Source organism: Anarhichas minor, unplaced genomic scaffold (assembly GCF_050575085.1).
Source record: "Anarhichas minor isolate MPS153535 unplaced genomic scaffold, ASM5057508v1 ptg000017l, whole genome shotgun sequence".
Classification (NCBI taxonomy): Eukaryota; Metazoa; Chordata; class Actinopteri; order Perciformes; family Anarhichadidae; genus Anarhichas; species Anarhichas minor.
The window spans coordinates 18,085,820-18,212,422 of record NW_027466463.1 but is presented as its reverse complement, the minus strand read 5'-3'; the positions used below and the strand labels follow the sequence as shown (position 1 = coordinate 18,212,422).

The window sequence follows — 126,603 nt, the reverse complement described above, 5'->3', positions numbered from 1 at the left end:
GGACTGAAACTACAGCTCTCACAAAATGGCTGCACGAGAACTCCTCCCAAGTTTTCTACATTTATACTGTCATTCAAATCCTTGTTTAAACAATGGCCAGATCAGACAGACGACAGACGAGGCCGTACAGCCACTGTCTCCCTTTCCCTCCACCTCTCCCTGCCGTCTCTCTTGCCTCTTTGTCTGTCTATCTCTTTCTTACCTCCCCCCTTCCACCCTTTCCTTCTCCCTCTCTTGACTCATCCAGGCAGAAGACAAGGAATAATAGGAGACAGGAAAGAAAGCTCCACAGCAGCTGAGTGCGTGGGGCCAAGAACCAAACCCAGTGTCCTTTTTTTCCTCCATTCTATAACCCTCTAATTTTGGATGTATTTTAGGACGATGGTTTACTGAGCTCAAGTCTGCAGACCAATGCCAATAGCCTGGGCCTCAGTCACTGAGATATTCACTCACTGCCCTCTCCACTCATCAGAACATAATGAGTTTTACTGCACTTTATTTCAAGTCATTGTGGTGTGGATGATCAATCTGAGAGTAGGGTAAAAACTTTTCTGATGCAGCATATTAAGACTCAAAGGCTTTTTAGCCTTCAATCACCACACCAAGTGTTTTAGGGACAATTGATTGACTAAAGAGGTCAAAACTCCAGCAACAATTGTAATTTATAGAACAACGCATTACGGTTTATTGCCAGTTTTGACCAGTGACCTTCTTCATGCACCTTGGAAGTGAAGTTGTGCCACAAAAACCCCACTCTGCTTCAACAGTTGAATGACTAGAAATTAATTCTACCCATGACGGTGAGACAGAAAATATAACATAACATCCCACTCCCTGAGAAGCCGACAATGTTAGGAAACTGAGGTGCCAAAGGACTTTATATGGCACTGTTTTGACTTTATATGGCATTCTAACATCTGTAGTTAAATGCAGAATTTCAAGGGGCAACGCAGCCTCTGTTAAAATTCCAGTTGCCGCATAACACGGTAAAGAAATGAGAGAATATGTACGCAGATCCCCAAGCTCAACTGGTTTCAAAACTATCCAGGTGTCCGTGCAACATAACTGCTCGTGCAGGTGCAAAGAACGGAGGGGGAAAAAAAATTACAGTTCTTGGTTTTAATGACAGCGCAGGTCTCCAGTGGGGATGGCCCCATAACTTACTGTCACTGAGGATGAATCATGGGAGGAAGCATTATGTGAGCTTTCAGCACCAGATTAGAACTTTACATTGATTGGCACCAAGCTGATTTTTGAGGGCTTTTGATATAGAATCATCAAACGAACATGATGAGTACCTGAATTTGTTTCTGCCATGAAACGTGCTGCCTGATTACATGCTGGTTAAATGAGGTAAGTCCATCAGGGAGCAAAACTATGTTTTATATTTCACAACTACTCGCTTTTTAGCAACGCTAGCTGCATGGCTCTAGGGATGGCAATGTTGGTCGGTCGGGCCGCCATTTTGGTCCAGCTTGAAATACTTCAACAACTATCTGATAGATTTCCATGACATTTGGTACTGACATTCAAGGTCCCCAGAGGAACACTTCCTATGACTTTGGTGATCCCCTGACTTTACATCTAGCGCCACCAACAGACAAAGGTTGAAATACTGTATTTCACTTATCGAGTAAAATCAGATGAATGAAAAACAGATAGATCTGCATTGACATTCATGTCAATCCCACAGACGTTGGTAATTCCCCATTTCTGCCTCCATTGCCACCATGAGGTTAACATTTTTGGCTTTTCGTGAAATGTCTTGACGACTATTAGATGGATTTCAATGTGTCCAATACTTTGGACTCAACTACTTTATGACCAAATACCTACAAAATTAACCATCAGCTTCGGCTGCACTGATTTGCACTTGTTTAGTACTAATTATCAAATGTTAACATGCTAACATGCTAAATTAAGATAGTGAGAATGGTAAACATCATACCTGCTTAACATTAGCATTTGATTGTGAGGATGTTAGCATACTGACATTAGCATCTAGCAAAAGCATGCTTGCAGAGCCTTTTTTTTGCCATGACTCTCTTGCCCTTCCCCTACTTCCAATGCTCCACATACTGTAAATGACAAAACTTTCTAAGATCTTTTGTGTAATTTGCACAGCACAAACAAAACACACACACCCCAAACCCCATTCACCCCCATCCACCATACTTCCTCTCACATCTGAAAGCTGTTAGTCCTGCATTTTCAGGGTGACACAGGAGGCAAGCATAAATCTTAACTCCTCCTCCAGCAGCAGCAGCAGCAGTTTCTGAACATGTGGCTGGCACCAGGATACCTCGTCATGCATGAAATGTCTCCTCCTAAGGCCTCCATGATAGAATCTCAACATGGTAAACAATGCATGCCGTGGCAGAAAGACACTAATGCAACAATAACAGTCAGGAAAAGCTGGAGACCGAAAATCTGATTTGAACTAGGTGAGAGGGAAACAACTTAAACTTCACCTGTAGATTTGAATATTCAAATCCAACACTGAGATGATGTGAGATGACCTAAATATCACCTTTGTTGCATCTCATTTATTCTGCAAATTGTCTATGTGATACTATCATTTTTTAAAGATTACTAAACTTTCCAGAGGAAAAAAGAAGTACAGCTTTCTCTTCGTCTACATTTCCTTTGCTGTAAAACACAGAGGGACTCTGCAACAAGATAGGCCATGATGACTCGTACTACTGCAAGCAATTACACACACTATCAAGAAAAGGAAGGCATGGCATGGCAAAAGGAAGGACAAACTGCTATCACCCTGTTTGATCAGAATATGTTTACTTGACTGAAAGAAATGGCATTCCCACAGCCTCGGCTGAGACTAAAAACATCAACAAAGCTTCACCATATCTGAGCAAAATGTAAAAAACTGTGGCACAGCATTTGATATAGATTGCCGACAGAACGACAGAAGCAAAGCAACTGTTTGTTTTCTCAAAGATAGAAGAGGAGAAGAGAAGAAACTCAAAAGGAATGGCTGAAAGCATTTAACGTGGCAACTTCACTCACATCCTCCCCATGAAAAGAGGAGGTGAAAATAAGAGAGGAAGAAGAGTAAGATGAAGACGGTGGCTGCGGCCATTTAAATGGCTCAAATCGTATACACTCCCTCTGCTAAACAGTGGGTTAAGAGAAGTCATTTTGCCCATGCTGGATGTAAGGGGAGGGAGAACAGACCACACTGCATTCTTTTGTATTGAGGTCACTTTTTTCTCCTCAACTGTTCAAAAGTACTCAGCAAACTGCGGGCCAGACTGCAAGCTCGATCTAATGGAGCACTGAGGGATCTACTGCACATGCTCAGAAGTCACATTACCTACTGGTGTTTCCTCTTTCCAAAAACGAAAAGTGTTTTTCCGAAAGAATTATAGTGGAATGATGAATTAAAAAGGATGAAACAGGTACTACATCAGCCGTTAGGAAACTTAATCGCAGACTTTAACCATCCATCTTCTTCTTAGTCTGTGAGGGGGATAAAAGGGGGAAATGTTGTTTATTGTTGAGTAATTCTAAAGTTGTTTCTACTTGGAGCCTGAAAACCTGTGGATGCCTTTCTTATGTGTCAGCATTCAGTTGGTACAACACTGAATAGTGACTTAGCTTTGCTCAAATCATAGATGTCTCAGGGTTCAACTGAATATAACACCGAACTTGGTTGCTGCAACAACACTTCACGCTATAGTTTACGTATTTACGTATTATATGACACATAGCAATGATTCAAAAAATACTTCCACGACTAGGATTTTTTGTGCAAGTATTAAGTTACCTGGTAAATATAAAAATGAAACTAGATAATGCTATCCATCTATGTACTGTATCTATCTCTCTATCTATGTAGTATCTAATCTTGTCTGGGTGCATTGATCCTGTTGCTGTCAGAATGCCTGCCGGAGGATGCTGGATGATTTGATAAGCAGAGATACTCTCATCTATTTCAAAATGACATGATAGAAAATGATTATATAAAAGGAAAAATGCAAACAGAGACCTGGTCAGAATCCAACAAGACAAGTCCTCAAAGCTTAATGACAAAATAAAATCTATATTCTTCAAGTGCCTTTAAAGAGCATTAAAATAAGGTTCATATGAGTATTTTCTGATCTGCCACTGCTTTATGTAATTTAATTGACCTGGTTAAGGTTAGTGAAAGACTGTGTATTGTGTAAGGGTCAAAAGAAAACAATGTTGACAGTCAGTAGATAATCAGAATCAGAATCAGAATCAGAATCAGCTTTAATGGGGTACAATGTTCTCCCTTATTAGAGTCACATAGTTTGTTGACTCATCCTCCACCCAACGATATTTGTGGTGTATGCAACAATAATGAAATAATATTTTATTTTACTCATTTGTCTTTATTGCACTCTTATAAATCTGTCTTTTTGCATTGTCTTGTGATTTTTTGTATCTTGTCTTAATGCATTTAAAGTCTTGTGTAAAGCACTTAGAATTGCTGTTGAAAGGTGCTATACAAATAAAATTGTGTCTCAGATTAGACCGTCTAATCTAATGTTTTGGCAGAAATCGATGACTATAAGACTATAAGAAGCTAATATGAAAATAATTAGTAATGTGAGTACCTTCCTCATGGAGTAATGTGATTGTAAAACTTGTCTGATCACCTCAACCCTAAAAACACCGTTTTTCTCACACAAATAAAACAAACAAACACACAGAGTGTCGTTTACCTCAGGACATCATTCCTGTGGTTTCCTGCTTGGTCCTCATACAAGTCCCAAGCAGGGAGGCATCTTTTCACCTTCACTGCCGTGCTGATGTAATGTCAAGCTCTGGGACCCGGGGGCCTTGAGAAAACAACATTGGTAGAATGTGAAGAGAGGCATCTTGCCCTTCAGTGAAAAAAAGTAGCTGCCATAAAAACCACAAATATAAATAACCACAAGTCACACTTTGGGGTAATACACTTCAAATACAAATGTAAAAATCTATAATACATTGGAATTTGGAATAATTGCAGGTAATAAGACATGTGCTTAGAAATGTGCCCAGAATATCATTGTCTTAGCAGTGTAAAAACTAGGACGTTGTTCATTTCCGTTTGTGTGGCTGAGGGGAGAGTGTGAGTCATCCGACAGATGGGAAGTTTTTCCCTACATAGTTACAGGCTTCCCTATTTCCATCTCAAGTCTCCCTCAGTTTGAGGTTACCTGCTGTCTAGTCTGCCTTTATATTGGTTGGTTCTGGAAATAATGGAGCCTCAATATGGATACTAAAAATCCCACTTTCCCTTTTAATCCTTTTGAGAACCGAATTTCTTCTTCTACTTGGTAATATTCGTCTTTTTCCCTTCTTTCTCTTTCTGTTTCCTCTCTTGCGCTCAGCTGTACCTCCTACTTTCCCCCCGTTCTCCTCACATGTGAGCATCTCAGTAGGCCGCAGTATTTATGAGTGCTTGCAGAGGGGCGGCAGGCAGCCGGAGTAACGACATTTCTAGACGGGATCTCTGAGCTCATTTCCCCCCAATCATTCCTTCGCAAACACACTTTGTGACAGAGGCAGACTTTCGCCTCGCATCGTGGTTCTTAGACACTATTTCTAAGTTAAAAGTTTACATCTGGTGGTGCTGAGGAGAAATCCAAGGGCTCAGCGTATCTATGAGATGTGGAAAAACAAAGTTAGTATTATAAAGATGTAAAGATCTTTAAAAAGTGGCTGATCCTAACGCAACTAAATCCATTATTGTGCGTACTGATGTGCTATTCAGGTAATGCAAAGATGCAAAAGAGTAATAGGGATAAAAGGACAAGGCAGCATAGTTAAAGCACTGACTAACTTTCCCAGATGTTGGGAAAGACCGGCGTCCAACCACCCTGAAGAGACTGCAGGTCAACTGGAAACTTTACGTTCAAGGAGAAACAGGAAGAAGACACCAGATCACCACTTTTGTTGCTTCTCTCTTCAAAAGGCATCAGTAAACACATCAGTTGGATGACATTTGTGTCACTTCTTCCTTTTTTTTGTGTGCCTCCCATCCAGAATACAATATTCCATCCCAACCTCATTGTGCTACCTCCCCTCTGTACACACACAGTTTGAGCTCAAGTGAAATATGACACCCACATGCACAGTGGGGCTCTTTGGTTTTTGTCTTGCGGCCTCTGACGGTGTGCTGACACGTAGACAATCAACATGAACGTCGTCAGACGAGGGGACACTTTCCTATGATTCTCTATGATAATAGAATCAGTGTAAGTCATTTGTTCTGGAGCTTGTGCACATCATCTCTGCACATGTTTTGCAGCAATCTCAAAGGGGTAAAGCTTTTGCTTTCAAACATAAACTGCAGAAATGAAAACTGTGCTCCAAAGAGTTTGCTTCATGAGGTACTAAGAGCAGTCCTTCAGATAAACTTCTCACTGTCCGGTATGCTCTTTCTCTCACTCTCTCTCTCTCTCTGCCTTTCCCTGTTTTTAGTGCCACGCTTGCCAGCAGTCTTGCACATTATCTGAAGTCAGGGAAGGATCCAGTCATATTTTCCATCCACTCTCTGTGTCTGACTGGATGTCTGCGCTGGTGGGAGAAAAGGAGAGCAGGCAGGAAGAAAAAGAGGGAGGGATGGAGAGCAGGAGTTTGGATGGGGGCTGGGACTGTGGAGAAATCCAGATGCAGAGACGAGACGAAAACCAGACCAAGAAATAGAGAAATAGGCCTCAGCTAAAGTTTGTGAGAGAAAGAAAGCCAACAGATAGCTGTGAAGCACATCCAATCCTGAAAAACTTTATACCATGTGGGTGCAAAGATCAAAAGTGAGATTTCTGGTTTAACATTAAACTCTCATTGGATCCTCCAGTGAAGGACGTGGTACCATGATGGTGGCTTTGGGTTTTTTAGATCTGAGCTCCCCACCATTTGTGTCTCTCGCCTCACAGGGGAGGTGACGTGTCATGATGGGTGGAGCTCACGAGAGGCTGGATTTGTTTAAATAGTTTGGCATTGGTAACTTCACTGTGGGACATTTTACATTATCTATATATGATAATACAGATGACCGTCAGATTTCCAAAGGATTTTGTGTAAATTGACAGGACTGGGTCATGTGTAAATGTTATCAAATGCACAAATGCACATCATACAATAATTCTAATAATATTCCTAATACTACTTCTACCATTACAAGTAATAATAACATTGATAACATAAAGCAATAATAAAAGCAGCTTATATTTCATAAAACTATTTTAACCTTGAGTTGAAAGAATAGTTTTTAGTCATTTTGGTAAATAGGCTTATTCTTTTTCTTTCAGATAGTTAGAAGTGAAGACTGTGGATGAAATATGAAGCTACATGTAAGGAGACAGTTAGCTTAGCTTAGTATAAAGACTGGAAACAGGGGGAAACAGCTAGCCTGGCTCTAGCTTCATATACAAAAGACTGACGTCTATCTCCTCATCCATCTCGACAAGAAACATTTCCTAAAATGACAAACTATACTACATGATGGTTGAAAGTTACAGGAAGGCTTTTGGTTTAAGATTATTTTTTTAAATCTTTTTTATACTGGTTCCCTGAATGAACATCCAATATTGGGACCAGGCTTAACTTCTGGTGATTCACTGAATACATACGTCTATACAGGTGCATGAATTCCAACCGCCCATTGCCTGCTTCTGCAGAAAATGACTGTCCTGAATGGAAATGACTACTGTTGTAGTGGTGAGAGTAGTACTCAGCCAGCAAGCATCAACCCCAGCCTGCAGACTAAAATGACAAAAGTTGGGCCTTCATGAGATGATTGCAGTTCGCATAGGTCTCTACTTGAAGTAACAGACAGAAGTCACCCTGTAATTGAGCATTTATCCATAACGCCGCGTGGAAGTCTGTTCTTTTTTTCTTCTCTTTTCAACTGATGCTACTGCTTCCAATGAACTTGCAGAGTCTGTGGCAGGGCTGCAAGGTTTATTTTCACAGAGGCGACTGGTGGAGTCACACTAGTTATTTGCTCGTCTGTACACGTACACGGCAGACTTGAGCTGTCCTGACTGTGAATGAGTATCTCTGCTGGAGACCTGATGTTAACTCATATCAGGCTTTATTAAATGATTAATAGTGCCATGTCATTACATTTTTTTTAAAGATTATTTTATTTCAACCATTTGCCCTCCGTTGATATATCAGCATTTCAGTCCAAGACAAATTTCCTTGTGGGGACAATAAAGTATATCGTATCACAACAGAGGTGCAGACAGGAAATGGTTAGGGAGGGAGAGGGTTATGACTTCAAATAAAGTTCCCTAGTCAGAATCAAACTGGAAGCATCACATGCATCTTAACCACTAGGCTACCAGGACACCTCCACGTACAGCGGCTTGTGTAAGGATCTATGTTTTAACAACAACAAACAGTTGAAAACCATGTAGCAGGTCATCTATGATCCCACACGCCATCTACATATTGATTGAGCCAACAACCATCGTGCATTGCACAGACAAGGGATTACTGGTTTAAGGAAGGACGAATTCCTTATATAATAATGCCAGTAAATTAGGTTTCGTCCAATACCAATAAGATAATAATTTCTTATGGCTGTTTTTAAAGTGGCTAATAGGACAACCCCATGGCTTAAAGGGCTAAAACGCCAACCATGCAGGTTTGAATCCAGTTGGATTGTACATTTCAGGGGGTTATTCTGCTTAGAAATAAAATAAATTCATTTTTTTTAACCATGATTACTTACTAAGAGTGCACATATAATTTTAGAAAATGGACAAACATTATTACAGTTTGGTAGTAGTCTTGATAACAGCGATTTAGAATTTAAGGATATACTGTACAGTGACTGATTTTATTTGCGATACTGTACAATTTTCCTCATCATACCCTGCAATCTGTCTGAAGCAGGTGGGCTCACAAAGCATGAAAAAACAGTAATTGAAAATCATTTAAAAAAAACATCATAATGGCCTGGAACAAAGTAATAACAGCAAGTAATAGTGGCCTCCAGCGGAGTGCTGGTGAGACAATGACTTAAAGAAGACATTATAGTCTAAAAAAAGCAAAAAACAAATAAATGCCCCTGGGCATCTCAAATAAGGAAAATTAGGAAAATGAGCCGCCAGGCAGTAAGCGATAGAAAGAAGTGAGAGAGGGAGACAGAGAGGGTTTGGCTTTGTCAGAGTTTGGAGCAGCAGAGATTTACAAGTAGAAACACGTGGACAAGGCCAGGCAGATGCTACGTGTTGCTGGCTACAGCTCAGAGGCTTGCTGGGGAATGCACAGTTTAGACGTTTTTAGTTACTCTGCTAGCTCTGCCTCGTATTAATGCTGCATGTAAACCTACTTGTGCAAAGATGCCCGCTCCAAAATGATTGGCACAAGTAAAGTCATCCAATTTGAGTCCTTAAACTGCTTCAGTGCAGGACTTGTTTAAAATAAGAGTTGCTTTATTCTCATTAACAGGATTAAAGTCATTACATCTATGTAGACACTTTCCCCACAACCTCTTACATCTCAGGCTCATGTCCTTCCACAAGCTGCCAATGACACACTAAGAATTTCCTCCCCCGAGTCTGCAAAGCTTGGTGGCTCCATTTCAATTTGTACTCCTTCTTCTCAAAGACTGCCTGACAATAGTGGATCTCTAGCGATTACCTACAATCCCGATGCTGAAAGTTGTGGATTGTTTCTGTTGGCTGAAAAACCTGACAGCAATTTCTTTGCTAAAACATGCTAAATATCTTGTCTTCCAGTTCAAAAACATGTAGCTCAGTGAGGATACAGTGGTACCGTAGGACATTTGAATGCAGCTGAAATGCCATAAACGCATTCTGAGCGCTTCCACCCAAACCACCAGTCTGAACTCTGAGAGACTCGCCACAAAGAAATATATTATAGATTGCAGCAACTCCAAACACCAGAAAATGACCAGTTCTATTTAAACACTGTCCTGTCAGCTTCGGCTTCTGTTCACTCATGGAAATTCACTGTAAAAATACTGCCTGAAAGAATGGTTCATCTCGTGATCAAACAGATTTATTTCAACTGCATTTTGCACTTTCAGAACTCAGAAAAGAGGATAAAACCAAATTCCTTATTGTGCAGATGTTGTTTTAAAGCTAAAATAACAGATACAGCACACAGGCGCAAGTCTTATCAAATGGGTTTCCTCTGACAAACATGACTCGAAACAGGACTTCCCCATTTTCATTTCATTCAAAACACCCAGAAACCTCTGATAACTGTGTAACTTTAACAATTCCCCCCACGTAACCTTTTTTTTTTTCTTGTCCAAAAAAAGTAATTTAAATGGGTGTGTCTTATTTCGAAGGTGCACTTGTGGCAGTTTAAATCACTTTATTGTTGCATTATGCATGTGCTGCAGTGGGTTAAAACTCTCAACTAACAATTGTGCTTTTTTAATATAAAATGGTCAACACAAAAATGATTTGAAAGGAAGGATAGAGGATACTGAAGAAGAGCTACACCTGGATAGAATTCTATATTACATTTTATTCATACATAAAGGGTGTTTTTGTTGCTCCTGCAGTGTTGTATTTAAATTCATCAGAAAATGCATAGCGTCATCACCATCCTCAAGAAAGGTGATGTAAACCTCCTGCAGGCTGCAATGGATACATAGCCCGTAAAACCGTGCAGAAAATAAGGACGAAAAAATGTAGAGAATCACTGAAATGGAGATTGACAGCTGTTTGTTTGTGTAGCAGGTGGTTGAGCAGACTCCCTGCTTTCACAAGTAAAGGAAACAGATGCTAAAAAACAAAAAAGAAACTGCTTAATGCAAACAAAATCACTAACCACACAAACAATCCTCGGAAACTATTAATTTCCCCTGCAGCTGAAGCCATATCAAGCCAACATTTGCGCCGACTGCGTGTATGTGGATGTGCAAATGTCTGAAAAATACTTCATGGAGTACAAGAAATGCAACAATAAACATCAAAATGAGCTTTATCTGTATGTTTTTGAATATTTTGTGCAGTTTTTCAATCATTTAGTCATGATAATTCGGGAAAACTTAATTCTACTCATTGCTAGTAGGCCCTACTCATGCTAGCTAATGACGCTAGTGTTTAGCTACTACCCTCTATCTACTATTATCGTTCTTATTTTATGTGTAATGTATTTATTTTATTGTACCTTAATCTTTTCTTCCAAATACTTTCTGTTTTATCTTATTGGTTAGGTAACAGCATTAACAATCCATACATTATGGTCTTTTTGATTCTTTGTTGATCCAGCTAGCATGAAGTAGCCTAGCTAGCATGATAGCTACAAAATGCTTCCATAAACACAAGAGTGTGTTTTCTTTTCTCAAAATGGATAGTACAAGGTCTATTTCAGAATTAAAACATCCCACTAAACATTTGTGCTCACATACAAAATAAAAGCCTATTCAATGATTTGGTTATTACACTAATGAGTCGTCAGTCTAACATGCATTTGTGCTTGAATTGAATGTCCGCAGCTGAAAAGGGGACAGGTTCTTTGAGTTGAATGTCAGAAAAAGAAGACAACATCAGAAAGTAAATGAAAGGTCAACTCGGGCCACACTGCTGTTGTAGAAGCTGCAACGTGTCCACAGTGTAACCAGACTGCTTTGTGGATCTGCCAAATGTTCTCCTCTCTGCCTCCCTCCCTCCCTGTCTCTAACGTCATAGAATGGCCATGCCTCTTTTGGAATGAGTTGATTTTTTAACACAGTTTGTTCATTTTGGATTTCGGATTGCTTACTTAGAGAAAACAAAAATAAAATCACCTTTGTTGGCAGTCTACATTTTATTTATTTGCAGGTAACTGGTAGGGTTCAAATACCTATTAATGTTAACATTTCATATAGGTTAGCAATTATTTAACCTTAAAGGCATAACACATATAACTGGATAGGGCTACAATGTTTGTGTGTGAAGTTATATTTAATCATGTATACGTTGCAGGTGCTTGATACTCAGAGTTGTAATACCCATAATAACACGAGCATGATTCCCTCTCGAAAATGTCCTTAAAGGACAGAAGCTCCTAATTACTTGTACATAGGAACTCGTTATTATCTTGGCTAATATTTCATAGTCCATCTGGTTTGCTCTCCGTGCGTAAATTGCGCACGAAAGACATCATTCTGAACCCATTCCTTCCTCTTTAAAGAAACCAGTGAGCCCAAGTTATCATTAAGGCATTTAAATTAAATAACTCCCTGTCCAACTGAAATCAATCCAGTCCTCAGCTGCTCAGCATATCCTTGATAAATTGGGGCCTAATGATTAAGGCTAAATTGCAGATGGTCTGTTACACAAATAAAACCATCTAGCGTCCAGACGATTGAAAATCAGCTCAGCGACACAATATCTCAGGTTAGAGGCCGAAAAGACAAAACACCCTTAAAAAAAAGCCTCAATTAGGAAAGTCCACGGAGAAGCAGAAGATGATAAAACACGTCTGAACGGTGGCGAGCCGGCGCGTAAATGCTGCCCGTCCTCATCATCCACGTTGGAGCTGAAACGTGAACTTGTTTGACATGTTTAAAGACGGCCCCTCTCTCTGATGAAGGAGGGACTCTGTGACTTGAACATGTACAAGTTATCTGTGCGCAGGAGACCTCCCCCAAAACGTTTTGGCATATAAAAGCCAAGCTAACTCATTTGTTTAGGCAGTAGGGAGTTTCTGCTAGGGTCTGGATTTGGAATTACACACACCGGACCCTACGTTCTATGAGTGGTGTCTGAGGAGAAAAAAAGGATTCCCCCTTTGTCTCAAAGAATCTACATGTCTAATATTTAGACATGTTCAGCTTTGTGGATATTCGGTTAGCGCTGTTGCTCAGCGCAACAGTGCTTTTGGCGAGAGGTCAAGGCGAGGATGACAGTAAGTATCTCTTTCAAACATTGCTTTGAGTTGTTTTGGGACTGTGGCACCCTCGGGATGTTGGAGAGCCCGCAAAGGATGCTGAGCCGTTTGCTGGAACTTAACGTTCTCTGCGGGATACATGACTCCTGTGTGCTTTAGGTTGTGAAAGTTGTTGCACAGTGAGGCGTTTTGATGATTTATTTGTGGGGGGTGAACTGGACTCGAATAGGAGTTTATATAAACTTTTCTCTATTGTTTGCTGCTCTCACTGACGTGCAGATACATGCTCACTGTGCGTTCTGCGCGCTGGAGCGCAAACCTTGAGGGGAGCAGCTGCACTTTCTCTGATGCGCAGTGACAGGACATTGAGTTCAAAGAGAGTTGAGGCAAAGCACAAGCATAAATCAAATTAGAAAATGGCAAAATCAATTTAAGGAAGTCTTAATTGCATTTAGTTCGTAGAGTAGTTTTCGCCAGTTTTAGCAAAATCGAATCCCAGGTGACAAAGATGTGCCAATGTCTGTAGACTCTAGAGCACTTGGATTTTATCTCAGTAGTTTTAACATCAACGCATAAAAAAGTGAGCAAAGTTTGTGGGGTACCAAACCTGATTAAGTGGAGACCTTATAGCTGTTTTAAGGTTACACTTGTGCAAAAAAGCTTCATACGAATGTCACACTGAATTAAACAACATAATTGCCCAGTTTGTGTAGAACTTGGTTTGGTTAGGTGAAAAATGAGACAATGGAAAAATCGCCTAAGTCTGACGTCGACACGAAAAAAAAGTCTAGACATCAATTTATCACCAGGCAGAGAAGGGTGCGGAAGATCTCGTTTTGGAGGTTAACAGCGCCGCTCAGTGGCAAACACTGGAACTGTGCATCCATCCTCCAGAGGCCCAACCACACATCCACCAGCTTGAAATGTGATTAGGCCCAGTGCAACTTTCCACTCAGAGTTTTTGAGGAGAAAGTCTTGAATTACGTCTGATCAGAAATGTTGTACAGTGACTTTTGCTACATTTGTTCTGTTGCATGATACGGCCTGTATTCTAACATTTACCAGGCCCAAATAATGTATACTCCGGTTAATGGACACTGGTGTTATACTTAATTAAAAACAATATATTCCTGTAGATAATCAGTGACTAAACACCAGATCTTTTAAAGATTTTAAAAAACTAATTAAAAGGGTGTTTCTATGACTTATTCCGCATCTTGAAGCCATGATATAGCTAAAATGACACGTTGAAGAACGGATATAAAAAAAAACTTTTGCAAAGTCCCTGTAAGGAAAAACACACCCAAAAAGGCGATGTGCCAGAAGCCAGAGGCCAGAGCTGATTACTTTAGTCTCACAATTGAAAGAACAAACAGGTCTACATGGGGAAATTTATAAATAACTATGTTTGCTGAATATCATGTTGCTTTGTAGACAGAGTCTGGTGTCTGATCTAAGCCTATTGGCCACTTCTGGTTCCCATATGATGCCCACACGTGCAAGTGCAGCCAAGGCTCAATTAAATCTTACCACACATTGTACATAATTCAGTTTACCGATGCCAAACCTAATTTGCAAGAGATAATGTCAGGATGTTTGCTCTGTTTTTTTAATATTTCTTCTTAGTTGATACCAAAACTCACTGTGTTTTTTTATCCTCTCAGGCACATTCGGCAGCTGCACATTGGAAGGACAGTTGTACAACGACAAGGATGTATGGAAACCAGAGCCCTGCCAGATCTGCATCTGCGACAGTGGAACCGTCATGTGCGACGAGGTGATCTGTGAGGACACATCCGACTGCGCCGATCCCATCATCCCAGACGGAGAGTGCTGCCCAATCTGCCCCGACTCCGATGGTACTTCACCTTGATCCTCCCTCACCAATTCTGTGGTTTAATTAGCTTTATGGCGCCACCTAGTGCCCCCCACCTCACCTCTGACCACCCGTGTCTCTCTGGCCACCAATGGACTCAAGGCCCTAAGCCTGCCTGCTCTCCTGAGGATTTTCAGAAAAGAATCACTTTGGATTTACCTTTTGTTTGTCATTTTCAATATGCATTCTTTTAACGGTGGATTTAACCTGCTCTTTGGGGAAGTCTGGCAGTGCATATTACATTTCCCAACATGCCGACCTCACCTGCGGCGACCCTGAAGGGTGCAACAAACGTCACTTCTCCCAAAACAACATTTACATCATTTTATTTTACTCCTTTTCCACTACAGAAACATTAAGAATCCAATAAATATGCATGTTGGTCAGTAATTCTATAACATGATGTAATCACGCTGTAATCAGCCCCGACTCCCTGCCTGGACCTGCCACTCAAACATTTACATTATTTTGTAAATGTCCAAAGTTATGAATGTGTCTCTCATAAATGTTCAAGAGGTGTTGACATTTTCTTTTTCTCCATTGCTTCTGTAGGACCCCAGGTTCCAGGCGAGTTTGAGGTACTTAGCTCTTTAATATATATATATATTTTTTTGTAAATATGTGTGATTATAGTACGTGTCTCTCTTTGGAGATGCTGGCATGGCCTGGTTAGTCATTACACCTGCTTATATTCTAGATGGTGCACGTTTTAAAGTCTGGATGAAACATTGCAGTGTAGCTTATCACCATTTTTCTGTCTGTCCATAGCCAACAAATGGAGAAACTGGAGAAACTGGCCCCAAGGGAGACAAGGTAGGTTCACTCTTTGCCTTTATTGATTTTCTTGAGTATGACAATTCTCTGTCAGAGAAAAGTTAGACTGACATATTCAATTCTTATTGACTTATTCTTCGCTGTACTTTTCAACAATCATGATTTAAAATGTGAAAATGAACACAGTGGTGTTACATCTTTGCTGAGCTGATTGAGTCTATACAAACTAATCTAAATGCTGTTCAGGCTGCTGTGACGTAATTGTTCTTAATGACCTTTAATAATTAGGTCACGAGGTCAACAGGTCATCAAAAGTTGAAAGTTCAAATAACGGGAATTGATTTATAAATTGATGGATTAGTATTAAACAACATTAACATGATAATTGTGGAAAACACAACTTGTAATCGAACACATTTTCAACCTTTTTGCAAACGTGAGGGATTCAAAAGCAGCATACACAAGTACAGCAAGTGGAACTTACAGATATGTGCAGTGTAACAGTGTAATTTGTTAATATAAATAATCATTTCATAGAAAAGACTAGTCTACTTTGGTTGGGTTATGAGCTATAATCAGGTTTGCATAAAGAAGATTGCTAACCGACTGTGTCTGCCTTACCTTTTGACAGGGTCCAGCTGGTCCTCCTGGCAACGATGGCATGGATGGACAGCCTGGGTTCCCCGGCCCTCCCGGCCCCCCTGGCCCACCTGGCCTTGGCGGAGTAAGTATCTCCATGTCCCGACATCCAGGAAGTCTCGAATTGCGTTTTACAGATGACTCGACTCCGTGAGATAGCCCTTTAAAAAATACAAAACATCTCTCTCATTCAGATTCTTAATTTTGCACAAGAGAGATCAGCAGGAGAGGCTTTGTGATAGACAGAAGCAGCTAGGAATCTTTATTTCAGCACTGGGAGTGCAGACAGCTCCCGGATCCTCAGGTTTCAGGTCTGGGGAAACCGCAGAATATCTCGTTTCGATCTCACCAGTTTATTCAGTCAGTGACACACAAAGCCGTTACAACATTTTACCTCAATATCTGTGCAACAGAATCAAATATATTGCTCCTCTGCCGAGATGAAACCTCCCAAAGCTCAGTGACTAATCTCACTCTTTATCTTCTCCCGTTACAGAACTTCTCTCCTCAGATGAGCTACGTTGACCACTCCAAATCCGGCGGCGGACAACCTCAACCTGGCCCAATGGTACGAAGCCTTTTGCTCTTTCTCAGTCTATCTCTATTGCTAAAGTTCCTGTTTAGACTAAATAATAAAGAGAGTCTAATGGATCTTTGTCTCATCTTCATCAATAGGGTCCCATGGGTTCTCGTGGTGCTCCTGGACAAGCTGGCTCCTCTGTAAGTATTCCCTCATTCTCATTTTCACTATAAACTTTCCTCAACATTTCAACAAAAGATTTGGCCATTAGCCGAGCTCCCCACCAACACCCAGTTTTTCTTTGCTCAGATATGTGACACTGCATCTGCGATGAATGCATAAACATTAAACATGAATATCTGTTGTTGTTGTTGTCCATCAGGGTCCTCAGGGTTTCAACGGCCCCCCTGGAGAGCCCGGTGAGCCCGGAGCCTCTGTGAGTATACGCATTTTTTATTTCTGCTAAATAAAAGTTTCTCTTTATTTGAGAGGAAACCCTGAAATCTGTGTGATTCCATTTTAAATACGATACTTTTTATGTATTTGTTATTGATAACATGTTACTTCCTGTGCTCTACTTCCTGTTGTAATCACACCACTTTTGCCAGTTTTAAATACCCTCTCTTCTTTACCCTTAATGACAGCGAATATTCACACATTTACTTCAAATCCGTTTTTTGTTGTTGTTTTTTAGGGTCCTATGGGTCCTCGTGGTTCCGCTGGTCCCCTTGGAAAGAACGGAGATGATGTAAGTGATTTATTGATTGTTTTCATCCCTGCTTGTTGTCATTTCTATTCATTTATAACCAAAGGAAAGACATTCAATTGGTCCTTCCAGCACGATACCGTTGTCCATGTTGTTCTGAATATGTCACAAATCTTACTTTGTTATTCATGACTTGCCTGAAGGATACATACGTAGTCTTCTAACCTCCTCTCTGTGTGTCTTCAACAGGGTGAGCCCGGCAAAGCTGGTCGCCCCGGTGAGCGTGGAGCCGCTGGCCCTCAGGTGAGTGATGCCCATTGAGGACAAAGGTCAGGAGATAGTCGGCTGGAAATGAATCCTAAATTGGCATTTATGTGAAACCTGTTGGTCAGCAAAACAATCTGATGGTTTCTCTTAGTTTTTCAAACAATCAGCACATTTTTAGAGTCATTTCAAATGATTTTCAAACTCTCTAGTTGCAGAAAGACCCTTATGTTTATTACAGGACGTTATCATGCGTGAGACATTTGCCTGTTGCTTCTGAAGCGTAGTTATTAACTCGTCTCTTGATTTCCTCCTGCAGGGAGCTCGTGGATTCCCAGGAACACCCGGTCTGCCCGGCATCAAGGGACACAGAGTGAGTTTGGATGAGCATTGATTAAAAAAAAAATATCACCATTTTTAACTGTGACGTTGTAATGAGAGGTGACCGACCCTGATTGATTTTGTGCACAGGGATTCAGCGGTCTGGATGGAGCTAAGGGAGACGCTGGACCCGCTGGACCCAAGGTAGGACAGCAGGATGCGCTGTTGTCGAAACAAAGCAGGAATTTCAACATAAATTGAACCAAAATTTCACTCTGAACCAAATCCCTCCTGTATTTGTCCACAGGGAGAGTCTGGTGGATCTGGTGAGAACGGTATCCCCGGCGCCATGGTACGTTTTTGTCTCATCTCAATCAGTTTATTGACACGTACATCCCTCGAAGGTCACACTGAGTAATAATAATGTCAAGCTAATATTGTCCTGTTTTTTGGGGTCTTTTTTTAGGGTGCTCGTGGTCTTCCTGGTGAGAGAGGCCGCCCTGGACCTTCCGGCTCTTCTGTAAGCGCTGCTATTCCTCTCATGCTATAAAACATTATGTGATTTTAGTCCATACTTTGATACAAATATGATTCTTGCAAATCACTTTAACTAATCTCCTCCTCCTCCGCAGGGTGCCCGTGGTAATGATGGCAACACTGGCGCTGCTGGACCCCCTGTAAGTATTATTTTTGGAAATGTAAAATTGTGTGGTGACATCTTTGCCTAAAGCTCCACTAAAAGGCTTTGATGCTCTGTAATTAGCATTCCATCACATTTACAGATGTCTTTGTGGATGTCTGCTAACATCATGATTATTTTTCAGGGACCTACTGGACCTTCCGGTCCCCCTGGATTCCCCGGTGGTGCTGGTGCTAAAGTAAGTCTCCCAATACATTTTTAATATCCAACACATTAGTTTGTTCTTATTGTATCGATTGGTTTTATTGTCTCATCTATTGTTTTTATCAGTGTTTACATTTTTACCTTAGTTTGTCTTGCTTTTGTTGGGCATCCTGTTGTTTTATTGTTTTATTTAAAGGTGCTATATGAATAAAGCACCTTTAAAGTTACCTATTATTAAAGTTATTATTATTTGACCACAAACATTGTTAAACCCTTTAAAATTGCAGCTACTACTTGGTCCTTCACACAGGGACACTGTTTTAACGTCTCAGCGCCTCACCTCCTTTGTTATACACCTGACTCGCTGTCTCAGTATCTCCCTGGTGTTGTTCATTAGTAGAAAAACTGGGGACATTAACAGTCTATAAAGATTAAGCCCTCGTCCCTTGTTGTTGGTTGTCGATGTTGCTAAATCCACATGTAACAGATCAATTCTCTCCACTTTACACCGTCAGCCATGAAGTCAGCATGGTGTAAAACCGAAAAAGTAAATATTTGGCCTAATGTTGCGTCTCCCAGGTGAACGCTGTAGCCACCAGATGGCATCATCAGACCTCTAATAGCTCCTTCCTGCTGCTGCATCCCTCCTCTCTGTCACAGCCTGTAACTCTCTCCCCACGCATGGTTATTTTCAGAAACTGGGCTATGCATATATGCAATGAGCCAATTTAAGATTAGTGTGGTGGCTATTTACTCTCTTTATTAGTACTTCGAAATCAAAGTGCAAGCTGTATTATTTTGAAGAGATAAGACTCTAAAATTATTTCCCACTAGTATCAATAGACGAGGACAACATACCACAGTATTACAGACCATTAACGTGTCTTTACAATGTCATTTAATTGTATATTTAATCTAGTTTGGTGTTGACGTGCCAAGACGGATTATTTGCTTATGATTTATAATTGATTGATTTAGATACTTACAATATTCAAGTTGAGACGTTGCTTTCCCTTCACAGGGAGAGACCGGTGTCGCAGGAGGCCGTGGAAGCGAGGGAGCCCAGGGAGCTCGTGGTGAGGCTGGTAACCCAGGACCCTCTGGAGCCGCTGGAGCTGCTGTGAGTAGAAACTGGACTCAACAATGTCAAATCTTTTTCACATGGCAAGGATAAATAAAAAAATGCTAAATGCAATTCACTTCGTCTCTCAACAGGGTGCCCCCGGATCTGATGGCTCCTCTGGTGCTAAGGGTTCCCCTGTAAGTATCATACTCACTGATCACGTTGACGCCGCTGGAATCCTGCACATGAAGTGTTCCTGACACCCCGACTCTCTAACCCCGTAGGGTAACTCTGGTATTGCTGGTGCTCCTGGTTTCCCCGGCTCTCGTGGTCCTGCTGGAGCTCAGGGAGCTGTTGGTGCTCCTGGTCCCAAGGGTAACAACGTGAGTAGGGCTGAGCATTGGCGAGAATCAGGCGACCCGATACGTATCATGATACAATGCTCACGATTCAATATATTGCGATATATTGTCATTGTGATTTATCTATTCTTCTTAAATGTTACAGAGACCTAACAGCCAACATTAAATGTGTGTGTGTGTGTGTGTGTTCTGCCAACAGGGTGATCATGGACTCTCTGGTTCTAAGGGAGAGCCTGGTGGCAAGGGAGAAAATGTAAGTTTCACAATTCATTAATTTTTAAAACATTCTGTGTGTTTTAGTTGTTGTTGGAATAAGTGTTTATTAATGACCTTGCTTTCCTTTTTTTCCAGGGCCCCGCTGGAGTTCAGGGACTTCCTGGCCCCTCTGGTGAGGAGGGCAAGAGAGGAGGACGTGGAGAGCCCGGTGGTGTTGGAGCCCGTGGACCCTCTGGAGAGCGCGTATGTTACTTCTTCTTTCACATGAACCTCTGTTGGATACTATAGGTGCATCGAGAAGAACAGCGCACTTTTATCGCGTTACCACTGGGAACAGCCGTGATGTTACATATCCATCTCCCACCGTCTTAAAATCATGCTAATCATGTTAATCAGTGTTCTTTGAAAAGCCTTTACAGTATTTACAGTACGCTAAATTCCCAGGGGGATTCACAGCATGAAGTTTGAGCATTTACACCACAGTTACTAACCTGGTTGACGTCTCTGCTCCTTCAGGGTGGCCCTGGTGCTCGTGGTTTCCCTGGATCTGATGGAGCAGCTGGTGGCAAGGTGAGCATCTTACCAATGAGTCCACAACCAGGTCAGGAGTACGTTTGTCAAACCTGGTTCTGGCTTAACGTGTTCACACCTCACATCAGAAAACCATAACAGACATGAGCAGAGATTGAAGTAAATGAATCCTTCCTGTTAACTGAATGTAAATTGGGTCATGAACTTGAACCACTTGTGCGGACTTCCCCTGACTCTCGTCCCCACTTGTCTGACAGGGAGCCCCTGGTGAGCGTGGTGCTAATGGTCCAGCGGGAGCTCAGGGATCCACCGGTGAGTCTGGAAGCTCCGGTGCTCCTGGCGCACCTGGATCCAAGGTGAGATCTGCCACATATTTCTTTCTGTTAAGCTCTCTTTAATCTTATAGCAATGTGGAATACACTCAATATATGAACGTTGTTCGTCGTCATACTCACTGAATGGCCTTTCTCTCGACAGGGAATGACTGGTAGCCCCGGAAGCTCCGGCGCTGATGGAAAGAGCGGACCTGCTGTAAGTACCGACTCACAAATAGTTTCAAAGAGCTGAACATGTACTCCATGCAACGCAAAAGAAATGCAGCTTGTAAACAATCCATTTAATCATGATATGAGAGTCTCTTTTTTCAGTATTCTCCTGTCTTCTGGTGATCTTTAGGGTGCCACTGGACAAGATGGACGCTCTGGACCTGCTGGCTCAAGTGGAGCCAGAGGACAGCCTGGAGTTATGGGATTCCCCGGACCCAAGGGAGTTAACGTGAGTTCAGGGCCACACTCATTTTGTCTGGAAACAATCTTTCTCAGAAGGTGCATTTGAGAGGATCCGTCCTTGCTAGTTTGTTAATTGATTATACAACAATCATATAGATACTATGCAGTTTGAGAATATGAGATGAGCAAGAGTTAAGTAATATCTATTTTTGTGTTCAAGTCTAAGAGGAAACACTGATGTAAAATCCCTTATACGGCAGATGTAAGTGTGAACTTTGTTCTTTTTAACAGGGTGATTCTGGTAAGCCCGGTGAGAGAGGTCCCTCTGGTGCTGGTGGTGCTGTTGTAAGTACTAACTATACAAATGAAACTCCTACAGTGTAAACAATATTTTCTATCAAAATGAAAGTGCCAAAAATAGCACAAAAACAGTTGATAATTGGTTTTGGTAATGTTTTTGTCCACAGGGCGCTCCTGGCAAAGATGGTGATGTTGGTGCTCCTGGACCTTCCGGTATTGCTGTATGTATCTCGTTTAACTGAACTTAAGCTAAAACATGAACGTGTCATACGGTTTCTCATCGTTGGGTTCGCTTCTTTCTTGTTCAGGGACCTGCTGGAGAGAAGGGAGAGCAGGGATCCGCTGGATCTGGCGGATTCCAGGTAGGTTTTGAGAGTGCTGTCTTCTGTTTAGTTGACGTAGCTCTGAGCCGTGCCACTTGCTAACCCTAAAAATCTACCTCTCCTCTTTGTGCAGGGTCTTCCTGGACCCCAAGGTGCTACTGGTGAGACTGGCAAGCCTGGTGATCAGGTGAGAGTCACACTGCCGTGCACTGTGTATTTCATTTAGTGGAAGATTCTCGTGGGAGATTCCTTAATTCAATTTCTCCTTCTCTCCCTCTTCTGTTCAGGGCAATGCTGGTGAGCCTGGACCCTCTGGCCCATCTGGAACAAGAGTGAGTTCATCCTACATTTCGGAAACACATCATTGTCCTCATCCACGGTAAACACTGTTCCTCTGGTCTTTAGCTATGTTGGTCATGACCCATGTGTCCCTTCTCTGCATTAGGGAGACAGAGGTTTCCCCGGTGAGCGCGGTGCCAACGGCATTGCTGGCCCAACTGGAGGCCGTGGTAGTCCCGGACCTGCTGGTAACGATGGAGCCAAGGTAGGTTAAAAAAAAAGTAAAACAAAACTCTTAAAGTTTAAGAAGTTCTCAAACAGTTCTTGAAATGAAAAATAATCAAATGTAATGTCAGTAACAATGTTAATTATCAACAAGTGTAAAAATACCAATATATAACAGGCAAGTCATTTAAAAAAAGACCCACTTTTCTTGAAAAACACCTAATATGTCAGAAATAATACACAATAGATGAAGTTATCCAGCATTATAACACCTACATAACACATCCAGGGAGCAAAGGTCAGCAAAATCTAAACCTTTTGTCAAATATTAATATCTACTGTACCACCTCCTTATTTTAATATTTAATGAGGAAATATATTTGAAGCCCTTACAGCGGACCGCCAGTACTTTAGTTATTGTATAATATTTTCTCGAATGAGTCATTCGCATGTACTGGAAAGCGTCACCTGATCAATGATGTCATAACATGTGGTCCGGTGTATGACGGCTTCAGGATATCAAACACTTCTCATATCTATATTCATACACATATATAATTGAGATGAGTGTGATCATCCCAGACCTCATTAATATGTTGCTTTCCAAATCATCCTTTAGTTTTTATGGCTTCACTGAAAACAACAACATGAAACTATGTGCACAATCACCTAACATTGTTGTCCACTGTGTATTTCACAGTTCAGTGGAGGGTTCACCTGCAGCTGATTGAATATGATCAATAGATGATAATGTGTATATTTCTGTGTGTGTGTGTGTGTGCAGGGAGAGCCTGGTGCTGGTGGTGCCCCCGGTGGTCAGGGAGCCCCCGGTATGCAGGGAATGCCCGGTGAGCGAGGATCTGGCGGTCTGTCCGGAGCCAAGGGAGAGAGAGTAAGTATCACACCTGTCCTGTGTGTCTCGTAATTAGTCAGAATTGATTAATAAAATGTAAGCAGGTAAAGAATCAGCCACATAAAAATGAGTAACATTCTCTCAATTCTCTCTTCAGGGTGATGGTGGAGCGAAGGGAGGTGATGGTGCCGGCGGCAAAGATGGCGGGCGTGGTATGAATGGTGCTATCGGAGTCCCTGGACCCCCTGGTAGTCAGGGCGAGAAGGTGAGACCAGGTTTTAACCTACACATATCAGTTATCCAGGTTCATGATCTTTGCTGGATTGTTTTTCAGCATATTTGTTCGCATATGTTTATATACATAAAATGGAGTCCGATTTTTCAGAAATGTCCCTCCACTTCACAGAATTATCCTAAATATTATGATAGCGGGACAACAAGGCATGCGTCTGTCATAGAAAACATATTATGCTGTCGATATTTTCTAATTCAATTCGATTTTTCTGTTTCTGTGGTAAGACTCCTGATATAAGTGTTTAGGTGACTGCTGACCTGTTCGTCTTCTCCATCTCTGGTTTTAGGGTGAGGGTGGTGCCGGTGGAGTTTCTGGACCTACTGGTCCTCGTGGTTCCTCTGTAAGTACACCTGATCAAGGACTAGGAAAACAAACTGGATTTATATCTTCAGTATAAGATATGCAGAATATGATGACAGGTGTTGTAAATGTAGACGTAATCATGACTGAAATGTCTTCATTACTTTAACAGGGCGAGCGTGGAGAGACCGGACCTTCTGGACCTGCTGGATTCGCTGGACCTCCTGTAAGAATCTCACACGTTACATTTTAATCTGATATCTTTAAAGCTGGACACAAGAAAGCAAGTTGTGTTGAACTGTTTCTTCCCTTGCCCTCCAACCTCAGGGTGCTGATGGTCAGCCTGGTGCCAAGGGAGAGTCTGGTGACTCTGGACCCAAGGGAGAGGCTGGTGCTTCTGGACCCGGCGGACCCGTTGGAGGCTCTGGTCCTCAGGTAAGCCCACATGCCACATAAATGCATTATATAAATGAAATCATGGAAACTTCTTTACTTTTACTTCAAGAGTTCAAGAGTTTTATTTCATTATAGATGCATTTTATGAATTATTTTCATATGGTTATGTTTGTTCCCATGTTGTAAAATGATTTCCTTATTGTTTTTTGTCAACAGGGACCTTCTGGCCCATCTGGACCTAAAGGTACTCGTGGTGGTGCTGGACCCCCTGTGAGTATTCCATCAACATGTAGGATTTTGTACAATTAGATGCCATAGTAATGATGATGGTGGAACCAGTGATGCTGTTTCAAGCTGCCATCTCTGTTGTCTCTTTGCGTGTGTAGGGTGCTACTGGTTTCCCTGGATCTGCCGGCAGAGTTGGACCACCTGGCCCCTCTGTAAGTTTCACCTAGTCCACATAACCAGCAGTAATAACCAACACAGTCTGTTTGTACATCACCATTTACTGACCTGAATCCTCTGCGTGTCTCCAGGGAGCTGGCGGACCCCCTGGACCCAGTGGACCCGTCGGCAAAGATGGAGCAAGAGGAAACCGCGGTGAGAGTGGTCCCGCTGGTCGCCCTGGTGAGGTTGGTGGTGCTGGATCTTCAGGACTCGCCGGAGAGAAGGGATCTCCTGGCTCTGACGGAGCCCCTGTGAGTTATAATTCTGCAATAGATGTTCTGTCAAGGTAGTTCGAAGCATAAAATGTCCTACAGTGATTTGTTTTGTATTATGCGCCTGCTGATTCAGTGCTGTGTCGTTCTGTGCAGGGTACCTCTGGTATCCCCGGACCCCAAGGTATTTCTGGAACTCGTGGTATTGTCGGTCTCCCTGGACAGCGTGGAGAGCGTGGTTTCTCTGGTCTGCCTGGACAATCTGTGAGTATCCACCATGATCCCATTGACAACTGAGCCAAAATGGCATGATATTGACATAACTTCAGACTATATCAAGTACAAAAACAGAAACTTGCATTCTTTCTACTGGCCATCAGGGGGCGACTCTTCTGGTTACAAAAATAAGTCTGATTGTATAGAAGAAAATGACCCTACTTTGGTTGTACTTAGCAGTAACATTCCCCAAAACTGCTGTATCTCAAAACTATCTCTGACACCAAATCACACACATTTAAGTTATGACATCTTCTTTTAATAACCGATGTAATACTTTTCACTTCCCTTTGCTGAGCTTCTCCTGAAAATGTTTGGAGCCCCCATGGGGAGACCCGCCTCCCACTTTGAAAACCTCTGCTACATATTATTTCTGAAGCTCTCCTCAGAACTGACCTCTCTTGTTTCTCTTCAGGGTGAGCCTGGAAAGCAGGGACCCTCTGGACTTCTTGGAGGACGTGGACCCCCCGGACCTGCTGGACCCCCTGGACTGTCCGGTGCTTCCGGAGAGGCTGGTCGTGAGGTACGAGACCTGTAGAGTACTTGGACAGCAGGGTCTCACACATTTTAATGCATTCAGTGGTTCACGGGGCCTGTATTAGAGCTGTTCTGATGATTGACCATCCTCGCTGCTCTTCCACAGGGATCTACCGGTCACGATGGTTCCCCTGGTCGCGATGGAGCCACTGGCCCCAAGGTAACCCTCCACCTCTGGATCCAGCATTCTCAACCTTCTGCTGCGTTTTGCTCGGCCATATTATCTTCAGTACAGCATCACTTCCCAATAGAAACTAGCTTTTAGCTGCCCAGCATTGTCTCACTGGAGATTTGTCCCCTATAGGGAAACCGTGGAGAGGGTGGAAATGCTGGATCCCCTGGACCCCCTGGTGCTCCTGGAGCCCCCGGAACTGCCGGCCCCTCTGGCAAGACTGGTGACCGTGGAGAGTCTGTAAGAACCTCTTCCTGCTTATCTGGATATATATGTAACAAAAGTGCAGATAACTTTTCATTTGATCTGATTTATTTTCACCCTCTCTTTTCTTTAGGGTGCCGCTGGATCTCTCGGTCCCGCTGGCCCTGCTGGTGTCCGTGGTCCCGCTGTACGTTTCATCATCACATAATATGCATCAACAACATAAATAAGCACACTATTTGAGATATTGCTCCAGTCTTGTGTTGAATCATGATCGTATGAACCTAAGATTGGCTTGTTGACCTCCTGTTGTTGTCGTTCAGGGCCCTGCTGGTGCAAAGGGAGACAGAGGAGAGGCTGGTGAGGCTGGAGACAGAGGACACAAGGGACACAGAGGATTCACTGGCATGCAGGGTCTGTCCGGCACCGCTGTAAGTAACTGTGCTTAAAGTGGTAGAGAAGCAAACAATCTCAACTTCTCACACTTTACAATGTAAATATTCTCTCTTAAATGCATAATATTTGATATTCATATCTTCTTCTGCCTCTAGGGAGGCTCTGGAGAGAGAGGACCTGCTGGCGCCTCTGGACCTGCTGGACCCAGAGTAAGTACATCTGTTTTATAAGTAGTTATTTATACAAAAAATGAATTCACTTCCAATCTGGTCTTCGAGACCACTTAGAGAGTCTGTCTTTCACTCATTAAGCGATCATGTGGCTTTTTGCTCCATAGGGACCTTCTGGATCTAATGGTTCCCCTGGTAAGGATGGCATGAACGGTCTGCCTGGACCCATCGGACCCCCTGGACCTCGTGGTCGCAATGGAGAGATGGGACCTTCTGTAAGTTGCACTACGATCTTTGTTTTAAGCAGTTACATTCAGACACTTTCTGTGTGTCTGCAGTTTCTAAACCTCTGGTGTCACCAAACAGGGACCTCCCGGATCTCCCGGACCTGCTGGACCCCCTGGACCTCCCGGCGGTGGATTCGACTTCGTCAGCCAGCCCATTCAGGAGAAGGCACCCGATCCCTTCCGTGGCGGCCACTATCGCGCCGACGATCCCAACATGATGCGCGATCGCGACATGGAGGTCGACACCACCCTCAAGACCCTGACTCAGAGAGTCGAGAAGATCCGCAGCCCCGACGGTACCCAGAAGAGCCCAGTCCGCATGTGCCGTGACCTGAAGATGGCCCACCCTGAGTTGAAGAGCGGTGAGTGCAGATCAGAGCCCCCATGCAGCTTTTAGATAAAGATGAGGATGAGATTTAAACTGTTTTATGTTCCTCTGTTACAGACCTGTACTGGGTTGACCCCAACCAGGGCTCCATTCTGGATTCCATCAAGGTCCACTGCAACATGGAGACTGGCGAGACTTGCGTCTACCCCAGCGAGTCCAGCATCCCCATGAAGAACTGGTACCTCAGCAAGAACATCAGAGAGAAGAAGCCCGTCTGGTTCAGCGAGTCCATGACCGGTGGATTCCAGGTAAGAAGTCAAAAAAGAAAACTCTCCCGCACAAAAAAAAAATCCTTCTTAGAGCTGTTAGACCATAGAATTTGTGCCATTGAGTGACATTAAAGCCTGTGCACCCTTCACCTCCTTCCACCAGTTCCAGTATGGCACCGATGGAGCTGATACCGAGGACGTCAACATCCAGATGACCTTCATGCGCCTGATGTCCAACCAGGCCTCTCAGAACATGACATACCACTGCAAGAACAGCATCGCCTACATGGACTCCGCCAGCGGCAACCTGAAGAAGGCCGTGCTCCTCCAGGGATCCAACGATGTCGAGATCAGAGCCGAGGGCAACAGCCGCTTCACATACAGCGTCAGCGAGGATGGCTGCACGGTGAGTTTATTATTTTACAAGTTTCTAAAGAGAAACGAGAGACGCAAAAGACGGCTCGACTTTCTTGAGCGGGTTTCTGACCTTTTTCTCCTTTCTGTTCCTCTCCGCAGTCACACACTGGCACATGGGGCAAGACAGTCATCGACTACAAGACATCAAAAACATCCCGCCTGCCCATCATTGACATTGCTCCTATGGATGTTGGTGCACCTGATCAGGAATTTGGCGTCGAAGTTGGCCCCGTTTGCTTCTTGTAAAAAGGAAGAAATATGGACATGACATTGTTGTTTTTTTTCTAGCAGTCATCTCTAAATCTTTTTTCTATGCATTCAAAACTCATTCGGCTGCCATTGGTCCACATGCTTAAAACCACTCTACAGAAGACGATGTTTGTGTTTTTACAATCAAGTTTTTGGGACTGCTACGTCAACCAAAACCAACCACAAGGACACTTTAAAAATAATCTTTTGTTTCCGCTGGCAACAAGAAAATAATATATATACTTGTGTAAAATTTCCCCCTGGAGATTGAGAAAAAAAAGATCCACACATGCAATGAAACACAGGTCACTTTTGCCATTTTTCTACCACTGCGGAAGGACATTGAAAACAACAAGTGATGTGTACCATTTTTCTGGTGTTAAATAAATTGTAAAAAGTGTGAAGTGTCTTCTTGTTTTAAATTCTTGAGGAAAAAGAAAACACCTGAACGTTGCTCAGACAAAGACCAGCAAAAAGAGCCAAAACAAAGAAGCTCACCTTCATTGCAATATGTAGATGGCTACCTCATTACAAGAAGTCACCGCAGTTTTCTTTTCTTAAATGAAAAGGGAATTTTTTACACAAGTCTATTGTGGGGAAATCAAAAACATTCAAAGGTGCTATTACCATTTCAGTGAGGTCCAGATATTGGTGTTTGATGGTGAAAGTCTCACTGTCATACTGTAATTATTGCCACTAATGCCTGCAGAACCTTTGGTGCTACTAAATTGACTCATTGTCTTGTTGTCTATGCAGAGCAATTGTTTTCTACTTAAGTGTTCTGAAAAGATGATCACTGCAGATGTAATGCATGCAATCATGTCTTTCTAGTTAAAAGCAAGTGACTCTGGTTCAATATCATTTCCCTGCACATTTGTTCAGTGTTGATCCCTCTGTCTGTTTGCCCCCTGTGGAAAAACTTCTCTTCACTAAAACAAAAAAAAAGAAACAGCACACATCTCCCACCCTGTTGTTAATGTTGTTTGTTGATGTCTTTCGCGAAGGGTTTCTAAAAAAATAATTTGAAGCAGACCCACTTTCATGGTTTAAAACAGAGATTCTGTACTTATTTTGTACATGTATAATACATTGAGATGTTTTTAATTATTTTTGGGTGCTGAAATAAAGCATGTGAAGTGGTCTACTCAGTGGCTGAGTTTTCACTGTCCTCTTTTGCAACTGTTGTGAAACTGAAATCAGGTGTTAGGAGAGTTACTTCTAAGCTGCATTGCACATGTTCATAGAGAGAGAGAGCAGGAGGCATTCATGACACATTGAAATAGAGTTAAAATAGGCTTCAGGAATCAACTGTTCCACAACAATTGCACTAAGAACATTTCTATTAAGCAGCAGTGAAAACAAGGCCAATATCCAATAATCCAACCTGGCTTTTCTTAATCAATACACATGTAATTGCTACTTTTATATTAAATCTGCCAATTAGTTCCTTTAGAAATCGGAGCTAAAATTGTATAAAATGCAGCAGACAACAAAAATCAATCATTAATCAAACATGCAGTTTTCATGTCACTTTTTTTTTCCCACAATCACTTTAAAATAGGGAACTGGATCTGCATGAGAATGAAGTTTGTCAACAGACCAAACTGACAACAAGAGAGGAGACGTGTGTTTCGCCTCAAACCTCCCAAATCAGACGTAGATACACCGGCGACCCCTTCTGGAAGTCGAGTGCAACAACAGCCAAATAAAATGTAAATTCAACACTGAATCAGAAGGATCAGAAAAGTGCTGCTGCACTCTCTCTGATGGTTTGACATTTTCAGGTTTCACTTTGAGCCTCTGGCCTCCGTCCAACAGCAAAATACGAAAATGGACACCTAAAAAATTACTCTCTGAAATTACAGACATTCAACCTTCAACGACTACTAAAAAAAATGTCTGTAAACAGCTTTAAAGGATAAAATTCTTCAAGTCAGGTGCCCATACGAGTGGCCCAGCATACATAAATCTGATATATGACAAAACATGTAAAGTACATATAAAGTGTGAGAAGCTGACGAGTGAGCCATCTCACTTCCTTCTCATCACTGTTGAGAGTTGCACATGTGCAGTACGGAATCACAGCTGCGCTCCAAATCAAACACTTATACGGCAGCTGCTCTTACAAAGTACATACTGTTGCATTCAGTATGAATTCGATTGGGATATACTACTTCCACATAACATTGCACCTTTCATTTTGACCCTCTTGGTCATATATCTGTTGCGCAAAGGATTGTGGGTCAGAATAGCCAGAACAGCATGCCAGCTCGCAAACTGCAAAATGCGACCGGATGCAGTAGAACATCCTGGTATTTTTGGCGCAGTGCATTGTACATATGTATTGGGACACACTAAATCATTTTATGGCATACTAAATAGTATGGTAGTATTGGAAGACACATCTTTCACAAATCAACGTTTTTTCATGTTTTCTTATGTGACACAATTCCGACCTAGCATTGCTATTTTTATCACATATACATTTGTGTTTGTTTAAATTTTGTCATTGGAAAAAGCTAAGCTTTCCTGGTTTTAACATGTGGCTCAATTAAAAGTGATTGATTAATCCTGCTTTAAACCCAGAGATGGGCTAGATGTGGTACCTGAATTTAGAAACCTTTGACATTTTAGGCTTTGCTGACAACAATGAAGAATGTGGCTTTTAATATTTTTTTATTAGTAGAGAAAGATGGGGGAATATGGACAATCATAAATGGCAAATAACAATTTGACAAACTACACTCTTATTTTATTCTAATTGCACCTAAAGAAGAAAAAAAAAAACATGATCTCTCACTGCAAATATCGAACCATAGACTGCATGAATGACTCTCCATCCGTCGTTCTTATTTCCTGCAAAAGCGAACAACGTGATGAGTCCGTGTTCTTGGAATCATTAATAATAATCCAAGAAATAACATGAAATACAGAGCATGCAGTGCCGTGTTGTAGGAGAAAGTCCCACGAGCGGGTTTACCTAGGCAGCGTGTCACTGTATGGATCACTAAGAAAACAGGAGAATAGAAAAAAATGTGAAGAATTATTATTTTAAAGTTACATAACAGTAATAATGATATCAATGAGCGTAATAATCTGTGAATCAGAGGGCGGGGTCCTTACTGCTGGGCCATGATGAGGGGGATGCTGTCCGACTGCAGCGGTGCAGCTCTGTCTCCAGTCCGGCTGTTGAACATGGGCAGAGTGGACATAGGTGAAGGAGCGCCGCGGTCTCCAGCCATGCTCCTCAGCTCATCGCTGTTCCCGTGAATAGTGTGGTGGTGGTACAGCTGAATTCTGCAGAACAACACAACATCACATATCAAGCCTGTCTCCTACAGTTGCAGTTTGAGACAATTCGAAAAACATTGGAAATTGAAACAAAACCAAAACGCAGCAAAGGTACTGAGGACATGAACAGCAGCAAAATGTACTTAGCATTTGAAGAAAAAAAGCAATGATTGTGCAGTAAAATGTTCCCTATACCTCTCTGGATTAAGTACAAGTACCTCAAAATTTCACATAAGTACAGTACTTGAGTAGATGCACTTGCTACGTTCCACCACTGATCAATGCATGTTGGTGACAGCATCAATCAGTGAACAGTGAACAGTGAACAGTGTACTTACTGGTTTGTTCTTTCATTCCTTTTTTCACTATGAAAAAAAAAGGAAGAACAAAGTGTCACCTCTGTGTCACAGTTTATCAGGATCAATCAAAAGCTTTGAGTATTTGCTTAAAGGGTCAGTTCACCTACATAACATCCTCCTCACCCCTCCTGGAAATCCACTGCATCGGCTGCATGAATGTCCACAAGGGGCAAGTGGGGGGAAATGTTTCGCAACGTGGCCGAACTGACCCTTTAATTTTAAATTCAGTAGATTCAAGACAGATGCATACACTCCCTCTCGTCTGCCAAACATGATGTAGGCCAGCAGCAGACAGAGGATGATGGCGAGGATCAGGGGCACGATCACCGTCACGATGTAGTCCGGGAAGAAGTCTCTGCTCGGGGGGGACTCGGGAGGGTTGAAGTCACCGCCGTCCTCCAGAATCCCCGAACCCATCGTGGGAGCAGGAGGAGCCGGCTGCCGCTTCGTCAGATCGAACTGCAGGGAGGAAGAAGGGAAAGTGATTGTTGTTGGGATTAATCGTAAACTATTTTGATCTTCGGTTAATCGTTAAAGTCAGTTTTTAGAGCAAAAATGTCAAACATTGTCAAATGAGAATTTGCTGTTGTTCGTGGCCGTACATGAATTGAAGGTCTTTGGGTTTTGGAAAGCAAGACTTTTAATGACGTCAACTTGTGCTCTCAGATAATGTAATGGGTGGTTTTCACTGTTGTCTGGTGTTTTACAGACCAAACAATTAATCAATTATAAAACCCACCATTAGTTGCAGCCCTAACCTAAGTTCAGGACTCCTCCAGTGGGCCTCAAGATAAATTGAGAGATAACAAACAGGATAAGAAAAATAATAAATACAATAAGCATATAATTATACTGTTTTCTTTCTATATTTTGGTTTTTTTCTTGTGAAATACTGGAGAGATTTACATCTTTAGGCCTTTAGAAATGCTAAAATGTTCAAATAAGACAATCTGAAAATCCTATTTGTTGATTTTAAACATTTTACTGGCGTCACAAGTTGACACATTTTTGAATTGCTTGTCGTTCTCTCATAAACTGTGAAAATAAATGATATTGAATTTACAATTTGATAAGACAGACGAAATGAAAAATGATCAGTTTAATCAGATTGAATATAGCAAATTTCCCCACTGTGGGACTGATTTAGCATAATATTTTAAAAAATCGAAGATAGATGGACTTTTGCATACAAGTCTTACATGTAAAGTTACTAAACAAACAGATGATCATATATTTTCCTTTCCAGGCCTCACCAGCTCCGTCTTGCACCAGGTGATACAGTTGCTGGGAATGCTGCAGAAGTTACAGCCTCCTGGCACCTTGACTTTGTCCCCGGCTCTGCACTGCTTTTGATGCTCTGGTGTCGTCACCCTCAGGAGACAATCTGAGAAATACTGCTCCGACCCCACCTTCACGTACACACTGACACAAAATCAGACATCCATGAACACGCAGTCGCTCCAGAGCTTAAACTGACAGCACCTCACGTCTCTGTGTTTACCCTTCAAAGTGTCCCGCAAGAGGGAGGGGAACTCTGCCGCCTCGGTCGAGGGCATTGGTGATATTGACGATTTCCAAGGCCTCTGTGTCCCACAGGTTCTGCACATCCTGCTTTATCTCATCCTGAACAGAAGAGGGCAGCACCTTCTCAATCTCCCTCAGCTTGAGGAAGAACTCCGCTTGATAGGGCAGCATCTTCTCTGTGAGGGACAGCAGGGACGTTACTGTTGCACTCCCTGATTTAACTGCACATGCATTTGTGATGTAATCTAAATGAATCGTACCCGCAGTGGCTTTGATTACGAGTATGTGTCTGGCCGCTTCATAGCTCCGTTTGTTGATGGCGTAGATCTGTCAGAAGAAGGATGAAAGTTTTCATATTATTTCACTGTTTGTTTGTGATGTTTGGGGCATTCAAGGAGATATCTGCTTCTCCTGAAGTTTTTCTTTCCATCAACCCACCTTGTCTACTTCTGCATTAGTTTTCCTACATTTCCCATAATGCCTTAACCTTCTTCAGCATGTGTATTCATCTGTAAATACATCTGTAGAGTGAGGCTGAGGTATTCTGAGCGATTACGACTACAGATTTGTAACTTTTTGTCGGCACTTGTGTCATTTTTGTATGCATTTTTGGTTCGCTTTATACTTTCTAAATTGGCAAACAATTGAGAAGAAGAAGAAGAAAGAGGATAGCATGCATGTGAGGTAAGGACAGTTTAAATGGTGCTAAACAAAGACAAAAATGAACCAAAGTGAACCTGGACTCCAGACGGTAAAGGCTGTAGTTTGTTAATATAAAGAGTGTTTATAATCAGAAGTGGATCTGTAATCTGTGGTTACATCCCAAATGTAACATGTTTTTCAGCTCTAATACATTCTGTTTGATTGAGATAAAAGTGCCACTTATCTCTTCTTCAAAGACATGTTTCTTCCTGCATTTTTAATGTTGGTTCAAAATGACAGCGTTAGAGAAAACCCCCAAAACCTTTTCTCTTGAGGGTCTGACAGCAGGACCTGACATTTACCACCGATGTGTCAGAAAGCTGCATATTTTTCAGATTGGTCTCCACTAATCATATTTATGTTTGGCCCATTATCAAAAGGCAATGTACGAGTATATATATACAGCCAAATGAGGCCATAAATGTCACGTGCAGCATGCTGACAGTGTTTCATGATCACTTCATACCTCAATTACACTTTTTCCTGCAGACATTGGCGTGCCGTACAGGAAGCCATTATCGTAGGGGTGCCTCTGGGTGAAGCGCAGCCACTCCGGGAGGTCTGGAAAAGTCTGCCGGTTGCACTTAAAAATCATGGGGTCATCGTACAAGCGCCCTGCTTTATACAGAGGAGTAAAGAGATATCAAAAAAATAAAAGCATATTTCCTGTAATGTCGTCTAATAATGACAAAATAAACGATTCTTACCGTAGACTTTAGACAAAGGTTCAAAGTCATTCTGGAAAGTCTCCCTCAGCAGCTCATATGTGAAGAACTTCCCCACAGGAATAGTGACTTTGATCTCTGCACTGGCCTCAAACAAACTGACAGCACAAACTGTGTAAAAAAAACAAGAAAAACCACCAAAAGATTGATCTGAATTGTCAAACAAAACCTTAAATGTGACATTAAAATATGACAACACACGACACGTTGAAGTCTAAGAGTTAAAGTCACACAATCCTTGGAATCAGGACCAAATGCTAATAACACCAGACCTGGTATTGAAAACAGGCTTTGCAGAGGTGTCATTATACACAAAGTTAAATTGTTTTTTAGGAATAAAACTCGCCTGTAAGACAGAAGACCCAGCTCCGGCAGCCTGCCATCTTGTTTCGGCCTGTGATTGACAGAGCCAAGCGGAGAGGGGCTCAGTCACAGCCAAAGACATGTCAGAGCTATTTTTAACTCGCTCACCTCATAACATCCGGGGGTGTCTGTGAATGTGTGAGTGGGGGGTAAATAAAGATATGGTGATATAAAACACTACACTGAGTTACTTTATAGGGATGGTTTTTACATGCTGAAAGAAACTAAGTATAAGTATACATTTGAGGTACTTCATTTGAGAATTTTCAGCTTCTTTAAACTTCTACTATTACATTTCAAAGGAAAATATTGCACTTTTTAATCCAATAAATTAATCTGATGGCTACAGTTTGTAGGTGTAACTACTACCTTACTGAAAAGTGCATCCAGTTTGACAGCCCTTCCGTCTTTTCAGGGAATACTCCTGCAGTTGTGTCCTTCAGACTAGACCGTCAACTGCTGTGAGATAAATAATAAAATAAAAGGCAAAGTGGAAGGACAGTTATGAAATGAAATCTCTCATGGTGTTCTCAATGTGTTAAACAACAACATCAGTGTGTTGTGGCCTTGTACATAAATCAGGCCCTCATACAAAAATCATAAACCAAAAAGGGAAACTCTTTGTCTGCCTTCAGTGATAATGTTTAGTTTAGCACAGATCTGTCCTGTAAATGACAGATGTGTAATTGGCTGCAGAGGTTTGACGTGACTGAGGTCTCACTGGGTCCTAATGCTAGTCGTGTTCTCTGACAGACACAGAGACACTTTGGTAGTTTGATATTCATTGTTGGCATAAGACTTCTCAAGGACTGGTGGGTGATAAACTATTTACTCCTCAATTTCTCATAACAGGGTTTTATAGATGTTTGACAATATCCATATGATATATAATTATTATATATCATTATACCTTATATAACCATTGAGCTAAACACCAACTGTTGTAATTTTAACAATCTGATGTATTAACTTTGACCTATTTCAACCATTATTCATTATTTTTAGCTAACATTTACAACTGTTTATCCTTTATTATTTGGCTGTTTCTATTTTTTTTCATTAGTTAAGTTGGGCCTACATTCTATTTTCCATGTAACAGTTAACGTATTTACTTTACTTCTATTGATTTAGTATGTTTTATATATAAGAAGTGAAACAAAAGTCACTTCCCATCAGTCACTCAAACACATTATTGTTAATAAACTTCTGATGAGCATAGAAAATTATATTATATGCAGTAAATTGCCCAGAACAGACTGCTATCCTCACAAACACACTCTCTAGAATTTAACGGGCGCTAGGACCCAGCGGCTTCCTCCTCCATGCAGCAGCACTCTGCCGCTGCGAGAGGAGGACCAGAAATCTGCAGCTCACAGAGTGAAGAGATCAAAATGATGCTGCCTGTAAAAAGGGATTAAACGTAAGCAATCTGTCGTCAGCTGCGGTAAATCCGCAGCTCAATACCGTTCTACCTTTCTGTGCAAATATTATTATTTTTGAATGACTAATGCAATTATCTGTGAGGGTTAGGTTTGCATTGTAGCAACTGCAAGCCAGCTAATGACAGATGCATCGTGCTCACTTTCTCCGTTGCATTGGACGGGGATTGCAGCGGATGCAAGCAGGCCTTTAATACGATCTGTTGTTTTTGTTTCTCCCCATCTGCCGGTCTAGTCTGGGCGCCACCTCGCTTGGATCGGCTGCTGCTGGTGGATAATACCGATTTGGCACCCGGGCGTTGAGAAAGGAGACATGCCGTCGCTGTGCATCCGTTGCGACGCTTGACTCAACATGATGAAGACCGAATCCACATCCAAGAGCACCGGCTCTGGCTCCACGCTCAGGAGCCCATCCCCGCACAGGAACGCGTACGAAGCGGGGATGCAGGCCCTGAAGCCCGTCAAAGACAATGCCGCCAACGGGGACCTGCAGGATGGCCCCCGAGGGCGCAGGTACGGCTCCAACGTACACCGTATCAAGAACATGTTCCAGCAGATGCAGACCACATCCCCGGCCGATGCGGAGGGAGAGGAATGCACCAGGAACCCCGAGAAATCGGTGCGCCTCTCTCTCCCTAGAGCCGGGAGCCTGAACGAGAACGTGGACCACAGCGCGTTGCTGAAGCTGGGATCCACCGTGTCCGAGCGCGTGAGCAAATTCGACATCACCAAACCGGAGAACGGGCACCCGCGGGCCTCGTCGCCTAGCTTCTCCAAGCTGCAGGAGACCCGCCGCATCTTCGAGCAGCAGCAGGAGAGGCAGCAGCAGGAGAGGCAGCAGCAGGAGGAGAAGCTGGAGAGGCAGCAGCAGGAGGAGGAGGAGAGGCAGCAGGAGGAGGAGGAGGAGAGGCAGCAGCAGGAGGAGGAGAAGCAGCAGGAGATCCAGCAGCAGCATGAGAAGCTGGCCACCACCAGGGTCCTCCTGAAGACCGACAAGGCCTCAAGCTTCCAGGAGGGCAGGTTGGACGTGATGGCTCGTTTCAACGGCAGCACAGAGTCCCTGGACAGCCTGGACACCAGCGAGGCCGTGTCCCCTACGGTCAGCCAGCTCAGTGCCGTGTTTGAACGGGCGGCCGAGCTCCGGAACAACCTCCACCGCCTCTCCTCGACCCCACCGCTGCCCTCCAGGGGGGTCAGCGCCAAGGTGGGTGTGTTGAACTCCAAAATAATCACAAAGAGGGTTTGTGCCTTTGCAGCGGGCAACCAGGACGAAGATATTAGCAATCAGATGGGCCAAGAGGGGCCTCCGAGGGGCCCCAGGGCGAGGATGGCTCCTCCGTCTGAAAGCTTTAATGGGGACCAAAGCCCCCCAGATACTGAACTTTACAGTACTGCAGGAGAGCCAAATGAGCAGAGAGAAAAGACAGTGTCAGATGCAGGTGTTGAGGTCAAACCTGAGGAACACTATGGGGCCATGGGGCCCAACAGCACAACACTGCAAGGTGACATCCACATCTCTGTGGAGAACGGAGACACCGCTGCCCAGAAGCAGAGCTCTCCAAAGGGTGGCGACATGGCCAGGGACGCTGGGGACGAAGAAGACCGGACTCTCAGAGACGACCAGTCGGGGCGCGACTCTGTGGATATCAGTACCTACAGCGCGGTGGGGGAGGACTTTGGAGGAAGCCAGGTGGACGAGGAGGAAGACGAGGTCGATGACAGCTATGAGGCCGAGTCCAGCTGTGCGGAGATCTCTGGGCTGCCTGTGGAGGAGGACCCGCCCCCCTCCAGGAAGATCCGCTTCAGCACAGAGCCCATCAAGGTGAGGAAACATGCAGTGGAAAAAACACATAGGATTAATGCTAAACTGCAGGTAGTACACCCAGAGCTTTGTCCAATTAGGCTGAGGTGCTGATTTGTGATTATGTCCATAATGTGGCATGTGTTGAGAGACTGGTTCATTTTGACCTTAAAGCTTATCTACCGTGGTACAGACTCAGTCAGCACCACTGTCAGCTGTTTTAATGAACTCACTCAGCTTCTACCGGTGTCAGAATGATGCTGACATTTTGATTTTACCCTGTTTCAACACGGGGCTTTGCACACACTACTAACACCTCACTACCCCCCCTCCCCTTCCACAGTAGCCAGTTGCTAATGGACGGTCCTGCATTCCTACTGTGCAGCTGACACGGGCCCCCCAAAAGATCTGCGATGTAGATACTTATCTGAAGCGCAGTGGGAGCTGCTTCTGTAAATAATTGCTGGGGGAGGAGGAACAAAGAGGCCTGGATAATTAGTCCTGTTTCTAGAGAAGTGGACACTCTGCTGCTGCGGTGGCCAATGAAAGGTCGGCGGACAGTCTATGGGGGAGCTTGGTGAGGAATGGAGTGTTTTTTGTGTGTGTGAGAAAGAGAGGGAGGACGTGAGAAAAGAGACACTCTTGGATCAGTGAGAGGAAGAGGAGGAGGAGGAGGTAGAGTTGATTTAAAGTGCCTCTCTGTGTCTGGGGGTTGTGTAATGATCTGGAGAGGAGCATCAGATATCCTCTCCAGCTCGGTCTCGCTGCTCTGCCTCGAGGTCTGAGGCGTACAGAGACTCTGCCAGCCGAGGTGGGCACTGACGCTGCACATCACACACGATCCCTCACGCAGAAAGCCATTTCAGTGACGAAGGGCTCCTGTGCCACATCATGACCAGTCATCTCAAAAGTTGCTCTCGCTCTCTTCTCATGGCTGCACATCGGCGAGTAGTGGCGACTCACTAAAGCTTGATATAATAGTATTATATAGGCGCTGTCTTTTTTCCACAAACCTTTAAATGTAAACGCTTTAGGCAACAATCCCTCTTGTTTGTCTCTAAAAAAATATTTGAAAAAAGTCAAGATGATTTAGAGCTGTAGAGTTTAAACGAGTAGTTCAACATTTTGGTATATATGCTTATTTGCTTTCTTGCCAGGTGTTAGATGTATTGTAAATATGAAGCTACAGTTAAAAGCTGGTTAGCTTAGCTTAGCACAATGACTGGAAACAGGGGGAAACAGCTAGCCTGGCCTCGTCCAAAGATAAGAAGATCCGTCTCATCAGTGCCTCTAAACGGGCATTTCCTTAAATGTTAAACTATTCCTTTCAATATCTTACGAACTAAAATGATAGTAATGGTACAGTAGTGGTTCCACTGAGTAGTATGCAAATACTGATATACATGTGGTGAGCCAGTATTAGGCTCCAATATCCACCCAACCTGGATGCAAGCAAGACGTTTCCACCTTGTTGAAAATCCCATGAATCCCATATAAATTACACCCGAGCTCAGTATGTCCATCACGCAATTAACTGTGAAGTAGGAAGAAAAAGACAAAAGCAGACTTCTATCACATTATTTTATCCGCATGAGATTAATAGCAGGAGGAAGCATTGTATACGGTGTCTTAAAGAAGTCTTAACTCACAAGCTTTGGTAAAAAACAAAGGCTGAATTTGGTTGTGACCCTGCGGCCGTCATCGGAGAATAACCTCCTACTGAGTCCTTTCACACTGTATCAGTGTGGCCATTGTTATGGAGATGCAGGGGTAGATGAGAGTTGAGGGGGGGTGGCGAGGTCAAATGGGAGGGACGTTATTATGCTGCTCAAATGTCATGCGACTGTATTACTGCCAGCTCTGAAGTCACAGTGTCAGTTGGTTTCTCTTCCAAAACAGGAAGTGACCATTTTTAGTGCATATTTCCCTGTGCAACAATTCAGCCCTCGGCCACAATTAAGTCTTGTTGTTGTGGTGGTAGCGGTGGGACATCGGGGCGCATGTCTTTTTCTTTGTCCCCGTTTTACATCACACACTCCTGTCTGTCTGTCTGTCTGTCTGTCTGCCTGTCTGTCTGTCTCTGTCCTCTCACACTGGCAAAACAAAAATAGCAGTTGTGCTCCGGGTAGAGTTCACACTAGAGTCTTTGTTTTGCTCCTCCTGACACTCTTTCTCTCGCTGCTTCTTTTCTCCCTCTCGCTCTTTGTCACCAGTCTCCTACTGTTAGTAAAAATAGCAGCATTGTTATCGTCGCAGACTTGCCTTCGCTTTTCAGGGCCGCGCGTCCTTGTCGAACACAGGAAGCTGCCCCTCGTGTTATTTATTCGGTGTCGCTTGTTTGTTTTAGCTTCATTCTGTATCACTCGGTATCAACACTAGTAGCTCATGGTGTAGCCTCCTGTGATTTCTTTTAAAATTATTTATTCTATTGTTGGAGGAAAGCTTTAAAAAAAAAAGAGCGTAAAATCAGATCATCTCCACTGGATTTGCGCTGTGTTGCCTCCAAACCAGAATAATCTGATTTATTTTGCATGCACCAGAATCACCTTGCTCAGTCATCGCCTAGTCTTTCACTTTTCTGTTTTTAAATCTCCCAACACACACACGCTATCTCGTGCATTCCTGCTGCCTACGCAAGTCCTCCCAGCCTGCTCCAAGAACACCTATGATTTTGTTTCGCACTGTATCATTAACACACACAAACTGTTCTCATATTATAATAATCCGAGGGGTGTTGAGTTCGACAAACGCAGGAAGAGGAATTGCATTTTTTTGAGTCCGCTGCCGCAAATTGCAAAATGGAGAGCGCCCAAAATGCAGCCGTCGGTGGTTTGTGTTTACCGCTCGGGGATTGCCCAGGGAGAGGTAATACATCCCCATGTGTCAAGTTATCCTCTAACTGTCTATTACTTAGACTGCAGTATTTCATACAGCGCATTACTCACAGCCAGGAGGGGTGAGAGACCAGACAGATTATGAGCAAGGTCACTCTGCCCCACTTCTCGGTCCTGCAGTGGTGCTGGGTCAGGATGTGCCACCTCGCTCATGTTGTCTGAGTGCTGTTGTGTCTTTTCAAGCTGTTTGTATGCATCTTCCTTCAGTCTTTCCAGTCCTAAATATTGCATTTGTTTTGTGCTCAAAATAAACTACAGTGTAATGAAGGAACATGTCACCTGGTGTGGCTCACTCGTGTGTTTTTAAATGTTTTTGCACAATAATGGAGGTCTATGACACAGAGAGATAAACTATAGACTTTGTTCATTTTTTACTAGATTTGTTGACAATAGGAAAAAATACCAGACATCAGCCTCATCCTTTAAAATCACAGCAACACTAGAAACATGTAAAGGAAAAGACACAGTTAGGAAGGTATAATACAAATAACTATGCAAAATAATATTGAATTGTATTAAGTAAGAAATAAATACAATACATCTTCTGATTTTCTAGATCTGTGTACATGATTGTGACTATGTGCAAAGCAATATAACATGTAAACCTACAGGATATTAAATATAGAAAATAAATGCTTTATTGGGTTAGTACAGACACTCACTGCAGTCAAACTAAATATAACCAATTGTATGTGTCTATAAAGAATATAGATAAACTATAACAATAATGAAACTAACATTAAACGATCAACATAATGTAGTTCTATAGCTGCTGTAGCCTTCGTGCTGTTCAGTCGCCCGCCGCTGACCTTGTTCTCATGCTGCCGTGTTTCTCCTCGGGGTCGGCGAACGCTAAGCCTAAACAAGACTGCTGACCGACGGCTGGCCTGCCAAAAACAGGACAGCCGCTACCGTGACAAACCTACGATATCATTGGCTGGAGGAGAGTCAGCCAGGACCACATCCTTATTTTCCGCCTGCGTGTTGCACATCTGGGATCTGGATTAACCCCCCAATTTAAGGAGGATTTAGAAGCAATTACCTGCCACTTCTGGACTTGTTTAACCTGCGGCGGTTGGGAGAGCATTTCATAATGGTGTAATTAAACCGTTAAGTGGAAAAGTGCTTCTCTTGGTCTGCGTATGCTTAACTTTGACAGCTTCATAAAGCATGCCACAAGCATTTCTGACCCCAAGAAGTGGAGTAATTGCATCAACGAGGCACCAGATCTCACATTATGCATGGTAATCATGTTAAAAGGTAGAAAAAGGAGAGTGGCAGCGAAACCAGTTGAAATAATAGCCGGAGCACTATGAGTAATACAAAGTGATGGAAAGTCGGCTGCTACAGAACGAGGAGAGACTGAGTGGAAACGCACTATTTCTGTTGTGAAAAACCAATGGCACCTCCTCCACACATCCTATTGGCTGAATCCAAAATTAGATCTGTGTTTGGAGAGTGAAGAGGGAAAGAAGTTGACATGCTGCTGTGGGGGGAGGGGGGGGGGGGGGGCACTGACTCCCAGGGCACTGACATATCACCACAGTGTTACCCAATCGCATTGTAGCCGAGAGGGCCGTCGAGATGCAACCACACTGCAGGGGAGCCTCCAGAGCAGCGCTATCATTTAGCCCCGTCTCTGTCACGACACTGTGAAAATGGTATTTGTGACTGGTTATTTTTAATACCCTTCACAGTCCCAAGTGGGTGCTGTGGACAGACACAAACACAAGCTGGTGAGCGGCTCTAGCTAACTGCTCACAGAGCTTTTGTAGGACATCCCAGGCGGCTGGTAGCAAAGAGAGAGAGAGGGAGGGAGGGAGTTTCCTGGCCATCTGTTAGCTTCTCTGACCTACTATCTGCCACAACTGGAACAGCGTCCTCCTCCAGCCCGCACCCACCCACCCCCCCCTTCATCACCCTGCCTTTAATCCCAATGTTTGTCTTCCAAAGATAGCCACCTCATCTCTACTACTCTATCTACTTGGGTGAGGTTTGGGGTGAGAGGTTTGCATCGTGGAGGAAGTCTTTCTGCCCTGTGTGGGAACACGGCACAGACGGAGGGAGGGAAGTGAAAGAGTTAATCGAGTATCAGAGAGGGTTGGATTGTTGCCTCGCCTGCATCATGACACCCATTCATGAACTTGCCCAAGGCTGCAGGTCACGACACGCATCCGATCACGGCTGTGTGCGTTTTTTTCCAGTGCCACGTTAAACGCTGCTCCGTGTTTGATGTTCCTCTGCATCGTGGGCGTACAAAACGAGGGCACCACAAGCCACCAGCTGTGGCCTCTTGATCTCTAAACTCAAGTGGTGATGCAGAGCCACGTGACAGCGTCACAATGGGCACGCAGGCTTGGAGTGCACTGTTGTTGTTTTATGTCCCGTTACTTAGGATGCAAACAGCGTATTTTGTGTGTCTGTAATCCACATTCTGCTAATCCCTCTAAATACGAAGGTAACCTAAATCAAAAGCCATTAGACTTCAGTGCTGCTCCCACGCTATCTGTCATCTGCAGTATGGTTCAATTTGATTCACTGAATACATAGGCTGAATTAAAATCAGTTCTGCTGCACCTAATTAATGTGGATTTGCTGCTTTGTTAATGTTCTAAAAGTCGTATATAAAACTTTTAAAGAAATAGTTCAATCAAAAGGAAAAAGTGTATTTCCAAAAATGGAAAACTGGTCCTTTAACTGATTAAACGATTATAAAACAAACTTTATTTATTGAATGTAATAAGTAAGAATACTTTGATCCCGATAAACTCTAGCAGCATGTAATCTTCATCACTTGTGTGAGCATGCAGGCATTTTAAAGCCCTTTCTTATGGGTATGTGAGGCTTTAAAGTAGAAGGAGAAGCTTGTACAGTATTCAATGAGGCATGAACATGCAATGATACTGATTACATCTGAGAGAGGAGGTTGCTGCTTATATTTCAAAGGCGCTGTCAAAACTGACAGGCTCTTTACTGGGGGGTTGCCAGGGACTCGGGGCCCATACGACCGAAGGGTTAGCATCGAAAGCTACGGGCTGCTACTTTGTAACACAGATGGACGAAGTAAACAGCAGAGAGAGAGAGAGAGAGAGAGAGAGAGAGAAGTGAGAGAAAGTAAACAAAGACGTGTTAAAGTGTCGCCGCAGAGGGAGCGAATGATTGTGAGGAGGAAAGTTGAGAATTTAGTTAAAATACATGAAGGAACGTGTGAAAAGAGAAGGTCCGACACTGAATTAGTGTGGCTAGTGGAGCATGCAGCGTGGTGCTTATATGCATGCATAATCATCTTGGAAGACTCTCTGTGTGTGTGTGTGTGTGTGTGTGTGTGTGTGTGTGTGTGTGTGTGTGAGCAGCTGCAGAAGCCCCCCATTAGCATGCTGGATGTGGTTATGTAAACGGTCATGCTGGTGGACCAGAGTGAATGTGGGGAAACAGAGGCCTCTGTCTTCATGAGAGCAACTTCAGCGGTTTGTGATCGATTGTGTTTGATACACATTACCGCTGTGAAACGATACAGCTCGGGGCTCTGCGCGGACATGCCGTGGCCGTCTCAGCTGAAGTGGTCGATACTTTTGAATTGCATTACTTGCGTATTTACACCGGCGGTCAGTTTTTATCAAAACCATGCATCCAGCTCGTCTACCTCAGCTGCGTACATCTCCACAACCTCTGAGCGTTCGGTGATGGTGTCTAGAATATTAAAGCATTTGTTAGGACACGAAACACACCCATTCTTCTGTGGTGAGTCCTTCAACTATTGCCCAGACATAATGATAGAAATTCGAAGTTGAATTGTGTTTATCATATCAATCAGCATAAGAGGATACATAGGCATTAAACTGAAAAACTGGATTTAATATTTTAACAGATATTCTTAAAACAACTGTTTAGTTTTGACACAATCCGCTCTCTTGACACCTGTTGAAACACACACAAGTGATTCAACATGTACCACGCTCCCTGGGGTCCAGAGGAAGTGGTTTGTTTTCTGTTTTCATTAGCAGTTACTATATTTAGAGTACATGCTAGAGAAGCTATGTAGTGCCACGGAACAGTGATGAGCCACAACGGCTGCAAAAAAAACAAATAAGAGTCATCTACAGTTTTCAAGTCGCAGAAAGGACACACGTTAGCTCTGGGCTAACACTGAGACAGCACAGAGGGGGTCGGTTATCACTAAAGGCGGGACTTATTTAAAGGAATAGTTTGACATTCTGTAGGCTGAATATGAAGCTACAGCCAGGATGCAGTTAGCTTAGCTTAGCACAAAGACTGGAAACTGGGGCAAACAGCTAGCCTGAACAGATGAAAAGTGTTAAACAACAAACTTTTTAGGAGCTGTTAGGTGGGTCTTATACCTTTGCACAGAGGCTAGCTGTTTCCCTCCACTACCAGTCTTTGTGCTAAGCTAACTGTGTCCTAGTGGTAGCTTCATATTTAACAGACAGATATAAGAGTGGGATTGATCTTCTCATCTAACTCTGCAAAAAAACAAAACCCCGCTGCCTTCCACAGTCTGACACAAAGAGGTTTAAGTGTTTGATCCAGTGTCTCTGGCTCCTCCTGCAGGTGTTTGCCACCTACCCCAACGAGGACTACGACCGGCGCAATGAAGACGTGGATCCCATGGCGGCGTCTGCAGAGTACGAGCTGGAGAAGAGGGTGGAGAGGCTGGACCTGTTCCCCGCGGAGCTGGAGAAAGGTACAGAACATTATGAAGCTGTCTTTTCTCAACGTGCACAGTACTTTTGAAGAATTCAAAGCATTTATTTTAACCTGCTTGGGCCACCGGGTGGGTGGTGTGCATAAAATTGGAAACAAAATGAGAACAAGAAATTTCACATTCACAGAAAGGTATTTGAGAATTTTTAGTGATTAACTTCCCACTGGACAGTTTAATCTGTGCGTTCTGTCTCTCTTTGAAGCCAAATAAAGAAAATAAAGAGACACATTTATTACTGATGTAAAAAGGCCTTCAGTGTCCACCGACTGCCTTCTGCCAACATCTCTCTTTCCCCGAGGGAGCCACACTTCCCTCAACATCCCTTCAACATTATAGTGCATTCATATATTTATGGAAGACTATATTTAGAATTGCGTACAGGGCAGGTAACACAGGACTCCATATGTTCTAAATGATGTGCTGCTGTGTGTGTCTATATTATAAAACTATATTAATCCCAAAGGAGATTAATCGAAGATTACAAAAATCTGGGTTTTATCACTTATGTAACGTTCCCTTTACATACGAAGAGGTTAACTGAAATAGAGTTGTTATTATTTCAAACCTCCCCAGGATGCAAAGAAGCTTGTGCAGGCTTTTACCACAAATATAAATGGATTACAGTCAGTTTGTCCTTGCGTAGCCTCCAGTTGGTCTTAAGGCTGATTTAAGATCCTGCTAATACTTCAGAAATCTTTTCATGGACTTGCTCCTGACTCTGTGGATGATGTGCTGCAAAGAAATGCTGCATCATCTCCTGGTAGAGCGCCTCTTATCAGACTCTCTGCCGCTCACTGTACTAAAAAAAGCTGCATTCTGCAGGTTTTGTTGTGAAACAGATTCTCCCGCCAGATCTGAGGATAACAATACTCAGCCTGGCTCACAACTAAAACTGCTATGTACACTTATGCTTCAAATTAAGATACAATTTTTTGATTCTTTTAGTTGTTTTTTATGCATTTTTCCTGCTGAATGACTTCAAAGTAACTTATGAGCATCTCTGGTGAACACAAGATTTAAAGTGGTGCTTTTGTGTGATTCTTTGTGGAGGAACTCAGTTTTACTGATCTTATCAATTAGTCGGCAGTCACTACAGAGTTGGTCAAGTAAGAATTTCCTTGGTCGAGGACAGTCCTCGTCTTTAGATTGTACTTCTACAAGCTGAGTTCATTAAGATATTTTGAGTTACAATGGAGGATCACAGAAAGGTGCTCTGTGCAGCGTTGCCAGCATGCAGACAATGTGATTCACAATCCTGCCACGCGTTTCGTGTTATTCCGCTAACGCTAACCGTTGTTGGCAGTAGTGTGCAAAGAAATGCAGTAAATGAGCCGACAAAGCAATCATTGATGTAAACAATACAAGGTTTCAAATTGGCTTCGTGAATGTTTCATGAGGAAGGAAGTGCGTTGTCCGGCCTCAAGGACACACACAATGCATGTTGGTGAGTAACACTGAATATAAACATAACTTTGTCTTTAAGTAAACTCCACCGGGCAGTTTCAATGTGGATCACACATGTGGTAAATGGAGAGAGAAGACTTTTACTTACCCACTCAAATTTATCCTAATGATCCAGAAATCTCTCAGTCACAAGTTCACCTTCTCTGAAATCACTCCACACTACAAATTATTATCCCCAAAAATGTAAATCACAAGCGTGACGACATGGACGTGGAATCAAAGACATGTTTTCCCGCCCACAGAGAGTTGTAACACCGCCTCAGTCCACGCAAAGACATGACGGCGTCACACATCAAACTGCCAAAGGGCTGTTAAACGTGCATCACAGTAACAGTTTGGTAACAACTGTCGTGGTATTTCCCCACTCTGCTTCAGATGGCGAGGGCCTGGGCATCAGTATCATCGGGATGGGTGCCGGGGCCGACATGGGCCTGGAGAAGCTGGGCATCTTCGTCAAGACCGTCACGGATGGAGGAGCAGCACACAAGGATGGGAGGTAGGTTAACTCGTGTTAAATTGGATTATCCTGATTCTCCATCTGGTAAAGACAACTGAGAACGAAAAAGGCCGTCAAACTGCCTTTTAAACCATGTGTCAAACTGAGGTTAGCTTAGTAGTTGTAGTTTTATTTCCAGACGTGGTTGCTTCATTGTCCCACTTGTCTCTCTGATTCCTGGCAGCTGCATGTGGGTCTCGCTGCCAAGAACTCAGGCTTTTAAATGGAGTTTGGCTTGTGTGGGCTTCAGTGAAAAAATGATGAGTGAAGTCCACAGCGGAGCCATTACTGTGAATCCTGAACGTCTCTCTTAACTGCCTCCTCCAGGATCCTGGTGAACGATCTGATCGTGGAGGTGGACGGGACCAGTTTGGTGGGAGTCACCCAGAACTTTGCCGCCTCCGTACTCAGGAACACCTCAGGAACTGTCAAGTAAGAGTTTCTCCGAAGAGTCGTGAATTTATTACAGATGCTTTGATGCGCTTTTATGCCGAGAAAAAAGCAGATCATCCGACACCAGTGTAGAGTTTAAAACCAGCACAGGAGCAAAGTCCTGCTGTGGACGGGGGCATCAGCAAAACCTATTGTAGCCACCTGAAACAAATCAGTTCATGTGTACGCTCTATTTACAATACTTTCACGGCTTCACCGTACTGTCCGACAGCCTCCTCTTGAAGCCGTTATATCCATCTATGCTCTCTTCAAAGCCACAATACTCAAAATCAGGAATTTTACCTCAAAGAACAAGGAAGTTTCTGGTTCAACGCTGCCAGGATTAGTTAGTTAGTTTGTGTTGTTGTGTGACTTTGGTGAATGCAAACTAAGTCCTTCAAACACAATAAAACGAACTAGCTAATGGATCGAGGCGGCGGTAGACCAGCAATTCCCGTGTTTTTCAAGGAAAATGTACTGTTTTGTCAATGGAGTCTATCGGCTTCACTTCCTGTCAAATGCTAGCATGCTAACAGGCTTGTGAACATGGTAAAGATTACCTGCAACATGTTAGCATGTTAGCTAGCCAACGTTCTCTATCTCAAAGCCCTGCCGCGCTCTTAGTTAACGTATTTCTACAGTAGCCGTCTCGCTTCGTGCCTCAGCTGTGATCAGGACATTCGTCTTGTTCCACTTTGTTGCAACAGCTCGCTGTGACATCAGCATTCTTGCTCGAAGAGATGGCTTCCTCTTGATAAACACCCACCGCCGGTCTGGACCGACTTCTACCACATCCTGCCCATTCAGCTCACCAGACTGCAGATTTGTATCTCAAGTCTTGCTTGATGATTATACCCTTAAGTGTTGCAAAGCTCCTCTGTGAGACATCCTGAACGAGGGTCCCTAGAACCACAGAAAACACAGTTATCAGGAACAAATACACTTCATCAAAAGTATCGTTCTGAAATGCCAGCGGGATGTTTGTAGCCGAGCTCTTTGGCGTTTTGGTGGAGCTGACTTGCCCCCTTTTGTAATCTAAGCTCATTCATAATTCAGGGTTTTGTGGTCAGTAGCTTTAAGGGTGATTGTTTGTGTTGTGTGACTTGTGAAGATCAGAGACCTCCACAGACAGCTCATGCATTATGGATCTGCTGCAGTGATGGCGAAGGGCACCAGAGCTCAGACCTATTCATTAAAAAAACAAAACATCAGGCAGACAAATAGATGGGGGGGGGGGGGGGGGGCAGGAAGTTAGTTTGTGAGCATTTAATTACCCGTTAGTGCCGCAGAATTGAAAAGGCTGCAGCGGCTGGCTTAATAACCGTCTGTGGCTTCATGGTGATTTACTGCGTTTTTATTCCCATTCGCTGTAATTGGACGAAGATTTGTGAGCCTCGATCAGGAAACGTATAGTGCCTATAATGAACTGTACAATGAGCTGAAGGAGAGGCAGGGTTTGATTTTAATCATAGAAGAGAGGCCAACTCCACAGAGACCGCCTTTGTTCAGCTCCAAACAGGAAGACATGTTCTGTCATCAGAGAGCCAGCACACTCCTTACTACATTAATACATTAAACTATACCAACTCAGGAGGTTTTATTGTATATGAAAAACACTTTCTTGGTCCGTGTGGAGCCGGTGTTCGTGCTCCTGAGTGGACGGGAGTAAAAACAAATAAATGTATTATTTAGCATGCACATGCATAAATACCATATCACATGGAGGACTATTTCAGTTCAGCTAGCCACTTTGAGAGGTTTTAATCCTAACTGAGCTGGACTGCTGGTGTTGTCCAAACACAGGTTCGTGATCGGGCGAGAAAAGCCGGGCGAGCAGAGCGAGGTGGCCCAGCTCATCCAGCAGACGCTGGAGCAGGAGCGCTGGCAGAGGGAGATGATGGAGCAGCGCTACAACCAGTACATGGACGAGCAGGAGGTGAGCTTCTAAAGATCCCTCTGAAACAAGGAGGGCTGGTGTGATCTGACAGAACTGCTTGGTTTGTCTGCACATGCTCAGTGCAACCAATTTTAAAGAAATTAAAATGTAATATATTATTTAGAGAGGATTCATTCCAGCGTGTCTGCAGGTCCTTAAAAAGTCTAAAATCGACTTAAATTTCATTTAATATATATATTTGGCCTTGAAAGTCATTAAATAATGAATAATAATTTAAGTTATTGCGTTATTATTTTCAACATGAACACTTTATCAAATTCCATGCATTTGTTTTTGTCAAAATTAGTCAAGTTCTCCTGCAGCAGAGTTAACGTATTACAATATATATATATATATCAATTGCGAAATCGCAATGTGGAAGAAAAGTAATGGCTAGATTTACTACAGCAGCGCCTGGCTGTCTGAGCGAAAGGTAACTGTTTCTACCTAAAAGTCTGCTGTATGAGACCAAACGAGTTGTACGTACCGCGATGTTTACCTGCTCTGCTTATTTAAATATGAAAAAAAGAGGATTTGTCTGAAAATAAGTCTTAAATTGAATTAAAACCCGTCTTAAAAAGGTGTTAAAAACACATTCAATTAAATTCTCGGACACCTGTAGACTCCCTGCAATTCCTGTATTTGAAAAATATATATCTGAATGCATTCATGAACATTTAAAGTATTCAAAACAAAAACATCACAAAATAGCTTCAAATTTGATTTTCAACCTGCTCAGGCACAAAATACTTCCTCAAATATGAATCGTTTGCTCTGCGTGTCCTCGGTTCCCCTTTAGGATTATGAAATGTTTCCCATGCTAAACAGAAGTAACAACTCCTGTACTTTCATTATCACAACAGAGAGGAAGTTGCCCCATTCATGCAGCGTGATGGTGGGTGGTTCTTGAAAAGCATTAGGTTGTGTAATGGCGAGCAGAGTCTGCTCTTGGGAGCTTTGCGCCATCTAGTGGCCGGTTGGTGTCACAGCATATAAACGTGGGCTTTTAAAGGCAGCATTCAATCACTATAGATATATCTGATCAACACTTTGTGATCCTGTTTTATGTGACATTTTATCCAAATATTTATCAAACATGATAGATGTTTGAACAATTTGTCTTCCCAAAATGTAGCTTTCTCTCTTTAAATGATTCTGGTTTGCAACTTAAATGATCCCTTCACACGTGACGTCCTGCTGCTGCAACATCTGGACTCAAACCAGGAAGCAAGATGTGACTCTAAAGGGTCGGTTCGCTCTCGGTAGTTTGGGTGAACCGGCCCTTTTAAACTGAAATAAAAAGCTTGAACGGGTTTCCTAACCTGGACCTCGTCCCTGCAGGGCGGTGAGTATGGCACGGACGAGGAAGAGGACGAGGACGAGGAGGTCAGCCCGCCGTATCCCAGCGCCATCGAGGTGTTTGACCTGGCGGAGAACGAGGACATGTCCCCCCTGGAGACAGACCCTGAGAAACTGGCACATAAATACAAAGAGGTGAGAAGTGAACTCCTTTTCTGTGTAATCACAGCTTGTTTTTCTTAAATTAAAATCGTCATCTCTCTTTGCTGTAAAGCTCCAAATAAAGCATGCTGTGACCCAAGCTGAGATCCAACAGCTGAAGAGAAAGGTAGGTTTAAATGATCATATTTAATACTTATGCACCCTCTTGTGAGATGAAGCATCGATCATTTTAAGAGATTACGTTACCGTGCGTCTTCACTGAAACGTCGCCCGTCTCTCCAGCTGCACCACGCGGAGCAGGAGAAGCAGCGCTGGCGTATGGACAAGGCCCAGCTGGAACAGACCCTGCAGGAGAACAAGGAGCGCATGGATAAGCTGGAGGGCTACTGGATGGAGGCTCAGAGCCTGTGCCAGGCGGTGGACGAGCACCTGAAGGAGACGCAGTCCCAGTATCAGGCCCTGGAGCGCAAGTACAGCAAAGCCAAACGCCTGATCAAGGAGTATCAGCAGAAGTGAGTCCGCATGAAGACGAGGGATGAAAGAGTTGTTTCATCACGTCCGAGTCGCTCAGTCTAAACACTCCGTTGTCCGTTAACAGGGAGATCGAGTACCTGAAGAAGGAGACCCAGCGCTGTGCACAAGTTGGAGCTGAGGCCTCTCTTCTCAAAGAGGAGTCCGGACAACTTCAAGAGCAGGTACGGGAGGTGACCTAGAAAGAGAATTAAATTCCAGCGATAGCGAGGAAACCTCAAGAGGCCCATATTTAGTCAGCGTGTTGTGTCCTGACGTGACTCACTCTGCAGCATGTGGGTGGTGATGTTTGAATGAAGTGTGGATGTGCGGTTTGCCAACAATTTGAGGAAACTTCTCATATACTTCCAATATCAGACGAGGCCTTTTGTTCCAGATCAAACCATATTACGAGTATTAACTCAACATCACTGCTTGTCCCTCTCCCTCCCCCTCCCTCTCTCTCCTGCAGGTGGCGGACCTGGAGTGCCGGGTGGAGGAGCTGAAATCTGAACCTTTATAAAAGTAAAAGCCTTTTTGTCCGTCACGCGTCTCAGAGAGCAGAACTTCACTAGCTACAGGAGGAGACGGTGTCATTGTACTTGACCTGCAGGGTATTTCCTCGTCGCCCCCGTGTGCTTGGTTTCCGGGCGCATACTGTATACGTGTCCTCAGGCTTCGTATTTCAGCCACTTTTAACCCCTTTTAACCATGTTTTTCTGTTACCATTTATGGGATTGTGAAGAACGGTTTTATCATCACAAATACAGACTCTGTTGAGCTCTAGATGTGCTGTTCCTTTTCAGTATTTAATCCCTTACTTTGTGGTTTTGTGACAGACCAGGCTGTTACTTTTAATTGCCAAAAAAAAAAAAGATCCCTTTCTTTCTTTCGCCTGGTTTTGTGACCTTTTCTTTATTTTTGTACAGATGTGATACTGTGTGGTTTAACAATCAGTTTGGTTTGTAAAAATTTTTAATATGTGTATAACATTTAACATAATATAAACTAATGAGATAGAGGGTTGTTGTATATTTTATGTGATGTAAATTGGATGGAGATTGCACTGAAGAAGACACCAACAAGGTGCTTCACTGGAACGGAGGAAGAAACGGGAACTATGTTTGGAGGAGTCTTCGAAATAGTAGAAACTGTAACCCAACCTTCGTAGGGGTCTTTGTCACTTAACCACCTGCTGCCTACCTTTCAGAAGTGTTTGTGTATTTTTTACACACTAAAGAGACTCATCAATGAGCGTCCCAACCCCTCCGGTCTCAACCCCTCGCTTCTTTAAATAAAAAAAAAAAAAAAAAAAAAAACAGGACCACAGAAACAAGCCTCCACAAATGAAAATGGATCTCTCTCTCCCCTCCAAATGGATGTTGTCAAGGACTTGTGTAACTGGTATTAGTTAGGACTACTGATATAAGAAACATTACTGGACCGAGATTGTTTAAAGAAGCCGTTACCAGCAGCAAAGTTTTTAAAACGCTTGTGTCTCGAACCAGCAGCTGCACTCGACACCGCTGTGTGTAGCACATGGAAAACACTGCCGGGTTCACGCCTGTTTCAATTCACGCACAGTTTCAAATGGAATTGAGTCTCCTCGTGTCAACTGTCATACCAGTATGTTTGTATAGTTCAGGTAAGACTGAAATATTTTACTTCATATTTATAATCTAGTCAAAAAAGGTAGAAATATGAGCTAACGAGGACAAAAAGTGACAGAAGCAATGTTCAGTAGACAGTTGTAACTGTGTAGATCTGGATGACTACAGAAACTAAATTAAGATTAATGAATTGAAAAAAAAAAAAAAACAGGCATGGTTATGAGTATTTTCATAATATTAAGGCTTGTACAGTGCACATGCTTTGCATTGTATGTTTTGTGGAATAAATGGTCAACAGTGAAGGTGAAGTTTGTGTTTTTATTTCAAAGTTAACATCGAGACAATAATCATTTGTTTAAGTGGCAAGCTGTCTTTTGTTAATGGAAGCGCTTTTAAATAACAAAAATGTATAATTCTTAACATAAAAATCCAAACTTTTGGTTATGAAACTCAAACTTAAGTTAAAATAACGAGCATTGAAAAAAAATTCTGTGCAACTCCACTCGACCTTTTAGTGCAACTGCAGCTCAGCTTCTCTGCATCATTTCCCAAAGTCCTGAATAAGCAGCTACAAGTGCATCTTCTGATGGTGCCTCCTGAGGTGATAGTTTCGGGAGAAGCTCTTGCCGCACTGGCTGCATTTGAACATCCTCTGTCCCAGGTGGAGCATCTGGTGGGCCTTGAGGCTCTGCGGGCGGCTGAAGCTCTTGCAGCACTCTTGGCAGCTGTAGGGCCTCACGCCCGTGTGCTTCCTCTCGTGCCGCTTCAGGTCGCCCGACTGGCGGAAGCTCTCCCCGCAGTGCGTGCACAGGTACGGCTTCTCCCCGGTGTGAGTCCTGAGGTGCACGTTGAGCTGGCCGGTGTAGGAGAAGCTCTTGCTGCAGTGCGGGCACACGTACGGCTTCTCGCCCGTGTGAATGCGCTGGTGCTGCTTGAGGCCGTAGTGGTTGGTGAAGCCCTTCCCACAGTCGGTGCACAAGTACAGCACCTTCACCTGCTGGAAGCACGCGTGGGATTTAAACGCTTTGCTGCTCGCACAGCTCTTCCCGCAGTGGGGGCATACGTACGTTTTCTCCCCCCCCTCTTCCTCCTCTTCCTCCTCCTCCACGAGGATGTCGGAGTCGCAGTGCGACAGGTACTCTACCGGGTGGTGCCTCTTGACGTGTTTGATGAGGTAGCTCTTCATGGTGAAGGAGAACTGACAAAAGGAGCAGCGGAACAGCTCCGACGTGCAGTGATACTTCATGCAGGTGTTGCTCGTCCGATGCTGTTTGAGGTTGCCAGATGTGGAGAAGACCTTACCGCAGCGGTCACAGCTGTAAGAATTTGCGTCCTCGTGCACCGTCTGCTCGTGTCGTTTCAGGAAGCCGGACTTGCTGAAGGTCGCCCCGCACTGACCACACTTGAGCGGTTTCAAAGCGCACTTGTGCGCCTCGAGATCGTCCGGGTTTCCGTACGTTTGTTTACAGCGATTACAGCTGAACCATTTGTATTTAGTCAACTTTCTGTTTGTCACAGCAGGCGCTTCTGTTTCGGCGGAGCTCCTCTCGAGGCCGGTCGACGGCTTCTTGCAGACGGCTGCCCTTCGTTTCGGGGCTATGAGCTTGGTTATGGCAGAAATTTTAGACCCAGCTCCACGTCGCTGAGGCCTCTGAAGGCCTCTAACAGTTTCAGCCAGTGACGTCTGTGGGCTGAAGTCTGGATTGTGGCTCTGATCATCCTCTTGATGTTCCACCGGGTTCTCCTCTGAGTGATGCTCCGTTATGTGCTGCTGAAGAGCGTCCACTGAGGAAAACGTCAGTGCACACTCGGCACAGCTGAAGGGCATGGTGGTAGATTCCTCCGGGGCCTCGTTTACCTTCTTGCCCCTCTTGCTTTGCTTCTGGTGCCGCCTCAGATGCCGTGTCAGGTCGTTGTACTGGCCGAAGCACTTCTGGCACACGGTGCAGACGTAAGGACGGAGCCTCTCGTGGACAGTCGCCTTGTGCTTTCTCAGGGTCGCCTCATTTGTGAAGCTCTTGCCACAGTCCGAACAACTGCATTGGGATGTTTCTGCCTCTCCAGCAGGAGTGTTCTCAGTTTCAGTTACATCCATTGCTTCTTGTACGTTCTCGCTTTCACTCACACCCTTTGTTTCCTCCGCTACATCTGGATCTGCAGAAGTAAAAAGTTCTGATCTCAGCGTCAAGTTCTCGTTCGTCTCACTAAGGATTTTGTCCGGATCAGGAACAATGTTTGCGTCTTTTATCAAAGCGCGCTTCCTGTGAATCAGCTGGTGTCTGATTAAGCCGGATGCCTGGGTAAAGCTCCGCCTGCACTGCGAGCAGCAGTAGGGACGATTGTTCGAGTGGACGCAAAGCTTGTGCCTCCTGAGGTGAGGGATTTGCTTGAAAGTCTTTCCGCAATCGCCGCACGTCTTGAGCCCGACGGGGTCCACGGAAAACACCACCAGGGAGGCTGCAGCGAGAGCGGAGTCGGCGTCAGTTGTGCCGCCCCCTTCAGGCTGCATGTGGAAGCACTCCGTATGCCGCTGGAGGAAGGACTCCGTGGTGAAGGACAGCTGGCAGTGGGAGCACAGGAAGATCTGAGACGTCGCAGCTGTGTTACTCTCTACAATTTAGGAGAGAATGGGGAAAATTGCATCATTACATTGTCAGAATTCTTCAGTAGAACGTGGTTTTTGTGACGAGGGATACTTAGGTTGTAAAGGCACCTGTTGCATTCAACTTCATCACCCACACCTGGCCCCAAGCTTCACTAAACTGGGCCAGAAACTTGGCGCTGGGCCACACCGCGAGCTCGTCTCCAGGGTGAATGGAGCGGCAGCAATGAAAGAGGATGCTGCCTTTGTACTGGACCACCAGCAAGTTGGTCTCGTCTTTGTTACGAGCACAGTTGACGTACCTGCGTAAGAAGAGAATATGATGAGCCATCATCTGCAACATGAAGGGAGACACCGTGAGAAACAGACACAATAACAGAGTTCAATACATTACCTCATCCAGTTTGAGTGAGATTCTCTGGCTGCATCAATGTACTCATATTCGTCTTTTTCTTTGTAAATCTGCAGACAGAATATGCACATTTAACAATGAATAATAACCACAATAAGAAGTATTTAGAGAGGACAAGTCACATCCAATCTCACCTCCCAGGAGAAGTCGCTTGCCATGGCGTTTTCTCTCGTGGTCACTTCCCCCTCGTACGGTCCAAAATGCATTCCCGGCGACACCGTCGGCCCGTGATTTATGACCCCAACGCCCGCATTGGGAATACTAGATCTGCCTATCATCAGGCCGTAGGGGAGGGTGAGGAGGGCCCTCTGGGGGAGACCCGTGCTCGTCGGAAAGTCGAGAATGAAAGATGGGCCGGTGATGTTAGCGGGATCGCTCTGGTCCTGGAAGAGAGTCAGACACTCCTCACAGTCTGGAAAACAAAAGGAAACAGTCATTCAACTTTAGGAACTTCTCATAAGAAGAGGGAAAGAGGAATAAAACAGCATTAATGCCATACGCTGGAATACTCCATGACATTTTGCTGATTTTCTGTCTTTAGATAATGTGAGAACGTTGTATTAATCCCCAATAATGCTGCGATAAGCAGAAGAGGAAAGAGTGTCTCTTGCTTACAAAAGCCATCACCAGCCTCTGGGTTATCTCCACGTCCCACAGTGTCCAGTAACTTCTGGATTGGCGTTTCTGCATGCTCCAAAACCGGTAACACTGGAAACAAAAGGCATCAATTAATTAAACTTACATAAGACAACAAGTCATATCACCAGTTTAAATGTCAATTAAATGTGTCATACCTGCAGGAGTGTTGTGTTCATGGGTCAGACACTCCTCTGTTAAAACAACCTCCTCCGTGGTCTCGACCCACTCCACACTGGTGCCCCTGCCCGACATGAGTGCAGACTCTGCGGCCAGTTGATGGGAACTATGACTCTTTATGACAGATGTTTACACTAACACATACTACAACGCTGCAGCTTACGTTAGCACGCTAGCTTAGCTTGCAAAACATCAGCGGACATCCTGGTACTGATAAGATTCAATGGAAAGAGTGCTGTCAAGGTATGGCTAATAACATAGCATTAGCATGGCTAGCCAAGAGATAGTAGCTGCTGTGTGGCTATCAGACTAGCATTTTAATACAAAGCAATGAATTCCAAATGTATACTTTCTACTTTAAACTATACTTCTATACCTACTCGGATTCCCAACGGCTATATTCCTCAGTCTGTTTTAGCTGTTAGCTAACATATGACGTTAGACACCAGAAACAATCCTATCCGAGACCGGAAGCAGTTTACCCGGAAGCAAATAAATCCAACTTTCAGAATAAAGGTCGACATTCACGTACTTATAGTAGTAACGGTAAATCTAATTACCTCGGTGTTGTGTATCTACTACCCCAAACAGCAACATTTAAGCATTTTACATCATCCCTTCTGTGGTGAAATTAGTGACAGATATCATCTGACTACAACTACCAACTGACTACATAAAGTCTGTGGCCTCAAGATATTGCAGGGGCGCCGCTGGTGTAGTGGTATCATGCAAGATTCCCATTCTTGCGACCCGGGTTCGATTCCCGGGCGGCGCACGTGTTTTCTTGCCATCTGACACGATTCCGTATTATTAACATAAACTCTTAAACATTTACATCTACAGTTGTGCTGTTAAATTTAAAGAGCCTAGGACAGTTTGTACCATTTACATAATTTTGCTGGATATATTCACAATACACATTGCAGTATTATTTACAAACTTATATTACACTTTACTATATACCATTATAACATACTATACTTTGCCATATTACATTTACTTGTAATATACTTTGCATTGTTATATTGCTGTACTATACTATAGATTATGTGATATTATATTATTACATTTCACCTTACACTATATATTTTTATCCCATACAATACTGCACTACACTGTATTATGTTAATATGTTATACTATATAATATAATAAAACAGTACATTAGTCAGGTATTAGTCAAAAATTAAAAAAAACCCTGTTGCCTCGCGACAACGCAGCCAACAGACAGCAGAACAAACTACGTGTAACATGGAGAAGAAGTCCTTTAAGTTTGGTAGAAGTGTGTCTGCGTGCGAGCTGGACCGCAAAACGACGCACGGATGTCCCTCCATGTGCGGGATGTGTCCAGTTTGCGCCTTTGCTCCGACACCACCGGCTTCTACCCGGCGTGTGTGGAAGGCGTCGGATGAATTCAAGAGGAGGTTCGTGGTGGAGCTGCTGTTGCGGTGCAGAAACAACAAAGTCCTCGAGGGCATCCACGGTGTGCTGTGCGTAACAACGTCGTGGACTTTATCCACTTACGCGAGGTCACGGAGCCCGACTTCGCCTCGGGATTACCCCCTCCGCGGTGCAGACCGGCCGCCGGACGGGAAACCACTCGGCATGGACCTGAATGAGGTCTGGGACTGGTTCAACAGCAGCCCCGACTGGATTCAATCACGTTATCTTTGCCGTTTGTTTTCCCTCTGCGACTCCGAACTATTACGCATGGTGACTAATTTAACCAGCGTGCTTCTGGTCAGACAAAAACGAGGGTTTCTGCAATCTAACGGTAAAATAACAAAACACGTTTTACTTACTTATTTATTTCTAGAATAGACTCTTGTACTGCAATTCACAGTATTCACCGCTAGATGCCAGTAAAGGGCACAAACAGCTGCACAGACACATAATGTCATATATCTTTGCTCAATGACAATTTGCATGAATACGTCTTACCATATGGTGAATTTATGCTCATTTTCAGTGAGTAGTGTCAATACCAGTCAGCATGATGAGACAAGTGATGGAGACTCAGAGGACCCTGCTCTGATGGTGGTGCCCGGATCCTCGAAATCTGTGTCTGGAGTCAGCCGGCACAGAGACTTCATAGGCTGCCTACCGGTGGATCTGTCCAAGAGGATATTAGGTGAGTCAACACTCATGAAATGAAACGCAGTACTTGTGCAGGCTGACACATTTTATATTCTTGATATATTTTAATTACTTTCAACGTTTTACATCATAGAATAATATTCATGTTGCTAATTCATTTATTAATGTGCACTTCTTCAGCGCTTCAGGATGCTGATACACACAATCAAACAGTAGCAGAGTCCACTTCTCACTGTCTTCAGGCTCAATCTGAAGTGTGTACCGACATGACATGACCTTAAGCAGAGCCGGTCTGATGTTACTATGGGGATGCAACTTAATCACTCAAGAATGCTCTTGTTAAATCCACCACATCTAAGTGTGTAGCCCCTCGAATACGACAACAACAAAGCCTTGCCAAGCAACCGATTGGCTGTCTGCCGGTTAAAAATATGTATAATGACGTGCAAAGTGACGACAAGTAACGCAACATTTGGTATTTCTATAAATAACAAAAATCTATTTTTTTTTGTCTGTAAACTTGTACCACAAACGTGTCTTCTTCCAGGTCTGTTAGATGAGCACACTTTGAGACGCTGCCTGAAGGTTTGTGGATGCTGGAAGCTTCTCGCTCAGGAAACCGTGGAGGAAATCAAGTTCAGACGTCTTTTTCGGGAACAAATTAAGGCAACGATGAAGGTGGATCATTTGGGAATATGGGTATTTAAATCGTGCATTCAGGAGTTGTACATTTAAAAGTGTGCAAAGTTGCTGTAGTTTTTGGTGTGGCACATTTGTTTTCCTATGAAATGATTTAAAATAGAAATTTCATAATCAGTAATTCTGTCTTTCTGTTCTAGAGGTACAAAAGTATAAACAAAGTAAATCCTACTTACGCCAACATGGTCGAGGTCCCTGTGCCCGTCAAAGATGATGAGGAAGTGGATATTCATCCTGAAGTCCAAAAGGTCCACAAATCAACATCCTCGCTCTGTAACTTCCATCCTTTTGTATCAGAAATCATTTCTCAATAAGTTGGTTATGTCTTTGATATTTTTTTTGTTTTACAGGTCAAGCCATTTGAAGCCGCTTATGCCAAAATCAAAACCAAGACGGTGCCAATGGAAGAGCGAAATGTTTATTGTGGTGCATATTTTAGCACGGTGCTGCTCGACAAGTTAGTGCGTTCAATTTGACCCTTTTTCCTTAAATACTAAACCCTGCACATCGGAATGAAAACACGACTGACGTCATCGGGTTGTGTTTGGGTTCGACAGAGAAGACCCACATCGGGTGGTGGACTACAGAGGAGGACCGCTTATGGCGACGGGCTCCAAGGACCGCGTGGTGCGTCTGCTTCACGTGGCGTCGGAGACGAAAGTCGTGTCGGAGGTGAAGGGCCACGTCGGCAGCATCCGGGCCGCGCTGCTCTGCGAGGAAAGAGGCCTGCTGATAACGACGAGCTGGGATGCGAGTATCAGGTGAGGAGGAACCTGGATACTGATGATGATGATGATGGTGGGGATACATTCCTCCTTGTGACTGGCTGGGTGTTTCATCACACCCGTAGGTGTTGGAGTTTGAAGACGGACAGGTGTGAGATGATGCTGTACGGTCACACTGGCTCCGTCAACTGTCTGGACGTCCACGCTGACAGACTCGTCTTCGGGGCTAAAGACTGTAAAGTCAAAGGTAAGCAGATTCAAAGTGACGCATGTCCATGTTCAGACTTTTGTCATTGATCATCTTCAGAATAAATTCTGGCAATTCCAACACACCTACTGTTAATCACATGTTTTAATAGAGATAGAGTTATCTGGGTACAGTTTAATTGTACGTACTCATGCAGAAACAAAGGCTTCTTGTCAACACTATTGTTTAGAATTGCATTATTGTTGCTTTTTTAATTTCTTTTACATTTATCAAGTGGAGTCACGGACACAATATTATAATCAGGAGAAGAATCCGTATGATTTAACGTTTTAAAACTTTAAAGTTAACTTCTTTGTGTGTGCAAGTGAGCTTAATTTGAACTTCCACACGGCCAGTGTGGAGTCTAAACACAGGGAAGGATTTTGCGGATTTTCATTTCAAGCACCGCAGTCCCGTCCAGTGTGTGCGGATCAACAGGAGAACGGTGTACAGCAGCTGTGTCCGGGGCCTCGTCAGAGTGTGGGACATGGAGAACGCGTCGCTGCTCAGGGTGACAATATGAGTCATTTGTGGAGAACAATAAATACATATTTACATAAAGTTTATCAAACGGTGTGTTGATAATATCTTTGCTTTGGTTCATTTTGTTTTGCACTACTTTCCTGAAGGTGATCGATGCCCACAGGAGCTCAGTGAAGTGCCTGTTTGTCGACGAAAGGCACTTTTTATCCGGGGACTTCAGCGGTCAGGTCATGGCCTGGAGCGTCAGCTGCGACGCTAAAGAGTGTCTCATGACCTTCAACCACCCAAAGTAAGAAAGACACTTGCAATTTATTATTTGATTAGATCTACTGGAGGCAAAATATGGAAAAAGGCGGAGTTTTGTATTAATGAGGTTGATCCAACCTTGCAAAATGAAGCGGTGGTTCCTTGACAAAAAATTTCGTAGAATTTCCCTACCTTATTGCCTGTTCCTGACAGTGTTAGCCATTAGTAACTAATATAAATATTCTCACTATATTTAATACCTGTTCTAATAACTCTAAATGTTGACTTTCCTGCAGCGAGGTGAAATCTCTGACTCTTGTTTACCTCCGTGTCATTACTGGCTGTGTGGATGGAAAGATTCGCATTTTTAATTTCCTCACCGGAGATTGTCTGAGAGACATCACGGTAGAGGCTGAAACAGGCCGAATACTGTCTCTGCACTTCCATGACAACCGGTGAGTCATTTCTTTATCATTGTAACGTCTTCACTCATGTGATGTGCGGGAGTTCAAATACATTTGTCTCACATAATATCTTTTCTACGCCGTCCTTTAGTATACTAGTGAACGCGACGTCCAGTGTGAAGCTCTACCAGTTTGCCAAAGTGTTCTGGGATTACACAGACCCACCAGAGGGAGGCCAGGGCGATGTGGAGGCTCAGGTCGGTTCGGTTCCTGAGGGTTCCTTCGTCTCCGTCGGGGCCGATCGCAGCCAAAAGATGCACTGTAGCTATGACAAGAAACAAGAGGGAGCCGAGCCACTCTACCACACCCGCTTGCAAGGTAAGCATGCTTCAGAAATAGAGGAAATATGTCTTAAGATCAGCTGTTATAAGTGAAACTTTCCCTTGGTAGCCAGAGAGCGATGTGAGTCTGCTAAACCGTCACTGATGCTGAGTGAGAAGGCAACGAGTGAGCGGATGAAGAGGAGGGGGCTTCATCGTCCCCCGACATGCGACTCCATCCTCCTCCGGGTCAACGCCATGCAGAAGGCGCGGTGCATGGACGAAGCCGGCGTCAACATGGAGCGAAACGCCGGGCTGCGAGACTCCTGGGGCCCTCGCTCGTCTCAGGATCCTCTGCAGACTCGGACGTGGATCACACGTGATGTTCATCCCACGAGGGCCAAGACCCGCGTTCCAATTTTAAAGAGAGATGCCGGTCAAAATATGACAAAAGCGATCAAAGGCAAAGACGTCCGCACGGCCCCCCGACGCCACGACGAGACGCCATTGTTGGGCAATCGAGAGAGTGAGCGGATTCACTGCAGGGGCCTCAGAGGGGCCACGGGCTCCTGAGTGCACGCTCATGAGGCCGCCGCCTGATCCAGAACGCTGCATGAAAACTGGCAGCAGCAGCTTGCCCAGGATCAGCCCAGTGGGTCCGTTTAGAGAGCACAGAGGACTCTGGCTGCTCATAGGGACCCAGCTGGAAGAGTGTTGGGTCAACAAGGATCCCACGCAGGACTGGGAGCAAAAACTGTCCACGAGGAATAAGAAGCAGGAGAAAAAAATGTGAAGAAATTCACATTTATTCTACTTTTATGATATAATTTGTCAGCAGAACTCTATCTTTATTGCTTAGTGGGTGTTCAGGACATCTTTGTTTCTCTGAGGAACCGTATGTTTAAATGTGGTGTTTCATTAAACCTCCACTAGGGGTCAGTATTGTATCATCTGATTGTGGCTGGACCAGGACCCGGGATTATGATACAGTAGTTTTGCAGTATGCTTTAGATTTAATTTGATGTTATTTAGAATCAATGCATTTGTAGTTTGATTATCTAACAGTGGTACATTTGTATTTTTAAGGTTTATATATTTCCTTAATGTTAATAAAGGGAGGGAGAAGCAGTTTTTTGTAGTGTCTTTTACATATTTTAGGTAGTTTGCATCCACAGTTTGATTGTAATGAAACTTGTAAAATAAAAAGTAGTATTTTCACATTTTAAACACTTTTGAATGTGACTTTTTCCCCGATAGTATTCATTCTCTTTTGTGATTAACTCCACAAAAATGCCTCTTCAAGATTCCAACAGTTATAATAATCAGTGCCGGCCACTTCACATCTGCTGTTTGTGTTTACGTTTATCGGTAGGGAGACTATTCTCATTTACCAATTTTCCTTCAGTTAATGAATCCTCCTGAAAACAACCCTCCCCAACCAAGCAACAACTAATCTCTGTGGATTTTTTTTTTTTATGCGTCTGCAGAACTTCAAACAAGATTTGTGAAGTCATCAGAGTAAGCAGAGTTTGTCCCATCCAGAGAGACCTTCCCCCCCCCCCCCCTGCCACCTGCCCTCCAGCCCCGCTGCCTCGGGGGCATCATTAGGGGCGAGGAGGTTGAAGATCAGGGAGAAGGTCCTCTGCTTTGACAGCAGCAGCACAACAGCTGGGCACCCGTGAACAACAAAGGCTGATGAGGAGAACTGACCAGCTAAGACGTCCCACTTTTGGAGAATCTCTTCTTTCGGCAGCGTTCTGCTGCTAATTCATTTGGTCTGCAGGAAAAGAAACTGGGGATAATGGCGTCACCCCCTTTTTTTTCCTCCCGTGGTAGTGTGACGTAGGCAAGACAATGCAATCCCCTCCTGCCACCCCGAGCTCGGCTTAGCTTCATCATGCAGCACAGCTCCCCCCATTGTTCTATCAGGTATGGAGTCTCTTGTCCAGGACCAGCAGAGCTGCGGGGGGGCATAATGAGCGTAAAATCAAAGCAAAGTAAGAAAAGGGAAAGTCTTCATGGAGGAATGCTCCTAGACCTTCTGCTCCCTCGAGCAGGCCCGAGGGTTGGCTGTGGAGAGGAGGGTCCAGGTTTATTTATGCACGGGGAGAAGCTTGAAAGAAACGACGGTTAACCCTCTCGCTGTGAACTGAGGTCTTTAAGGGTCTCAGTATGACCCGGCTGACCTTTTGCCCCACATCGATCTCCATCTCCAAAGGCACATATTTGCATCATAGTTCATTTAATTTTTACATTTGAGTCATGCTGTGTCAGCAGCAGGTTTAAACTCATAACTCGATTTAAAAAACCCTCTTTCCAGACCAGGTCAGTCATGGTAGAGAAAGTGATTAACCAAATCATGATCTGCATTATTTATTTATTTTTTGTTGGTATTTGCATGTCACTCAGACGGGTGCTGACTTGCCCTGGAGCTGTCCAGATATCACACCGTTACCAGGTTTAACGAGAGCCGCATCAGATGCAAAAAAGCTCATTCTCGCGGGGGACTGACTCACGGTGACTAAATCTCCCCTTTGTGAAAAGAAACCTACTCTGGACATTTGTTCTGACAGGCAGCCATAAGCACTGCTCTGTATCCTGGAGACTGCAGGGGAGCTGAAGCTCACACCGCTCACGACGGACCACTCCAAGGCCCCGACGGAGCGGTGACATCAACACATGGGAGCGACGACAAGCGCCTTGATCTCAGGACAGCTTTAAAAACGCCAGGCCGCACGGCCAGCGCTGTTTCCACACATCCCCAGTTAGGATTCAGTAACGAGATCCATATGCCTTTCTGACCTCATTTGCAGATAGCGATCATAAGCGAAAGGGGATACGGCCAGAACGAAAGGGAGGCAATTAACGGGAACACCATTACCGAGATATGGGGCTGATTAACGTCCACAACAGGCCGTGCCAAATAGATAAGAGGGAATCTGATTGCTCTTTGATTGGATCTCGGCGGTGCCTCTGCGGCCGAGCAGGTTTCTCGTTCTTTGGGAGAGTTTGGACCACGCTGCGTTCAAGGGCCCCCTGATTGAGCCAAGAAGAGCGCAGTGAAACCGCTGTGACCACACATCAGGAAGAGGATCAAAGAGGCTACTGCTGGCTCCTCGTGTACATGACTTAACCCCCACCCAACAGATGAGTGTGCTAAGTTGTTGCTCACAGATGGCTCAGTGCTAACACGTGTCAAGAAAGCGCTGAGATGTGCTGCAGAGGTGACACCCGAATTAGCTAAATGCTAAATGCTTCGTTCCATACAAAGAGCCCTTGTGCAACTGTAAAGGTACCAAGATCTTTCTTTTTGATTTTGTTTGTGCTTATTTCATTAAGATGAAACTTTTTCTTTAATTTACGAGTTGACTGATTGTTCCATCTGTTTTAGCAGCGCGACATCTGGAATGTGTTTTGATAATTGCAAAGAGATTGTTTTCTACCTGCAAGAGCTATTCTATACAAAAGACCTACACAAAAACAAAATCAAACACGACCAGTGCTTTACCACCAGAGGCTATATGGCATATATTACAATGGAAGTTGGATGAGCCATCTGATCCTTTAGTCCTCTGGGGGGCCCACTAGACCTGTTCATGGACCCGGTCAGTGGCTAGTCCTCAATGTTTCAGCCAATCATTGGTGCTTTGGCAGTCTAAAAGCCTGTTTGTTTTAACTGATTTTATAAAGAAGATGTGTGACCTCTCCTTATTTTGAAATCATTTTGGTGTAAATTGCACATAAAATCACACTTTATATCACTGCAATTAAATGCTCATTAAAGTAAAAAGAGCACATTTTCAATGCAGTCTGACACTCCTTTAATGACAGGCTTTACAATCCATTCAAATGTGGTATTTATTAGGTTTTCATGGCGCGTCAGTGTGAATGTGTTTCAGTGCGTCACTATTAAACAAGAGAGAAGGGTGTCATGGATTGACCCGTCGTCTCAATGGGCCCCAGTCTTCACAGAGCAGCTCCAGACACATGCAGGCGACAGCGTTAAGTGTCATAATTTCACTGTTTTCTTGGACATAAATACGGAGACGTAAGAGTCAAAGGTCAGCTGCATAAAACTTCCCTATTTAGAGGTCAGGGGACGCATATCGTCTTAGAGGGGGGGGGGGGGGGGGCGGTACCTTGGAACAAGAAGGCAATTCACGGGCGAGCAGTTACGGCAAAAACGGCATCTGACTCTACTTCCTGCCACAAAACGAACAGAAAATGAATTGTAACACTGGACTACAAAGGTCTTCATGCACCACAGAAGAAGAACAAAACACTTAAGTGGGCCCAGAGCTGCAGCACATGATTAGAGGCCTTGTGCTGGATTGTACTTCACTGAAGAGGCCTCTTTCTACTAACAATAATCTTTGTCACCTACAGTAAATGGTTACTGGCAACAATACCAGTAAACACAAGGGTTCCTATCGAAAGATAAGCAACACACAGACAGTGCTGGAGAGGGTTCGGGAGATTCTTTATCGGTGCTTCTCCTCATAGTTTAAACACTTAATCACAGTCCGACTAACTATTTAGGTGCTCGCTCATGTCGAGTACAGATGTTTACTCTCCTCTGGATCTTGATACCAGCGGAGTTCTCGCTGTTTGGAGAGGTCACCTGATAAGAAGGGTCGCTTGTGGGCCAAGCAACTGCACTATACCGACACGTGCAGAATCTCAGCTGCGTTTTGATTCCGAAATGGGTCCCGTTGTTTTTTGTTGAAAAGTGAGTCATTCCGTTTGCATTAATCAAGAAGCTGCAGTGCGGGGTGAACTGCTGCCCTTGCATGATAATCCTGATGGATGTGGCGCACTTTAGTCTCCCCTCAGGAGGCTATCGTTCCATTTCTTCAAACTTTCTACCTCACACCGTCTTTCTTTAACCCTCCCCTGTAACAGTCACAACAAATGCCCTTTTCCAGACACGATAACTCGACTGCTGTTTGTACAGTAAATACTGTGTGGGACCCTTGCTCTCTCCTCGCTTGACCCTGGCCCAGGAAGAGCCTTTTTTGGGGGGCCGAGGAGAACCAACGGGTGTCCAAGCTTAGATTTTCACAGCTCAGCAGGTTCCCGCGCATGTTGATACAAGTGCTGGGAAATAACACACAGCCTGGTTGATTCATGCCATTTGTGTTTTTCATTTAGTTGTCATGTGCAGGATCTTTTTTTAGAGGACGAGAGGATAAAACTGACCCATATTAGCAGCAGATGTTTTGGGTCACGGAGCGGATTGTCTTATGTGCTTTTCCCAGGGGCTCGTGCGGTGAGAGGAGCATCAGTCATGGACACCAGAGGGGTAGCTGCAGGAGGAAGATGAGCGTTTCTTTTTTGCAGCCTGAAGGTAGTGGTTTGTTACTGGAAAGGAGCCAGTTTAAACTCCTGAACCAGTCGATAATCTGGAGGGGGGAGAATGGTTCCTTCATCAGCAGCTGTCTCCGTACGCAGCAGAGATTCGCGGCTGCAACACATTGCAGACCTCGAGCCGAAACATCAACAGTCATTGGCTTTAATTCAAACTGATTTTGCTGGTTTGTTTTTGTCACGTTAGTCTTCACTTTTTGTTGAGGGAACCAGAGCGATGTTCACTTCTGGGTTGGCCTACAAACACACGTCATCCCCGCTGATCTCTGTATCTTGAGGACGGTTGTGTTTTGTGCTTTTATTAATACTATTTACCTTCTTCTACAGTACAGACAAGCCAGAGAGGCTACTGACAACTAGCCCTCTCCGTTAGTCACGTGTTACAGAGTCACCTGCTGGTAATCAGATTATTTTTGTTCCTTTGGACAGAGCCGTTTCCCTGTTTCCAGTCATGCTAAGCTAAGCTAGCCAGCTGCTGGCTCTAGCTTCATATTTAGCGCATTGATGTGAGAGTGCTATCATCTAACTGTTGGCAAGAAAGCAAATAAGCGTATACAAAATGTATTTTTTTAATCCGTCGTCTCTCACTTTAAAATTGCATGGACCTAACAGGCCTTTCACACACATCTGTCTGGAAATTTCTCACTTGAGGGATAAACTCTGACCTCCAAAAGGTTTATAACGCCTTAGATTCACATGAAAACACTCATAAATACGACCTGTTTTAGCGCCAAAGATGTGTCAGTGTCTGGATGAAACAACTGCACACGTCTTACTGAACCCTCCTGTGGTTTAGTAGAAGTCTTTCTTGCTCGGTATTAAAATGCACCCATCTCCTGGTATTGTGATAGGTCTCTCCTCTCTTGGCATTCCACGACTCATCCAATCCCACAGCCTCTCCCCCTGCCCTCCCCCACGCTACAGCTGTTAAAACACCCCATATTATTCACATAATTGCTTCAGTGTGTGGGCTGTTATTTTAATGTGCCAAGCTGGATGAGTCAGGAATCGAGAACTGAAAGTATTTTTCTGACTACTGACATTCTTCATTCTGACATTATTCTGACATTAAAGCGGCCTTATTATCGGGTGATTAGCATTTCATTTGGTAGTATAAAACAATAAAAACCTGTATTATAATTGACCCACAGACATTCCGTTCAGGCCTATTGGACGATACGCCTCCTCGTCACATGTTTAACATTTCTGTAATATTTCTTCTACACGTCCTTCCAGTTGCAATAAGACACACTGCGATACATCTGTTTGGCCCCGGCCGACGTGTCTGATATGCATTTCCTAAAGTGTGAAATGGATCTGGAGTTTACATGAACGCAGGCAACGCTCCCGAAGAAATGATGGCGGTTTTACAAGCCGATATGAATTAACGGGTTCTCCAAGACACACAACTTGTTTCTAAAGTGTTTTTCTTTTGGTTTGTGGTGCAAGTTATTCCAAAATATATAATATATTCTAGCAGTTTTATCTAAAGATCTTTTTTTCTTCTCTTTTACTGAACTCTCTCTCTCTCTGGGCAAAAATTACTACAAATGAGATTTTCTTACATCTTTAAAAAGGTGTTAATGTGACTTAATGATTAAATGAGAATTTGTGATTTCACCAGGAAACTCTCTTGGCCATTTCTTACAAATGTGTCTGCCAGTAATTTTTCTCTTTTCTCTCTAGACTCTGGAGAACCATGACTCTGAGAGTTTGGCTGCTTTCTCACCCCGTTGGCGTTTTATGTAACCTTCCCCCCTGTAGACTTTTAATAATTACAGCCTATTATTTCTTTCAACCTCTGTTAGCAGCTGCGAGGAAATTAATTTGGAGCCAATGTGAAAAAGAGGAGATAAAAAATAAAATAAAAATAAAAAAGCACTGCAGATTCACAAATGGCTGCTCTCGAGCAGCACGTCTGGAAATTTATAGTTCTCATTCGGAAAAGCTCTACAAGGTGAGATAAAGAATGTAACCGATCCTCATGCAGCTGCAGCTTTTAACAGTTACGAGTGTTTAAAAGGTGCTCTGCCGAGGCGTTCGGGGGTTAGCGAGCCGTTTTTCCTCGACAATAAAAGCATGAAGTCAGAACGACGTTGCTGGAGTTGTCTTTCCCACAATCTGCACACGATATCTCACCATTTGCAGGACAGAATGAGTGTGTGTTGGATCACGACTCCTCTCGGGGGCTGTGAAGTTGCTCAATTTCATGTTCAGCAGGTTGCAATGGAAAGCGAGCTGGTTTGTCATGGTGCTGTTATACGGTGTAAACAACATGTTGAATGGAGCAGAGAGGCAGAGATAGAGAGCGCAGAAATTAAAGTTACACAAAGAATGAAAGGTATCAGTTGCAATCTTTTGGCCGATGAAATGGAAGTCACCAACTTCACTAAACTCTCTCCAAACACAAAGCCGCTGCATGTGTACACAAAGGAAACCTGATACCATGTGATAAGTTGGAAATGTCAGACTGCGCTTTTCTTTCTGCAAGTGTCTACATTCTGTGTACAGAGTGTATTGATGTGGCGACATCAAAAAGACTTCTTTCCTGCGAGTCGGAATCTGAGCCCCTCGAAGGCACTTCATGTGTTTAGAGAAAACTAGATTCACTTAGAGCACTCTGCCAAACAGGCAGTGGAAATGACCTGCTGGAGTCACAAAACGCTTTGCCCCAGCGTTAATGAACACAAAACATCAAATATGCAATGTGGCGATTAAAAAATCTATACCGTACAACTTTTGGGACTGCCATGGTTCATTGATAGTGAATAAATCATTGAATATTTGTTTTGATATCTCAAAATAAGGAAGCTGCTGTACGTCAATAATAGGATTAAGATACCTTTGAAAACAGCCTACAGTACAGTAAAACATGTATTAACCCATTTGTAAGTCACCGCCATTGACAAACTCTTAACTCTAATGCAATCTTTTTACTCTAACTTCGAGGAGTCATTTCCCCTCTATACTTCACATTCATTGGAGGGACCAGGACCAGCAGCACACTGTGATATTACAGCCTGGGTTGGGACTTTAAGTGGTGGATGAGTTGGACGGACAACTTCGGTGCACTAAATTGAATGTAAAATTGAATCTCTTTGAACCAAATTTACAATTAGAAGGCGTCAGCAGCAGAAAACCAGATGTGTTCACAGTCTTGAGAGTAGAGCCCTTTCTGTCATTACACCATCTCATCTGACATGTAGTTGTTTTTTTGTCCACAATTTACTATTTAAGTGCTTTTGATATCCCAACTCACACAACATTTTACGAGAAGCCTCATTAGCCTAGCAAGAGTCACACACAAACACAAATGCACACGCGACTACACATGCAGTGTATGGCACACATACACGGAAGGCTCCTCCTTTTTTACTAATCTGAAATGAAACCCAACCTCAAAGGGCAACAGTGGGACTTGGTGGAGACCAATGTTTTGAAAACGGGGTGAGTCACACTCAAATCCATCGGAACTGCTCTCCATGGCTAATTCAAATAAACCAGTGGCCTGCAATCACGGATCCAGTTTGGCACGGCCCGTATAAACATCCCGCTGCCTTGAAAAGAGAAACTGTGATTCTTAGGACCAAAACAGTGGCGCGTGTCCCAGCCTGGTTAGAGTGAGAGTGCCGGGCTGGACGACGGCACAAAGGCCACATCTGGGATCACTGTGTCGTGAAAAACACTCCGGAGATGTCGAAGATAAACGCGCAAACGGGCGCCCGGAGTATTACACCAAACATCCACGTGAATGTTCCATATTTGACTGGCTTCCTCAGTTGTAGAGTGTTTACCCCTGGAAACGTCTCTCAAGTGGCACGAAGACGTGACAGCGGATTCTGGCACGGCGCTTGATCCGTCCCGAATGGGCCAGCCGTCAACGTGACTGTAGGTGAAAACAAATCCCCCTCAGATCTCATGTGAGGTTAAGCTTTCCCACATGGAAACAAAGACGTTCCCGGGAACTGCTGGCATGGGTTGGACCATCGAACCTGAGATTTGGGTGGCGATGCTTCATACTGGCAAAGGATCGACTCCTCCCGCCTCCTCCTGCTTCCAGTGTGTCGAGTGTGCCATGAACTTGTCCATAGTCTGGTTTTTATGGAAGTGCACATAGATTACAGCTGACCCTTTGTCTTTCCACAGTTTACGCCTTTGTTGCTAATCTGTATTCCCTTTCCCTCTCTAACAATAATATTTATATTGCTGTAGAAACATCTTCAAACAAAACTACATTTCATTAAAGCTTTATAATTGACCTTCACCCAATATTCATTTTTACTAAAGAGATCATGAACGCATCATAATGTAACTCAATGGAACCTCCTTACGCTAGCGGTTAGCTCCGGTGCTGCTAACGTTACTAGCCCTCGTCCTGATATATTCAACACGGATTTGATGTCCACAATGCTGCATTAACGACGATCTCCTAATTGCATATTTTTTTACTGAATATCGTCTGATAACAATCGGCAATACAACTTTCACTATGATAGTTAAACTGTGTAATTAACCACTCGTATGCATACTTTCACATATTCATATAAGCAAAGAATATACACTGTAAGGAAAAAATAATGTAAGGGCACTCCCAGACACGGTATTGGCTTGTTCTCAACCCTCCCCGCTCCACTTGCTGTTTTTGGTCTCAGCTTTATTGAACCAACTCTGCATACCTGGCTCTCACCCTCCTCCTCCTCTGCAACGATAACACAACCGTGCCAGGAAGTTCCTGTTCGCAGCGTTCAGGCACTGCCAATTTTGCGGGGAGCAAGGCGAGGCCTCAGATTCTCTTCATGTACGACCGACGGGATGTTTGCGGTTTTTCGTTTGTTATGAGAAGGAAGAGTGCCACATCCACTCCATGCTCCACTGTCAACATGGTGCTCTTACCCGAGAGCCTCGATGGCGGGATGAGATGTCAGTTTTGAAGAAGACTGTTTATCAGTTTGGCGTGCCACACACGCCGTTCGCCTCCATATGGCTCCGCGAATAATAACGTGACCTCGCTGGGAGCCAAGAGAAAGGAAACTCAACGGTTTTAATTATTTTTCTAATGCTCTCATCATTTGAAATTTATTTTACCGTTGCCCACTGGCATTTCATCATCCGTGTGGTTCAAACACAAAGGCGAAGAATAACACATATCAAAACCACACAGCGCAATATACAAGACCAGGGTGAAGGATAGGAATCACTTATCATGCCCATTCTGATACGTAAACAATCCGCTGTAGGTCAGCGGCTACAGCACTTGTGCTGTTACAGCACTTATAAACATGCTTTGGATGATGAAAAAGGTGCCAACAGGGCCCAGGGCATGAACGGAGACATAAAGAGCACATAAAGTCAATGACGGAGCTTTTTTGTTTTTTCCATCTCTGCAGAGGGCTGGTCATGGACCCGCTCGTGCACTGTAAGATACAGAATAAGATGGCGTGTAAAACTTAAAAGAGCACATAAAAGCACTAGAATAATTGGTCTTGGGCCCGTGTAGCATTGATGATGCAGGACGTCAGTCGCCAAAACTGTTCTTGTCGAGGAGCCGTCAGTCTATTTGACTCCATGTGTATTTGTAGAAAGTCAGTGAACCGGAGCAGAACTAAAAGGCAATGATGTAGAATGTAGAAGTATTTTCCTTGGTCTGGACCACATGAGCCAAACTACAAGCCAGAAACGCACATTTTTAACTAGAGATGGTCAGATCTGGACAAGGTAAAGCTGGATTTATCCAGCTGGTGGGGCGAGTAAGTCATTGGATCTGCAGGTCTAACGTGACACTTGTGAAGAATAAGATCAACTTCCCACTCTCCAGCCTGCTTCGTTCCTTCAGAGATCGCCAGCTCACAAACAGAACCTCAATCGCTTTCTGGGGAAAACATCCCCTCAGGGGTGAAGCAAAGAGCAAAGCCGACCATAAAATCAACTGCATGAAAGGAAATTATATCTGCAGCCCCACAAAGTGGCGAACGGCCGCATGATAAAGCAGCAAATGAAAAAACGCAGATAGGTGCCATGGTAACGTGGCCCTTTGAGCAGCACGAACAAAACAGTGGGGAGCGGATGTGGAGAGGTTGAGAGCGACTGCCAATTAAATGATTTTCTAACTGCACTAACTGGCAGACATGCTCCTCAAACCGCCCTTTGTTGGCACCGCTGCGAGTGGAGAGAATCCATAAATGTGCACGTCTCACCGTTTGGGGAAACGTAAAAAGTGATGCGAACGTAAGGAAGAGTCCGAGCCAGAGAGAGGCGAGAGATCCGGTTTCCGGCTGTGCTTCAGACCCACGTGGGATCAGAACCTGCGATGAGGAGGCAGACCTGGCACGTTCAGATGAAGACGATCCGGTACGTGAAAAAACACCAAACCAGGTCTTCGGTTCGCCATGTTTGTGTTTCTCCCCATTTGGTCACAAGATACTTTAAAGCGATCTCTATGGTTGCATAATTATTCGTTTTTTATGTGCTGGGGTGTGCAAATTCAGATTTTGGGCCTCACATCTCGGTGTCCTGGAGTTAAGCAGATTTTAGGAGTAAATATGAGCCTTTGAAGTACAAACACAGTTCTGGGGAAAAACCATGAAGGGGCCAGAGTTAATATACTTTAGTGTGTCTCACTGTGAGATATCGCTTGCTTATCGGCAACCACCAGCTGACAAACAAATATTAAATCATCTCTTTTTTTGGTCGAGAAAGTTAGTTAAAAACAGTGAGTCAGAGTTTGGAAAGCTGTTTGTTTTTTAGAAATCTTTCACTTCCTAACACTTAAATCTGACTCTCTTGATTAGCATACTTGAACAAACAATCAATCTGGATTCTAATGAATGTTTCTCAGTTGTTGGACGGAGGTTTTCACCTCTTGTGTCTTTGTTTACGAGTTATCTTAAAAGACAGAGGACAGAATGGGATAAAATCCGACGGGCAGAAGGCCCTTACCGAAACGCATTAGCTAATTAGAGTAAGTGATGATCCAGATCCAGGACTCAATCCATTAAACAATCGTTTTAGCTTTAATCATCTATTCCAATGTCACTCTCTCATAAAATCAAAACTGATAAAACAACAGCAAACAAACATAAACCTCTGCATGGGCTCTCATTCAATGTTGCAGTGCGTTTTAGATTTTTTTTTGTCTACTGTGTATCAATATATCAGGTTCTAAGCTTCTTTTATTTGATTTTTGGCTAGTAAGTGTATCTAATGAAACTCATTTCAGTGACTTCTCTCCGTTGGCGTAAGCTTGCGTGGGACGTCCCAGTCTTGAGCCACCTGTGAAGCACAAATGTGACAATATTTACCCTACATTGGGATTCTATGGCAGACAGAGCTTTTGAATGGGACTCTGTGTGCCTCTGAAGTATTGAAACTGGATGCTCAGCGGTGGTCGAGGGTCCGTTTGCCGCCGTGTACCCCCACAAAGGTTTATCCCTCCACTTATCATTCCTCAGCCATCAGCAGCTCCACAGTGGAGCGACAACAGAGCCCCTTTTTGCCTCATACAGTACACACATAGTGATGACAACAACCGCTGATGAACAGGGCTGCAGGCCGTGGAGATTAATGCACAGCCAATTAGGACTGTAATTCATGTTGGATGCGTTTGTTTTCTGAGTTATAATAACACAATCTGATTATCTTCATATAATGGGAATACAACCTTGTAGATACAATCAATTCTATGTTTTGTAGCATCTCAGTCCAGAGCTAAACAAGACGTCAACATACACTTCTCTTCTCTCGTCACCGTAAAAGTCTCAGCGAGCGCGGAGCCTTTCAGACTCCTCACACCGTGGCAGAGATCCAGAGGGACCATGCTGTGACCATAAACTACTCTGGCTCAGCTGAAAGGACAGATAACCTCGTCTTTTTATAGCACGGGGAAAGTCTGCTGACGAATGAGAGCCGAGGAGACTCACAGAGGGGAGCGGAACGTGGAGTTCGTCTCAGTCACCTCGTAGAGAGACAAAGTGAGAATGAGGAGAGACAGAAAGTTTGAAACAGAGCAAAGAGGATGTTTGGTTCGCGGCTGTCGGGCACAAATTGAGTTGAACTTGATTTATTAGTATCCAACAGCTTGATGGGTGCTGAGCAGATTTGCAACACTCGTAATATTTCAATTCGTGACCCTTATGGGGTGATTTCCAGGTGCGCCCATGAAAGTGCCTGTAAAAGTGTGAAAGTTGGCAAAGCAAAGGATCAAAGAATGCTTTCGTGAATAATGCTGAGCAGACGCACGTCAACGGCAGCGAGATTAACAAGGGAGAGTTTGAATTTGTTTCACATTAGCTTCATGTTCAGCTGGTGCATGTGAAGCCTTGCCATCGCCTCATGAAGTGGCACCAGCCGGCGCCACGTTTAGATGGATGTGTTTGATGCAGCTTCCCAACATTGTGGGGTCAAGCAATTTCATAAAGTGGCGAGTTGTTGTATCAAATGCATAAGGACAAAAAGGGTACGCGCTGGGGTTTCTCTTTAGTCGTTTCTTTCCCTGTTTCAAAGGTCATCATAACAAAAACATTATTTATTATGAAAATATAATGAGCACCAGAGGAATTGCTTGGCGACTTGCCGTTTTCTTTTCTCCAAGCCTTTTTTTGTTTTGCCTGAGAGAGCGATCTGATGGCAAACAGCTCAGCATCACTGTCAGCCACGGGTTTGTTTGGTTTGACTTATTTACAAAGGAAACCGCTGAAGGGCAAACTGTCTGCACCGGGTGACAGAGAGAGGGGCGGTGGGGTCACGGGGTCACAGCCGCGACGCCATACAGCACCTAATGGGACTCCTCACTAATGCTCTGTATACACTGAAACACACACATCTGTACTTCTGACATCATGCAGTGCCTTACCCTAACCCTGTCCTCAAACCGCTCAACTACACGGCTAAACCATATTTTACTCAGTGATGGTATGACTCCAAACTACATTTACGGTGGCCTTCAGGTAACGTAAAAATGCGAAAGGTCCTATCTAGAGCCACTGTTTGTTTGGTTTGTCTGTTCTGGACTTCTGTAGAAACATGGCGGTGTCCGTGAAGAAGACCCGCCGCTCCATATGTAGATATAAAGGACTCATTCCAAGCTAATAGAAACACAACAATTCTTAATTTCAGCGTATTATACTCAAGCAAAAACATATTTCTAAATACTTTATATTCCATTTCTGCTTCAGATCCCCTGAAATCCTTCAAATTGGCCCTTTAAGTAAAATCATACACTCATTCTGCCACCTTCACCTAAACCCAAACCTGAGATTTTGACCTCAGGCTTAAAACCACGTCTTGACGAAGTAAATCTTAACCATTTTTCCAAATACAGATTAAATGAAATACAAGTGCGCTGTGTGACTTTTACATTTTGATATATGTGGAGAAGACGCCTCATTAAATCTTATGCTTGTCACACGGATGACCGACTGGTCATCATCACTCAACGCCGTGTGGGTTGTGCAAATACCTTTCGACTCAAAAAAATATCACGCATCGCTGACATTTCACAATGGCTCATCATATTCATATTCATCAATATCAAGTAGATATCTGTGAAACTGCATCCGCAATCTTGGCCCAGCCTTAAAACAGGACAACAGCTGGGACCTGGACAAATCTGCCAAATTATATTTTTTCGGCAGATTCTTTTCGGCGGACTGGTGAGTTCCTCACAAAGCTGTGAGACCAGGAGCATACCTGGCACTGACGGTGGTTTGTAAGGAGGACCAGGCGTCTCCCGTCACAGCGTGACCACCCTGGTCCGCCAGTGACATGGGAGATGGATGGCACTGCTGGCCGGCCAGCGCTGGCTGTCAAAGACAAATGAGGGCAAAGCCCACCAATCAGAGACGAGACGCCCCTGTCGTCCACGGGGCGTTGGGGGGAGTGAGTAATTTGCCCCGGGTTTGAATATATCACCAGGATTGACGTGAATGTAAGTGGAGTCAAAGCGAAGAGATTGAGCTCTATATGGACTCCGGTGAGCTCATTGTGTATGTTCAACATGCCGTGGGAAGGAAGGGGAACCATCTTTTCTCTTTACATTATTATTATTAAAGGGAAATTAAAGAATTCAACAAGAGTCGTCATGTAAAAACAGTAAGAAACAGGTAGCGGTACTTTTGTTCTCCCCAGGATTTTCTCACCAAAGACCATGAACAACACAACACACGTAGATTAACAATCTCATCACAGAGCTTCTGCTTTACTTTCACAAACTTTTACAAAGTCCTGATAAAAGCTCGGCCTATGGGTGCATGAATGAGGACGAGTCTTTGCGAGAGTGCGGCCACATCCCACTCTGTAATGATGTGTATATTCCCGAGGACATTTATGACTCTCCGTAATGGATCGTGGCCCGTTAAAGATTCCCTAACTGTTCCTCTTTACTGCCGAGCAGATCTGCGTTTGGCACAGATATTTTCTCTTGAGAGCAGTACGGTTTCAATTAAGTGCTGCGACCAGTTTCGAGCGCCTCGAAATTTGTGACTTTTTTTTTTACATTTGGTGAGTAATAGAAATCCCCCCCCTCCTCTGCTTTTACTAAAAATAGTCTCAATATGCAATAATATTTAGTCTGCAGTGATTTGGACACGGAAACGCTCCTCGATCCACATTACTAAAAATATCTCTTAACTCAAACAAAGACCTGTTCTATTCGCTCACTTGCTCACTCACGCGAGGCCAAACGCCCACTTCACTGTCACAAAAACGCACCATCTCACATACATGCATGCAAATACTGTACGTTAATGCACATAAATATAATGAAAACACACATAAACAGCACACACAGAGTGGTCCAAAGGCCGTTCATCACTTTGTTTATATCAATAATTTCACATAATTACAACTCTGTTTTGTCAGGGTCTGTGGAGTTGGAGAGTAAATGCTCGCTCTTGGCTCGGAGTTATATTTCTCATTCCAGGGGGGGGGGGGGGGGGGGGAAGAAATGAAGGGTTCATGAATAATGCCTCTTGCCTTTGGCGTAACAAGGACAAGATTAATCCCCCTCGCACAAACACCCAGGCCCTTTTTCTGATTAATTTCACATTTATAATTTAGTAATTGTAAGGCTAGGACAGTTGGATATACAGCTAATGAGATTTACACATGCTCTCTGGACCCGGGTCCCGCTCTGCTGTAAATGCTCTTTGCATTGTGCAGAAGTAAGTGCGCCTTCATTCAACAATGTCTCTTTTTCTTCTGATTTTTTCCCCCATTGCTAGTGGGGAACCTATTTCAACAGCTAAATGTTGAAATGGTACAAATGTAACCGTATCTTGGTAATATAATAACATCATGTAATAATGTGAATATCTACTAGCCGTGACAGCGTGAGGTATTCTTTTACCCGGTGAGTCTGTGTGAGTGTCATCATGTGGTCCTGGAAATACCTCCTGCAGCAGAAGAGTCTTTACAGGTGTGTAGTTGAGATCAAAATGAGGGCCAAGCAAGAAAGCAGGAAGTAGGGGTCATATTGTATCGTACTGGTCATATTTTCTATTTTTTTAATATTGTCAACAAATTCCATGAGTTTTTTTGGTCATATTTTATGAATTATAAAGATGTTTATGAGCATTGACTTCATTGGAGAACTCAAAGGCAGTAAAATTGGTCAGAGTAGGACATGTTGAGGGTTGAAAATACTATGTACTGAAAATGTAACACTTTCTCAATTAAATCAGGGTTTAATCACCTTGATTGACGGACTTTGGCAGACATGAGGCGTCCATATTTGTTTAGTTTTCAAGGAACTTTCGTATTATTGAGCACCAAGTTGGAAGATTGATGGAGGAAAAAAAATCTGATCCCCAGCTCCCCTTCGCAATTATAACTCGGGTGTTGACATGAACGCAATTTAAACATCATAAACTGGTAATTACAGCAACTCAGATATGACATGAACGTGACGCAGCGCAACACTGAGGAAAGGGCTGTTTCTATTTCTCTTCTCTTTTCAAATTTGCTTGTTTAAACTTTAATCATGTTCAGTTCAACGTCTACTGGACATTCACAGTCAAACACTCACAGGGCATGAACAAAAAACAAGGAACGTGAAACTTCATCTCCCAATCAGGAGATGGTAAAAAAAATAAAAAAAGACTTGCATACCATCCATACATTTGAGTCGAGGCAGCGAGCGTTGGAGCGCCAGCTTTTTTGGCACTGATTAGTCCCACATTCTTGTCAAAGTAGACGTGTTGTTTTTATTTTCATGCTCCAGCAGAAGACAGGGGAGCGAGGGGAGAGGCGGTTAAAACGACCGTGAACAGAACCATACGCCGTAGCTGTGACTTTCATTGCCTCGCATATCATTTCAGAAACTGTCCAAAAGGCCCTCGTCTCAGGACACTTGAACCGTTCGAGCGGGCTTTCATCTCCTGCTCCGCCGAACGACGCTCGCTTGGTCCTGTCCGGTGAAATCTGGATTTCATTCCCACTCTCTCTTGTCTCTCGCTGTGAATAATGCCTTTGTAGTCACTCCCTTCCCACCGCGCACACCCTTCATGTCCAATATTTAATACGTACCGAGTGACAAGCCAAGGATGTAACCAAGAATGTAACACACCGAGAAGCAATATGCAGGTCAAGGGATCGGACACTTTTCCGAGCTGTGACCCAACATACGAGAAGTGATCGTGTCTTTAATGGAGCACGATAATGTGAGGAATGTTATTGTCAAATTCACAAAACCGTAACAAGAAACTCAGCCTTAACTATCACCCCAAAGGGACCCCGTTAGTGCCAATGTGCATTTTTACCAGCATGAAGTGGGAAGGAGGAACCGACTGACTTACACATAGAGTGTGAAACAGAAATGTGAAACACGTCACCTCGCTGCCGAAGCCTCTGTGCAGCCTCACGGGTGAGCGGCGTTGATGGTGGCGAGCTCCCATCACACACGTCTGGTTCACATAGTGAAACGGAACATTAACTCCACTGTTTCCAGAAGAGGGAACAGAGACGGCCCGATAACTTGACTCATAACACTTGTGGGTGAAAGCGATCTAAAAGTCAACTGAAGTTTCTCCTTGCCATAAAACAAATCCAGAAAACAAGATTATGAACTGCAATCGCTCTCAAAAGGACAAGTCTTTAAATCACTAAACAGTCATCATCGTTTGTTTACACCATTCATATTTGTTAAGACAGGATTATATAACTTTGATCAGTTGACAAGCTCACAAAATTCTGTATTGCTGTATTTCAAGGGTGGATAATCACTTTAAATAATAAAGGTGTTTCTTGAAAATCACTAATTATTATTATAAATATCAAACACTTCATCACAGACTGTATGGAAAATAAAGTTTCCAATAAAAGAAGAAATAATGGATGGATATTTATTTGACCATCAATGTAATTGCTTTTATTGTTTCTGTTTTTACCAAGTAGCGTAAAAAGGACCAAGTAGCCTTTGAGGACCTTTTAAAGCGCTATACAAATAAAATGTATTATTATTATTATAAAATGGAGGGTAAACAGACAGCGAGAGCACCAAAATAATGCCTCATCGCACAGGAAGACGGTTAGTGTGGGCGACTACGGTAAATAAGTTAAACCAGAAAGCTGAATTTGCAGTTTGGGTGATTATTGTACTACTCACCTCTGTTTTTCCTCTCAATAAAGTGCCTTGCGTTGGCTTGATGTCAGACAGCTCGTGTTTGTCGCTCCTGTCTGACTTCTCTTCCCGCAATCTCTTCCCACATCTCCACAATTAACTCGGTGAGCACAATGCTATCAACGCTACGGCCAGAACTATAAAAGTGAGACCTCATAAATCTGTGGAGTTGTGTGGAGTTTATGATGTTGAACTGTGTGACTCAACTTGAGGAATCAGCCTGGCAGGAAGGGCGAACGACTGAAGGATGAAGGAGGAAAAAGTCAGAGCTGTATATATGTTTGGAGATCTTCTTTTTGCCTTCCAATAAGCTCAAATATTCAAGCTGAATTAAAAAGGAACACAGAGTTCAGGATTGCGTGGGTGTAACGCATGAGAAGCAGACGGACTGAGAAAGACAGCAGAGGAGACGGAGAGATTAGAAAATATCCAGGAAACTCAATCATCGCTAACTCGCTCACATCCGTAAACACATCTGTGGACATCTCTTTCCTGCTCTGGACCGAGAGAGGGAAAAAAGAAAATACCACATTTGATGGTGAAGCAGAGCACGGTCAGCTTGAGTGAAAATTGGCCTGTGATAAGCTTGTCCTCGTTGACTTCTTTTGTGACTCAGTCCCCCCGCTGAACGAGAGCATTTTTTTAGGAGCAGACACATCTTTAGCCCAACATGAGGATGGCTGCTCGCATAGGACGAGAGTACGTCGATGCTCCTGACCCGAAGGAGCACAGCGTGTCGAGCAGCAGCAAACCCCTTTTTGTCTCCAACGTTTTCACTTCCCTCCTCATCTCCAAAATGCCCTTCTCCAAATGCCCTTTGCGGCAGACAAAAACGAATGGGATTCGGAGGACAACTGCTGCCGCCGTGATAGACAGAGATTTATATGGAGGGATGAGCGGGGAGAGTGATGGAGTCGTCTACTGCGGATCCAGTCCCCACATCTGTCCGGTTCTACTTGGCAGCACTTCTGAGCAATTCAGCTGGGAGAGAGATATGCAGGTGTTTTTTTGTTTTTTTTCTTCACACAAACAGATGCATCAAGCTAAGCCGAGCCGAGCGACAGACGGACGGCAGTGTCAGATGCATGAAAGAGAAAAATGTTTTGTTCGGGCCCAAGATGTGCATTTGGGAGAGACGTGCGTTCAGCAAAAGTGTTTAAACAGAGTGGCTGTTTTGCATTTTTTGGCAAAACAACCCGTCCTCTATGTGTTTGCCGTCACAGTGGAGCTCAGTCACCTGAAGCCCTTGGGAACACGGGGAAAAAAAAACTTTTGCGTAGTTGAAATACACAAACGCACTTCCTGTAAACACACTTCCACATGCATGTTTTTGTTCAACAAGTCCTCCCACCTAAATGACCAAGTAGGTTGTTAACGCCTTATGAAATCATCCACGTCATTGTTTTCTGATCTGATGCCTCTATCAGCAGGACGACATAGTTTATCAGTGCCAACTTACATGACTATTACAAAAATGATTCATTTCATATTCATATCCATCATGAAAACTATTTGGCGATCAGGGTCATGGTTAAAAAGAAACCAACCGAGTGGGTAGTACTCTGTGGGAGCCTTTTGTGGCTCCAGAAGGAGCTGCACAAAGTCTGATAAATTGCCCTGAGTGACATCACTCGAGGCAACGTTGGTCGGGTCAAGTTTGACAATTAAAAAAATCTGGGGGTGTAGATTTAGAAAGTTGTAGCTTGAGCCTCATCTCTGCTTCAGGCCCGCAGCGCGAGGCTACACTAGCCTTTACTAGCGTAACACACCTGCATATCTGAGTGAACTGTCGGGTTGCATTGTGGGTAATGTAGGCCCCAAGTTTTGATATGTATAAGAATGTGTGACATAAAAAAAAACTACATTTTACACGGTGTTCGGATTACATTACTCTTGCGCACCGTTGTTTTGCTTTTTGTTATAGAAGTAAAACCCTTTTAATTCATTTTTACTCAAGACAATGCTTGAAATTCCAGCAGACGCGTTTCAAAACCGTCCCAGAAGCGACTCTGCTCCGCGCTGCTGAAATGGGCCCCGCAGCGAAAGCTCCACTGTCAAAGGTCAAGGTAAACACTCTGCAAATATCGAGCGACAGCGAAGAATATCTTTTTCTTGGAGAAAAATCCAACCAATGGTAAAGTTTCATCAGTGTGACATCCCTTCATCTATTTTGATACCTGAAAAAAAAAAAAGTCTGACAATATTAAAAGGAATGTGAAGACATCATGAAGTGTTTCACTTTCATGGCAGCAGTAGATATGGAAGAGAGGGGGGTCGGGTTTTTTTTAAATGGTGAATTTATGAATCATACTCTTCATTTCGTATTGAAGACAGATGTCTTTGTCTGGCCATTAAAGACACAAAGAATGCTGAAAAGATCGAATCAGACTATTTATTTCCAGCTCTTCACACCCTCGCTCCTTCGCAGCGCTGCATCTCCACAACACTGCTGAGCTTTGTTCTTTAACAATGCTTCCTGCCCAGTACATCTGGAGGCCGCGACCCAGCGAGACGCTCTCCTCCGTCCTCTGTTCTCCAGCTGGGTTACGGTGGGAAGTCGTACGTGGACCTGGCTCTGCCGCGGGAGAGGAAGCAGGAAATGTTTGCCATAGCGGGGCTGCTTTATACCCCGTGGGAGATAATGGGCGCCGTGTGGAGAGGCGGGGGACGTTCCCCGGGCCATGTTCCACATCAGCACATTGCACTGCATCCACAGGAAGCGGCCTTTACATGTCGTCGCCCTCATCTCTCCGTGTCCCGGACATTATAATCGTACAAATACAGCCATCTGAATCAACCCTCTCCGTTTTAAATCCACAGAAAAAAAATGTATAATTTAGATCTGTGACACATTTGTTGTGAGAGAAACTGGTGTGTGATGTGAACACCGATTGAATAATGTTATGCTACTCAGCAGAAGGTGGACAAGACCGTAATGAACCAATAAAAAGAGGTCGGGGTTTCATCATCGCCCGGCCGTTTCACGGACAGAAACACCGACGTGTAATGAATCATAAATTCAGTTTGTATTCCTGCAGATTACACCTCGACCCGATCCCGTTCTCGACAGATTTGTCATACGGAGCCGCGAAAGGAGTGTAATCCTGACGCGCTGATCTCATCGGTGTTTCGGCAACAACAAGCAAATCCAAATGAAGGAAAAACAGCATCTGCATCACATGAGCGTTTGTGGCAGGCTGATTCTACGCTCTGGTCTTCCTCCAGGGAGAGATTGCATTTTGGGAATCTCCATTAGCGCTGACTATAAACAAACACAGGTGATATCAATTCAGATTTTCATCAGACCGCGAGACCTGGCTCACTGAAAGACATGTAATAATAATAATGGCATGTTTGGCGTACACATGGTTATCTCTCTAAATCATTACTAGGTGATTTTAATTTGCCATTGGGGGTAATTTGATTTTCAAACTGTTGACAGTTTAATTCTTGAACGGTTTCGTACATTTACTGTCAGCAACATGCAGGTCTTGTCTAAACAAGGCTGTTGGGTAATTGCTCGTGTACTGCTTCGCTACTGCTCGGTGTTTTTCACGACCTAGACGTCAGAGATAGAACAGATTAATAGCACATCCTTTCTATCTCAAACGGCAGTGAAAGATTCAGCCCCGAGGCTCTTAACTGCGTAACAGCCGCAGCTTTCAAATCAGTGATTGTACATTCTTACACATAAACAGTTTCTCTAGCATTGCTTTTTTTCGGTTTTGGCTTCAGAAATTTGGACGGCCTACATTCCAGAAACACCAACTACCTAAAAAAAACAATCTATAACATATGGCCTTACGAGAATATTTGTCTTTTGTGATTGTCATTGTTAGTCATAGTGAACTTCTCCCCTTATATACACAGGCTTTGACTTTGGTCAAAGGAACATGTATTTTTTAACACATTTTTTATTGTTGATCCCAACCGGGAGCCTCAGAAGTATCTTAAAGCTACAACGAGGAACTTTAATTTCGTGTTGATTTTGGTCCCACCAGGGTCCCTTTAGAAAACTTCTCATTTTACTGCAGCAGGGTCTGACGGTCTGACTGTGCAATCCTGGTTCTGGTATCTATTTGGCAGATCAGAGACGACCGCCCGGTGTGGGAGGATCCCCTTGTGGGACCTCTTACCGAGCAACCGACTCTAGGTCGGCTTGGAAAGGTCCGGGGTGAAGGTGGCTTGCGGTTCCGGCCGTGAGCTTTACAGCACCCCTTGCCCGGACTAACAAACTTCTCCAAAGATCTAGCCTCTAAAAACAAAACAAAAGTGAGGGGTCACCGTTGGATGATTTGACTAATCGACTTTCAGGGGGCAGCCCTACGTCATCGTGACCACGTCTACTTCTTATATAAGGTCTACGAAGAAAGTAACTGAACTTTCAGTCACATTACAATGTCAACACAAACAATTAACAGTCCTTCAGGAAAGCTGGATCCCTGAAACTCAAACACAAACTGCCGGTTCCTTAAAAAAGAAAGTAGACATTCAGAATGAATACCTTCATTATAGTAACTCATGGTATCACTCATCATTGACCCCCTATTTGAACTCTCAAAGCATGTTAAAACAATGTATCACACGTTGCTCCCAGAGATCTGAAAGCTATTGGCAGCGTTATGTTGACTAATGGAGAAGACACAGTCTACCATACAAGAAGAGAAAGAGAGCAGAGATTCTGGTTTATAGAATGTTTAAAAAAAGGTAGTTGAAGGTACTCCATTTTAATTAGCACCCCAGAGTCCCTGAGCTGTAATAAAGAACTCCCAGGAAGGTGGAAAATGATATTGTGCCATTTACAGAGATAAGTGCTTTTCCAGTCTTTGGTTGAACAAAAATAGGTTTGTGTGTTGGAGCTCCAGTTAATGTTTACCTGGCTTACAGCCACTGCTTTACTATCCCATGTTGTCTAGACGTAGGCATTTCAACACAGATGTTTACAGCCTCTGACCTGTGCCCGCTCTTTCTTGGGGTTTACCACTCCAGCATAATGGACACCTTCATTTTGAAAGTTTTAGATGTGTGTTTTTATGCTTAGACCTCTTTCTGAGTCCGATCCTTGTTGACTTAGTTGGAACGTTAGAGAGGGCAGTGTTGGTGCATCCTGATGTCAACACTGAGGGTCGTCATCACGCCGAGGTGGATGTGTTGAACGTGCCTCGCCGCACCGCGGAGGGACGTCCCCCGTGATGTATTGCCCGAGTGTCGCATTGAAATTCTTCTGCCGGGCGTCCTCCTGCCACAGACTGAGGAGGACCGTGATGAATGCCCCTTCATGTCACAGACATAAGTGCTCCCATAGATTACTGCAACACATCGGACACCGGCTGACACAAATGTGTTTCGATGACGGCTCATCTTTCTTCCCAATCATGTCTCTTTTTTTTTTTTCTTCCCTCAATATGCCAAGGACCTTTGGACAAACAGGTTAAAAATATCATCCAATCATAGTCTTGTTTGGAGAGTGACAAGATTGAGCGGGCCAGACGGGGGATGAATTCTTCAGAGGTGGTTTTTGTAATTTTGAGCTCACTGAAGGACGGCCGGAGAGTAACGATCTACCGCGGTACATAAAACACGGCCGCATCGTGTTGACGAAGACGTCCCCGCGGCATCAAACGCACCGGCCCGGGTCTCCCTGTCCTCTTCGTCGACCACATAAAAAAAAAAACACAAGACGCATATAGAGGACATCTGACGGCAGCCATCTACGTCTCGACTTGTCAGCGCCGAATCGCAGAGGAGCATTTGTTCCCACTCATCAGTTGAGAATAAATAGACGCGCCCTTTCTGATCATGTGGAAGTGATCTGTGAGAGCGGTATGATAAGCTCGCCCCGTCTACGCTGATAGACCCCCCCCCCCCCCCTTTACCATAGCATGACCTGGGGCTGCGTCTACCTCTGTGCAGCTGGAAGCCATTTAACAGGCATCAGACTGATGGAGTAACTGGGGTACCACAGGATCGTGACATTGGTCGACCTCGGCTTCGCTCTGACCCGCTAAGACCTGACCGCGACTTTTTAAACAATAAGCAACTCCGACACGGAGAGCAGAGGCTTTCAATCAAATTCAGGGTTGTGAAGTCACTTCAGTATCACTGACGCTTTAGATTATAACCTGCACAGTGTAAATGTTTTGTGCATATGAAGTACCCAAAAAAAAATACTTACTGCGTGTCTACTGGTAGGTACAAGGGAATACGGGAATGCGGTGAATAAGGGTGTAATACATTTGCATTTGGGGGTTTAAGGGGTCTCTGAAATAAACGATTCTGTGCAGTAAGTAGTTTTTTAATTACCTGGTACAGGCAGGGGACCAACAGGCTTAGTGTCTTTTCACAACAGCCAGCTCATAAAAAGCTCATGTTGTGTTGCCCAGCAATCTCAATATTTAGAAACCTTTCACATTATAATTTCCCAAGGTTATTTTTTAAAATTTCATAATAAACCACAACCAACATTATTGCAATAACTGCCAAACCATTCCCCCCATTTTCCCTCTAATTGTATAACCGTAGTTATTTTATAATTATTTAAATTACTTTGCTTATTTAAATAATTGAATAAGAAAAGTTACTTATTCCCTAACTTTGTCTCCTTCCCCTGCACCTGAATATTTAAATATTTATGGCGGCCATGTTCATTCTAACTAATTACGCTGTATTTTGCAGGCTTTAATCTGTACAACCAATTAATCAAAAGACAGCATATGTGGCTATAGTCTACACGCTCACTGCTACTGTTGATTTCCCAAAACGAGCAAACAAATGGGCGATTGTGTTAAGAAAAAAACGTCCATATTTTCACGCTGCAGCAGCATGAGATGTGGCCCACCCAGCGTCGGCCCCCGGCCCAGAAACATATCAGCATGACAAAGCAGGAGGCTGAATTACAGCACACATCCTATTGCTGTTAATTACAGTGGGAGGAGGAGGTCTGTTCTAATTACAAAGAAGGGCTGACAAAGCCAACGCAGCCCAGAGAGAAGGGGGAGAGCGAGGCCTCCCTCCTCCTCACTCTGCGGTTCGGCTTTAATGAAGACCCACTGACTTCTCCCCAACCTGCAGGCGTGCGCGGTGGCCCCTGGTGCTACCGTCCTTCCAGTAAGCCAGGAACACACTGCCCAATTTAGAGCCTGATTATAACCTCAGTTTAGCCATGGCAGCTGTTTTTTTCCAAGGCTGTGGTCTGAACTGTTGTGTGCAAAATACTCGCAGGTCTTTTTGTTTTTTAATTGAGCAGTGTGCAAATATTTACCATTAGATTACTCAGAGCTGCTTAAATTGACTTTTTTTATACGTGGAATCTTAACAAATGTGAATTTATTACTGGTATAAATCTTAGTTTGTCTCTCTACCACTGCAATGTACAAATGTAAATCATTAAATGTGAGCACTTCAACAGGATTATTTCTGTCTACATCTTGACTTTATATCAGATCGATAATAGATATTCCTACTAGAAATGTGTGTTATTTGCCTCGGCTTATACTTTATACCACAGCACATCCACCTAATGTGATGATGCTGCATCATTCAGTAAAGGTTGAATCTAACTACATCGTTTCAGCGTGGAACTTCATACTTCACCTTTGGAAACTGTATTAAACATATTCATTTAAACTCGAAGGTCCTCGTACTACAGTGTCTCTCAGAGCAGCACATTCATCTACATTGAGGTGACGACATCTGACATCTAAATAGGTGTTGTTTTTTAAATTAGTTTTTGCTGCAAAATTCCCAGTGTTAGAAGAGGGATTTGACTCTCTAGCTCAAACGGTTGCTTATTGCTGGGGGTGATGTAGTTTGAGGATTAGTCGAGCGGTGAAGCAGAACCTTATTTTCCCATTATAGCAGCTTTATTCTTCACCCTCTTCTCTCTGCATACTTTTTTCCGCACATACAATCCTAGCTTCCCTGTTTTTCTCTCTCTCTCCTTACACAGCACCTTTTTCCACCACCCCACCCCTCTCTCTCTCCTCTCCCTTCAGTCTATCAGTGGGACATCAACGCTTTCCATCTTCAGTGCCGGAGCTTTCTGATAGGGGTTAATGGATCGGGCAGGATGAAGCATTGTGTCCCGCTGTCGGAGAGATTGCCATTTGTTTTGTGTGGGATCAATGAGGAGATCCAGAGGCGGTGCCTGCTGGAGATGATGGACTAACGTCTCACCACAAAACCATTAGAGACTGTCACTGGGGAAACGCAGCGCATCGCAGCATCGGCTCTGCCTCAATTTGACATTTTCTTGAGCAAAACATTTACATCCTTTGTGCCTAAAGCGGACCCTTCGGAATTTTACGACACTTTTATGCATGTGGCAAATTGAAGTAAAACAACAACAGATGTTAATTTGATTCTTGGTGGATTTGATGATGGCATGAGTGGGATGGAATCCATATTCCTTAATGGTGTTTGCACCCTTGGGAACCTAATAAAGAATATTTCCCCACATAACAGTGCCTATAAGCTGACCTCATTCCCTCCTGGATGCACTCGATAGCTGCAGTCATCCTGAATTTAATACCTTGGCCTGGAGGTTAGACAGCTGTATGACACCAAACACACTAATTAATTGCTTTTGGTGAAACGTTATATCCAGTTGTTAACATTCCCCTTCAGGGTTGTGGTCTGAATGTTTCACCGAGCTTAACATTTAGCTTCAAAGGGAAGTTCTGCTATTGTCAACCCGATGTTATCGTCCTCAAGGGAACTGCAGAGCCGAGTAGAGGTGTGAATCTTCACCGGCCTCACAGTTTGATTTGATTCACGATGCACAAAGCTCCGCCCTCGATGAAACACCGACAGACATGAGAGACACATAGGGCGACAGTAAAGGACGACAAAACGCAGTAAAGACTCGCACTGAGCCGAAATGAAACCAAACTCACGATTATGTTCCGTCGCTGCATCAATGCAGATCAGCCATGCATCTCAGAAACGAGGCATCTCTGCACATAGAGTTTGGTGATAATTCTCTGTGGGTTCATCACTATGAGCCACTCATTTCACATATGGTCATTTGATACATTGTTAATACAGAAAATATGTATTAGTAAACTGAAATTATTCGGTAAAATTTAAGTAGTAATAAAGACCAAGTCTCTAAAGTCTCTACAGCAGAGATGAGGAGTAAAAATAACCAATCGTCATAATGGACAGAAATATAAGTGTAAGACCAAGGTTGATGAATCCCATGATTTCCAATTGACTCAATCCTTGGAAACAATTGAGTAAAATAATCACAACTATTCTGATAAACATAATAATTGTCAAATTCAGTTTACAGCCTCTTAAATATGGAGATTTCCTGCTTTTCTCTGTTTTACATCATATTAAACAGAATATATTTGGGTTTTGGATTATCAAAACAAGACATTCAAAGACATCACCACCTTGGACTTGGAGAAACATTTTGGACTTTTTTCACTATCTTTATACATTTTAAAGACCAACCGATGATTCATCTAGAATCTCGATCATGAAAATAATCGTTAGTTGCAGCGCTATTCCATCCACACAGATTCTTTCCAAATCCCAAGTGTAAATCAAATAATTGGCTCCTCAGCTATCATATTTGCTCCGTGCTGCCAGCAGTTCCTCTCCAGACCTCCTCACAGACAGCTACTGGTTCTATATCTCTTCCAATGACGTGGCCTCCTCCCACCTGTTCCCTCCTCTACATGGCCCGGGCTCGGCCCAGCTGTCTGACAGAGGCTACAAAGTTATCAGGTCATGTGAGAACCGTGTCATACGAAGCGAAAATCAAAGAAACCGGGCCTGTGCTCTTCACTCCTCCGGGGTCCTCCGTGTGGGATTTGACACACCCCGGGACAGCCGGATTTCCTAAAGCCGCCGTGCAGAATCGGGATCCGCGTGGGGCATTCGAGTGGGGGATCGGAGCTCCTTCACTTTGTTTATTTTATTTAGTCTTGCGTCATTATCTCATGGATGGAAGGGGCTCGAGTTCAATTTGATGAGATGCTGCTCGTCTTCCCTCGCACGCAATCAGCTGTTCATACTAGGTCAAATTTGGAGGCTTCTCCCTAAGAAACTTCAGCTCCTGCTGCGCTCCTTACCTGCCATTTCCCCGTTAAAGCTTATAAAATTAGTCCCATTTATCACTTTAGCGCACTTCATACTAGTTATGAAGTTGGGCATCCTGCCATCACCTTGTAGAGCTCTGATTGAGTGTAACTGTTCTCTCACCTCAGCCTGCCCCTTGTTAGGTAAAGTGAATTTTACTAATGCCTGGCGTGGGCTAATGCCTTCTTTTACAAGCCTAATAAGAATAATGGCCCCGTCATAAATTCCGAGTCATCCTGATCTTATGAGCCAGGTTGTAAATGAGTTATGAATTATATCTCTGCTTCCCGAGCACTTACTGTATGACGGTGAAAGCACACTTTGAAAAAGAAGGCTGCGGGGTTCACAAGACCGTGTATGTTTGAATTTGTCTGCAAATTAAAAGTACGGCGAGTTCTTCTCTTTTTTTTGCCCCCAGTAACACCGGCGTGGGCCTAAATGACAAGAGTGAAACACCCACCTGCACACACACACACACACACACACACACCTCCTCTACTTACGCTATGTGGTGGATTAATTCTGCCAAGCGGTAGAGCGTGAAGCCAAATGAGAGGAATTGCGGAAAAATAAATATTTTTGTAATTGTGAAGCTGCTTTCAGCCCAGAGAAAGAGCCTGACTGAGGCTTGGTCAGCGGACCAAAGCCAAGTGGATTAAGGGCTCAGAGAGAACAGAAGAATTATCTGATTGCACAGAAAGTCATTGAACACAACCCAAAGAGGACATCAATTTCTTTTTCAATTAGCTGCTCGTGCTGATCTATATAATGCGACTGAAGGCGAGGGGTGTTTGTTTATCTGAAGCTGCTCATTGGGTCAAAGTGAGTATAAATTAAGCTGTTGCAGTAATCGAGAAGTCATGAGATTTTTAGAGCGAAACATGGAGTAATTTGTAACTGCACAGGCGGGAAGGTGTTGTTTGACATTTTCAGTAGTGGCAATTTCAGTGTGGCTAATGCTGAGTGTAGTTTTGTTGTTTAACTTGGCTGTCACTGTCTCCTCAGAATGGCAATAGTCCTAGACACGGGATATTAGGGCTCAACACCTACTTTTTCATTCATTGCGTGGGTGGATTGCTATGCCATCTGTGGCTGGCTAAAGGTGGGATTTGTCAGTGTTGCTTAAAAGGTCTTGGTTTCACGAACGGCAACACAGTCCAATTCAAATACAGCAACCAGTCTGGGTTTACCATTTTCTCTGACTGTCACCCGTAATTTAGCATTGGCGTGTGCTCTTAAATGTCAGCCACGGAGATTTTAGAGTGAGTACAACATCCCAAAATAATTCCACGGTAATTCCTCCTCTCATCTCCCATTTTGCTGAGAAAACAGGTACATGAGTGATATTCGGAAAGAAAAGCTACACACATCTCCCAGCGATGTGGAGCTAATAGGGGAATGTTGTGCTTGGTGGGCAACAAGACGTGTTGGCAGAGCGGAGCGCTGATGATCGACCGTAGGCACCGCACTCTGGGCAACAGGAGGCGATAATGATTTCCTTGACATTCTCCCCAATTTGAGCTCATTTGAGCAAATCCTGCACTGCTTAGTCACTAATCGGGGCCAATGTACTCTGAACAGTCTCCGTAGTACACTTCAGAGCAGATACAGTAAAAACATTGGTTTATATCGAGAGAAGAGAAGTCCTTTGTCATGAGTGCAATGCGAAAATACGCAGGACATGGACACCATGTTGACATGTTCCATTTACAGTACAAAAAAACCCAAACCCTTATTTTATATGGTGCCAATGTCCAATAAAAACCTCCAGACAGAAAATGTAAAATATTCTTAAATTAAATACAGAAACTAATCAGACCCCAAATTCTACGCTAACGCTAGCTGCTGTGGCTAGCCCCTTTTCCAACATATAACCTTAGCAAGTGCATATCAGCCCCATCTTCATTGTATTCCTGCTGCTAGGTGTCCTCAAGACATATGTTGCCCTCAGACTGGTTGTTGAGATACTCGCCCGTGTTTCTCGTACAAAACATGTTTGGCAGTAAGCCACAGAGGGATTTAATTGGTCAGACATGTATTTCCACTGGCGGGAAATCAGCTGAAATTGATGTCTGTGTGATTATATTGTCCCATACAAAATCAGTTTTAATAAATTTCCGTTCACATTTTTGGGACGAAAATCCATGCTCACTATTCACTGTCCACAAGACGTACAATTCATCACGAGAAGTGAAAAAGCAAGAAAAATGTATTTGCAAATGAAGTAACAGTAATAACAGTACTTTTTAATAAAAAAGTGAAACCACTTGTGAAAACATACCTCACTGCTGGGCAATAACCAAACCTCAGCCACTTCATACTTTTCCTATCATAATTTCAACCCAGAAACGTGCATGACAATGTAATTTTTCCATTGCAGATGAAATTCCACTCACCTCGATGGATTGGGCCGGCAGCAGAAAATCTCAGGGACAGATAACTCAAGTTCTGGGCAAATAAACTGCCTGCATGGTTACACGACTACAGGCAAGTGAGACAATTTGTTTTTTTTAGTAATTTTGGTGAATTGGCCCATTAACCAGTTTTTCCATCTGATCTAAAAAAAAAAAAAAACATACGTTTGTCAGACACACGCCTGCTCTACATTCAACAAATACATCTGTCTCAAACAAGTAATAATAAGCTACACGGTTCCTTTGCTGTTTGGGGGGAATTCCCACACAGGAATCAACAGGGACGACGAGACAACAAAGGCCGACTCTTAACCGGCATGAAATGAAATCAAGGACCTCTAGGGCCCATCCAGCTCTAGTGCTACCCGTCCCTGGAGGTCTCGATAAGAGGCTAAGCTACCCTTCCATCCGTCCTCACAGTTCAGAGGGTAAACTAGCAGAGAAATCGGACACTGGCTCGCTGCAAGTTTGCAGTCTGTCGCAGGCTCTTGAGAGAGGAACAGGCGAGGGTTAAATCCAGGCCAATCTCCCCTAATGTCGAAGAGTGGCCTTTGATTGCCCCCCATCCATGTGTAGTGTGCTGCTGAAGGGGAATCCGACACTGGCGTTGTTATTGAAGTGCTGCAGGAGGGTCTGATAACTGGTCTCATCGCCACAGATCCAGTGAACGAGCTGCCTCTTGGCCCCTATAAAAGACAGTGGCAGGTGTGTGACAGATCTGGGCGTTATAGGACGTTTGAGACCCCCCAGAGATGACAGACTCTTGGCCCATCTCAAAAACTGATAAGGGGGTCTGGCTGTTGGGGATGCCCGACCACATCTAAGCCCCTGTCTTGTGTGAGATCCCGAAGCAAAAGGTCTTTTGTCTGTTCCAGAGTTTGGACCGTATTTCTTTAAATTGAATCTTGAACCATAGATTCTGAATTTAAGTTATGTGATCAATCAATTTATAAAACAAAATCCTTGACTTTGCATCACTGACCCAATCTGAAGCGTGTAGAACTGGAGCTCCCCCTCATTGGTGACTGAAAGCTCGGTTCAGCTGTGATCTAACAGTTAACTGCTGGCTACAAACATAGAAAGACAGCAAAATCCACAAATGGATCATGTTGCAATAACTCGCGGTATTGACGATAACTAAATATTGATATGTTAATGATGCATACAGTATATGATAGTCCAGCGCCTCTTGAATCATTGTATATGTAGAGTTATGGTTACAGACTCTTTCACGTCCCTACACCCTCTGACAAAATGTGTATAGATATCATGATAATATGTTATTTTGAATTATTTGGCCGTGATAATCGTGTAGTGAAAATGTAATATCATAACAGGCCTACTTTTCTGCATATACAGTATGTGGTTTCTGCACTATTAACTTTGATCAGTAAAAGATAATCGGTGATACGATCACTAAAATTCGCATAAAAAGTGAACAAACTGCATATTCAATGACAACGAACTGTGTACTTAATTGAAATTACCAATTGGAATAAACAGTGACCAGCTGTACTTACAGGAAACGTTCATATTTGATTTAGTATGTTCTACCGGATTTAGTTTTTTAATCTTGCTTCATCTCATCATCTGTTCCTTTTTAATGTCCTGTTGTTTCACCAGTTGCTGTAATGAGTATCATGATTGCCTTGTTTGAAGCACTTGGTTTTTGATTATTATTATTACCAGTAATGTCAAGGAGTGCCAAGGGGAGGCTAAAGAGGGACGGGGAAGATTGGAGGGTGGGTGGTGGGGTGGGGTTTGAAATATGAGGGGAATGGATCCTTAAGTCTCCAACTCGACCACAAGTGGCATCATTGTCATCACCTTGTTCCGATTTCATTTCATCTCTCGGCGCCACCACTGCAGGCAATATCTGGGTATTGAGTTACAAGAGGCCCACCTCTTTATTATGTTCATGGGAACTCAAGGACAGGCAGCCTTGTGCAGAGACGAGAGGATATTTATATGAATGCATATAATGTTGTGTTCTCAGTACTCAGGGACATTTAGCGCCTATCTCCGAATAGCATCAGAGGCTTTCAGCTCGACAGAGTCATTAATATCAGATGGGTTTATGTGTTTCATATTGCCTCCATGCCAGCTGGGACCGCATGCCTGATGAGCTGGCTAGTGTTGTGCAGGATGCACCATTTTTTTTTCACGGCCTCGTTCGCAGTGTGAACTCAGCACGTCCGGAGCTCATCACTTTGTCTCCATAAAAAGGTCAAGCCAGTGGCTAAACGGCAGCCTTAAGCTGATCATTTGGTTTGATGTTCTGGCTCAAATGTCCTTGATGGGACAGATGCACTGTATTTTTGAGGGACAAACATTTTTGGCATCAGATTTTATTTTTCCATCTGTATTTCTCTCCGGCAGGGCAGAGTGCCTGAGATGTGTCTGATTGATTTAATCACACTGTTTAGTGAATTGCCATGTCTAGGCATGGCGGATTAAGACGGGGGTTTCGAACAGAGAGGGAACATTGTTTCCAGGGCAAGTAGTGAAATGTTGGCAGGTTAGCAGGAAGATGTGGCTAATTTCACCAAACGAGGCAAAAGAAAAAAAACGTGTAAAACCAGAAAGGTCCCGGAAACAAAATGGCAGCCGTGACGATTAGATATACTAATCAAGCTGCTTAATGTAAACCATCAACCTCGTGAACAAATCTGTGTCGACACTCTGCTTCAAACAGACGTCTCTCCGCGTGTAACGCAACACCTTTCCCATCGCTCCCACACCGAACCCACAAGTCACTTCACCGATTCTTGGGGGAAAGCTGAGACATGAGATTGTGTTTGATCCAAATGTTTCTTCATCCTGGAGGGTGAGTGATGGGACAAGCTCAGCGTCTGTAATCCTTGGCTGTTTTTGTTTGAAAATCCCCACGTAGCATGTCCATCACAGAGAACGGCGGAAATCCCAGTCTTAGTCGAAGTGATATTTTAAATCTCTCTCACTTTTTGGGTGAGGACATATAAACTTTAAATGATACTGCAGCTATTGTGTATGTTGTTTAGTTTTCCAAAACAGGCCATTTTTGGACATATTTTTTGGGGGAAAAAATGGAGCCTCTGGGTGGTGCATTTCCCATTACATCAATTGACAACTGAGAGCCAGCATTGCTTGGAAACACACTGTTTACATGGCGTGCTACTGGCTGGAGATCGGACTACAAACTGAAATACATGACGCTTTTTGCTCTTTACAACGGGTCCAGATAATGTTAGCTATTAACCCAATATTTCACCTCCCTCAATATTTTGGTGGACCCATCAAGCTTGTATTCCACTCGGAAAGTCGACGCTAGTTAGCCTAGCTTGCTAATGTTAGCACATTCTTTCCCCTCGCCAAGTGGTTTCGGTAATAAGTAACCAGATCGTAACTTGAGAACATCTTGCAATTGGATCACACCAGCCGAGACGCCAAATCCGGCACTTTGTATCCCCCTTACTTCTGGCGCCCTTGCTCGGACCATATCGTTCTTTGAACTTGGCCTTCAGTGATCTCGACTGTACACACCTGTAAAGTTTCGTGAGTGCATCTTGCACGGTTGTGATGCTATCGCAGTGACAAAATCTGTCCACAGACAGAGAGACAGAAAAAACACCTGGAAAAGTACTCAAAACAGTTTCTGTGGTAGTTCCGGCTACAGTAGGCGTCTCCATGATGACACACACACACACACACACACACACACACAGACAATTACTGTACACGTAGCAGCAGTGATTACCTGTAGTGCATGCTATTTCGACACTTGCTGAGTCATTGGCTCCTGCACACTCAGTGTTGAAGCTTCTGTTCTTTCCTTCATGGAAAAGTGGTGATGGCAAATAACCAGACTGTTAAAATGTACAGCACTCGGTCATCCTGCACACCAGCATTCAACACACGGAGCAGGATAAGTCAGTGTGAGTCACAGTGTAACGTAGGTAGAGATGAAATCAAACATGGAGCCAGTGGTTCTCAAACTTTTTTTTTTCTGTCAGTAACAGAAGATAAGTAGTATTATGAACAAGGAGCAACATGAACAAACATCAGTTAGCACCAAAAGTTAGAGGGTGTTATCTCTGGAAAACAGGGCAGACAATAAAAATGTCCTCTGTTAGACCAAATACGCACGTACACGGCAAAAACAAAACACCAAGAAACTATTTTCTTGCAAATATGGAGGCTCAGTTTGACTTTAAGACCTAAAAGATAAACAGCAACCACACATTTCCGCCTACAATAGTCCTCCATTTGAATACAGATGAAGAATTAAAATGCAGGTGCTGAATAACATCCTACAGGGGTCTGACCAGAACTAATGCCCCATAGGTCGGTTACCACGCAGCGCTGAAGCAGCTGCCAGCGTGCCCTAGCAACAAGTGCCGCCAACACTTTTTACGCTGGCGGGAGAGTGACTCACAGTCCATGTATCCCAGCATGCTTTGCCACCGTGGTGCCCTCCACCCCCTGCCCTGCCATAATGGCAGCATGGAGAGATGAAAAGAGCCATGTGACACAAGCGGACACAGTCGCTCGGGCCTCACGCTGCTCGCTGCCTTTTCAAACACAGCTCGCATGGGGAGAGCGAAGACACGGAGCAGCTTGGGCAACAAGAGTCAACACAATCGGCCAGAACAGGAGTTGTGTTCCTTTTTTTTCTCCTCCCCTTTGCTACAAAAGGGGGCTTGTGCATGTTGATGACATACCTGCATTTTTTATAGATGCTCTATAATGCATTAATTCCAAAGCCTGTTTTCATTTTCCACTCCAGTGGTGCAGAATATTGCAGCTTTATTATCCGTTTTTCAGAAATAACTCATCAAAACAGATTCTTGGAGAAGTTTACTGACCAGAATGAGAAAAGGGACGAACAGCAATCTGTTGTGGTGCACGCTTTTAACCCGTATTGTCCGACAGTCTCTGCACAGTTTACCCCGGTTAACATTTACTGTGTGAAAAAGCACCATCTGTGCTCGGAGCCAGCAAACCGCCGCACCTCAGCCATCATTCCTACAGTCCCTCGGCATTGTGACGGTAATGGGACTTTAAATCAGTGCCTTGCACCCTCAGGGTTCATTACAAGGTGACAGCCCATTGTGGCTGCTCTGTGATGACAACAAGTGGCAGTGGAAGAGGATGGGGAGGGGGGCTGGAGAAAGTGACGCAGATGGTTCGGAGAGATGACAATGGTGCCATTTCACAGCGTATCCTCCACCTGTGGTGTGACGGAGGCGGCTGTCGGGGGGCTTTTGATGCCCGCTGTGATGAATGCAATGGATGAACATATCTCTTACTGACAGCCTGCGTATCATTGCTGATTGAGATGTCTAGACGCCCACAACAGAGAGCTTTGAAAACAAACTTTGAGACGCATTGCTCAACTTTGGGCGAAATATTGAGAAAGTTGTGGAGAGAAGTAAGAACATAAATGTGGGGTTGGCATTAAAAATTAAGGTTTAAGACAGTGTTTTTAATATAGGCTGATTATTGTGTAACTATATTTGAATCTTGGTTATTTTTTCAGTTCTTTCCTCGTACAACAATACTGTTCAAATGATTCCTACAAGTCTCCCTTTACACTTAAGTACACTTAGTATTAGCAATTATTCCAAGATGTCCCCTCGCTTGCTTCCCAAAGTGCAATTCAAATCAAACTTAACTGCCGGAGAATATCTCATATGCAGAGAGTATATGATACACATTTCACATGTCATAACATCAACAAAACTAAAACCCTTTAATGTAGAGCGTCACCGTGGGGAATGTGACCGCATGAACAAAACATCCACGAGAACTCCTCTTGAGCAACACATGAATCATTGCGCCATGTGAGCATGTGTTACAGCGGTGAGCAGAGAAATAATAAAAAGCCAGACAAGTTGTTTTAGGAGAGAGCAGGTTCCGATAGTTCAAAGAGTGCAGGGATGAGGTTGTGTTTTCTTTCCTCCAGCAGAGAACTTTTTTTTTCCCCTTCATCTGCTCTTTCTTCCCAAAGGGTTCTCGAGTCCTCCTCCCCGGTCTGCCAACTTCAGAGTTGCATTATTATCAGCAAAGTGCTTTTAAATCCGCTCCCGCTCAACACCAGGATGTCTTCTGCAAGCTAATCCTCTGGGATACGGATCCGTCACTTCTCCGTGGTTCTCTCATGCCTGGCGTGCCTGAGACAGCTGGGAAAACAGTCTCCGCTCGACGATCTGCACATACAATGGGGATCTCAGGCTACCACAGAGCACGTTACAGTAGTGAGCTGTGTGTCGCAAAAGAACAACATGGGCTCTTCTGTAAAGAAAAAAAGGGGGGGGGGGATGCATGCTTGTGCAAAGGGAGGTATCATGGGGGGTAAATGTTGTTGTTTAGCCCACAGTGACGGCCCGGAGGTAAGAATCCATGACTTATAAAGCTAAAGTAAAAAAACAAACTTGCGGTGATGACAAGACTCAAGCAGGTCACTGCACTTGGACGAAAGATTGCTAGAAGCAAATATTAAATAAATCATATTACATGACTGAAAAGTGACCTCGATTCCTGTGTGCAGGTACCTATTCTTGTCTTTGATTTTTCCCACTGAGGTTTGGTGGGTATGTACTATTTTAGCCTATTAAAAATGTACCATCACTGTCTAGACAAATGGAGTGAACCCCGTGCCATCTAGTTGAACAGGGCTATTATGCTTCAGGTCTGGATTTTTACTTTATAACAACATAATAACAATGACCATTTATATTTTGAATAAATTGCTCTCTCTTGCAGCTGACACACAAAGTTGCAGCAAACGTTTGTGTCATCTGATGTGTGCTTTACCTTTTAAAAGTTAAGGAAGTCTCAGTGAAGCCGCACAAGTTCAAAGTACTAATCTCCTCAGGACTTTTGAGAAGTGAACAGCGTCCCTGAGACTGAGGCTTATTTTCCTGAGCACAGAGGATGAGAGCGAGAGAGGAGCTACAAGCTGCAGAGAGGAAGAGAGAGTGTGTGTGTGTGTGTGTGTGGGGGGGGGGGGATAAATATAGAGAACAGTGATAAAGAGGTAATCATCTCCACTCAAAGCATATTTTATCCAGTGGGGTTATTAGGAGGATGGAGATGAGTCAAATCCGCACAGACGTCTCTCTCTCTCCTCTCCTCCCTCTCCCTCTGTATTTACACACTCTTGATCCTCTCTCCTCCTCATCATCTCCACGTCCGACCTGCCTTGGCGCGGTGCCCGGCTCGCTCGTTCCCAACCACTCGCTGCAATCTCAATGTTTCACTGATTCCCGCTAATAGCCGACGAACGGGCCAGTGCAGTTTTGCAACACGTACAAAACGTGGCCAACGGTTTTTAATTAAAAGTTTCACTTAAGCTTCCGCTCTCTTCTGTCATCTATCATATTTGTTCTGTAGCAGCAGAGCTCTTTTGAGGCTGGTGCAGAGGAGTGGAGACGTTGCTATATGGCTTCCAAAGATAGGGGGCAGTGTTCTCAAGCGTAAAATGCCATCAGAAACAGCTGCAATACGACATCAGAAGTGGAAGACTATTAAAAGATGGCAATAACATTGACTTTTCTTTACACAATATGAATAAAAATGACGTTAAATTACATTAAAAGTACTTAAAGTGTTTAGTCTGTAGCAACCTGTCAATAAATGACATGATTTGCATTATTTCAGAGACATTTCCAGATCACATCGATGTCTGGTGATCATGCTGGTATACAGCGTTTTATGAGATGATATAGACTCAAGCAACATGTTTAACTTCCAGCATACAACTTTATAAAGTTTCCACTGTCGAATGCAATCTTACCGATCTACTTGCAGACTTCCTCCGCTAATTCTCACTTCACTTTAGCTACAACACTTTTAACATTAATCCATTTATGTCCCCTCCTTGTTTTTTTTCCTGTATAGTTCATGGACAGACCAGCGTCTCCCTCCTAATTCAGCGCCATCCTGAAGATGAATCTGTTTGCCGACTGCATCAAGACAGAAATAGCCCTTAATAATGAAAGATTGATGCGAAGTAAGCTTGTCATTACATGCTGCAGTAGACAATTAGGTGCCTCCCAACATACAGCAGCCCTCTCTGATTTTCCCCTCTTTCTCCCTCTCCTCTCACTAACTAGTTTCTCTGTTTTTCTTCCACACTTACAAAGTTGCTGAAGTCATTTGATTAAATTTGCTTAGTTTGAGTCTAAAGGGACAATGCAACAAGCCTGAGATTCATTCAGTGAGCTGATGACAAATAGCTGATGGCCCCCCTGCAGCAGGTTTCAAACTTTCTTTACAGCTGGGACCAAAAGCTCATTAAAATAAATTACATTTCTGGTCATGTGGGGACGCACACAGACGGAGGCCAACTCGTAGTTTAAGAAGCACTTTCAAGTAAAACTTTCACAATGCAGGGATCATTAGACAAGCAGTTAAAGGAATACTTTGACATTCTGGGAAATAAGCTTATTTATTTGCATTGTTGCTGCCGTTAATTAAATATGAAGCCACAGATGGGAGACCGTTAGCTTAGCTCAGTATGAAGACTCGGAGCAGGGGGAAGCAGCTAGCCTGGCTCTGGCACTTTTAAAGCTCACAAACTAGCACGCTGTACCTCCCATACGAAAACTCAAGTGCAGCAAAGTTTTACAGGGCTTTATGGATTATAAAACAAGATGTGTACTGGGGGAATGCCGGTTGACGCAGCTGACGCATTGATCATCGGACACCACGCGAATGAGTAAGATGTTATTTCCTGCGTGGAGTGCGTGACACTAGAGAACACGCCCTAAACACGCATTATGTTGCTGTACACACAGGGTAAACTTCATGTAAATCCAATTATAGCTGTCATAGAATGCTTACTTCCTGTTTCCAGTATGGCACCGATTGGGTTTAATCGCTGGGGGAAGTTTGTTTAAGTAACGTAAAAGGCCCAAAAATGGCCTAACTGGCATAGTAAATTCAAAATGGCTGACTTCCTGTTGGGTTTAGGGTATAGCTCCATCAGGCTTTTTCTTAAGTCTAGACATGTTAAATATTCCGAGCAAATTTCTAAGTAAAATTCTAAGATTAAGTTAGGGGGCGCTTTAGAGCCAATTAGACACAGCACAGCCCAAGATCCATAATAGAAATCACTTCTCACCACTTGTGACACGTGTGTTTTGTGAGTTTCTGAGCATGCATAGGTCCTCAAAAATGGGTTTGAGTTTGACACATAAAAATAATAAATAATCCTAGTGATCACAATAAGGCCTTCGTACTCAAGAGGTGGATGGATTTGTTACATTTGGACAGAGCCAGTCTCTATGCTAAGCTAATCGGCTGTACTGTAGTTTCATATTTAGCGTACAAACAAAGAGCGGTATGGATCTTCTAACTCTCAGCAAGAAAGCAAATAAGTGAATTTCCCAAATTGTCAAACTATTCCTATTAATTTGAAGGCATAAACACCATCTCAAATTCTTTAAAATTCAGAAATTCGCAAGATATGTTGCCTAACGGACACCAGCTGTAACATTGTCCCCCTTCCAGCACACTCACCTATGCACACAACCCTTTCACTGTTTAACCCGGTCCACTACTCCAGGTGCTCCTATTGAAATCCCAGTTACCTCCCCTCACTCCATCAGCCCCCGTGCTGTCGAGGCTGTACCCGTGACAGTGCCTGAATGCATTCATAAACACTGGGAGGACTGACGTCTCAATGGGCTGCCTATTCCCCCACTATCAGCTTACAGCCTATAATTACGGCCAATCATCTTGGATCAAGCACGTCTGCGTGAGCGGGCCAACGTAACATCTGCTGCCTTGGCCAGCAGGCCAAGAAGGACTTTTCGACTGAAAGGTGAGCTAATTGTGGAGGAGGATGGGGAGAAGGGAGTGTAATGTTAACAGGTACCAAAGGCTATTCACAAACCAACACACAGGGGAGTTATTTTCTTTTCCCTGGGAGCAGGTGCCCTGAGGTATTTCTTATCTTCCTTATGCCAGCACAGAATCATTATCTGCTTTAAGAAATGCTCAAGGGCACGACGATAAATATCCAAGGAGTTACATTTGGAGTGCAGTTAAGGAAATACTGGAATTCTGCTGTTTTAAATAAACCTCATCGAGATGCAAGTTCACCATAAAGATCTCTATAAATAACATTACAAGTAGTTCTGAGGCAGTTTGGAAGTTGTTAAAATGACTAATGTAACCGGAGTGTGCTATAACTTTGAGGGATTCTGTCATACATGGGGATACTTTTGTGTTCTCTAAAGGGAGACCATATTCCCCTCTGTGTTGCAGTGATTGTGAGAGAAATGTCTACCGGGGTTCACTGATAGTCCCGTTTAACTACATTTACTTTGGTTCGCAGATGGTGAGAAAATGTTATGTTAAGCTTCTCACCGAGGCTATTAATCCTCGAGAAGACTCGAGAAGGAGAGCCCCATCACACTGACTGGAAATGTGTGATTGGCAGCGTCAAAGCTCACTTTGCGGTCTATGATGCAGGCTTTGGTTTATCTCATCTGCAAACCACAGACCACAAGACAATGTACAGAGAGCGTCAGTGTTGGCACACTAACACCTCACAGCTGAAGCTGAATGTCATTGTGAGAGCTTGATGTTTTCACCTCAAAAAAGTGTAATTTTCCTCTTTATTTGTCATGGCAGTGGTAGTTCGGCCGTTCCTAGATGCTCCCTTTGTAAAAAAAAATAATAAATGATTTCCTGCTTTTCTTTCCAAAATTTGTTCCGATACTTTCTCCAAAAGGGAGGAGTTTTAATTGGAATCCGCGCTCATGAAAACACTTTCTGTTCATCTTCTTCTCCATCCAAAATTCATGTCTCTACATCCGCCTACGCCCGTTCCCGTACTCCGTCTGCGTAGTCGGACTCAGAGGCCTGTGGGCTGTGAAACAAGCCCCGCCCCTACGCTGGGCCTTCACAGCCATCGATAATTTCATTTGGACTTCAGTGGAAAACCAAGCAAAAAAAAAAAGATCACACCCAGCTCTGAGGCTAGCTAGCTCGTCTCCCTGCACAAGCAGCAGCCAAAAGAACCAGACACAAGAAATAAAGTGACGCTATTGGAGAATAAATGCATTCCCACCGCAGACAACAAGTCGATGCGTTTGCTTTTCCCCAATGTGTTATATTACTGTATTCAGCTACATGGCCACTCTGAATTCAACTAGTGAATACTACAGTCACAGTCAGGAATGAATGAACAAACATTTATCCAGCAAATCCTCACATTTTATGCAAAAAAAAAAAAAATGTTTCAACTGGAAGAATGCATGCTGTTTACCACAGCTTACCACATGAAAATAATCTAGCACAGAACCACTCGGTGCCAAAAGTCAAAATCAATGCCCAAGATGGGGGAAATCGCCCAAAATGTACAAACTAGGAGAAAAATGAACATCCTCACCAACGATCAATTTGATAATTTCTTGAATGTAAATAGAATCCGTGACATTCTTTAGGGACAGAATAATGTCACCAAAGATGTTTTTTTTTTTTGATTTTGCTGCTTTTATTCTGGAGAAACTTCAGTCCGCTCCAATAGCAGTTAAATAGAGCGGTGGCTCGTGTGAGTGAACGTAAGTGGGACCAAATATGGGCTTTTACTCTCTTTAGTGCTCATTTTATCCATTCTTTTACAGAGCTGTAAAGTCGAATAGCTTTTTGGAGACCATTCAGACAAGTAGTTTATTGTTAAACTAAGAGGGCGAGGGAGCCTTTCATATCCCCAAAAAAAATCTAAATATGGCAAGTTCAGATATCATAATACATTCCTTTAAAAAAAAACAAAAAAAAAACACAAATATAATTTCTCTGCAGCTCGGGAGAATTTGCTACCAAGCAAATTTCATTAGAGGCGTAAAGAGGGGGACTCTGAACCAGATCCCTTGTCGCCTCTCCTGCTTTTTGTCCGGGCAACACCCTGTTTGACCTCATGTTTAGTCTTAGAAGGGGTCATTAAGGGCTTAAGCTGCAATGTAATGAAAATGTTGTGACAGCAGCAAAGGGGTGAAGTAAAAACAGGCTTTAGGAGACAGCTGAGCCTCCACTCCGGGGACCAACAGGAGGGTTTAGAGGGAGGAAAATGATGGTTATCTGCACACCCTTGAGACATTGATATTAGCCTTGGGACCGGTGGATGGACTTGATGATAACCCTGAGCACCGCTGAAAGCCTGTCATAGTCCTGGGTGTGGGCTCTGTCCACACGGGGAGGAGGTCAAGTCTGGGGAGGTAGCTGCCTTACAAAAGGGCCGCATTCCTCACATTGGCTTGTTAAATATTTGTGTAAAAGTGTAAAATCAAGCATGACACGCCATCAAAACCGATGCCGTCTCGCAGACGCAGAAATGATAGGAGCAGGGCGAGGACAAATCTCAGAGGAAATTTGATTAATTTGGCAACAGCGGTAATTTAATCTAAAACGAGACGCTCTGCTCCCACGAATTAAACTAAATTCGAGGATCGTATGCATGGAGCTTGTTACGAGCTAGCAGCCGCTCCCCCCCCCCCTTTTATTTTCACTGCATTCATCATAATTCTGTGCCTTGTTGTTTTTCCACCGTATGGTTGCCGGCAAGTTGGATGTGACAAAAATGAAGAGTAATGTGCTTTTGTCCGCAGCTCCTTTATCCTCGTGCAGAGGCTGCTTCTGCCACCGTTTTGTTTCATTTCTTTTTCACTGCTAGATCTCCTCCAAGCCAAAAAGCACTTCCACATGCTGTACTAGAAAGTCCAAAGCTCGGTGCCAGAGCGAGAGTTAGCCTCACTGTTGGACCCCAGCCGGCTCTAGCCTCTCTGTTTTGGAGAGCAGCTGCACCACCCTGTACTTTAAAGTGAGAATAAACACCACAGGTATGCCGTACGCTGGCCACGCTGCACTGCTACACACACACACACACACAATACAAACTCGCGTCAGTGCTGAAGAACATGACTGAAACTTGGGAAAGCTACTTAAGTCACCTTGAGATGTATTTAAGTTTTAAATGACAAATTGATTGCATGCTATTAAATCGCAATGGAGATGATGCAGAGGAGTGACTGGTGCCTTTGGCGGTGATAGACCAGATGAAAATGACACGAAAATGCAAAATACTCTCCTGCAGAATATTTAGCTTCAACACTATTCATACCGGCAGCAATGCTAATTTACGTTGCCGTCAATAAAATGTTCGAAAAGACTCACACAGACAGCATCTGGCAGTCTGTCGGAGGTACATTGTTCTACTGTAAGCCATTTTATTGAGTGAATTTTAGTTCCCTCTAACACAGTGTATATGTAATGCAATTTTATTGTGAAAGGTAAGAACAGAAGTAGTGGATCTGATATGGGCTGCCTCTGTCAAAGTAGAAAGGAGCAATAAGGTTTGCCTTCTTGGTTCGGACTGCGGAGCCGCTGTGTTGTTGAGTTATTTAATGTACAATTTAATTTGTCCGTTCCACACGACATGACTGGTCGATGTCTTTATTCGCGGTGCAAAAGTGCAGGAAAGAAAACGATGCCACAACGATGTGAAAGTACTCAAGACATAAACAACAGTTTAAATATATATATTTGTGTGTAAAGGCCTCGACTTGTGAACCCCACACACAGACAGCAAAGTGAAAAACAAGTTCATGAATCTGTTCGGAACTTTTCTTGCAACAGTTTGTTTTTTTAACGTGAATAATACCAAATCAACTCCGTTGGCATTGTTGCTAATTTTGCCCACAAGATTTGTGTTTATCAGAGTCTGTCTTCATCAAACGCCTCACTAATTACTCCAGCGTTGGTCCATCAAGTCACTTTTGGTGCATTTTTCCCCTCACGCTCAATCACAGCGGATCAATTCCACCCGGCCGTATTTATTATCTTAACTGTTGAGGTGCGACCACGAGGACGTGAGACTGACAGGCCGTGACGAAACAGACATGTTGGATCATGATTGCTACATCTTATAGGAACCTAGACCACTAGGTTGGCAACCACGGGCACACACACACACACACACACACACGAGCAACACACAGGTCGATACAACCAGCACTGCGACTACCACCACCGCCACTAAACAAGGCATGAAATACTGCCTCCCCAACTGCCAGCGCGTGAATCATGGCAGTATGACATTGTTCAGCGCCCGAGGCCAGATTCTCAGCACACCCCTCTCCAATCTTTTCATCCATCCTTCCACCTCGTCAGCCTCCCCCCCCCTCTCTCCCACACTTTCCTCCTGTCTCATAAATGGGCCAGTCTGCTTTACTAGAAGCAGACAGGAAGCCTGGAGGAGGGACAAAACCATTATCTCTCTCGCAGCAGCAGCTCATGCAGGAGCTCCAGCAGCAGATAGGATTATCAAACAATCTGCTGTCCTCGCTCAGATTGCTACCCAGCTGGTCCTTACTCCGCCGCTCTCTAACATGTGCACACTGTGCTGGTGGTGGTAGCTTTCAGACTTTTTGGGCACTAATATACCCAAACTGATTTTTCAAAGCTACTCTGTGAGCATGTTGTACTCATTTCTTTTCTTCCGTTTTAGGCAAACAGAGCATTTGTTTTCTCCAGAAGGCAGCACTTCAGGAAAAGTCTTCATCGGATCATATCTGATAGAACTAACAATCAGCAGAAAAACAATTGTTGCATCATCTTGAGACAATGTATCCTTAATAGCATCATCTACTATCCTAAAGGTGATACTCATCGGTAAGCATCAAGTAAGAGTAACACTTGTTACCTGCTCAATAACCACATTTAAATGAGTTGGCATTGCAGAATGGCTTCAAGGATTCTTTCTGATTACACCAAACTGTGCCAGCAGCAAACTGCAGCACACACCGAGGTTTTCCTCCTCTCCGAGCTCACTGCGGCTTCATCCTCTTATTGTTCGCTCACAGATGGCACGCTTTCCTGCTGCAGTCGCTTGTCTACTTCAAGGTTTGACGAGTTGTGTGTTGCACACCTGCAACTAAGTCTTGGACTAAATAATTGTTTGCAGTTATTGAGCCAGCCTCTGAATTTGATTAAGTATTGTCATTTGAATCTGATGTCACTCATCGACAAGGTGTTTTAGCACTGAGGACTGCTGCTAACTGGAAGTCTTTTTTCGTGTTTCGGCGCATCCTTTTTGGTAGAAATCTGTGTGTCGAACCACATTTAGAAGAGTTTGATCCAGAGTTTTAACTACTGGAGTCACTGATATAACTACTATTGTCGTGTGCTCTATTTATGCGATTCATTTTCTGGAAGAGCAATTTGTTTATAAGTAGCCTAATGACAGCTTCAGCTGTGGGTCATGTGACCCCGGCCTTGCAATAGTCCACCAGTCTGCTACAACAACAAGCTTTTCGCCCTGCCTTCGAGACAGGTAGTCACACTTTTGCCTTCATGATTGGACACAGCTGCATTGCTGTGTTGTTATTGCATCTCTTCTGCAGCAACCCTGTTGTTACTTCTACCTCACAGACTCTCGGTTTCTGCCCCATTACCCCCCATTAACGGCCTACAGCCAGCCTGAAATAAGGGGAGTCAAGGGGGACCCGAGGTTGATTCAGGCCTGCTGGGGTCCTCTACAGGGTGTGAGGATCAGACCGGATCAACAACGGCAAACTGTAGAGGGAAAATTCATATGGATGGGGTTTTAATATGAAACAGATCAACACCGTCTCATTTGTGGAAGCACAGGTGGCGAATGTGCAACGCATCCATCATCTTTCCGCTCTCAAGCCACATATATCTCTGCGAACGAAAAGGTTTCTCGGCAAAGGCGCCATCACTTAAATAGGATGGGTTTTTCCGGCAAGCTCCTAAGAATTGTAAACTAGATGTCTGGATTGTAATTTTCTTTTCACCGGAGAATCAATAGATTCTGCAGCGCTCCTGACTGAACCTGCTGAAGCGTGCTCCTCAGCCTAATGGACCCACAAGTTCCCATCTGTTAGCGAAAGAGATCTCAGCGGGTCCTCTCGCCACGCACACGCACACACACACACACACACACACACACACACACACACACACACACACACACACACACACACACACACACACACACACACACACACACACACACACACACACACACACACACACACACACACACACACACAGGATGCCGAGCGCAGACGAAAGATGCGACGACTTTTATTGGAATTCCACGAGCCGTCTGGAAAACAAGTGCAGGGGACAAGCACGCGGCCGCTAACCTTCGACTGTGTGGAGCAGAAAAACTGTTTTTACAAGCGGAATGTTACAAGACGGTCAGTCGCCGTGTTGCTTTGTTTTCCTCGTCGAGACCTTGCCGCGTCCAATTCAAACACCCCACATGTCATCACAACAGTGGAGCGGAGCATGAGGATCCCTTTCCTCACACATTTTCACATTTCCCTCTTCCCCAGGATGAGTGGGTTAGCAGGCCATCTTTGGGGATGACTCAAGTTTCCCCAATATCATAAAGCTGGTTCACTTTTAACAGGAGTAGTAAATCAGGGTAAACCATGCTGCAAGGCTGAGTTCATCTGCTGCAGAGTTAAATAAGATTAAATCAATCAAAACCTGCCAACAGCCTGCCTGCCAACCAATCAGATCACAGGGAAAGACTGATCCATCACACCTACAGGATCCTGACATGGACAAAAATACTGATTTTGCAATAAAGTGCCATGAAATAAAGATTAACTGAGACATTTTTCCGGATTAGTAGATTTAGAACTTACTGAAGGATCGCCGATGTTCGGCTCGGTGAAGCCAAAGAGACTAAGTCGAACTTGCTTTGTGATGAAGCTCCCACTAGTTTGTACATTTGCTTCGACATCTTTTCAATCTTTTCGATTGTGGAAACGCCTTCGTTTCCCTTTCACCCTTTTCCGCCCCCGACCGATCAACAGACAGAACATTCCCGACGCATTTTCCTCTGAGCCGCATTAAAATATCCCACAATGACGCATTATTAAACACCGCTTCTCAACAAGATGGAATATCCCTCTGATCAGACTAATGTGTTGCTGTCTGCTGCTGCTGCTCCCTCCCTCCCTCCCTCTCTCCTCTCCTCCGTCTCCTCCCTCCTCTGTGTGAATTATGAATGCCTTCTCCCGGAGAGCAACGGCTTTAACCAGCGTATGGGTATTTAACTGAACATTTAAAACATTAGCCAGATACTTGGAGCGTTACGCCAAGTCAGTGACAGAGGACAGATTGAAGAAGGGAAACAGGGAAAAAAAAGGGAGGCAGAGAGGAGAGAGACGGGGAGACATGGGAAATGCGTTGCGGTCGCTCGTAAAATGGTGAAAGCAGGAAAGAAAACATGTTCCCTCTGACCGCACAAGCCTTTGATGGCACTTGATGAACCCTTGTGTGTGGGCGTGGGACGGAGACAGAAACAGGGAGGGAGAGATAGAGAGGTAGGCATTACGAGCACTTTGGCTGAATCCATCACCCACATGGTTGAATCCAATGTGTTGTTTGGCGGCGGCGCTCGCTCACGGTCTGCTCTCGGCTGTGCTGACTAACACGACCCATCAGCACCACTCGTCAGCGGGGAGACGAGCCCTCTGCTGTGATTGGTTGAAATTCTATTTTCCAGATTTCTGTCGGCTGCCATTCACCGTCAGAGCTTTCTTAGGTTCTCCGAGCTCCTGTACAGCTCTGAATGCTACAGGGAAATGTGCAGTTAAGGCTTCTGTAACATGGCATCATTTTGATTGATAAATAGTGATGGAAAGCATTCGGTGTCTGCAGAACCACAGCGATGTGGAGTCGTTGAGGGCCTTCACCCGCATCTCCCTCACCTGCATTGTTAGATCGGGCTGAAGCAGAAATGAGCACATTACCCCACAACAAGGCACTTGTTTTTTTACCAACTGATAACAAAAGGTTTTCCATGATCATCATGTTGTTGTCCCAAATCTACTAAAGTGATACCAAAAAAAGAATAACAGAAACTAGAATATTTATTTTACTTGCTCTCACGGGCACTGTGTGATACGCTCTCAGGGTATAAAATGAATATTAAGTTACAGACCTGAACATCAAAGCCAAAGGACAACCAACCAGACCTAAACAAACTTTACATAAAAAAATAATAATAATAAAAACAACAACTTAATTGCACTAAATGCAAAGCCAGCACGTGGTGATAAACACAACAACAATCTCATGCCTCCAGTGCACCTTCAATAACAGCATCATATTCATAAGGGCCACGGTGACGTAATTATTGTAATTCCACGGTCACGGTGGCGTCATAGGTTTGAGAGATATCTTACCATGAGCGAGGATGTTGGAGGAGACGCTGCCACTTCACATCAGGCTGCAGGCGGTGTGGCTTGGAGTTAGTTTGCCAAATCGTCTCTTGTTTCTTGCACTTCTTCCACCTCCAGCGATGGTTTCTTGAAAATGTCTCGCCACGGATGTTTGCATTGACATGTTGATTATAAAGTGTAGTTGCTGCCATTTTTTCAAAGTCGGAATATTTCGACTATTTGAAGCACTTTGGCAACAGCGGTCTCACCCAAACTTGATCACACGCGCCTGTCAACTATTAGCCCCGCCCACACGGATATTCCAGTCTTTTGATTGGACAAAACGTAAGCGCGATATCTCCAGAAAACAAATCATATTCACAATATGTAGGAAATAAATACCCTTATTTGATTGGTTATGCCCACCTATTACACACACTAATCAGGTCAAATAGATTACAGAAAGACACCGATTTTTTATAATTTGTACCTTAATTAATTGGAGTTTTGTATTATTATAAATACAAACAAAGGTTGCCTACAATTCATTAAATGTGTATTTTCAACATTCTTCCCCTGTGGAGCGGAGAGGAGCTGCAGAGGTGGGTTCTACTTCTCTATGGGTTCATACAAGCACTACAAATTAAAACATTTAAAACTAATACTTAACTCCACTTGACGTTGTGTGCTACTTCCTCTTGAGGCCTCAGGCACGACCTCTGCTCTGTGTTGTAATGAGACACAAAACACTGTTTATTTGAACCACGCTCTGCAAACAGGACGAGCTATGAATCAGCAAATAAGATCTAACTTGTCACAGATGTGCTGGTGGGCAGGTTTGATGGTCAATTAATTAGAGGCCATAAAAAGCCACTTCCTGTAGGTTTAAGGGAGGAAAGGGCCATTGTTGTAATGGGAACAACCTCTCCACATTGGTGAAATTACTTGAATTTTGCTCGTTAATTTGATTTTGTGTGTCTGGCCTTTGCATGAGTCTCCCAAACAACCTCTGCACTTATCACAACTACTGTAAAGAGCCTTCATAACTTTTCATTTTGTCTGAATCTCCTGTATCTACAGTAGGTAACCGATATTCCATTATTTCCCCGTGACCTTTGCATTTGGGGCTGCTCCTCGAGTAAACACAGTAATCAGGTTTCCTGGCCCTCAGCTGAGCCTAATTGAAGATACTCAACTGAGAACTCAATTGTGTAAGTGTGATTTAGTTAGTGCCCAGCCTAATTAAAGTCCTGGAAATGACCTCCAAAGTTCTGTGTGGCATTAATCAGCTCTAAGACACCTCATCAGCCTCCAGAGGAAGGTCTGCAAGAGCCTCACCCACGCGGCATTAAGTCGGCATGTGTGTGTGTGTGTGAGACTGATTTCCTGGTCTTTAACCTCCGGCACAGCTCTGACAGGATCAGCCACACTGTGGTCTATTGACAGCCCTAATCCTACCTCCGTGTTCAAACCTCCATCGCCTGCTCCCATTCTGATACTGCACACGTTCCTCATTTCCCCCCGACACGTGGTCCACGCACAGGGACCCGAGTTGTTTTTTAGAGTTACACCCCCGTCGTCCCCTCGCTCCAGAGACTTTTGCTCCCCTCCTGCCCACCGTCTGCAAACGTTTGCCCGGATCTGCGGAGGTAATGCATGCAAGTTTTGATTAAAGCGCTCCCTTATGTTCTTTGGCTCCGAGCTGCTCAACCATTAACGCCTGTGCCATGAACAAATGGATTGTGCGCCGGTGCCAGGGCCCTGCCTCTCAGTCTGCTCTGACTGACTCCATCCAGCTTCATTTTTTAAAAACCTGCACCTTTTAATGCCGCTTCATGTTCTGCTTGCCCTCCACTTAACCTCCGCGTCCATATGTTCACTTGGACAACTTTTGAGATGGTTAGCAGCTCTTTGGCCGGTAGCTGGTACTTTGCAATTAGTTCAGGAAGAGTCTTGCACTCAAATGGGTGAAAAAGTTCCAGCACAAATTAATTAAAATGCATTTTTAAGGATAGTACTGCTGGGAACTTGGTTGACAAAGTAATACAACTTTTATGGGAGACTGTTCTCCCAAGAACAGCCAGGTGGTCTGGACGTTTTGGGAGAGCAAGGGTGGATCTTTCATTTTTCCTGATTTATATATTATTTCATCTGGGAGGTTTTTGTGCAGGATTTACGGAATAGATACATCAAAATAGCTATGTGGAAAAACATGCTATGACTTGCGGGGGCGGGGAATCATAAAGGTCCAGGACAAGAATCATGTCTCTGAACCAGGGGGTTATTTTCTGGTATAGGACCAATATGTCAGTTTTGAGAAAAGTTTCTTTTAGAAAAACAACTCACCCCAATCCTTTTTGCACAGTCTCAAAACTCTTTGGATTTGTTAAAGGAATACATTTAATAACATGCTGTATTTTTGTCCAATCTAGTCCCCGACACACCTCACAAACCCAATCTGTCAAGAGTGAAACCCAGGGAGGTTTGTCTTTCTACCTTCCAGAATCTCCTATGTGCCCCCGGTGCTGAGTGCAGTCGTTTTGTCTTATCGCGTTTTCACACAGTCCCCCTTCTGCAGCTTTGACAATTTTGAAATGCTGATTTTGTTTTGTAGTACGTGAAAAGAGAGACCGAGAGGAACGAGGCCTCAGAGAATCGCAGTGCCATCAGCGTTAATGCAGGCGCTCTCCATCTGCTGTGTGGAAAGCTGTGACGCGTGCCAAGGAGGCACTGGGCACCGCGCAAGTAAATCACTACACTGAAAGTAACCTGTAGCCGTGTTCATGTGTGTGTGTGCACATACATGTAGGTATTATTGATGAGAGCTCAGTGGAATCATGTCCAAAAAAATTAATCAAATCAGAGGTGTGAAGTCATCAGCTTAAACTACCACTTCAGTTAAGTACGAATGACGCACACCTCCCTGGTGCTGGTTTCCCTACAGGTAATCTCCTCTTTTCTACACGTTCGACCTGTCATTGAGCTTTACTGCTACTGCTTAACTGATGCCAGCTTTGCTCCTCTGGTGTTGAGATTAAGGAAAAGTGAGAGGAGCTAGATTAATATGTGATATTATTACCGGCGTGTCTGATAGCGAGGGACTAGAGGGAGGAAGACGGCGAAGGAAATTGGGATATTGGGAAGAGAGAAAGAGTACGGAAATGGAGATGATGGAGAGAGGGCGAGAAACAGGAACATTAAATCGTACGACGGTCTTCTCGCACAACCTTAACGGGACTTCTTAGATTTTTTTTTCTTGCTTTCGTGCATGACGTGGATTCACAAAGAGGGTGCTGCTAATATGTTATGTCATAGGAGACATGGAAAAGCTGTGGAGCAAAGTGTTTCCACAGCTGGCCTCATGCTGGGGCTCCAGAAAGTGGATCGTGGCCCCACCGCAGGATCCACCGTCAGCCATTAACTACACGTGCCATTCATACGCTTAGCTTTGTCCTCCGTGCCGATCACAGATCTGATCTCCTGCTCTCTTCCTACGGTATCGCTCTCTTTTTAACATACAGCTACACGCAGCCCATATCTCACATATGTCTACTTGTTAAGATTGTTTTTACCACAGGAGGTCCTTGAGCATGCCGCCATAACTGGCCACCCAAAATAATATGCAGTTTTCCACAGCAGAATGCGATAGTTGCCGTGGACGGACACAGAGGCGCACACTCACTCACAGAAGCATGCACATATGTGACAGATCACATTATCCTCCTTGCAGATACAAGAAGAAGAAGAAGAAGAAGAAGAAGAAGAAGAAGAAAGTGCACAATTCAGGGCAATTGTAGCAACGAAAAGAAAGTATGTTATTTAAAGTGCTGAGTGTAGCACAAACTTAATGTTAAACACCACATTAGCTTTTGGGAGCAAACATCTACTATAAAACAGAAGCAGTCGTGTGCATTAATATTTATGAGTCAGTACTAACGGCTCCGCTCTTTATCTCTACGTTTTTACTAAGTTCTGTTATTGATTGTGAGGAGAGTGCTATCTGCAGGGGCCGGAGCGGAGAGGGGTCACAGCGACCGGGTCCGACCTGAGAGGTCACTGTTGACAAATTAGTCCGTTGACGGGTCAGTGAGAGGAGTCGTGAGCCCGCAGGAAGAGGTCAGGGGTCAAGTTTGTACAAACATTAACTCATCGTGTTGTTGCAGCTACTGTCAGGAGCAGTGCTGCTTTCAGTCATCTCACATAGCGGTGAATAAAGAGGTGGCTCAAGTAAGAAGTATTGCAGCCTCATATTCATCTTTACTTTATGCTTTAGAATGGACAACAGAGCAGACATTAACATTTGCCAATACTTGTTTTGAGCCATGCCAGCATCAGAATTTCAATTTCTGTGACTTAAAACTAAATGAGGACTTTCCCATCAGCCTTATCTGTACTTTGAGTTACTTGTAATGAGCAAATGTTAGCATTCTCACACGCTAATCTTAGTTAACATAACATGGTTAACAGTATCCAACTATGAAGTAAAGAATGTCTGTCTGTATGAACGTATGTTGAAGTTGGACGTAAGGGTTGAAGTTGATGCAAATTGGGTAGAAAAAAATTGAAAACAATTATTCAGCCTATTTACACCTGCTTTTTAATTCTTATTCCATCATCATCATATCCGTATCCAATTCTTTTCCCCTTCAGGAATGAACAACATCTTCCAGCTTCACTCTCCTGAATAAAGAATGTTGTAAGTCTTTGCTTGTCTTATTTTGTGAGATTGTCGTACAGTGTGTAAATTGGGTTGTGCAAAAGAGAAAGCTGCTTAAATCTATCAGGCGGTGTGCAGATATTTTCTATTGCTCCATTACCTCCCTATTGATTGAAGGGCTGGATTTGATGTGTTAATCCGCTCTCCCTGGTGAAAGATTCCTGTCTATGGAGACACTAAACACACACACACACACACACTCTCATGCTGCGACTGAAAAAAAAAAAGTAATCAACTGAGAATTCTACAAGGCTCCTCATTCACCTCGCAGTCTTCTGAAAGCCTTTGATCAAGAAGTGCTTAGGTTTCACATAAACGGTTGGATACCTTTCAGAGACCATGCTAAGCACACAGCTACTCGGGGGATTTTGCCTACTTGAATGCCTGTTTTCAGAGCTTCTCTGTGGTATTTGAGCCAACACGTTAGCTGAGGTGCACGCCGAGTTACGAACTGCCACACAAGTAGATATATCGCAGAGGCCCAACGAATGCATGATTGTCATGAAACATCGGCTAAACCCCGAAGGGCTTTTCTTTGTTGCTCGACAACAAAGCAGTGTGCCTTCAAGTGCCTTTTGTCAGCTCTTCTTGATGTCGTGGCTCTTCGCATTAAATCATGAGGAGAGGTGAGTGTTATAGTCAAGCATCTGTAAGACACTCGATTTCCTAAATATTATAATAATATCGGAAACTAAGCAGCTTGCAGGTATCACATGCCAAAAAAAGGGGGAAAAAATCAGTAAAATAGTTTTATTTAGAAATACATTTTATCTGCCTTTTCTTGAGAATTTTACACATTTGATGAATTACATACCGACACATTCTATGTCCTCTGACAAATACGCTTGTTTTCCAGTAACTGTGTCCAAATTCTGTGCCGTCTTCCTGACTGACGAGACATCTTTGTTTGGAAACACTCCGCTACTCTCCCAAGTCCTGAGACGCCGTGAGTGAAATGAACCGTTTGGAAATCTTATCAAATAAACATGTGTGTGAGTTTGTCTTCGTGTACCGTGTGTTCGTCTCTTTGTCTCATAAATGTGAGACGTTACAGAATCCCTCTCTCCGAAAGCCTCAATTGAGACCTCTTGTTGTTTCTGTCAGAAACTCTTTGTCCCCACAGCCAGTCATTTACATGCAGGTTCACGAATATGTTTCTCTATAATGTATCGTAGTTTACTGTAATCAAAACAAATGCAATGTTCAGTGTACACATTGTCCAGCAAAGTTGCCTGACATGTTGATTTATTAATTCCTTCTGAGATTCCCGTCTCTTATGTTTAGTTGAACACATCTTTTTCAAACCACAGTAGGACTTCGCTTCCTATTTCTGTTGTTGACATTTGCAAGCTTTGTTTTTTCATTCACTTAACTCCCTGATTCATTGCTCCTTCCTTTTTTTTTCCAGATAGAAGGAAGACAGTGTAAACTCTCGACCAAAATGCACCGGTTCAACGTTTTCCATGTGCCGGCGCAGTATCGACAAAAAAAAAAAGCAACAATCACAGAGCACCGGCGCTCCCATGAATCAAAGCGCAGAGCAGCGAAAGGTTAAAAGCTCCTGGGGCCTGCAGACACATTTTTCAGGGGGGCGGGTAATAGGATCAGGGCTTCCATAACTCCCCAGAACAGCCGATCCTCCCTCGTTTCTGCCCGTTTAGCCTTCAAAGGGAAAGTTTGTGTGTCTGTGACGGCTGGTCAGGGGGTTAAGAGGAAAGTGCATTTTTTCGGTCACAAACTCAATTTCCTTGGTGAGCTGAAGAGGCCATGCTTTAAGACCCAGAGCATAAAGCCTGTTTAATTTGTCCCACATACAGTATCCTCCTCAACCTCTCACTCTGCTGCAGACAGACAACAGTCCTGACTGCGTGAGCCGAGGAACCGGCAGCAGAAGAATGTCTGACCCTTTGTAACTATAATAATAACACCCTCTGTATTCTATCAGCCCTCTGTGTCTTTATGTTGTTATCATAATGTGGAAAATTTGTCAGCTAAGGAAATGAGGCCAAACAAATTAACCCCGTTTCTCATTATTAGCAAGCAGGATATGTTATTTTACATGAAGGCACTTACCAGTTCCCACACATGCAGTGTTTTATGGTACTTGCCCTGATCTGTAATACAAGGTTGAGAGGGAACCAAGAAAAGAACAAAAACACAAGCCATTCAGAAACTGTCAAATGTTGCAGTCCAACAGCTGACTCACACTACAATTGATTGCATTTCTTAGCTAAAGTGGTGTATTACTTGAATGTTGCATCACATGCTCAGTGATTCTTGGTGCCACACTTTTTTACTTTTGTTTACATTGTAAGGTTGGATTTTTTTCCAAGGTCTCTGTTCACATCTGAGGATGTATTTCATCCGTTGTTATTCTAAATATGCCCACTACATTTGACACTGTGGTAATGTGGGCTAAAAGTAACACTACTCACCGTGGCCTTTGTGTTGCGTACACGCCTCTACAATGTGATCCATTATCGCCGTGCCTCTGAGGCGACATGCCTGAGTGCCTGGACTGCTCGTCCCATGACTGGGAGCGAGTACATTTTAGCCGTCATCACTTGAGCGAGGACACTGTCCCCGATAATTAAAAGAGCTCCATTGTCATGCAGGCAGAGCTGCCGTTCCCAATGTGTGCGGAGCTGGGATCAAATGACGATGGCGGGCCGAGCGTGGAGCGGAGCCCGGCGGTAGGTGACCTCGGCCAGGCCTTCGCTCACCAGCTGCTCTCTGAAACGGGACACCCGAGCCCCTCTGCTGCCATCCACCTGGATCACTTACCTGACAAGCATGTACAGTAGACCGGGCTGCATTCACACACAGATGCAGATGCTAACAGTGTCCCTTTCTTACTCTTACTGTACAGTATATTCATGCAAGCATTGCTCTCTGTCAGGGAATATAAATTGATGTGGAAACTCAATTTAGTCTGGGGGCAATGTTATGGAGCTTTAGACTAGTGGGCTTAGGCTGTCCTTTTATTTCAGGTCTCACCTTCTTTGACTGTATTTTCTCCCACTTTGGAAAGTCCATTTTTTTTCTCTTCTCTCAGCTAACTCTACTGGTGACCCGAGGACGGCTATGTGCCATGTGATCCATGACACAAGGTGTTGGCAGCCTCTTCTTTTGAGCCGCCATGATGAGCTTCACCAGGATATCATTAGATATGAAGGTTCATGCATGTTGTTCTGTATTTTTAATGGACAGTACCTTCACTAATATCATCATGTAGCCAAGCGAGCGCAGGTGGCAACTTAAAATGCTTCGCAACATGAAACGATTAATACAACAACCTTGAGGTGGTCTGCTATTAACTTAACCTGTAGTGAAATTATTTTGTAACTAAGCACCATTTCCTCTAAAATCTAATCTGAAATTAGACAAATTGTCTCATGAATGTGATTTGAAGGGCTTTCATTTTGAAATACTACATCAGAATGTCCTGGTTTTCTCTGATTTGAAGTAAGTTGCACTTGTATTTTGTGTCACTGCTTTTCTGTAACTCTGTGTTGTTGTGCAGCCCGGATACCCTTTGAAAGAAAAAATCATTTTTAATCTCACTGAGGTTTCCTTTGTTAAATAAAGGTTAAATACCTGTACCAGCATGACCACGGAGCACGCTGAGAAAAGAGCGCCTACTTTAACAAATATCCACAAAGTTTACGACTGTTTTTTAAAGGCCAGGCAGCATTGTGCGCAGCAATACATCACACTCAAACATACCTTGCAGCAGTCAGTGTGTGGCGAAACACTTGACAGCACGTGTAAATGATCCTCCAGACACCCTCGCTGATTACTGTGGCATCCCCAGAAACAAATCCATCACCTGATTACACCAAAGACTCTGTGGAAACACACTCCTTTGGAAAAAAAAAGAAACAAACTGCCATACCTGTCATATTCAAGAGTGCAAGGGCCTCTGTTTGTAGCAGCCGGAGCTAGCGCATACTTCACACAATGACCCCTACGGCGGCCTCGTTTGTCAGAGCGAGACAAACATTAACCAAAGCGTGGGAGTGGAGAAACCCCCCAAGTTGGGTGGAGTGACAGAATGGGGAGTGACGGCGGGTAAACACACACAGTGTTACATGTCATAGGGTGCTTAGTATTAACAACCACACTCCCAAAGCAGGTTGAAAAGCAACAGACTAAATCAAATTCAGTCGACCAAACGGGAGAAATTCGCCTAAATCCTCTGCAGTGAAGACCAACCAGCTCAGATTTCCCAACGTCTTCTCCACCCACAATACACAGTCTGAGAGGTAATATTGAATCTGTCTGTAGCACCTCGTAAAGGCACTCCTCGAGGCAACTTCATCACGCTGGCTCCCTCCAGACACACTTTGCATCCACAGCCTTGGGTGATAAATAATTACTCGTCGGAGTCTTGACTTTTTCTTCTGTGGTGTTTGCATGCTGTCCCCTCGCTCAGCGCTGTGGCACTCTGACAGCGTCAATTATTAACAAGCTGCTTTTCTGCCTCAGTGTTCTCTCTCTCTCTGTGTGTGTTTGGATTCGTGTGTTGTTTCTGTGCGAATAATACCACAGGAGAAAAAAACACATGAATGTTGGTCGACAGATGATTAAACTCAAGTCACTTGTGTTTGTGTATGTGTTTATATCTTTGAGTCCGAGTGGCAGCCGGTGTTTCTGAAGGAGAGGGAAGGTGCTTAAAGTGAGCCAAAGTGTAAAGAGGTTGCTGAGTTTTTCAACAATAATGCAGCCTGTGTGTGTGTGTGTGCGTGTGTGTGTGTGTGTGTGTGTGTGTGTGTGTGTGAGGACCTCTGAGCATCATGAGCAAATGTCTGTAATGAGTGGGAGGTAAACAGGGGTGAGTTCTCATTTATTCATAAGGCAAACAGAGACTGTGTGCAGTGAATGGGAATAAGTGTGTGATGATTTATTTAAAGCTATTTGTTTCAGGCCACGCAGGCTAATTTCCCCCTAAAACAAGCAGAACTCTTTACCCGACTGTCCCTTGATGTCTCCGGGTTATGCACCTCCTTTGTATTGTAATGCTAACGTACACAGTGCGGAGGAATCATTATTGCAAAATGACCCAGAAAAGCAGTTAACAGCTTTTTTAGATTGGATAAGATAGATTTAATTTCAAACATGTAGAAAATAATAACAAGAAAACAAAACAAGAATAACCAATAAAATGAAGAGTGGGCATATACAGCAAATTCGAAATAAACAAAAATGCTGGAAAAGGAGTAAACACTTATAAGGTCCTACCCCTTTCCATAATTTAGATAACTTAAAATAAAGTTAAATACTTAATGTTTATCGCATACACACACAAATAAAACAAACACAAGGTTACCGGATTGTTCATCCCCCTGATTACTGTACAGGACTCTAACTTTACTCAGGTTTCCGATCGTTTGCATTTTGTGCGGGACTTTTTGACATCTGTGTGTTTCTGTCACCTCAGCAGTTTAGGATTTAGTGTCTGGCTGCATTCATCACTCTCCGCTGGATCTGACCTAATCTGACCACCTATCATGTATATTATTGGTTTTATTACAGCATGCGTAAAGATACGTGCTAACAGTTTATCAGCCACCCAAATGTTTCTGTGCAGAGGCTCCACTGGTTGCCTTTCAAACTCACTGTGACAACAAGTCATTGCGCCTGCGATTGACATAAGAAATAGTTAAAGCACGTAATTCTCCAAAAAAACACAAACTTTGATCTTTACATTTATTTTTCTGTGCAAATAAACTAAATTAACAACATACATCATGTTTATTAGTGAGCTTTAGAGGTGTTGGTAGGTGGAGTTTTCGTAGCTAGGCTAGCTGTTTCCCCTCTATTTCCACTCTTTATGCTACGCTCGGCTAATTGCCTCCTGGCTCTGCTCTCAGACTTAAAAGTGCAAGATATGAGATGGAGAGCATTTCAATTGCCTCTCAATGGCTCTCGACATGGTGAAGGCGAGCCGGCGGCTCAAAGATAACGGTGCTAACAGCGCTAACAGTCTTTAGCTGAGGGGGAACCAGAGGGTGCTTCTGTAGCAGTCCAGAGGGGCGGCCATGAGCTATTGTCATATAGAAGCATCAGTATTAAATAGAGGCCGTTTCATAACCTGTTAAAAGTTCCTTGTAGTAACTTTAGTGTTCAGTCAACACATCAGCTAACTCTACCACAGTGTTCTAGTTTATTTAGATGTAACCCATGGTATATTTGGGTTTCTGAGAACCAGAATGAGGACTGTGTGCATGCACAAACACATCAAGACGACTCTCCTAGACCCGATATAACCTACTAGCATCCATGCGTGATTGTTTGACTAAAAGGTTCCAGCGCTGAGTCGCGGGGCTGACAGAGCCCTCCACTAACAGGCCAAACGTCTCCTCCCCCGAGGACGTTCAGGGCTCTGCCCCCTCAGACGATCTGGCCGTCTTGTTTAGAGTTCTGTCACCCTGCTTTCCATCCAGGAGAAGGAAAATTTGAGCTTAACATGAACACATATTTAGTCATGTGTCAGGATCAATTATCGCCCTTTTGAAAAGCAGGCAGCTCTTTTGAAGAAGGTTCTCTTCAGGACGGATGCGTGAAAACCTCCAAGTCAAAACACACATGTCTGGAAAAGAGTCCCCGCTCCCAGACAATCTTAATTGCAAATTTTCTACGTTGTCTGCTGTGCGCCGCGCACAGAAGTGACAGTTCAAAGAGCAGTCCCTCCGCTTTATTACTGCAGTTTCTCTGCAGCGTGGCTAAACATTTCTTTCTTCGTGTACATCGTTTGCAGGCCGCAATCTGTCCGTCCTGTCACAGTGAGGGAAATCTGCAGTGTGGTTCAAAAACAAAACATTGAAACGAAACAAAACTCTGCCGCAGAAGACAAGAAAGTCTTTCTGTCCCCAGTCGATGCATGCGATACTTTATATTTTAATGTAAAGGCATGTATGTTTACTGGCCTGCAGAATGAAACACAGGTTTCTTGGTTACATCTGGCCACCGGTTAACACGCAACATTCTGCTTTGATGTCTCTTGAGGATACAGAGTCCTCGACAGAAAAAGAAAACTTGAAATTGAAAGTGCGACTCGCCCCCCCTCCCCTCCCCCTCGGCTGTTTTGATCAGGGTTGTGTGTGGAGCGTGCCTGCCGGAGATATTTGCTCAGACTTGGCTGTGGATTAAAGGCTTCTCTTCTGGGATCCAGAGAAAACAGAGGTCTGATCCCCCCCTCCATGTCCCTCCGAGGGGGCACAAGTGGGTGGCGACCGGGCTCGTGTGTGCGAGCGGTTACATGTGACACAGTGTGAAGCCGCGTCTGCATGTATCTACATAAGTGTGTGCACTTAAGGAAAGACGCACCGACGACTCCGGGTGTGCACGAACGCTCTCCACGCTGCCTTCTTCTTCTCCTTCAGAGCAACTTCTCTGATCTCCTCACTCCATCATTTTACACGGCCTACATGATGCTCATGGCACATCACATGCAAGTACACACACACACACACACACATGCTCAGAACCTTGTTTTTATAAAGTGCTGGCGGGGTTGTTATTGCACAGCCCACCCATCTCTTGCCACACTCCAGGCCCAGAGTTGCGTGTATGGAGAAGGGGGTCTGGATGAGTGGAGGTTTTGGTGGCTTACTTAGAGTTTAAAGAGAGGGGGGTCTGGGGGTGCAAGCTAATTGTGCACAGGTGACTCCACACAGGTGCTCTGGCGTCTATATACGTGTGTGTTTGTGAGGGAGAATGATGCCGTATTGATGGAATAAGCCAAAGAAGCATTACAGGGGGAAATATAAGAAGAAAGAAAAATGCGGATCAAAGAGATTTTTGAGGCTACCAGAAATTCCTGTCTTTCTGCAGCAGCTCTCCCCCAACCTCAAAAAACCCACTACATGCGGTCAGCTGTTTTTCAATAGACAGACTTCAAGTCTCCCCCCCTACCCCAGGTCCCTAACACTGGTATTGAGCCGAATGCTCTCTGACAGGGTTGATCTGTGCGCCGTCCCGGAGCAGATGTTGGCATTCCATTTTCTCTTTCATACTTTCAAACCTTCAGGGGATTGAGCGGGAGGATGAAAACGGTCTGTGTTTATTAAAGTGTGGAACCGTCTCTGAAGAGCAACCCCCCCCCCCTCCCCCCTCTGCTGACCCACTCAGGAAGAATAAACAAGCAAATTGAACAAGTCAACAAATGGACATCGGCCTCCCGTTCCCTTTCTGCTCCCACGACTCAAAGCCACGAAACCTTCTCGACGATCAGCGTGAATGCGCTTCAGACATTTGTCGACTTTACAACAGGTTGCCTCCTCTCGCCGTGGTTCGTCTGCTGAGTGCCTGTCGGTGCAAATTTCTCAAATCCGTCAGCAGACCGCGCGGAGGGAGAAGGCCCGAGAGATTCCTTTAGCAAAAAAGAAAAACAAACAGGTGCAGCGGGAGGAGGAAAGAAAAGATGGAGACGGGGGAGAAAATGACAGCTGGTCCCTCCAGGCACCAGCTGTCATTGATTCACTGTATATACACACCATTACATTAAGACTACAGTTATTCTGCACAGTCACGGAGATGTTTGCTGTTTCAAGCTGTCAGTTTGTACCATCCTCAGGAGGAGGTGGAGGCGATATGTAAGAGGTGTGCGTGCTTATTGCTCGGGAGAATCAGTCAGGCCTAGACGGGGCTTGTTATTCAGATTAATCAACACTCAAAATATACACAGCCTGCGTATGTAGCTGCACTTCAACCACTTCAGTTCTATAGATGCTTTTCTACCATTCAAAAATGATTTCTTTAATCTGTTAATGGCAAAATCTTCTTTAAAGCGTGCCAGATTAAGCATGG

At 43.9% G+C, this 126,603-nt stretch overlaps 5 protein-coding genes and 1 non-coding gene across 9 annotated transcripts; 4 read left to right on the top strand and 2 right to left on the bottom strand.

The window, feature by feature from the left end:
- The first annotated feature begins 12,776 nt into the window (after positions 1-12,776).
- On the top strand, positions 12,777-29,733 carry col1a1b (collagen, type I, alpha 1b). Of its 2 annotated transcripts, XM_076092856.1 has the most exons (51): positions 12,777-12,858; positions 14,505-14,699; positions 15,269-15,294; positions 15,485-15,529; positions 16,122-16,214; positions 16,626-16,697; positions 16,805-16,849; positions 17,032-17,085; positions 17,344-17,397; positions 17,605-17,658; positions 17,939-17,992; positions 18,091-18,144; positions 18,248-18,292; positions 18,407-18,460; positions 18,573-18,617; positions 18,765-18,818; positions 19,806-19,904; positions 20,000-20,044; positions 20,132-20,230; positions 20,409-20,462; positions 20,561-20,668; positions 20,942-20,995; positions 21,214-21,312; positions 21,434-21,487; positions 21,632-21,730; positions 21,976-22,029; positions 22,152-22,205; positions 22,293-22,346; positions 22,441-22,494; positions 22,595-22,639; positions 22,753-22,851; positions 23,596-23,703; positions 23,822-23,929; positions 24,246-24,299; positions 24,432-24,485; positions 24,587-24,694; positions 24,872-24,925; positions 25,042-25,095; positions 25,192-25,353; positions 25,471-25,578; positions 26,006-26,113; positions 26,234-26,287; positions 26,432-26,539; positions 26,637-26,690; positions 26,827-26,934; positions 27,055-27,108; positions 27,237-27,344; positions 27,436-27,718; positions 27,802-27,992; positions 28,117-28,359; positions 28,470-29,733. In XM_076092856.1, the coding sequence occupies exons 1-51, from the start codon at positions 12,777-12,779 to the stop codon at positions 28,614-28,616; spliced, it is 4,365 nt and encodes a 1,454-aa protein (XP_075948971.1). In that variant the 3' UTR covers positions 28,617-29,733. The 2 variants fall into 2 exon arrangements, with proteins under 2 accessions (XP_075948971.1, XP_075948972.1); XM_076092857.1 differs by lacking the exon at positions 15,269-15,294 and having other exon boundaries at positions 14,505-14,694; positions 15,484-15,529.
- Positions 29,734-31,278: 1,545 nt separating this feature from the next.
- Positions 31,279-41,452, bottom strand: sgca (sarcoglycan, alpha). Its single transcript, XM_076094059.1, has 13 exons — positions 37,166-41,452; positions 35,958-36,042; positions 35,567-35,711; positions 35,203-35,331; positions 34,962-35,110; positions 34,054-34,120; positions 33,771-33,969; positions 33,523-33,691; positions 32,520-32,728; positions 32,249-32,275; positions 31,743-31,916; positions 31,600-31,626; positions 31,279-31,475 (listed from the first exon to the last, which is right to left on the bottom strand). The coding sequence occupies exons 3-13, from the start codon at positions 35,601-35,603 to the stop codon at positions 31,469-31,471; spliced, it is 1,194 nt and encodes a 397-aa protein (XP_075950174.1). The 5' UTR covers positions 35,604-35,711; positions 35,958-36,042; positions 37,166-41,452; the 3' UTR covers positions 31,279-31,468.
- On the top strand, positions 36,927-54,651 carry LOC142952063 (neurabin-2-like). Its single transcript, XM_076094057.1, has 11 exons — positions 36,927-37,003; positions 37,258-38,844; positions 46,287-46,419; positions 48,280-48,400; positions 48,728-48,832; positions 50,636-50,768; positions 52,110-52,262; positions 52,342-52,395; positions 52,512-52,741; positions 52,828-52,924; positions 53,212-54,651. The coding sequence occupies exons 2-11, from the start codon at positions 37,375-37,377 to the stop codon at positions 53,260-53,262; spliced, it is 2,547 nt and encodes an 848-aa protein (XP_075950172.1). The 5' UTR covers positions 36,927-37,003; positions 37,258-37,374; the 3' UTR covers positions 53,263-54,651.
- On the bottom strand, positions 54,648-58,691 carry LOC142952061 (histone-lysine N-methyltransferase PRDM9-like). Of its 3 annotated transcripts, none has more exons than XM_076094056.1 (7): positions 58,560-58,691; positions 58,158-58,265; positions 57,979-58,071; positions 57,498-57,775; positions 57,346-57,413; positions 57,063-57,253; positions 54,648-56,959 (listed from the first exon to the last, which is right to left on the bottom strand). In XM_076094056.1, the coding sequence occupies exons 2-7, from the start codon at positions 58,252-58,254 to the stop codon at positions 54,918-54,920; spliced, it is 2,769 nt and encodes a 922-aa protein (XP_075950171.1). In that variant the 5' UTR covers positions 58,255-58,265; positions 58,560-58,691; the 3' UTR covers positions 54,648-54,917. The 3 variants fall into 3 exon arrangements, with proteins under 3 accessions (XP_075950171.1, XP_075950170.1, XP_075950169.1); XM_076094055.1 differs by having other exon boundaries at positions 58,158-58,293; positions 58,560-58,578; XM_076094054.1 differs by having other exon boundaries at positions 58,158-58,656.
- Positions 58,692-58,883: 192 nt separating this feature from the next.
- Positions 58,884-58,954, top strand: trnag-ccc (transfer RNA glycine (anticodon CCC)). The gene has a single exon. It is a non-coding gene; the product is annotated as a tRNA-Gly (tRNA).
- Positions 58,955-59,429: 475 nt separating this feature from the next.
- On the top strand, positions 59,430-64,513 carry fbxw10 (F-box and WD repeat domain containing 10). Its single transcript, XM_076092811.1, is given in 13 exon segments — positions 59,430-59,952; positions 60,148-60,309; positions 60,823-60,953; positions 61,115-61,222; positions 61,325-61,431; positions 61,532-61,735; positions 61,825-61,946; positions 62,303-62,457; positions 62,576-62,718; positions 62,972-63,130; positions 63,231-63,457; positions 63,530-63,884; positions 63,886-64,513. Coding segments are annotated over 13 exon segments (2,703 nt in total). The 3' UTR covers positions 64,193-64,513.
- Positions 64,514-126,603: the final 62,090 nt, after the last annotated feature.

Excerpts from the sequence above, each read along its gene's own strand:
- LOC142952063 (XM_076094057.1), top strand. The coding sequence starts at position 37,375 with ATGATGAAGACCGAATCCACATCCAAGAGCACCGGCTCTGGCTCCACG. Across the intron at positions 48,401-48,727 it reads GCAGCACACAAGGATGGGAG|GATCCTGGTGAACGATCTGA; the intron begins GTAGGTTAACTC and ends TGCCTCCTCCAG. Across the intron at positions 52,396-52,511 it reads TCCAACAGCTGAAGAGAAAG|CTGCACCACGCGGAGCAGGA; the intron begins GTAGGTTTAAAT and ends CCGTCTCTCCAG.
- col1a1b (XM_076092856.1), top strand. The coding sequence starts at position 12,777 with ATGTTCAGCTTTGTGGATATTCGGTTAGCGCTGTTGCTCAGCGCAACA. Across the intron at positions 24,926-25,041 it reads GTGGTGGTGCTGGACCCCCT|GGTGCTACTGGTTTCCCTGG; the intron begins GTGAGTATTCCA and ends TTGCGTGTGTAG. Across the intron at positions 25,096-25,191 it reads TTGGACCACCTGGCCCCTCT|GGAGCTGGCGGACCCCCTGG; the intron begins GTAAGTTTCACC and ends GCGTGTCTCCAG.
- sgca (XM_076094059.1), bottom strand. The coding sequence starts at position 35,603 with ATGGCAGGCTGCCGGAGCTGGGTCTTCTGTCTTACAG. Across the intron at positions 35,332-35,566 it reads CTGGGTCTTCTGTCTTACAG|TTTGTGCTGTCAGTTTGTTT; the intron begins GCGAGTTTTATT and ends TTTTTTACACAG. Across the intron at positions 33,970-34,053 it reads CGTAATCAAAGCCACTGCGG|AGAAGATGCTGCCCTATCAA; the intron begins GTACGATTCATT and ends TGTCCCTCACAG.
- LOC142952061 (XM_076094056.1), bottom strand. The coding sequence starts at position 58,254 with ATGTCGGGCAGGGGCACCAGTGTGGAGTGGGTCGAGACCACGGAGGAG. Across the intron at positions 58,072-58,157 it reads TGAACACAACACTCCTGCAG|TGTTACCGGTTTTGGAGCAT; the intron begins GTATGACACATT and ends TTTTGTTTCCAG. Across the intron at positions 56,960-57,062 it reads GATGAAGTTGAATGCAACAG|AGAGTAACACAGCTGCGACG; the intron begins GTGCCTTTACAA and ends CCTAAATTGTAG.